The sequence below is a fragment of the Coturnix japonica genome, chromosome 17 (genome assembly GCF_054131305.1).
Source record: "Coturnix japonica strain WE chromosome 17, WE-NBRP24, whole genome shotgun sequence".
Taxonomy (NCBI): Eukaryota; Metazoa; Chordata; class Aves; order Galliformes; family Phasianidae; genus Coturnix; species Coturnix japonica.
The window spans coordinates 3264238-3408416 of record NC_140679.1 but is presented as its reverse complement, the minus strand read 5'-3'; the positions used below and the strand labels follow the sequence as shown (position 1 = coordinate 3408416).

Below are 144179 nucleotides of genomic sequence, written 5' to 3'. Positions count from 1 at the left end.
CATCTTAATGCCCCTTTGTGATGTCTTAATGCTCTTTTGTGATGTCACAATACCCCTTTGTGATGTTATAACACCCCTTTGTGACGTCATAATGCCCCTTTCAGACGTCATAATGCCCCTTTCAGACGTCATAATGACCCTTTTTGACGTCATAATTCCCCTTTGTGATGTCATAATGCTTCTTTGTGATGTCATAATGTTACTTTGTGACGTCATAACGTCCTTTGCGACGTCATAATGCTCTTTGAGACGTCATAATGCTCCTTTGTGATGTCATAATGCTCCTTTGTGATTCATAATGCCCTTTGTGATGTCATAATGCCCTTTCTGACGTCATAATGCCCCTTTGTGGTGTCATAATGCTTCTTTGTGAGGTATCTGTGGTGCCATTGATAATGAAGTGTGATGAACTGGAAGGCTTTCAGTAGAATTGCAGACCTAACATAAACAATGACTTGAACCCTGGAATTCTGTGTAAAATCATTAGCTAGCTTGTGGTCCGGGTCTTCAAATCAAAGGCTGTGAGGTGCTGCTCTTGTTGACACAGGCTGTGAAAGATGACTTGAGCTCTAAGAGTAATTTCCCTTCTGCTCTTGATATGAACGTCAAATCCACAATTAGAATATTAAGAAGATAATATAAAAGTTTGTGCTGCTGGACTGAGGACTTCCATTAGCTGTTAGCCATAGTTTGGAACTTGCAAAGCAATCATATTGGAGCCTTGCTGGGCAACCTGCTCCAGTGTCTCACCACACCCACAGTAAAGCATTTCTTCCTAATATCCAATCATAATGTACCTTCTTCCCATGTAAAGCCATTTCCCCTCATTCTGTTGCTACCTGCCCTTATGAAAAGTCCCTCCCCAGCCTTCCCTGTAGGCCCTCTTCAGATACTGGAAGGCCACTCTAAGGTCTCCTTGGAGTCTTCTCCAGACTGAAGAGGCCCATCTCTCTCAGCCTGTGCACATAGTAGAGGTGCTTTCAGCCCTCTCTGATCACCTTCATGGCCCTCCTCTGGACCTGCCTGAACATCTCCAAGTCCTTCTTGTGTTGAGGGCTCCAGAACTGCGTGCAGTGCTCCAGATGGGGTTTCAATGAGAGGAGTGTGGAGGGGCAGCACCACCTCCCTCGACCTGCTGGTCATGCTTCTGTGCTTTAAGCTTATGCTTTAAGGTCCTATATGCTTTAAGGTTTAGATAGTGCAGTCGCCTCACCTCTTCAGGTTTATCTGTGAAGGTCCCTTCCAAGTGAACCGTGCTGATCCAGACAGTTCGGACTGCTCATTAAAATGTTTTAGTAAGTTGGGCTGGTCCTACGAAGCAGTATGACTGCAGTAAGCAGTGTACATGGTGCGCTGTGAGTACTGCACACATTCCTCTTGGCAGCTTGTGGAACAGACATTGTGCATTGTTTGGATTGTGTAAGTATTCCTGTTGGTCTCTTGTGATGCTTACCTTCTTAGAGCACCTTTCCTCGTTTGGCTCTACATATTTTGCTACCTTACTTGTTCTGTTTGGCTTAGCAGGGAAGGTCTTCTTCTGAAGCATCCTCAGTCTTGGTCTGGGCAGCATACTTAGAAATGACATGGACGTTACATGAGTGGGTGGTCAAAGCGGGGAAGAAATCACCTTTCTGATCTGTTTCCTTTTAGAACACAGTCCTGGAGAGGATTTGCTTTCCTTGTTTCCTGGAGACTTGGATTCTTAGATGGTTTTGACTGCAGCTAATTCTGATGTTAATTCCTTTCTCTGTACTTTAGTAGCCAAGTACACGTGGAGTGCTTTGGAATTGTCTGAAGTTGCCAGGTTGCTTGTGATCACATATGTAACGTGGAGTTATGTGTGGTGCCAGTGATAATTAAGTGTGATGAACTTGAAGGCTTTCAGTACAATTTCAGCCCTAATGTAAACAGTGACTTGAACTCTGGAATTCTGTGTAAAATCATTAGCTAGCTTGTGGTCCGGGTCTTGAAACCAAAGGCTATGAGGTGCTGCTCTTGTTGACACAGGCTGTGAAAGATGACTTGAGCTCTAAGAGTAATTTCCCTTCTGCTCTTTATATGAACGTCATATCAACAATTAGAATATTAAGAACATAATATAAAAGTTTGTGCTGCTGGCCTGTGGACTTCCATTAGCTGTTAGCCATAGTTTGGAACTTGCAAACCAATCTTATTTAGACTTTAGTGATGAAATCTTCTGATGAAATCCTCCTTCTAATTCTGCAAAAGAATCTCGATGGAACATTTCTGTCTGAAAAGGCTCTGGCATATGAAGATGTGCCAGACTGTAGCCATGTGCCAGATGCGTTTGGATCCATGGAATTTTCTGATGTAGCTTCAGTGTTTGAAGAATCTCCACTCGATCTAAATACTCAGAAAACAAAGCAGGTGTGTGAAGATGTACAGCTAGTTTCTTACAGAAAAAATACAGCTCTTAATCTAGAAATCTGCTTCTCATTGTATCTAGTGCTTACTCCATATTTAAGTATCTAGTGGACCTTGACCAAAGGAAGATAAAGATAGAGCAAAGAAGTATGTTAAGCATAAATTTTGTTGCCTTCTACCTGTAGGCCATGGTTGGTTTGATGTGATCCCTAACTCCAGTGTTTGGTTTGCACAGAAACAGCAAGCAAGGGAACAAGTAAAGGAGTCAGTGAGGATTTTAAAACACAATGGGAAGCGATAAGGCACAGTTAATAAGATTCTGGAGTTAGGCTGGAGGTAGGCAGAGGTTGAAAGGTACCGAAAGAAATTCAATCTTACTGTGTTGGACAACAAAATCCACTGTGATATTATTCAAATTTTTAACTAAACCAAGTGATAATTCATATTTATGTTTAGATAAGCTGGTGAGGGTTAATCCTCAATGGAGAATTGAGATGAACAAATAAAAAAATGGTGTTTGACAGTCTATAAGAAACGAACTTATTCTAGGAGAGAATCAGAGTTTTCAACTGTTTTGTTCAATAGCCAAATAATGTATGATATTTTTATAAGCATTGTGTCTGACCTTCTCAGCTGTTAGAATTTCTTTGACAGTAGCTTCTCCGGCTGTGATCAGAAAACCTTTTGTTCCGTCTCTGGCACCATTCGAGGCATGATACTCAACTGGGTGATATGGAATTCACACTGTCAACTCCAGTGACAAGAAAAGTGGCATCTAAGAAGCGTGCAAACACAGAGAATGTTGATGCAGAGTCAGTGTTAAGAAATGAGCTGCCCTTTGCATTTCCTGCTCCAAAGGCCTTCTTTTCGAAGAGCCAGACAGAGAAGCAAGTAGAAGGCATATCTTTTTAGGCGCCTACTTCCAAAGGTATGTTGTATCTAACAAATGGAAACCTAGAACATGTGTAGCTTAGGAATTTTTTACTTTTAATATGAATGCAGTACTTGTAGGTCCTAAAATTCTGAAAGGTTTCAGTGTGGGGTTTATTTGGTCACAGCACATACAGCTGCCATCCTGTACATCTGACAGTGCACTGCAAGCGGTTTAACCATATATCAGGGCATGGTACACGTCTGTTAATGATAGAAGTTCTCACAGTTTCACAAGGAGCATGCCTTGAGATGCATTCAGATAATGAGATAAGTGCTGTGTTCCTAAAACTAGCATGTGTCTCCACTCTCCATTGAGATTTAGTAGATAATTTCTTTAACAATTATGATGAGAGTTTTGTTTTGTTTTTATTTTTTTCTGGGCTATTATTTTGAGTGAAAGAAAAGGGTATGCTTTTATTTAAGCGAGCTTTTGATTGCATCATGCTTCTAAATTAAATGTAACCTACTGGATTCCTCATGATAGCATACGAGTACTTGCGTGTATCTGTTCTCCCTAATAGAGGGAGAAGAGACTCAGTGAACCTGGACAGTGTTACCCAGGGTTGTGAGAACAGCTGAATGATTGTTGAGAACTGGTCAACTCGTGAGCCTGAGACCTGGCATCCTCCATCCTAGGATGGAACTTTACTGGAGCACGTGGGTGCCACAGCAACAAAAGGACTGTGTACAATAGACTGAGAGTTTGCTGAGTTTCTTGGTTGACAGAAAGCACAACTAACTCAGCAGCAAGTGATGTATTTGGGATAGGAGATGACAGCTGGACTTTGAACCTTAAGGACTGCCAAGAAAGAAGCCATCTGCTCAACCCCTGAGCTGCAAACTGCCAAGGAACTGCATACGTTGCCAGGAATGACAGGAGGGTGCCGACCATGGATACACAGCTACGGACTGATGGTAAACTTGAAACAGCTTGAAGTGAGTAAGGGATATCCAGGGTGCACTGGTGCTCAATATTCAAGAAGCCCATCAATCTACACTGGGCCAAAGGATACCAGTTTTAATATCTCATGCAGTGTTTACTGTATTGGAGGCAAAAGGGGGACATTGGCTTTCACCCCAAAGATTCCCAAAATACCAGGCCATCCTGGTAGAGCAGGGTGATATAGAAATAATTGTAACTACTATTGCCAACCCAGTATCTTTCCTTAGCGGAACTCCCCTGGTGGAGAACCAGGATGACATCACTGCTTTGAAACAACTGATGCTGCACATTACATCCAGTCGGTCGGAGCTGAAGGACGAACCCTTAGAAGATGCAGAAGACGCCTGGTTTACCAGCAGCTGCAGTTTTGTGAGACAAGGAGGCTTTAAGGCAGGACATGCAGTAACTGCTACTGAGCAGGGAATGGAAGCACAACCATCAGCCGTGGGGACTACCCCTCAGAAGGCTGAAATAACTGCCTTGACGAGAGCCTTAATGATATGGACAGATGCTAACTATGTGTTTGGGGTGTCACACGCTCATAGTACCATCTGAAAAGAGCAAGGATTGCTCACACACAAGGAAAAGAGCATGATGTAAATGTACCTATGTTGTAGGGCACAGTTCTCTATCCAGGCCCAAGTCTGTGTGGGTGTCTCCTCTATCCACAAAGCTGCTCACACTGCAGGAGGCACAGGCTGAGAGGAGAGGCCAGAGCAGCTCTCCCACTGTGACACGGAGCAGCAGGATACAAGTAAAGGAAGGCCCCGCAGCTGTACTGGGAAGATTCCACACAGTCATCAATTTTTCATCTGAAAGGTAAAGAGGAATTCTCTTTTCTGCCCCTATCATCATTGGTCGGGTGAGTAGCAATGATGCCCGGTGTGCTTCCATCAATGGAGCAGAATAGGCGGAAGGCTGGGGTGCAGGCTGACCTCTGCTGAGGTGAGTGGGGGCTCAGGGTGTTGCTCAGTGGTAGATTTGTTCACACTGAGTTCTAACAGGAAACTTGCTCAACATCGAAGGCCTTGCAAAAGTCTGGCTGAGTGATGTCAGTTGCTTTTCCTTTCCCTACTGATGCTGTCACTCCACTGTAGAAGGCCACCAAAGCGACCAGGCTGCATGTCTCCGTTTCCGCTGTTTCTCCATTTCCTTCTTGTTGCTCCCTGTAACCAGCAGGTTCAGCCATGCTGCTTTCCTGCCTCCTCTGCTGTGTTTCGTGTGGTCGGGATGGAGCTCAGAGCTCCAGCTCTGAGTAAGGTTTTCTGAGAAAGTTACCATCTCTTTTCCATTCCTTTACCCCTAAAAACAGTTTTCCAGTGTCTCTCATGCAAGAATTCTTTGAACAGCCTGCAGCTGACTCTCCTGAAGCTCAGGGTCCTGACTTTGCTTTTTGCCAGGCACACATTCCTTGAGATGAGGAACTCTAGGAGGGCATGGTCACTACAGCCCTGACCACCTCCAGTCTTAACCCCTGCTGTTCAGCATGTCCAGTAATGCTTCCCTTCTGCTTGGTGTGCTTAATGCTTGGCCCACAAAGTTATTGTCAGTGCACTCCAGCAGGCTCTCAGACAGTTTGCAGCAACTGGGATTGGTGCTGGGTGGTTGCTGGGAGGTGTCTCAGCAGAAAAGCTGGGCTGGGGTGGGCGTGCTATGTCAGTCCTCATTGCAGCTGGCAGAGAGAGTTAGAGGAGGGTGATGGGTGCTGCCTGCTCTCAATGCTGCTGCACTGAATTTGGGGCACAGCAGCACACTGGTGAGTGAGCTGGGAGGGAGACGGACTGCTGCTGTGCATGGCTAGGCCAGAGCTGGAGGATTGTCAAACACGTGAGTCATGCTGGTGCAGCCATTGCAGCTGCAGCAGGAGTAGAAGACAAAGAGGTTTTGTAGAGGACAGAGGGTGGTGACTCATGGTTTGATGTCCAGGTGGAGGCCGATAACAAGTGGTGTCATCCAGGAGTCTGTCTTGGGACCAGTGCTTTTTTACATGGTTATCAGAGACACCAATGATGCAATGGAGTGCACCCTCTGCTGTTTGCTGAGTGGTGCGGCTGATGCAGTGGAAGAAAGGGATGCCATTCAGAGGGAGCTCAACCGAGAGGTTGGCCTAGGTGAATCTAATGAGGTTGAACACAGCAAAGTGCAAGGTTTTGCACTTGGGCTGGAGGAATCCCAGGCATTTCTACAGACTGGGAGGAGCAGTCCTTAAGAGAAGCCCCGCAGAGAAGGACCTGGGGGTCCTGGTGGATGAAAAACAGAACGTGAGCCATCAGCGTGCTCTTGCAGCTCAGAGAGCAAATGGTCCCCTGGGCTCCATCAGAAGAGGGGATGGCCAGCAGGGACAGGGAGGTGATTGATCTTCATGATCCTTGAGGTCCCTTCCAACCCCGGGCCATTCTATGATTCTGTGATTACACTCGCTGTCAGAAAGAACGGCAGCTGTACAGATGTTGGATATATTTTGGGACAGTTCTTGTAACCAGCTGATTTTAAGACCTTGCCCGAGTCAAGAGTCTTAATTGAGTGTCAGAAGAAAGCTGGTAAAGTGGCTATTGCTCATTCTTTTTCATTTGCTGATTCTTTCATTCGGGTTCCTTTTCCAAAGGAGATTCTGGTGATGGAAGCAATTGAAGAAAGAACCAAAGCAGCTCTTGCCAAGAGTGCTTGAAGTCCCTGTGGAGAGAAGCATAGAACTTGGGCTTCCTCTGGGATGCTCCCCACCATGTCTCAGGAAGGAGACAACTGCTGTTCCACTTTCTGCTCTGTGTGTGGAAAGGTACGTCTGGGTTTTCTTCTACTTGTTTTTCTTTCTTTTTCTGGCTTTGAAGGAGAAGGGGTGGAGCAAGGGGAGACCCACTGGTCATTTGTTACCTCAAGAGCAGGATGGATTCTGCATTGATTGTGAAAAACCTGGGCTAGTAGCATGGGCATGTTTCAGGCTGGACTCTTCTTTTGCTGCTTGGTTTCCTTTTGGCTACAGGGAGACAGCTGTCTAAAGGTGTGTTTTCAAACCCACTCTCCAAAACCATGTTTCATTGTTGCAGGTGGTTCAGTGTGCTCTTGCAGGGTAGATGCTGTAGTTTGCTGTAGAATCTGAATTGTTTCTGTTCCTAGGGGAGGACTGGGAGGAGGTAGTGAGAAGAGAATTCAATGCCTGAGGTGTATCTTAGTGAGAAATGTTGGCATGAGGTGCTGAAAGTCTTGAGTTGTCAAAGGCCAGTGATGCTCAGACTCCTTAACCTGCTGGAGCAGGGTGGAAGCAAGGAGTGGGCACTGCCGTCACACAAGCTGCACTTGGTTCTGGTCTGCCAGGTCTGTGCTGGCCTGGATTTCTTCTGAGAAGTTTGTTGGAGCTGCTTGGAGTAGTGAAGGGTGGGGAAGAAGTGCTGCTCCAGAGCTATGAGACGTGCAGCTCCTTCTGAAGTGCTCCTGAGAAGGACGGAGCGCATTTGCTGCAGCTTTCTCTGCAGATGTGCTCCTCACCTTGAAATCCTCTTGGTTTGTCCTCAGCTCCTGACCACGGCCTGTTCTGTGTTTTGCAGGCTGATAACATGCAGAAGCCACAGCTGGTGCGTGCTATGTCATCTTTAAACGTACCAGCGTTTGCGGCAGCCCATGTTATTAAGAGCCACGTCGCCCAGGGGCCAGATGAGCTCTCTCTGGAGGTAAGCAGTCCCAGGCGTTCCTTGTTGTCATGCATAGAGGAGGGCAGTCCTTTCTGCTTTGTTTTCCTACCAGATTTGCTGAATCTGGGATTGATGTTTCAATCTCTTGCAGGTCGGAGATCTGGTGAGCATTGTTGATATGAGGACATATCAACAGGCTGAGCCCCTGGTGGAGAGGCAAGCGTGGCTTTGAGGTAGGCACACGTTTTTGACTAGAGAGCACAACTTCAGTAGAGTTGGGAATCTCAGGTTGGAGCTGCTCTGCCTGCACAGGATGGCATCTGGATGCAAACAGTTGCCCTGTGTCACTGTCAGTGGACCTTCCCTTTGGCTCTGGGCTCGGGCTAATGCTCACCTGTCTTTTTGTTCTAATTACAGGTTGGGCTTTTCCCTGGTGAGTGCATGGAACTCATCAGCGGAAAAGTTCCCTATTCCCTCCTCAATTCATTGCCAAAGCCAGGTGCGTAATTTACATTTGACAATGCGAGTTAGTCAAATAGGGTCAGAACGTTACTTTCAGGGGGTTTGTTTATGCCCAAGTTCAGCAAGCTTAGAAAGAGAACTACAGTAATCTCCTTGGGCACCTCCAGGGATGGGGAAAATCCATTCTTGCGTGTCCTTGTTAGGAATGTTCTTCCCATTATTACATGCTCTGTCGAATGCGTTGCGCTCAGCTTCGTCCAACTGAGCCAGGCCTGAAATGAACTGGTTTCTTTGTTTTGTTGTGCAGAGCCAAAGAAATGGGGCAAGCTCATCAACCGCCTTCGTTCCCTGGTGAAGGCCAGCCCCGGGAGAGCAAAGCAGCCTGAGCCTCCGACATTCTCCGGATCCATGTCCTTGCTTGACATCGTTGAGAGGTATTTAGCCTTCAGGACTTGAGGGCTGAGCTGTAGGAATGGAAGCATCCTCTGCTGTTTGAAACAGAGGGCGTTTCTAAGCTGTGTTTCAGCAGAAAGCAGGCAGTGCCCGGAACAGGCAACTTTTGGCCAGGGCTCGGTGCAGCTCTTCCCTCACCCTGCACCACGTCTGACAGCATGCTCTGTTTTCTCTGCAGACTCAGTTCTCCCAGTAAGAGGGCAGAGTCAGCAGCTGGCAGTTGGTGTTCCTGCTTCTGCCTGGGCAAACCATCCCCTGTGGCCAAACGCCAACTGCAGAGCAGTGCTAGGGAGCCCTCTGAAGCTGAAGTCTTGGTCCTGGCAGGTAAGGGTGCAAGTCCAGCTTACAAAACACTGCTTGTCAGCAACACAGGTAGAATTCATGCTTTCAGTGGGCTTGTACCTCCTTCTGGCGTTCAAGTCCGTGCCTGACATCTTCAGTTGACCCCTGTCTTTCCCAAATGAGTCTCTTGTCAACACAAGAGCTGGACCTGCACGTGGATCACTTTCAAGACAGTGACACTATTGCTAGAAGCCTATTTGCTTCTGCCCACCACCACTACATAGCCAAATGTCAAGAATCTCCATGGTTCATCTTGTGAACGTTCGACACTAACCGCTGTACATCTACTCCTTCCTAGGTGACCCGAGCCCTTGTATATCCCCAAGACACAGGGCATGTTACGATGACACATCTTCCATCAATTAAGAGTTGTTACTAAGCACAGGATGCTGCAGTTCAGATGAAAGCTTTCCATATAACATCAGCTATCAAGAGAAGAAGGTCATCATCGTTGAAGCCTTCATTCATCCCATCCCTACTGAAGCTGCTGACCTGAGCCTGCCAGACACCTCAGGCACCAGCCTGGACTCAATGTCTCTGCAGTGCAGCCCAGCCCAAGCACAGCCCGAGTGCCCCGACAGCAGCACCACCATGCAGGCTCAGGTCAGCATCACCGAGGAGAAGCTGAGCATCTCGCAGGGGGGCACAGAATCAGGACACGAGTCCCAGGCTCCGGGCAACAGCACGGTCTCTGAGCAGCTCTCATGATTACAAGAGAGGATGAGTCCCATCTTTCCTCCAGACCTCACACCCCCTCCTTTCTCCTATTGAATAAAGGCACGCTCGTGCTCAATCAACGCCTTGACTGAATTCCGAGTTATCATTCGCAGAGATTGGGATGAGTGCAAGAAACATCAAGGCAGCTCAGCTTACAACACTCTGGCTGTGGGGTTTGTGCGGCCGAGCTCTGGGTGTGTTCCCATTTTGCCTGACTTTGGGATGCCTGCAGCAAGAGCTCTGCTGCCGTTGTGTATGGCAGCAAATAGTCTCTAGCATCCTGGATGCTGCTCATGAAAACCTCAAGCTTCCTGGCTGTGGCTCTGTGATGCTTTTCAGGGCCTTTTGATGCTCTTTGATGCCGTGGCTGCTCCCTAACACCTCTGTCCTCCCGCCGTGTCCATTCCTGGCTCCCACCTGTGAGCTGTCCCTGCAGATCATCTCCAGCCCTGCCATCATCGCGCTGCAGCAGGAGGAGCTCGCCCTGACCAACATCAGGCAGTGTTGCCTGCCTCTCTCACTCTCTAGACCAAGTGTAACTACGCTGTCGTGGAGACAAATGCTTTCTGTCACATCCTCCATCCCTGCAGACATTTACCTGTAGGCAGCTCTTGTAGAAGAAGATTCAAGCAGCAGAACCTTTTGCTTAGCTACAGCACATGAATGCTACAAAAGCAGGAACAACCCACAAGATCTGGGTCTGTTTGTCCTGCACAGGCATGCACTAACTGCGTTTGATAGTACGCCCCATCCTTGATTTCCTTCCCTGCTTCTTGTCTGATGGTGCTGCTGAGCCAGGAACAAGCTGCCCAGTGTGGCAGAGCATGGTGCAGAGCTGTGCTGGGACCTCCTCCCCTTCCTCTGCTGCAGATCAGTGCCACACACGTGCCATCGAGATGCTCTGGCACGGGATGTGCCTCCAACCCAAAGCTCCTTCCCACCTCCCAGGGAAAAACAAAGCAACTCAAGCATCTCCAGCAAAGCTGCCCAGCAGACAGCAGGGAATGCAAACAGCTTCTGGCTACTCCCCTGCACTCCTGTCCTAAGTAAGAGACCCTACGAGGACTGGCTGGGAAATCAGTGCATGACACACGTGAGTGTGCACAGGATTGTGCAAAGCAGTGGGGTTCCACGAGTTTGTGTGTGTGTGTATATCTGCTGTTATGAAAGCATGGGAAGACTTACTGAGTCCCAGATAATTACTTATCCTCAAATGTTTTTTCCTGGCCAAATTTAGACCCTCTCACAGGTAATCGAGACCAACAGGCTGTTGTTGCACAATCAACAGACACAATCTCGATGATCAGCTGAGGAAAATAAAGCATCATGCCAAGGGTACTAGATAAGGGAGCAGCTTGAGATCTGCACATTTATGTGATACTCATGGTGTTAGACAATATTTGCCTAGAGAGGTCACATTGAATGAAAGCAAAATATAAGATGAATGAAAATATGCACAGGAGAAGAAGCCTCTGAGGCTTCTGAAGTGTTATGATCAGAAGACATAAACTCTGTTAAAGCAAACATTTCTCTCTATTTTTTGTGTTATTCCAGGCAGGCCTTGATTACCGCCTGAACACATGTTGAGGAAGCCCAGCTTATGCAGCACCAGAGCTAATCCAGGGCAAAGCGTCTATTGGCTCAGAGGGATGTAGAGCGGTGTTTGTTTTCCCCTCTTTCCCTTCCCTCTCCACAGAGCATTTAAAGGCAGTGGAGCTCAGGTAGGCTCTCTTGGTTTCCCTTCTGAATTCTGCTAGGTTGCATTGCTTGGTAGCTCTCAGAAGCTGTCAGTGGCCACAGACTAGAAAAGTGCAATTGGTCTCAGCTCACACAGCTGGCTGGTTTGTGTCAGGCTAATCCTGAACTGCCTCAAGTGACTGCTTTGGGGCTCTACAAAACAGCAACTTCAGAGATCTCTTTCTATTACTAAGTTTTTGAAAGAGCAATTTGCTCTGTTAATTATCCATCATTTCTGTGCAGTCTGTTTTGTCAGACTTGTCTTTAGCTTCCAAGTTGTATGTGAAGACTTGTTTGCACTGTAATGCACAATGTACTAAAAATTGAGAGATGTAAATGCAAAGAGTTTTTCCAGCTTTGATTTCATGTCTGGAATTTTGGAACCCACTACTTGCAGTTGTTAATCTGTCCAAACTGGTCTGGTTTGGAATGCCCTCATCCTTCTTGAATCGCTGTTAAAGGCGGAGCAATTCCTACAAGTGCCATGGCCCCACTGTTGTTCTAATTCTTGTTTCTTTGTTTTCCACACGCTGCTTTTCAAGCCTCCTTTTTCTTTACAGTCAAAGTGAGAATTACACCGTGAGGTGTCTGAACCTTGTTGTGCCTCTACATAAAGAGAACAGCAGCAAAGCCAGACAGGTGACTGTGCTGACAGCTCTCATAGCCAGTAACACGTAACTGTGCTAAACCCCTTGTGACGGCTTTGATTTCATTTTTGCCAGTGAAATCCTTGTAAAAGGAACTGCAGCAGTGTGATGAGCTAAGGTGAAGATGCTGGTTTTAGTAGTGCTCTAAGCTGAGTGGAAGGGCAATTGAATGAGGGTTATATGCTTTCTCTGGGACGATAAGGCTTTTTTTCCTGAGGGAAAGAGCCAGCTTTTCATGGGCTATATGTGGGCTTTGGCAAGGGCAGACAATCCAGTCTGTCAGGAAGCCATTTGAGGTGCTTCAGGTTTGTAAGCTTGTCTTTTTGTTTTTCAGGTGGATATTTGGAGCATGGGTGTACTGCTGTATGCTCTGCTGTGTGGGTTTTTCCTTTGGATGATGACAATATGATGGCACTCTACAGGAGGATACCAGTGGGTATCGGTGGTGCTAGAATACACTGAGAAGGGAAATAGCTGAGCTTGACAAGAGGCCTTGCTTTTCGGATGGCAGAACATGCTGAGCTGTGGGTAGAAAGGCCACAGCACAGTCTGCTAAATATTGTCCCTGTTTTTGCTGCTTTGTCTACCAGTATTTTGTGGATTTGGTTCTACGCTTGGTTGGCCTATGTGGCACTGTAGCCTGATTCTATACCATGATAGCATACAGAATTTAAGGAGAAGTATTTTCTTGCCAATGGGCTGGATTTTTTGTATCTGGTTCTTCAACTGGCTACTCCCTATACTATCTGTAGTAAAAATATAGACACATCATTTGATTTCCCTGAAATGAATGTTCCTAAATGCCAGCTCTTCTCATGTCTACAAAGATCAAAGTTCTGCATTTGCTATTAGAATTTCCTCTTCCAGAATCAGGAGGAAATGTAGGACCCCACAGATTGCCTTCAGAATCCAACAGTTAGTTCTGTTTCCTTTCGGAGTGCATAACAACCTGAGCACATGAACTGAATGACGTGGCTTGTTAGTCTGGTACAAACTCTGCTGTACACTGAAACCTGGTCCATTTGTAAGCAGGACTTTGTCCATCTCTGCAGGACAGCAGAAAACCCTTTGTGCTAATCATGATGCCAAGAAGCAGAATGCGGCAAATGGCAGATGATCCAACTGCTTCAGGTGTTCATTTCCTTAAAACTGCGAATAGTTTGGACTGAGAGTTTGTAAGCAGAACGGAGCTCTTAAAGCTGTCAGAGATTATTTCTGCACTGTTCAATTCTACCTGCATAACATAGATAGGATCTCAGAACTGCGTTGCTTGAATTGGTGGAACTTGCTGAAGTGAACTGGGATGAGCAAGTTTTAGAACTTAGTCAGAGTGCTGTAAAAAATGGATAATCTCATGAGTATTAAGGTACAGGATTGCTATTTCTGCACTGAATTTGTTTTTATTTTACGTGGCTGTGATCTGAAAGTTGCTTGAAACGCAGGCACCTAGGCGCTGTTGTGTAACTGAATTTCACACATGATAGGTCCTGAAATATCCTGGAATCAAAAACTCTGACTTGCTTTAAGTTTGCTGCTTGAGTATAATCAGGGTCATAGTGTCTGTGTGCAGTGTTTCTTTCCCTGTAATGCTCCACATCATTTCATTTTGGGAATATTGAAGGAAATGGACTATGTGCCATAACTGTTGTTAGAACAAACTATGCCTGGTGTGATCTTATGCATAGGTTCTGTAACTGCTCTTCACAGCTCAGGTGTTTGACCTTCCTTTTGGTGAAGTGATGAAATACTGCTGGTTTCTATTTGTGCTTCTAGGCACCTTGAAGCTCTTAGTAATAGAACAATTGTCTCCAGTTCTTTTCAATGATATCAGTAACAGCTCGAGTGTTGCTGCCCACTAGGTAGACCCAAAGAAGCAGATTACAGTGAAACAACACACGAGCTGGACCTGCACGAGGATCACTTTCAAGACAGTGGCTCTGTTGCTTGAAGCCTATTTGCTTCTTCCTGCCGCCACTCTATTACCAAGTATCAACAACCTCTGTCATGATTCAACTTGGGAACGTTTGACACTAACCCTTGTGTTTCTATGCCTTCCTAGGTGACTCGAGCCCTTGTCACCCCAAAGATCCAAACCAAGTAGTGATGTGCAGTGTGTTTCCATCAATGGAGAGTTCTTATTAAGCACGAATCGCTGCAATTCAGATGACAGCCTTCCACATGGTAACAGTGATGGACACGAGCGGCTCATCCACGTTCATGCTCTCATATCTCCTGGCTCTGCTGAAGCTCCTGACCTGAGCCTGCCAGACACCACAGTCACCTGCCTGGATTGTGACCCAGCGCCTTTGCAGTGCTGCCCATCCCAAGCACAGCCCGAGTGCCCCAACAGCAGCACCACCATGCAGGAGCAGGTCAGCATCAGTGAGGTGAAGCTGAGCATCTTAGATGGGGACTTAGAGTCAGGCTGCCAGTCCCAGGCACCAGGCAGCAGCACCAGCTCTGAGCCACTCTCATCTTGACAAGAGGAGTCCCATCTTCACCCTTGACCTCTCAAGCCCTCCTGTCTTTTATTGAATAAAGTCACTCTCATGCTCAGTCATCACCTTGACTGCATTCTGAGCCTTCATTCACAGGGATTGGGATGAATGCAACAAACAGCAAGGCAGCTCAGCTTGCAATGCTATGGCTGTGGGATTCGTGCAGGCAGAGCTCTGGGTTCCCATTTTGCCTGGCTTTGGGATGTCTGCAGCAAGATCTTTACCATTTTGTATGGGAGCAAATAATCTCTAGCATCCAGGTTGCTGCTCATGATAATCCCAGTCTTTCTGGCTGTTGCTTTGTGATAATTTTCAAAGCCTTCTGATACTCTTTGATGCCTTGGCTGCTCCCTAACACCTCTGTCCTCCTGCCATGTTGACTCACGTCTCCCACTTTTAAGCTGGCTTTGCAGATCATCTCCAGCCCTGTCATCATCACGCTGCAGCAGGAGGTGCTCACCTGGCCCAATGTCTGGCAGTGCTGCTTGTTCTGCAGATGAGCAGCTGCCTCCTCATCTCTTCAGCTACAGTAGTTTTTCTCAGGGCAGTTAGATGCAGTCATGCTCCTCTGGATTTGGTGTGTTAAATCCATGCTGCATGGCAGCAGTCAGTGCAATACAAAGGTGTTCTGTGTGCCATAGCATTTCTCCAGGGGCTGCCAAAGGTAGAAGCACAACACAGCACCATTCTTCTGACAGTAATGTCTGTGAGTTTTAGACACGTGAGCACTGCATCATCCCCAGCGTGTCAGTGCTTTTCCACACCAACCTGACTCTCACACTCTGCACTGAATGTAACTCTGCTCTTGTGGAGACAAATGCTTTCTGTCACATCCTCCATCCCTGCAACCATTTGCCGGTAGGCAGCTCTTGCAGAAGAATCAAGCAGCAGAACCTTGTGCTCACCCTACAGCATGCAAATGCTATGAAAGCAGAAATAACCTGGCATGCTCTGGGTCTGCAAGGCTGCACAGATGGGAGAGGTAGATTGTGTTTTTGCAGTGGAAGTTTCCAGTATTTTCAGTACATAGTGTAGGCCCTAACTGAATGTATAACCCTCTTGTAAAACAGCTGTATAAGTAGTTTTTCCACCAAGAAAGTTGCTGAACAGAGTTAAGTTCAGACTGGGGGCATTCTGACATGGGGAGAATTGAGACAAGCACAAGATAAATACACAGGGTGGGTAGAGCCCAGCACAGCACAGAATGAATGTACTGACTTTTGGAAACATTGCCCTTCTCTGTCCACAGAAAAGTACAAGGCAGACCTAAAAACAAGAGGTTGGTAATTGACCTTATATGGAAATTAATCCTAGCAACAGTCTGGAGGAGTGTGTGAGCCTGAGATGCTCAACCAATGAGAGCCATGAGAGCATCACCTGCAGTGGGTTTAGGGCACAGAACAGAATTGATTTCACTGACTGGTGTGCAGTTTCTCCCTTGCCAATAGGGGATGTGCGCGCAGTATTGCAATAATGAATAAGCACTGCTGCTATCGCTGCCAGCTTTGCCTAACTAGAAATCTTTGACTTTGAGAGTTTCTCACACAAGGGGAGAGGGTAAGAAAGTAAAGAGGCACAGAAAACTAAGGGAAACTGCTCTTCTTTATCTTATCTATAAAAATTGATACAATTGATGCTGTTGTGCATTTATTTTTTAAATTTTATTTTTAATTTTTTGCCAGTGTCAGTTAGATTGTTTTAAAATATCTGCACACCAAAATCTGACTACCAAGCAAATGTAATGGAAATGAAATGAAGGTGAGTTAGCGGGAAGCACAAGGCCATATTATATTAGGCTCTAGCAAATTTACAGGCAGTCACTGCACGAAGAGGTAGATCTGAGTTGCACATTATATGATTCCCACAAAGATTAATGAAATCTGAAGCTTTCAATTTTTTTTTTTATTATTCTTTTTTCATTTCATTTTTAAACAACTGAACCAGACCCCAACCCTCACAGGAGCTGTAAAGATAACAGCATTAACCCGCAATGTAACTCTAATCCTAACCCTTACCCTGATTCTAAAATCGTCTCTAACTCCAAATGTAACAACAAAAGTGATGCTAGAAGTTTGTAGCAAAAGGAACCTTAACCCTGATCATAATCCAAAAAAAAAAAATCATTATGGTAACAATAATCTTTACCTTAAGAGTAATATTAATCAGAGCCCAGATGATGCCTGCATCCAATCAGAAGCATGCTTTGTATTATTTAAGGGTTGTATTTTTTCCAATGAACTCTCTCTATTAGCACGTTTATAAAGTAACAGAGTCTGTTCTTTTTCTCCTGACACTGTGCCTTACTCCTGACATCCCCTGAAGATGACCCAGATAGGGCACCATCAAAGTAATGCTAATAGTAATGTCAATCCTAAGGGTATCTCTAGCCTCAGTGTTAATGGGACGCTAACAACAATCCCAACAGCCTTAAACATTCTGGTGGTGTGAAAGAGGTGCTGCCTTGCACATGCTGGGCAGTCCCATTGCCTGTTAAATGCAGGCGGCAGCGTAGAAACATGATGCCCGTGGTCAGAATGCCCTGTGGTAGATCCTGGCACCGGAGAACTGACCGGAGAACCATGAGAGAACTGACAACAAATCACTCGACATCAGAACCGACCCAGTGGTTATTTACAAGCCTTGGGTGACCCAGACAGGATCTCAGAGTGGTGAATGTAGGTACAGAAGTTGTTACTACTCTGTTTTCTTCTAAAAGCTGCTCAGCTGCTTTGCGTTTCAGACCATCCCTGGCTTCACTGTGTGCATCTGTCCAATTGATACCAGGTGTTTTTTCATCTCGGAAGTTGGGGGGGGCGGGGGAGAGGGGAAACAGACATCAATTCAATTAATTACTCATTTATTTATTGACAGACATTCACGTTTGCTACGTTTGGAGAAGATTTATTTGTTTGCTTTGGTTTGATTTTTTCTTTTTTTCTTTTCCCACTCCTCCTCCCCCCCTCTCCCCCCCCTTTTTTTTTTTAATCCATCTTTATGTTCTTCCCCTATAATCAAAAGAGAACGGATCCCCAGGGTCTGTCCCGCAGACGTTCTTTCCGTGGTCTCTGCTGCCACCTGCTGGCCAATACACGGAACTGCCACTGTTGGGCGTTTGGTGCCGCAGGAAGCACAACGCAGATTTGAGTTCTGACCGGTATACGCAGCAAATCCGCCAATCTTTATTGTGATAAGCCCTCCACATGGCATCGCGCATGCACTCGAACACGCATCAGGCATAGATTTCTCCTAACTCCTTGAGGAGCAGGCAAGCAGAACAACTGAGCGCACCACTGCTTGTGATTGGGCCACCCCCATCATAGAGATGTGTGTTAGATCTTTTACCCACCCCTGGACTGGCCTTGTTGTTTAACGATAACCTCTGAAATCTGAGCTACTGGTTCTACCACCTGTAGTGTAGAATAGGTAGCCAATAAATGCTTTTCAACTGTGATGTATCTTTATTCTGCTCCATGCCAAACCTGTGACCAAAACCTCATAGGGGTTCACAAAGAACTCTGGCTCTGCCAGAGCCCCCATCCAGACCCGTCTTGAGTTACATTCACATCTAGTTTGGCTGAAAAGGTTGGACTATAAATACTCAGTGCTTGGGCCTGTTTAACAGATATTTTTTCCTGATTATGCTGTCCATCGATCTTTTTAAACTGAACTCCTGCTCTAATCTGGTCTTTAAACATTTGTTGTCTCAAGAACCTAATGGGTCCAGACTGGATTACCTTAGGGGTTGGACGCCTAAGTCATGGCAGCAGATGGTTCTCTGACCTTTCCACCACCATTCAGAGCCTGCATCTGGCCATAGGCACTCTTGTCTCCCCATCAATTGGGCAGCCTGTTGTATTACAGCACCTGAGGGCCACTGGGGGGTTCAGTATGGATAACATAGACCCATACTGATGTAAAGGTGATGGCTGTAGGATGAGATCCCTCGTTCCTGATGAAAAATTTATTGACTGGGCTCTCAAAATCATCTTCATAGATTGCCTCTTTCATGCCTAATTCTCTAATATAATTTTGTTAGTCCTCCATAGAGGACCACAGGCTGATATTTAATGGTATGTCATTCTTATTTGGCCATGTTATATGACACACAGCCATAAATCATTCACTGATCAAATGGCTATCCTCATTATGTTGGACAGAGCATACAGTCTTTGCCTGAGGGCAGGGTGAGTAGTAATGGATGTCAGTTTTGAAATTTCCAGTCCATTCACCATAGCACTTTCTGCCTCCATGTCCCATAACCAGAGCAGCTATGCTGGCATGCTCTCTTGGTTTCTGTCTAAACCACTGTACTATATCCAACAGTTCAGCTGCTGTATTATGGGCAGCAGGGTTTGGGGGGTTGGACACTGGTCAGGGCACTCCCACCAGCCTATCCTGCATTTTTTTTTTCATTTTTTGGTTACAATCAGTCAGATCTCAAATAGATCTAGTCCAAAGGGAACCTCAAAATCTGACCTTTTAGTGCCTTCATTTACAGAGTCCATTTTATACAGATTCCCTTGTACAGGGTCCCCATGGTCTTCCAGAGAGATGTCCCTGATCTTCCATAGGAGAATGATTGAATTAGGTTTTTTCCCCATCAAAACTGCCACCTGTCTTTCCAGTTTTTCAACACTGTCATTCAATAGCTGATTTGCATCAGCCTGAGCCTCTTCAGTTATGTTCAGACAGTTCAAGGCCATCAGCAGTGGCCATGCCACCATGAACACAGCTAACTGTCATTCTCAAGTTGTAAGTATGTCTTTGCTAAGACCATGGAAATACTCAGTCAGGTGGGCCAGGGACTCATGGTCCCTCCCTCCGTCCCACACAGGGCCCCATTTTTCAGTGACAGAAGCAATGCTGCATTTTGAGGATCCTAGGAATCCCAGGACATGCCCTGACAAAAGGTCATTCAAAGGGGTAGTCTTTCCCCATCCAAACAACTCCATGATATTCACAGAATCACAGAATTGTAGGGGTTGGAAGGGACCTCCAGAGACCACTGAGTCCAGTCCCCCTGCCAAAGCAGGTTCCCTACACCACGTTGCACAGCTCGGCATCCAGGCAGGTCTTGAATATCTCCAGAGAAGGAGATTCCACAACCACCCTGGGCAGCCTGTTCCAGTGCTCTGTCACTCTCACCATAAAGAAGTTATTGCACACATTACTGCAGAACTTCCTATGGTCCAGTTTCTGTCTGTTTCCCCTTGTCCCGTCTCCACACACTGCTGAAAAGAGTCTGGCCTCAACACTTTGCCCCCCACACCTCAAATATTTATAGACCTGGATCAAGTCCCCTCTCAGCCTTCTTTTCTCAAGGCTAAACAGACCCAGTTCCCTAAGTCTCTCCTCATAGGGGAGATGCTCCAGGCCCTTCACCATCTTTGTGGCCCTCCGCTGGACTCTTTCCAAGAGATCCCTGTCTTTTTTGTACTGGGGAGCCCAGAACTGGACACAATATTCCATATGAGGCCTCACCAGGGCAGAGTAGACGGGGAGGATCACCTCCTTTGACCTGCTGGACACTCTCTTTTTAATGCACCCTAGGATGCCATTGGCTTTTTTGGCTACAAGGGCACACTGCTGGCTCATGGCCAATGCGTCGTCCACCAGGACGCCCAGGTCCCTCTCGACCCACTTCACTATCCGCTCATCTATCCCATACTTCCTCAACTTTGGTATAAGTATGTCATGGGAGACTGTATCAGTTATAGAGGTTATAGAGTTCAATTCCCGTAGTCAATTTGGCGGCCCAGGTGGGACCAGCTCTGTTCGCTGCAGGACCAGCTGAGAGGGAGACACTTTTGGCGCACCCTGAGATTTCTCTGAAGGACTCCCTTCCTCACCTGATCACTGCAGGGACAGACAAGGACCACCCATAGGTGGACCAGGTATGTGTATGGTAAGTGGAGCCCATATGTCTTGAGGAGACATCCTACACAGTTTACAGCCATACGTGCTGCTCCCAGGGAGGTGAGCTCATGGCTTTGGTTGCCAGCTGGGGTAGGAAGACTCCTTGGGTGAGTTCCTATGAAAGGGAACTGTATGTCATATGAATGGAAACAAGAACAAATACTCTCTCCCAGGTGGTTGGCAATAGGAGGGACCTAGGTTGGTCTCTCCTACGGGTATGGGATATAGTGGATAGCCTGTCAAATGGTAGCCGGGGTTCTCCAAGGTGTAATCATGGGGCTTATAGGTTGTATGTCCAAGATTATCATCTGCTTTAAGTGTTTGGTACCGTGTGTCAAGCCGACACTGGGAAAAACATTAACGTTTGCAACTGGTCGACCAGAGTATGAGTGTTATTAAGATTCCAGCTAGAAAACGTTGTCAGCATTGTGTAGTATGAATAAACCATGGTTTTTGATCTAAATGTCAGAGTGAGTGTGGTGTGAGTGAGACACAGAACAGCTGCAGGGTGAGTGCCGAGTCCCGATCCATGTTTCCTTCCTCCTGTGAGGGAAATGGCCGGACACGGACAAAGTGAAAGACTGTGTTGTCTGTCCACTCATATGTACTTTCTGCTTGTATGTAAGAAGACAGGAGTTTGTACTCTGTAGATTAGTAAGATTGTCCTGAGGAGAGGTGTACATTCCACCCGACCAATGAATGTCAACCCATTTATGTAATACTATGTACTGCTTGTGAGGAAGTGTGTGAGGGAGGTGGTTCAGTCAGTGCTGGTTCTGTGGCACAGTGTTTATAACTGAAGAATACAGACTGTATTAAGGGAGTTTATGTGAACTGAAGAACTGTATTGTTTGATGGACTGTTTTGATGGTATAAGAAAGTGTAATTGTTAATGATTTATGGAAGTATATTGAGGGAATGTGGAAGTGTATGTGAGCATAGAAATAGAGGGAGCATTTACAGAGGAAAAAGGGTTAAAGTGAGTTTACCTGCACTGACATGAGAGCAACGCCCTGAACCTCTGCCCTGTGAGCTGAGCAGAGAAGAGTGGAGACACAGTCCCTGTGTATCAGGTAGTGTTATTCTGCTTACCAAATGAATGAGTTCACTACAGAAGAGGCAAATCTTCCCCTCTGCTGCATTTGTGGCATACTCTGGAGTTCAAGGCATTGCAAAGCTATGGCACATCTACTTTCTTTCAATGATGACACCTTAGTGTGCTCTGGGCTCTCATTTCAATTGCATCTAAAGAAGTCTAGGGTCATGCCAGCTGACAGGAAGCTGGCAAATGTTGTCTCATTGTAAGGAAGAGCAAGAAAGATTACATGGGCAATTATGGACCTGTCAGTCCAGGGCCTGGTAAAATTATGGAGAAAATGATGGTGGGAGTTATGGAAAAACAGCTGAAGGACAATTCTGTCATTGGTCGCAGCCAACACAAGTTTGTGAGGCAAAGGTCCTGTTTAATTTAAGCTCATTCTGTGACACAGTTATCCGTTTAGTTGACCAAGGGAAGCCAGTTGATGTAATCCTTGAGGATTTCAGTGGAGATTTTGACACTGTTTCTCACAACAACCTTCTGGACAGAATGTTCTGCATATGGCTAGACAGAAACACAATGTGGTGGGTGAGCAGTTGGCCAGTAGGTCAGTCCCAAAGGATTATAGTCAGTGGGTTCCATCAGGCTTGTAGATGGTCACTGTCGGGGTCCCCAGGGTTCCATTTTGGGGCCACTTTCCTTTCATGTTTATGCAGATGACTTGAATGCAGGACTAGAAGATGTTCTGAGCAAGTTTGCTGATAAGACCAGATGAGGAGGTGCTGTTGCCTCCACTGAGGGTGGAGAGGACTCGCAGAGAGATGTGGACAAGTCAGAGAAGTGGGTACCAGTTGGTACTAAGCACCAAGTGCATAAAGTATAACAAGAACAAGTGCCTGATTGTGCACCTGGGTAGGGGCAACGCTGGACATACACACTGACTGGATATGGGACACTGAAGAGTGGTCTCACTGAAAAGGATTGGGGGTCCTGGTCTGCATCAAATTGAATGTGAGTCAGCAGTGTGCCAAGGCAGCCAGGAAAGACAACAGTCCCCTGGAGTGCATGAAGCAACTTATTGCCAGCTGGGTGAGGGAAAGGATCATCCCTCTCTGCTCTGCATTGCTACTGCCTCACTATGTTCTGGGCACCACAGAACATAAAGGACATCAAACTCTGGGAGAATGTGCAAAGGAGGGCATTAGAACTGAGAGATTTGAAGTTCAGAGTTTCACAGGGATTGACTGCTTGTTCACACTGGGCCCTTCTCACATCCCACATCCTGCAATGAAACATAGGTCTCATATGGGACATGAACCTCACAGCGTCCTTGCACCACATGTAGAGCCTGGGATCTTCTGTCCCCATGTCTTTCATTTAACATCATACAGACCTCCAACCCATTGCCCCAGGAAATGCCAGGAGCCAACATGAGAGACAGGATCTCTCTACCACTGGTCTTGCAATCAGGGCTTGACCTGTCTGCTTCGTAAGGCAAAGGAGAGGTTTCTTAGCATGCCAGTGCCTTTGCCTGCCTTTAGTCATGGCTTCCAATTATCTTCTCTAACAAGTCCCTTGGGAAGCTTGCTTGGTAATGGCCCTCACTGGGCCCATTAATACTCCAAGAAACTTCACTGTTACTTCTGACTTTGTCTTGTTGAGCACTTTGTGCAAACTTCTCTCTGCACTGGAGGCTGATGAACTCAGCATCAAATGCGCCCTGGGACAATTATAACCTAAAGAATCTCCTGTGCCTTATGCCATCTTGTTATCTTTTTCAGGTTATCAGAACTTGTTCAGCAAAAAGGAGGGATATCTGGAGAGAGCTTAAAGAGAAAGAATCCATTATAAATTTATTGTCTCTTTATTTATAGCTGGGTTTAAAGCAGCACTGTGCAACTGATACCAATCCACGATGTCCCAATGAGTTCTGTACTGTTACTGTGTTGACAAAGGTCCTTCTCAACCTCCCCACCCAATTTCTGCTGACATTGGACCTATGGGACTTGCATCACTTTTCTTCACATCACTCTTCTCCTCTGCATTCATCCGCTCAGTGTTAAAACTGCTTTGCACCAACTCCCACTGGCTTTCCTCAGAGAACCAGCTGCACATGGAAAAGGAAAGATTTCTCTTTTTTATCTGGCCAGCAAATGGAAGGAAAGGTGATGCAATTGAATGAACAGTAAAACACAGTGATCAACTGCATGCCATGTTCAAGCTGCATCTATTGAAGTTTGTCTTTCATATGGAATACTTTTAAAAGAAATGATTTATACTGAGGTAGGATAGGATAGATTGAATCACAGTGAAGTAGTTGACAACAGAGGCCATCAGACTCTGAGAGATGGAGCAAATTCCAGTAATCTCCCTGGGATAGATCAGCCAGGTAGTTGAGAGGTATCAACTTAAAACTGATCAGGACTTCTGAGTATTTCACACATTGAGACGGGTTAACACATTCTCACTGATTCTCAGACTTTGGGGAGATGGAACAAATTCCAGTAATCCCCCTGAAAGTCAGAAATCAGACAGATAATTGGGAGGTATCTGACTGAACAAAGAGCAAGGGATGGAGAAATCTGGAGGGCAGTGGGAGTAGTGTGTGCCCAAATGGCCTGCTGAAAACATGCCCTTAACCATGGCCATTTCTTTAGGAGAGCTGAAAACACTTGGAGGATGAGACACATCAAATAGGCAGCAGGGAAGAGTAGTGCTGGGCACCGGGCTATAGTCACAGGGCATTGGCACTGGCACCGCTGTCTGTGTCTCTGAATCTGAAGACATTTGTGTCCAGCGAACACAGTTCTGGAAAACATTGTAGTTTCAGTAAAAGAAAAAAAAGAAAGAAAGAAAGAAAAAAAAAGACATCAAATCATCTCAAAGATTCATACATACAACTTAAAATGGAACAAGACTCATGAGAATTTTTCATGTTGAGAAGGGTTAACACATTTTCATTGATTTCCATCTTTGTCTTCAATTATTTGTTTCAGTTTTATTGACATTTATGATCAACTATTAAGCTTACAGCCTCAAAATAAATAAATAAATAAAGAGAGATACATTTGCATCTTGCACATGGCCTGTTGTCCCTTTGACCTTCACAGTTCCCACAAGTCCTTCCATGCCGGAGAGTATGAGATCCAGCAGAGCACCTCTCCTCTTTGGTTCCTCCATGGCTTGGTCAAGAAGCTTCCATCTGTGCTCTCCATGGATCTGCTGGATGCCACATGCCCTGCTGTGCTGTCCCTGTAGCACATACTGGAGTGAAAAAGGCTCCCAAAGGGCACAAGGGACAGACAACATCAGATTCCCATCTGTCTGCAGAGGGCACCTTCCATTGACTCTCCCTGATCAGGAAGACAGGAAAAGACACTGTTGGTCTCCTCTGTTGGCCATTTCCATTAGCTCTGACCTGTCTGTTCTTCCATCCCCAGGCAGAGCTCAGTGCACTCTCACAGAGGGCATTCACCCTTCTTTATCTCCTCGCCCATCCATCCTAAAGACTCTGTATCCCCCTTGTGCTACAGTGCAGTTGTGGAAGCCATTAAACTGTGTCCCCATGGTCCAAACAGGAGCTCAGGCCTGCAGCTCTACCAAGATTTCTAGCTTCTTGTGCGTTGGTGTTTGCATTAGTGCAAAAATACAGGAGTAAACATCCTCACTGGAAAGCATCACTGGACATAGCCGGACTGGATAGCTCATCTATTGTACTAGTGCGCAGAAGGTGGCACACAGGCATTAGACCTATCGTAGGTCTTGGAGGTGACGTAGCAGCATGGACACACCATGGGCATGGCTTTGCTGAAGGCCCTGTGCTGCACTTGCAGCTGTGAGTGAATTCACCAGACAGCCGGTGCTATCCCCTCTCTGGCCCTCGGCTGATGCCCAGGAAGGAGCTGTCTGTCTCAGGGATTTCCCACACGGTTTACAAGCACTGGCACACATCAGGAGCAGCCCAGGCACCTTGGGCATCACCCAGTGTCTGTGTGTGAGCAGCTGCGTCTCTGCTGAAGGGCCGAGGACTCAGAGCAGGAGCTCACATGCAGGCAACTCCTTGTGCACTTCTGAACGGAACCAGAGGAATCCCAGCTCCTGTGGGTGTGTAGGGAGCTGAATCCCATTTCAGCTCCAGGATTTCTGTCAACGGATGAGGCTCCTGCACTGCCTCAACTGGATCACTGCCCTGCACAGGGAAAGTCCAAACCTCGCCTTCCTTGTCTGGGTGCCCTTTGTGCATTGTCAAACGAACTCTGGGAGCACTCCCCATATGTCTCCAATCAGTCACTGACCACTGGACATGTGGTGGTTAATTGAGCAAATTTCAACGCACAGTCATGATGCTGTTGTCTTTCAGGAGCTGTTGGCCATGAGGACCCAGGGATGTGTCCCATGAGTGGGAAGGATAAAAATGACATCATCTGCTGCTTGCTTGTCCAGGCTCCTGGGACACAGGGAGCTCATACAAGTGGGCAGAGCTGCAGTGAGACAGCTATGCCCAGGAGCAGCTCTTGTGCACAGCACAGCCTGCAGGTGACAGAAGGAGAGGAGAGAAACTGGAGAGAGCTTGCAGGATGTGTGTGGTGTGAGCGGGCTGTGAGCTCACTGCAGGAGCATTGCTCACAGACCATGACAGGGTAAGTCTCACTGCAGACCGTGAGCTGCTTTTCCTGGAGGGATCACCAAATCTGGGATATCCCATAGCAGATCTGGATGCAGGCACTGCATGTTTCTTTACTGTGGAAAAAGCCTTCTGCTCCAGCTGAGGGCTTCCATACTGCAGTGTCAGAGCACAGCCCTGAGGGCTGTGTGCCCCTGTATGGCTGCAGGCTGTGCAGTCGGGGCTGCAGGTGGGTGCCCAGGGCTGTCCTGCAGAGCAGGGTCCCTGCTGTGCCCCAGGGGCTGTGTGCCGGGTATGGGACTCTGCCGCCTGCCAGGCTCAGCACTCAGCCTGCCCGGGGAGCTGCCCAGGGCGCTGCGGGGAGACAGGTGGGGGGAAGGAGCCCCCCGGCAGGGCTTGTGCTGCCACAGCTGCTGCCTGGGACAGGGGATCACAGCTCCACTGCACAACAGTATGTTTCCTAGGGTCCTTTGCAAAAGGAGAGCCAAGGCAGGGGGTTTCCATTTCCTGTTCTGAGGCAAAGAGGTTTGGAGTCAGAAATCTAAAAGGGGCAATAAGAGTTCTGAGAATTTTTCGTCAATCAATTGCTTGTTTTGTGAACAGTCACACATGATGTGCTTTCACTCTCCCCTTTCTCGAAGGATGGAATTATCATCATTTTCTGTAGGCATGAATAATTCACTTATCCTACAAACAGGCAGCATTTTCTAACTGAAACTGAATGCCACAGAAGCTCGGGTAGGGGGCTCTAAGAGCACTTGGGGTAAAGATATGAGACATGAAACAGATGAAAATATCCAGGGAGAAGGCATAAGAAAATAAAAGGAAGGTTAGAGCTCCATATGCTGCTTCTGCTTAAGGAATGCTGAAATACATGAAATCAAATGCAAGTAATGGTGTTAAATGTACACTGTTGTAAGAGAATATAAACATTTCATAGTATAGCAAGAGGATTGTCTCTGAGAATGGTCTGGACTTGTCATTACCTTCTGCACTCTGAACAGGACTCCAATCCCAACAACAGCAGATGCCCAACAGCAGCTCCATCAGCGAGTTCCTCCTGCTGCCGTTGGCAGACACGCGGCAGTTGCAGCTCCTGCACTTCTGGCTCTTCCTGGGCATCTACCTGGCTGCCCTCCTGGGCAACGGCCTCATCAGCACAGCCGTAGCCTGCGACCGCCGCCTGCACACCCCCATGTACTTCTTCCTCCTCAACCTGGCCCTCCTTGACCTGGGCTGCATCTCCACCACTCTCCCCAAAGCCATGACCAACGCCCTCTGGGACACCAGGGCCATCTCCTACACAGGATGTGCTGCACAGCTCTTTTTCTTTACCTTCTTCATGTCAGCAGAGTTGTCCCTTCTCACCATCATGTCCTATGACCGCTACGTTGCCATCTGCAAGCCCCTGCACTACGGGACCTTGATGGACAGCAGAGCTTGTGCCACCATGGCAGCAGCTGCCTGGGGCACTGGGGTTCTCTATTCCCTGCTGCGCACTGCCAGTACGTTTTCACTGCCTCTCTGCCAAGGCAATGTTGTGAACCAGTTTTTCTGTGAAATCCCCCAGATCCTCAAGCTCTCCTGCTCAGAATCAAATCTCATGGAAGTTGTGTTTCTCATTTTTAGTGCCAGTTTAGCCTTTGGGTGCTTTGTTTTCATAGTGGTGTCCTATGTGCAGATCTTCCTTGCTGTGCTGAGGATGCCCTCTGAGCAGGGACGGCACAAAGCCTTCTCCACGTGCCTCCCTCACCTGGCTGTGGTCTCCTTATTTGTCAGCACTGGCATTTTTTCCTACCTGAAGCCCCCCTCCATCTCCTCCCCATCCATGGACCTGGTGGTGGCACTTTTGTACTCAGTAGTGCCTTCAACACTGAACCCTATTATCTACAGCATGAGGAACAGAGAGATCAAGCAGGCTCTCTGGAAGGTGTTGCAATAAGCACTATTCCAGCTTCAATAATGTGCACATCTTCCTCACATAGTTCCCAGTGATGGTTCTTTATGTTTTATTGATACATCATTGTTTGATTGTGAATGGTACAGCAATCTGTAGGAAAAAATTTTGCAAATTATTTCACTTCTTTCCTACCCACTTTCTTTTTTCTCACTCCAAGAGCTCATGTAAACAGATCTCCTGAATAGGTTAAAAGATACCTAAAAAGCTTTCAAAATTTGCTATTCCTTAGCCCTTCTCTCTTGCTACCTTGTTTGGGTCTTAGGGAGGTACAGCCGCAGACAGCAGAACATAGTGCTCTTTTAAATCCTGCTCTATTTACACTACCACAATGCTCTGAAGTCCTCTCATTTGTGCAGGCCTGAAGGTCCTATGTATCTCAAAACAGTCCAGTTGTCTCTACAGCAGCACTCCAGCACAGCAGTCAGTAGCCAGCAATACGAACGGCTGTGTCAGAGCTGGTCTCCTTCCTGGTACTGCCATAACAACAGGGCCCCTTCAGAGAAGGACCAGAGAACTGGAGGCCTCTTCCAATGCTGGTGTAAGGAATATATTTCAGGAGCTGCTCCCTGAGAATGCTTAGAGATGTTTTGGTGCTCTTTACTGCGTGACTAGGTCAGATTGAAGAGTCCCAAGGAGATCTGTAAGGGACTCAGGGCAGTGCTGTGGTTTAAAGTTTATGGGTTGTGATAAAGAGAAAAAGAAAATGATAATAATTATGACAAATGTATTTATATATACATAATATATTTAGAATATTTTCTCATATATACAACATATGAATTACCAAACATATATGCACAGATAATAATACGTATGCAAAGCTGTTTGCAAGTCCAGGACTTGTTGCAGGGGTTTTAACAGCCACAGGGTTCACTGTAGGAGCTGAAGCGGCTGTCGGGGTATTGCAGGAACTGGAACAACTGCAGAGCTCATTGCCAAAGCTGCAATCACCACAGGACCTGTGACTGAATTGGAGCAGCCATTGGGCTCTTTGGAGGGGTTGGAGTGACCACAGGGCTGAACCTCCTGGCACAGTTCACCTCCCTTTGGAGGAATTTGTTTCATTTCCTTATCACAATACCTGGAACAGGTACAGGACCTGTAGCAGGAGTGACTGCAGAGCTCATTATGAGGGGTGGAGTGACAGCGGGAGCTGTCCAGAGCATGGAGCAACTGCAGAACATGTAGCAAAAACATGCATCTACTGCCTATGAATATGTAGATGAGTTCCTGTAGATTTGTTGAATATGTATGAGCTTGGTTTTGAAATATGTAATGATTCTGCATGCTTGTGTGCAAGACAGGAGGAGTGATTCCCCTTTGTACCCTGCTCTGAATAAACACATCCCTGCTTTATAACCTAACTCTGGGTTTCAGAGTTTGATTCCACAAGTCAGTTTGGTGACCCAGATGGGACCTGCTCTGTTCGGCTGCTGGACCAGCTGAGAGGGGGAACACTTTCGGCTCACCCCAAGATTTCTCTGCCCAACTGGAACGAAAGCAGTGTGCAAACTGCAGTGGGACACTGGTGGAGAAATCCTACCAAGCTAAGTGAGAGGGAACCTTCTCTGATTTCAAAGTTTACCCTAGCAGATTCACTGGTGAAATTGTAGCTAGGGAAGCAGGATAAGGTGGTTTATTTCCTGGTGGATATGGGTGCTTCTTACTATGTATAAATGGCTTTTTAACAGCAGCAGAAACTATTGCCCCAAAGTGAAAAGTCTTGCTTTCTTAAGACTTTACAATTTATTCTAGGTAAACAGGTAGGAATACACAAAGGTTGTAGATGCCACATTCACCAAAGCCTTTGCTAGGGCAAGAATTACTAGAAAAAATGGAAGTTGAAATAAAGTCTAAAGGAAAACTGGAGTCTGAAGTAAAAGAAGAACAGTTAATAGAACTGCTTAGTTTTGCACTGATCACTACCCCTGCAGGGACTGGGATTTCAGATGAAGTAAGTGATCATGTTCACCCTGGGGTGTTTGTTGTGCAAACTCAAGGAAGGGCTAAGGCTGCAGCACCAATGGCATTCAGAATAAAGCAGGGAGCTCAGCCAGTTTGGATTAAACAGTTCTTCCTCATATTCAAAGACAGGAAAGAAATCCAGCCAATAATTGATCATTTTCAGAAACTCTGGATGTTGGTGGAGTGAGTCAAAAATACAACTCACCCATCCTCATGATTAGAAAAATGTACAGGAACTACCAGATACTACAAGATTCAAGGGTTATCAACAGAATTGTGGAGGATTTATATCCATTGGTAGCATATCCCTATACACCGCTTACAAAATGATCAGGGGGATTGGCATGGTCCCTCTTGTACCATCCCATGGCACCCAGACTGTGTTGCTGCAAGGGTTGGACTGAGGCACCGGCTCTGTCAGCCTCATCTCAAGTTTGTTGTATGACAGCAGCGTCTCCCGGTGGTGGGTGATGAGGTCGTAGAGGCTGTCAAATTCTCAGCTGTCAGTCAGAAAGAAACTGTGGATGCTGGTGTCCTGCTGCCTGTGGATGTGACAATGCTGCACTTTCCTATTACGCCAGATGGACAGAATGCATTCCCCAATGAGTTTTTAGTTCTTCCTGACAAGAAAGGAGACATCAGGTGCCCCCATCTCAGTGCAGTACTCTGTCAGCAGCCACTCAGCAATGTGCCGCCCACCACACCCTGCTCCCAGCCTGCCATGGAACCATTCCCATGGGAGATGCAGCTCTGTGTTCAAGCTCACCTCCTTTTGCACAGCTCATCTCCCCCAGACATCTCCCCCTGTTGTCCTGACCAGTACAATATAGAGTGGGTTCCGTGCACAAGTGATGGGGTCTTACACCATTTGGCAATCCACCTTCTGCTCATCTGCCACCATTTGGCACTCTGCCGTCTGCTCCTCTGGATTTGCCATCTGCTCCTTTGTCAGACATGAACCCATGGATCCTTACTGCTCACTTCAAGCTACCTCAGCTTTGGTGGCGCTTGCCTATGGTCTTTACAGCATCTGCTAACACCCATGCTAGGTGTCTGGTTATTATTTTGAGAGGGTCTGTCTGGCATGGATAGTTACAGTCTTTCAGTTTTCTCCCTCCATATCTGTTGAAATTAATTTATGGGGGTGGGGTGGGGAAGAGATAGGTGGTTCGGAGAGCATACAGAAATGGAGGACATGGAAATGCAGGCTTTGTTTCCAGACAGTAAAAATTTAAAATGAGATTAAAAAACAAGATACCAAAAATTGATAGAGGTCTTAGGAGGGCAGGTAGGAGAAGGAGGGTGGGTAAGGGTTCAAAACAAAATAATAGTCTCTATTATGCGCAATATTCATGGCTGGGCACAGGAAAACATACAGGGGAACAGAGGCTCTTTATAAATAGCTGAGCCATCAGATTATGGCTTGGAAGTTATACACCACCACTGAATAGGTAGCACAGCAATGTGAGGTTTGTTTGCAGAATAATCCTAGAACCAGCCCCAAGGTTTCTGTAGTACAAATAGGAAAGGGAATTTACGCTGGGCAACAATAGCAAATGGATTTCTCTGAACTCCCAAGGAAAAGGATGGTTTCATTATATGCTAGCTCTGACCAATACATTTCAGCATAGCCGTATGGGATTCATTCCCTGACCATACTCAGAATGTCCAGGATAGGGAAAAGAGAGTGGATAATCTTCCTAAAAACCCTGCAGTTGTAATAGTTGCAGAAATAAAGGATCTCAGTCAAATGTTTGAAGCTGAGACAGAGTATGGGGATATGAATGCCTGGGTAGAACTGATTAAATATACCATCCAGAATACCAACCATAGCGATTGCTATGCTTCATCATTCATCAGGATGACCTGTAGCTCAGGTAGTACCCCTTCCACTAGGGTGGACTCAGGAACCCCAAGGGATGTGGTGCATGATTGCCCTGTATCAGGAGAAAGCCGCTTAGGGCAACAGAGCCTGTAAATCGCTATCTTTACTGCTCTCTCCAATGCCTGAGGTGGATGCCAAAACCCCTCCTGCATTCCCCATGGCCACGGGTAACCATACAGTTTGCCTCTCAAGACAGGGTGTAAGAGCTACCAGGACTACAGGGAATATCTCCCTATGCAGTGAGACCTTGAATGTCATGGAAGATTCAGCAGGAAACTATTTGAGATTGGGAATCTGTAGAGCAGATCTCTGGTGCTGTTGCGGCCTGTGGGAAGATCTTACAGTCCACTCTCCCATCTTACTGGGGAGGTACCTGTGTACTTGCTCAACGAGCTCTACCATTCACCCTGGCATTCACAAAGGGGATGTCACACACCCCCAGAAGGAACAAAAGGAGCTTAGGGTTCTCATTTGATGATGCTGTATATAGATATAGATTCGATGGGAATGCTCAGAGGTTTCTCTGATAAATTTAAGGCAAGAAATCCAATTGCTGCAGGGTTTGAATCACTGTTCTGGTGGGTGACAATTAACAACAATGTGGACTGGATTAACTACATCTCTTAAAACAACAAAAGAGAGAATCTGGTCTACAGGCAATATGGGAACATACTAAACTACTTCATCAAGTATCGATAGATGATACTTTATTTGGATTTACCAAATTGTGGGAAAAACCTACTGCTTGGCTACCACAGTTTGCATGGCTGAAGCAGCTCTTTGTTGCTTTGTATTACTGCAGACATCTTGCTTGTTTTAATGTACGTTGAAATGAGGTGTGCATTACGGCAGTGTAAAACCAGTGGGAATAGCTGTGAAGAATAGAAAAAGCACAAGCTAAGACAGAAAGTGGAGAGCGGAAGTTATTTGAAATCTTCCCTTTCCCGGAATGTAGTAATCAAGCAAAAGTATTTGCAAAGTCTAAGAAAAGGGGGATTGAGTTTGAACGAGGGGACAATCTAAGGCTCAACTATTGCAGAGGGACTTGGGTAAGCAGGATGTCAGATCAGATAAGAAAAGAATATTTTGAAACTCCATTGTCAGCGTTATGGGGAACACTGGGCAAGGGACCAGCTGGAAACTGTTGCAGGCTGAAGTCAACACACAATTTGATGAATAGCTGTGCGCTTCCTGCTGGATTGTGGGTTTCTGAGAACATCCGACCCCAACAGCTCCAGAAATGTCTCACAAGAAGGAGGACAGACAGAGTAACTGCACGTCCTTTATTCTTTTAAGGTTCACAGAGAGCCTGGTTCATTATGCACAGTGTATCTGGGCTACAATACAAAGGTAAATGCTGAATAAGAATTGGTTTTAATAATGAAGTTTTAGTGAAAAACATTACAGTATTTAAAAACATAATAATAAGCAGAATAAATTACACATACTAAGTGGCATGAAACAAACAAACAATGAGAGAGAGAGTGATTCTGTAAAAAGCTGCATTACAAGTCATAAATTCCAAAAGACAGGCAATTCACTGCATTTGAAAAACATCTGGTAATCACTTTCCTCACAGCATCCTTGACCTCCCTGTTCCTCATGCTGTAGATGAGGGGGTTTACTGCTGGTGGCACAGCTGAGTACAGAACTGCCACCATCAGGTCCATGGATGGAGAGGAGACAGAGGGTAGCTTCAGGTAGGCATAAAACCCAGTGATGGTAAGTAGGGAGACCACAGCCAGGTGAGGGAGGCACGTGGAGAAGGCTTTGTGCCTTCCCTGCTCAGAGGGCATCCGCAGCACAGTAATGAAGATTTGCACATAGGACACAAATATGAAAACAAAGCACCCAAAAACTAAACCGATACTAAAATTGAGGAACACAACTTCCATGAGATTTGATCTTGGCAGAGAGGCAGTGGAAACGTATTGACAGTGTGCAGCAGGGAATAGAGAACCCCAGTGCCCCAGGCAGCTGCTGCCATGGTGGCACAAGCTCTGCTGTCCATCAAGGTCCCGTAGTGCAGGGGCTTGCAGATGGCAACGTAGCGGTCATAGGACATGATGGTGAGAAGGGAATACTCTGCTGAGAGGAAGAAGGAGAAGAAAAAGAGCTGTGCAGCACATCCTGTGTAGGAGATGGCCCTGTTGTCCCAGAGGGCGTTGGCCATGGCTTTGGGGAGAGTGGTGGAGATGCAGCCCAGGTCGAGGAGGGCCAGGTTGAGGAGGAAGAAGTACATGGGGGTGTGCAGGCGGCGGTCGCAGGCTACGGCTGTGCTGATGAGGCCGTTGCCCAGGAGGGCAGCCAGGTAGATGCCCAGGAAGAGCCAGAAGTGCAGGAGCTGCAGCTGCCGCGTGTCTGCCAACGGCAGCAGGAGGAACTCGCTGATGGAGCTGCTGTTGGGCATCTGCTGTTGTTGGGCTTGGAGTCCTGTTCAGAGTGCAGAAGATAATGACAAGTCCAGACCATTCTCAGAGACACTCCTCCTGCTGTACTGTGAAATGTTTTCATTTACCTTTGGGTAATTTTCATTTAACTCCATAACTTGAATTTATATTCATGAGCTTCACCATCCCTAAAGAATTAGAAGATTAAGGAGCTCTTACTTTTTCTCATTTCATAATCATATCCCAGACTCCTGAATATTTTCCTCTTGGTAACTGTTTACATGTCTCATATCTTCACTCCAACTGTTCTTAGTGCCCCCAACCCCAGCCTCTTTGCACTTCAATATGTTTTAGTCAAATATGCCTGTTTGCAGGATAAGTGCACTATTGAAGTCTGCAGAAAACAAGAAAAACATGAACTGATTCTTTCCTTTTAGAAACGAGAGGCTGAAAGCACAACCTGTGTGGTTGTTCACAAAACAAGCAATTGATTGAAGAAATATTTGGGAGTAACATAGCTGTGTTTTAAATTTTACAGCCTCTATTAGATTTCCACCTCTAGTCCTTTCTGCCTTCCCTCAGATTAAGATATGGAAAATCCCTTCCTTGGCTCTCCTCTTGCAAAGGGCCTTCACAAACATTCAGTAGTGCAGTGGAGCTGTGATCCCCTGCCCCAGGCAGCAGCTGTGGCAGCACAAGCCCTGCCGGGGGGCTCCTTCCCCCCACACATCTCCCCGCAGCACCCTGGGCAGCTCCCCGGGCAGGCTGAGTGCAGACACTCAGGGCTGAGCTCTGACACTGCAGCATGGAAGCCCTCGGGTGGAGCAGAAGGCTTTTTCCACAGTAAAGAAACATGCAGTGCCTGCAGCCAGATCTTCTACGGGATGTCCCTGGTTTGTTTAACCCTCTATGAAAAGAAGCTGCATGGTCTGCAGTGAGACTTACCTTTTCATGGTCTGCGTGGAATGCTCTTGCTGTGTGCCCACAGTCTGCTCACATCGTGCACATCCTGCAAGCTCTCTCCCCTTTCTCTCCTCTCCTTCTGTCACCTGTAGGCTGTGCTGTGCACAAGAGCTGCTCCTGGGCACAGCTGTCTCTCTGCAGCACTGCCCACTTGTATGAGCTCCATGTGTCCCAGGAGCCCGGCCCAGCTCAGCAGCAGAGGATGTCATACTTTATCCTTCCCACCCGTCTCCCCTGAGATGTCCCTGTGTCCTCTTTGCCATCAGATCCTGGAAAACAGCCACATCATGATTGTACTTTGAAATCTGATGAATTAAATACCAAATGTACAGTGGTCAGTGACTGATTCCAGACCTGATACCTGAGATCCTGTGATGAAACAAAATGGGCATACAGGCAAGGACAGAGAGAGGTGAACTTCCCCTGTGCAGGGCAGTGATTTCACTGAGGCAGTGCAGGCGTCACATCCCTAAGTGGAAACCCTGGGGAATGAATGAAATGAATCCCAATGAAATGGGATTCAACTCCTCATGGACACACAGTATCATTGGGATTCCTCTGGTTCAGCTCCGATGTACACAAGGACAAATGGATCTAATTTTATTTATTTATTTGTTTGTTTGTTTGTTTTGAGGCTGTAAGCTTAAAAGATGAACATACATGTCAATAAAACTGAAACAAAGAATTGAAGACAAAGAATTCAATGAAAATGTTTTAACTCTTCTCATCATGAGAAATTCTCATGAGTCTTGATCCATTTTTAGTTGTAAATATGAGAATTTGTAGGGATTTTGTGTCTTTTTTTTTTCTTTTTTTTTTTTTTTTCCTATATTTCAAATGCCTTTGGGTACAGAGACACCATCAGTGGTGCCATTGCTATTGCCCTGCAACTAAAGCCCAGCGTCCACCGCTGCTCTTCCCTGCTGCCTATTTGATGTCCCTCATTTTTCAGGTGTCTGGAGCTGTCCTGAATAAATGGCCGTGGTTAAGGGCATGTTTTCAGCAGGCCATTTGGACTCACGCTCCTCCCACTGCCTGCCATATTTCCCCATCCTTGTTCAGTCAGATACCTCCCAATTATCTGTCAGGTTTCTGACTTTCAAGGAGATTACTTGAATTTGCTCTGTCTCTCCAAAGTCTGATTGACTGTGTTGTCAAATCCTTCACCATAATTCTATCTATCCCTTCCTATCTTTTCATTTTCTCTTTCTTTCTCTCTTTCTCTTTCTATTTTTCCCTTTCTTTTTCTTTTTCCTTTTCTTTTTCTCTTCCTCTTTCTTTTTCCTTTTCCTCTTCCTTTCTCTTTTTCTTTTTTTTTCTGTTTCTTTTACTTTTTTTTTTAATTTTTCTTTATCTTCTTTTTTCTTTTCCTTCTTTTACTTCTTTTTCTTATTGTCTTTCTTTTTAATTTTTTTAAAGCACAATGTCTAAAAGAAGCTCATTAATGTCAGTAAAAGTTAAAAATATGAGTTGAAGACAAAGATATAAATAAATGAGAATGTGTTAAACATTCTCAATGTGTGAAATACTCACAAGTCCTGTTCAGTTTTAAGTTGATACCTCTCAACTACCTGGCTGATCTATCCCAGGGAGATTACTGGAATTTGCTCTATCTACCAGAGTCCGATGGCCTCTGTTGTCAACTACTTCACTGTGATTCAATCTATCCTATCCTACCTCAGTATAAATCATTTCTTTTAAAAGTATTCCATATGAAAGACAAACTTCAATAGATGCAGCTTGAACATGGCATGCAGCTGATCACTGTGTTTTACTGTTCATTCAATTGCATCACCTTTCTTTCCATTTGCTGGCCAGATAAAAAAGAGAAATCTTTCCTTTTCCATGTGCAGATGGTTCTCTGAGGAAAGCCAGTGGGAGTTGGTGCAAAGCAGTTTTAACACTGAGCGGATGAATGCAGAGGAGAAGAGAGATGTGAAGAAAAGTGATGCAAGTCCCATAGGTCCATTGTGAGCAGAAATTGGGTGGGGAGGTTGAGAAGGACATTTGTGAACACAGTAACAGTACAGAACTCATTGGGACATCGTGGATTGGTATCAGTTGCACAGTGCTGCTTTAAACCCAGCTATAAATAAAGAGACAATAAATTTATAATGGATTCTTTCTCTTTAAGCTCTCTCCAGATATCCCTCCTTTTTGCTGAACAAGTTCTGATAACCTGAAGAAGATAACAAGATGGCATAAGGCACAGGAGATTCTTTAGGTTATAATGGTCCCAGGGTGCATTTGATGCTGAGTTCGTCAGCCTCCAGTGCAGAGACAAGTTTGCACAAAGTGCTCAACAAGACAAAGTCACAAGTAACAGTGAAGTTTCTTGGAGTATTAATGGGCCCAGTGAGGGCCATTACCAAGCAAGCTTCCCAAGGGACTTGTTAGAGAAGATAACTGGAAGCCATGACTACAGGCAGGCAAAGGCACTGGCATGCTAAGAAACCTCTCCTTTGCCTTACGAAGCAGACAGGTCAAGCCCTGATTACAAGACCAGTGGTAGAGAGATCCTGTATCTCATGTTGGCTCCTGGCATTTCCTGGGGCAATGGGTTGGAGGTCTGTATGATGTTAAATGAAAGACATGGGGACAGAAGATCCCAGGCTCTACATGTGGTGCAAGGACGCTGTGAGGTTCATGTCCCATATGAGACCTATGTTTCATTGCAGGATCTGAGAAGGGATGTGCGAAGGGCCCAGTCTGAACAAGCAGTCAATCCCTGTGAAACTCTGAACTTCAAATCTCTGAGTTCCAGTGCCCTCCTTTGCACATTCTCCCAGAGTTTAATGTCCTTTATGTTCTGCGGTGCCCAGAAGTGCACCTAGTGCTGCTAGTGAGGCAGTAGCAATGCAGAGCAGAGAGGGATGATCCTTTCCCTCACCCAGCTGGCAATAAGTTGCTTCATGCACTCCAGGGGACTGTTGTCTTTCCTGGCTGCCTTGGCACACTGCTGACTCACATTCAATTTGATGCAGACCAGGACCCCCAATCCTTTTCAGTGAGACCACTCTCCAGTGTCCCATATCCAGTCAGTGTGTATGTCCAGCGTTGCCCCTACCCAGGTGCACAATCAGGCACTTGTTCTTGTTATACTTTATGCACTTGGTGCTTAGTACCAACTGGTACCCACTTCTCTGACTTGTCCACATCTCTCTGCGAGTCCTCTCCACCCTCAGTGGAGGCAACAGCACCTCCTCATCTGGTCTCATCAGCAAACTTGCTCAGAACGTCTTCTAGTCCTGCATTCAAGTCATCTGCATAACCATGAAAGGAAAGTGGCCCCAAAATGGAACCCTGGGGACCCCGACAGTGACCATCTACAAGCCTGATGGAACCCACTGACTATAATCCTTTGGGACTGACCTACTGGCCAACTGCTCACCCACCACATTGTGTTTCTGTCTAGCCATATGCAGAACATTCTGTCCAGAAGGTTGTTGTGAGAAACAGTGTCAAAATCTCCACTGAAATCCTCAAGGATTACATCAACTGGCTTCCCTTGGTCAACTAAACGGATAACTGTGTCACAAAATGAGCTTAAATTAAACAGGACCTTTGCCTCACAAACTTGTGTTGGCTGCGACCAATGACAGAATTGTCCTTCAGCTGTTTTTCCATAACTCCCACCATCATTTTCTCCATAATTTTACCAGGCTCTGGACTGACAGGTCCATAATTGCCCATGTCATCTTTCTTGCTCTTCCTTACAATGAGACAACATTTGCCAGCTTCCTGTCAGCTGGCATGACCCTAGACTTCTTTAGATGCAATTGAAATGAGAACCCAGAGCACACAAAGGCGTCATCATTGAAAGAAAGTAGATGTGCCATAGCTTTGCAATGCCTTGAACTCCAGAGAATGCCACAGATGGAGCAGAGGGGAAGATTTGCCTCTTCTATAGTGAACTCATTCATTTGGTAAGCAGAATAACACTACCTGATACATGGGGACTGTGTCTCTGCTCTGCTCTGCTCAGCTCACAGGGCAGCGGTGCAGGGTGTTGCTCTCATGTCAGTGCAAGTAAACTCACTTTAATCCTTTTTCCTCTGTAAATGCTTCCTCTATTTCTATGCTCACATACACTTCCACATTCCCTCAAGTACACTTCCATATATCATTAACAATTACACTTTCTTGTACCATCAAAACAGTTTGTCAAACAATACTGTTCTTCAGTTCACATAAACTCCCTTAATACAGTCTGTATTCTTCAGCTATAAACACTGTGCCACAGAACCAGCACTGATTGAACCACCTCCCTCACACACTTCCTCACAAGCAGTACATAGTATTACATAAATGGGTTGACACTCATTGGTGGTGGAATGTACACCTCTCCTCAGGACAATCTTACTAATCTACAGAGCACAAACTCCCATCTTCTTACATACAAGCAGAAAGTACATATGAGTGGACAGACAACACAGTCTTTCACTTTGTCCGTGTCTGGCCATTTCCCTCACAGGAGGAAGGAAACATGGATCGGGACTCGGCACTCACACTGCAGCTCTTCTGTGTCTCACTCACACCACACTCACTCTGACATTTAGATCAAAAACCATGGTTTATTCATACTACACAATGCTGACAACGTTTTCTAGCTGGAATCTTAATAACACTCATACTCTGGTCGACCAGTTGCAAACGTTAATGTTTTTCCCAGAGTCAGCTTGACACACGGTACCAAACACTTAAAGCAGATGATAATATTGAACATACAACCTATAACTCCCGTGATTACAACTTGGAGAACCCAGGCTACCATTTGACAGGCTATCCACTATATCCCATACCCGTAGGAGAGACCAACCTAGGTCCCTCCTATTGTCAACTACTTGGGAGAGAGTATTTGTTCTTGTTTCCATTCATATGACATACAGTTCCCTTTCATAGGAACTCACCCAAGGAGTCTTCCTACCCAGCTGGCAACCAAAGCCATGAGCTCACCTCCCTGGGAGCAGCACGTATGGCTGTAAACTGTGTAGGATGTCTCCTCAGGACATATGGGCTCCACTTACCATACACATACCTGGTCCACCTATGGGTGGTCCTTGTCTGTCCCTGCAGTGATCAGGTGAGGAAGGGAGTCCTTCAGTGAAATCTCAGGGTGCGCCAAAAGTGTCTCCCTCTCAGCTGGTCCTGCAGCGAACAGAGCTGGTCCCACCTGGGCCGCCAAATTGACTACAGGAATTGAACTCTATAACCTCTATAACTGATACAGTCTCCCATGACATACTTATACCAAAGCTGAGGAAGTATGGGATAGGTGAGTGGACAGTGAAGTGGGTCGAAAATTGGCTGACTGGCAGAGTGCAGAGTGTTGTCGTTGGCGGTGCAGTGTCTGGCTGCAGGGCTGTAACTAGCGGCGTCCCCCAGGGGTCTGTGCTGGGTCCAGTCTTGTTCAACATCTTCATCAATGACCACTCTCAGCAAGTTTGCTGATGACACGAAGTTGGGAGGATTGGCTGACACACCTGAAGGCTGTGCTGCCATTCAGCGAGACCTGGACAGGCTGGAGAGCTGGGCAGTAAGAAACAAGATGAGGTTTAACAAAAGCAAGTGTAGAGTCTTGCACCTGGGTAGAAATAATTGCATGCACCAGTACAGGCTGGGGGAAGAGCTGCTGGACAGGAGCTCTGCTGAGAGGGACCTGGGCGTCCTGGTGGACGACAGATTGACCATGAGCCAGCAGTGTGCCCTTGTAGCCAAAAAAGCCAATGGCATCCTAGGGTGCATTAAAAAGAGCGTGTCCAGCAGGTCGAAGGAGGTGATCCTCCCCCTCTACTCTGCCCTGGTGAGGCCTCATCTGGAATATTGTGTTCAGTTCTGGGCTCTCCAGTACAAAAAAGGACAGGGATCTCTTAGAAAGAGTCCAGTGGAGGGCCACAAAGATGGTGAAGGGCCTGGAGCATCTCCCCTATGAGGAGAGACTAAGCAAACTGGGTCTGTTTAGCCTTGAGAAAAGAAGGCTGAGAGGGGACCTGATCCAGGTCTATAAATATTTGAGGTGTGGGGGGCAAAGTGTTGAGGCCAGACTCTTTTCAGCAGTGTGTGGAGACGGGACAAGGGGAAACAGACAGAAACTGGACCATAGGAAGTTCTGCAGTAATGTGTGCAATAACTTCTTTATGGTGAGAGTGACAGAGCACTGGAACAGGCTGCCCAGGGTGGTTGTGGAATCTCCTTCTCTGGAGATATTCAAGACCTGCCTGGATGCCGAGCTGTGCAACGTGGTGTAGGGAACCTGCTTTGGCAGGGGGGCTGGACTCAATGGTCTCTGGAGGTCCCTTCCAACCCCTACAATTCTGTGATTCTGTGAATATCAATGGGGTGGTTTGGATGGGGAAAGACTACCCCTTTGAATGACCTTTTGTCAGGGCATGTCCTGGGATTCCTAGGATCCTCAAAATGCAGCATTGCTTCTGTCACTGAAAAATGGGGCCCTGTGTGGGACGGAGGGAGGGTCCATGAGTCCCTGGCCCACCTGACTGAGTATTTCCATGGTCTTAGCAAAGACATACTTACAATTTGAGAATGACAGTTAGCTGTGTTCATGGTGGCATGGCCACTTTTAATGGCCTTGAACTGTCTGAACATAACTGAAGAGGCTCAGGCTGATGCAAATCAGCTATTGAATGACAGTGTTGAAAAACTGGAAAGACAGGTGGCAGTTTTGATGGGGAAAAAACCTAATTCAATCATTCTCCTATGGAAGATCAGGGACATCTCTCTGGAAGACCATGGGGACCCTGTACAAGGGAACCTGTATAAAATGGACTCTGTAAATTAAGGCACTAAAAGGTCAGATTTTGAGGTTCCCTTTGGACTAGATCTATTTGAGATCTGACTATAACCAAAAAATGAAAAAAAAAATGCAGGATAGGCTGGTGGGAGTGCCCTGACCAGTGTCCCCAAACCCTGCTGCCCATAATACAGCAGCTGAACTGTTGGATATAGTACAGTGGTTTAGACAGAAACCAAGAGAGCATGCCAGCATAGCTGCTCTGGTTATGGGACATGGAGGCAGAAAGCGCTGTGGTGAATGGACTGGAAATTTCAAAACTGACATCCATTACTACTCACCCTGCCCTCAGGCAAAGACTGTATGCTCTGTCCAACATAATGAGGATAGCCATTTGATCAGTGAATGATTTATGGCTGTGTGTCATATAACATGGCCAAATAAGAATGACATACCATTAAATATCAGCCTGTGGTCCTCTATGGAGGACTAACAAAATTATATTAGAGAATTAGGCATGAAAGAGGCAATCTATGAAGATGATTTTGAGAGCCCAGTCAATAAATTTTTCATCAGGAACGAGGGATCTCATCCTACAGCCATCACCTTTACATCAGGATGGGTCTATGTTATCCATACTGAACCCCCCAGTGGCCCTCAGGTGCTGTAATACAACAGGCTGCCCAATTGATGGGGAGACAAGAGTGCCTACGGCCAGATGCAGTCTCTGAATGGTGGTGGAAAGGTCAGAGAACCATCTGCTGCCATGACTTAGGCGTCCAGCCCCTAAGGTAATCCAGTCTGGACCCATTAGGGTCTTGAGACAACCAATGTTTAAAGACCAGATTAGAGCAGGAGTTCAGTTTAAAAAGATCGATGAACAGCATAATCAGGAAAAAATATCTGTTAAACAGTCCCAAGCACTGAGTATTTATAGTCCAACCTTTTCAGCCAAACTAGATATGAATGTAACTCAAGAAGGGTCTGGATGGGGGCTCTGGCAGAGCCAGAGTTCTTTGTGAACCCCTATGAGGTTTTGGTCACAGGTTTGGCATGGAGCAGAATAAAGATACATCACAGTTGAAAAGCATTTATTGGCTACCTATTCTACACTACAGGTGGTAGAACCAGTAACTCAGATTTCAGAGGTTATCATTAAACAACAAGGCCAGTCCAGGGGTGGGTAAAAGATCTAACACACATCTCTATGATGGGGGTGGCCCAATCACAAGCAGTGGTGCGCTCAGTTGTTCTGCTTGCCTGCTCCTCACGGAGTTTGGAGAAATCTATGCCTGTTGCGTGTTCGAGTGCATGCGCAATGCCATGTGGAGGGCTTATCACAATAAAGATTGGCGGATTTGCTGCGTAGACCGGTCAGAACTCAGATCTGCGTTGTGCTTCCTGTGGCACCAAACGCCCAACAGTGGCAGTTCCGTGTATTGGCCAGCAGGTGGCAGCAGAGACCACGGAAAGAACGTCTGCGGGACAGACCCTGGGGATCCGTTCTCTTTTGATTATAGGGGAAGAACACAAAGATGGAAGAGGAGGGAAGGGGGAAAAAAAAAAAGAAAAAAAGAAAAAAACAAACCACAGCAAACAAATAAAAACTTCTCCAAACGTAGCAAACGTGAATGTCTGTCAATAAATAAATGAGTAATTGAATTGATTTCTGTTTCCACTCTCCCCCGCCCCCCTCAACTTCCGAGATGAAGAAACACCTGGTATCAATTGGACAGATGCACACAGTGAAGCCAGGGATGGTCTGAAACGCAAAGCAGCTGAGCAGCTTTTAGAAGAAAACAGAGTAGTAACAACTTCTGTACCTACATTCACCACTCTGAGATCCTGTCTGGGTCTCCCAAGGCTTGTAAATAACCACTGGGTCGGTTCTGATGTCGAGTGATTTGTTGTCAGTTCTCTCATGGTTCTCCGGTCAGTTCTCCGGTGCCAGGATCTGCCACAGGGCATTCTGACCACGGGCATCATGTTTCTATGCTGCCGCCTGCATTTAACAGGCAATGGGACTGCCCAGCATGTGCAAGGCAGCACCTCTGTCACACCACCAGAATGTTTAAGGCTGTTGGGATTGTTGTTAGCGTCCCATTAACACTGAGGCTAGAGATACCCTTAGGATTGACATTACTATTAGCATTACTTTGATGGTGCCCTATCTGGGTCATTTCCAGGGGATGTCAGGAGTAAGGCACAGTGTCAGGAGAAAAAGAACAGACTCTGTTACTTTATAAACGTGCTAATAGAGAGAGTTCATTGGAAAAAATACAACTCTTAAATAATACAAAGCATGCTTCTGATTGGATGCAGGCATCATCTGGGCTCTGATTAATATTACTTTTAAGGTAAAGATTATTGTTACCTTAATGATTGTTTTTTGGATTATGATCAGGTTAAAGGTTCCTTTTGCTACAAACTTCTAGCATCATTTTTGTTGTTGCATTTGGAGTTAGGGACGATTTTAGAATCAGGGTAAGGGTTAGGATTAGAGTTACATTGCTGGTTAATGCTGTTATCTTTACAGCTCCTGTGAGGGTTGGGGTCTGGGTCAGGTGTTTAAAAAATGAAATGAGAAAAGAATAAAAAAAATATATTGAAAGCTTCAGATTTCCTTAATCTTTGTGGGAATCATATAATGTGCAACTCAGATCTACCTCTTTGTGCAGTGACTGCCTGTAAATTTGCTAGAGCCTAATATAATATGGCCTTGTGCTTTCCGCTAACTCACCTTCATTTCATTTTCATTACATTTGCTTGGTAGTCAGATTTTGGTGTGTGGATATTTTAAAACAATCTAACTGACATTGGCAAAAAATTAAAAATAAATTAAAAAATGCACGACAGCATCGTATCAATTTTTATAGATAAGATAAAGAAGAGCAGTTTCCCTTAGTTTTCTGTGCCTCTTTACTTTCTTACCCCCTCCCCTTGTGTGAGAAACTCTCAAAGTCAAAGATTTCTAGTTAGGCAAAGCTGGCAGCGATAGCAGCAGTGCTTATTCATTATTGCAATACTGCGCGCACATCCCCTGTTGGCAAGGGAGAAACTGCACACCAGTCAGTGAAATCAATTCTGTTCTATGCCCTAAACCCAATGCAGGTGATGCTCTCATGGCTCTCATTGGTTGAGCATCTCAGGCTCACAGACTCCTCCAGACTGTTGCTAGGTTTCATTTCCATAGAAGGTCAATTACCAACCTCTTGTTTTTAGGTCTGCCTTGTACTTTTCTGCAGAGAGAGAAGGGCAATGTTTCCAAAAGTCAGTACATTCATTCTGTCCTGTGCTGGGCTCTACCCACCCTGTGTATTTATCTTGTGCTTGTCTCAATTCTCCCCATGTCAGAATGCCCCCAGTCTGAACTTAACTCTGTTCAGCAACTTTCTTGGTGGAAAAACTACTTATACAGCTGTTTTACAAGAGGGTTATACATTCAGTTAGGGCCTACACTATGTACTGAAAATACTGGAAACTTCCACTGCAAAAACACAATCTACCTCTCCCATCTGTGCAGCCTTGCAGACCCAGAGCATGCCAGGTTATTTCTGCTTTCATAGCATTTGCATGCTGTAGGGTGAGCAAAAGGTTCTGCTGCTTGATTCTTCTGCAAGAGCTGCCTACCGGCAAATGGTTGCAGGGATGGAGGATGTGACAGAAAGCATTTGTCTCCACAAGAGCAGAGTTACATTCAGTGCAGAGTGTGAGAGTCAGGTTGGTGTGGAAAAGCACTGACACGCTGGGGATGATGCAGTGCTCACATGTCTAACACTCACAGACATTACTGTCAGAAGGATGGTGCTGTGTTGTGCTTCTACCTTTGGCAGCCCCTGGAGAAATGCTATGGCACACAGAACACCTTTGTATTGCACTGACTGCTGCCATGCAGCATGGATTTAACACACCAAATCCAGAGGAGCATGACTGCATCTAACTGCCCTGAGAAAAACTACTGTAGCTGAAGAGATGAGGAGGCAGCTGCTCATCTGCAGAACAAGCAGTACTGCCAGACATTGGGCCAGGTGAGCACCTCCTGCTGCAGCGTGATGATGACAGGGCTGGAGATGATCTGCAAAGCCAGCTTAAAAGTGGGAGACATGAGTCAACATGGCAGGAGGACAGAGGTGTTAGGGAGCAGCCAAGGCATCAAAGAGTATCAAAAGGCTTTGAAAGGTATCACAAAGTGACAGCCAGGAAGACTGGGATTATCATAAGCAGCAACCTGGATGCTAGAGATTATTTGCTCCCATACAAAATGGTAGAGATCTTGCTGCAGACATCCCAAAGCCAGGCAAAATGGGAACCCAGAGCTCTGCCTGCACGAACCCCACAGCCAGAGTGTTGCAAGCTGAGCTGCCTTGCTGTTTGTTGCATTCATCGCAATCACTGTGAATGAATACTCAGAATGCAGTCAAGGCGATAATTGAGCATGAGTGACTTTATTCAATAAAAGACAGGAGGGCTTGAGAGGTCAGGGGTGAAGATGGGACCCCTCTTGTCAAGATGAGAGTGGCTCAGAGCTGGTGCTGCTGCCTGGTGCCTGGGACTGGCAGCCTGACTCTAAGTCCCCATCTAAGATGCTCAGCTTCACCTCACTGATGCTGACCTGCTCCTGCATGGTGGTGCTGCTGCTGGGGCACTCGGGCTGTGCTTGGGATGGGCAGCACTGCAAAGGCACTGGGTCACAATCCAGGCAGGTGACTGCTGTGTCTGGCAGGCTCAGGTCAGCATCTTCAGCAGAGCCAGGAGATATGAGAGCATGAACGTGGATGAGCCCCTTGTGTCCATCACTGTTACCATGTGGAAGGCTGTCATCCGAATTGCAGCAATTCGTGCTTAATAAGAACTCTCCATTGATGGAAACACACTGCACATCACTACTTGGTTTGGATCTTTGGGGTTGACAAGGGCTCGAATCACCTAGGAAGGCATAGAAACACAAGGGTTAGTTTCAAACATTTGCAAGTTGAATCATGAAAGGTTGTTGATACTTGGTAATAGAGTGGCGGCAGGAAGAAGCAAGTAGGCTTGAAGCAGCATAGCCACTGTCTTGAAAGTGATCCTCATGCAGGTCCAGCTCGTGTGTTGTTTCACTGTAATCTGCTTCTTTGGGTCTACCTAGTGGGCAGCAACACTCGAGCTGTTACTGATATCACTGAAAAGAACTGGAGACAATTGTTCTATTCCTAAGAGCTTCAAGGTGCCTAGAAGCACAAATAGAAACCAGCAGTATTTCATCACTTCACCAAAAGGAAGGTCAAACACCTGAGCTGTGAAGAGCAGTTACAGAACCTATGCATAAGATCACACCAGACATAGTTTGTTCTAACAACAGTTATGGCACATAGTCCATTTCCTTCAATATTCCCAAAATGAAATGATGTGGAGCATTACAGGGAAAGAAACACTGCACACAGACACTATGACCCTGATTATACTCAAGCAGCAGACTTAAAACAAGTCAGAGTTTTAGATTCCAGGATATTTCAGGACCTATCATGTGTGAAATTCAGTTACACAACAGTGCCTAGGTGCCTGCGTTTCAAGCAACTTTCAGATCACAGCCATGTAAAATAAAAACAAATTCAGTGCAGAAATAGCAATCCTGTACTATAATACTCATGAGATTATCCATTTTTTATAGCACTCTGACTAAGTTCTAAAACTTGCTCATCCCAGTTCACTTCAACAATTTCCACCAATTCAAGCAATGCAGTTCTGAGATCCTGTGTATGTTGTGCAGATAGAATTGAACAGTGCAGGAATAATCTCTGACAGCTTTAAGAGCTCCGTTCTGCTTACAAACTCTCAGTCCAAAACTATTCACAGTTTTAAGGAAATGAACACCTGAAGCAGTTGGATCATCTGCCATTTGCCGCATTCTGCTTCTTGGCATCATGATTAGCACAAAGGGTTTTCTGCTGTCCTGCAGAGATGGACAAAGTCCTGCTTACAAATGGACCAAGTTTCAGTGTACAGCAGAGTTTGTACCAGACTAAAAAGCCACGTCATTCAATTCATGTGCTCAGGTTGTTATGCACTCCGAAAGGAAACAGAACTGACTGTTGAATTCTGAAGTCAATCTGTGGGGTCCTACATTACCTCCTGATTCTGGAAGAGGAAATTCTAATAGCAAATGCAGAACTTTGACCTTTGTAGACATGAGAAGAGCTGGCATTTAGGAACATTCATTTCAGGGAAATCAAATGATGTGTCTATATTTTTACTACAGATAGTATAGGGAGCAGCCAGTTGAAGAACCAGATACAAAAAAATCCAGCCCATTGGCAGGAAAATACTTCTCCTTAAATTCTGTATGCTATCATGGTATAGAATCAGGCTACAGTGCCACATAGGCCAACCAAGCGTAGAACCAAATCCACAAAATACTGGTAGACAAAGCAGCAAAAACAGGGACAATATTCAGCAGACTGTGCTGTGACCTTTCTACCCACAGCTCAGCATGTTCTGCCATCCGAAAAGCAAGGCCTCTTGTCAAGCTCAGCTATTTCCCTTCTCAGTGTATTCTAGCACCACTGATACCCACTGGTATCCTCCTGTAGAGTGCCATCATATTGTCATCATCCAAAGGGAAAACCCACACAGCAGAGCATACAGCAGTACACCCATGCTCCAAATATCCACCTGAAAAACAAAAAGACAAGCTTACAAACCTGAAGCACCTCAAATGGCTTCCTGACAGACTGGATTGTCTGCCCTTGCCAAAGCCCACATATAGCCCATGAAAAGCTGGCTCTTTCCCTCAGGAAAAAAAAACCTTATCGTCCCAGAGAAAGCATATAACCCTCATTCAATTGCCCTTCCACTCAGCTTAGAGCACTACTAAAACCAGCACCTTCACCTTAGCTCATCACACTGCTGCAGTTCCTTTTACAAGGATTTCACTGGCAAAAATGAAATCAAAGCAGTCACAAGGGATTTAGCACAGTTACGTGTTACTGGCTACGAGAGCTGTCAGCACAGTCACCTGTCTGGCTTTGCTGCTGTTCTCTTTATGTAGAGGCACAACAAGGTTCAGACACCTCACAGTGCAATTCTCACTTTGACTGTAAAGAAAAAGGAGGCTTGAAAAGCAGTGTGTGGAAAACAAAGAAACAAGAATTAGAACAACAGTGGGGCCATGGCACTTGTAGGAATTGCTCCGCCTTTAACAGCAGAGCGATTCAAGAAGGATGAGGGCATTCCAAACCAGACCAGTTTGGACAGATTAACAACTGCAAGTAGTGGGTTCCAAAATTCCAGACATGAAATCAAAGCTGGAAAAACTCTTCACATTTTCATCTCTCAATTTTTAGTACATTGTGCATTACAACGGAAACAATTCTTCACATACAACTTGGAAGCTAAAGACAAGTCTGACAAAACAGACTGCACAGAAATGATGGATAATTAACAGAGCAAATTGCTCTTTCAAACACTTAGTAATAGAAAGAGATCTCTGAAGTTGCTGTTCTGTAGAGCCCCAAAGCAGTCGCTTGAGGCAGTTCAGGATTAGCCTGAGACAAACCAGCCAGCTGTGTGAACTGAGACCAATTGCACTTCTTCTATTTTACTTTCATTCTATGTTACCTCACTAAGCAAATATTGTCTAAGACCATGAGTATCACATAAATGTGCAGATCTCAAGCTGCTCACTTATCTAGTACTCTTGGCATGATGCTTTATTTTCCTCAGCTATTCATCTAGATTGTGCCTGTTGATTGTGCAACAACAGCCTGTTGGTCTCGATTACCTGTAAGAGGCTTTAAATTTGGCCAGGAAAAATCATTTGAGGATAAGTAATTATCTGGGACTCAGTAAGGCAGTCTTCCCATGCTTTCATAACAGCCGAGATACACACACACACAAACTCATGGAACCCCACTGCTTTGCACAATCCTGTGCACACTCACATGTGTCATGCACTGATTTCCCAGCCAGTCCTCATGGGGTCTATTACTTAGGACAGGAGTGCAGGGGAGCAGCCAGAAGCTGTTTGCATTCCCTGCTGTCTGCTGGGCAGCTTTGCTGGAGATGCTTGGGTTGCTTTGTTTTTCCTTGGGAGGTGGGAAGGAGCTTTGGGTTGGAGGCACATCCCGTGCCAGAGCATCTCGATGGCACGTGTGGGGCACTGATCTGCAGCAGATGAAGGGGAGGAGGTCCCAGCACAGCTCTGCACCATGCTCTGCCACACTGGGCAGCTTGTTCCTGGCTCAGCAGCGCCATCAGACAAGGAGCAGGGAAGGAAATCAAGGATGGGGGGTACCATCAAACGCAGTTAGTGCATGCCTGTGCAAGACAAACAGACCCAGAGCTTGCGGGTTGTTCCTGCTTTTGTAGCATTTGTGTGCTGTAGCTGAGCAAAAGGTTCTGCTGCTTGAATCTTCTTCTGCAAGAGCCGCCTACCGGTAAATGTCTGCGGGGATGGAGGATGTGACAGAAAGCATTTGTCTCCATGACAGCGTAGTTACACTTGGTCTAGAGAGTGAGAGAGGCAGGCAGCACTGCCTGATGTTGGTCAGGGCGAGCTCCTCCTGCCGCATCACGATGATGGCAGGGCTGGAGATGATCTGCAGGGACAGCTCACAGGTGAGAGCCAGGAATGGACACGGCGGGAGGACAGAGGTGTTAGGGAGCAGCCACGGCAACAAAGAGCATCAAAAGGCCCTGAAAAGCATCACAGAGCCACAGCCAGGAAGCTTGGGGTTTTCATGAGCAGCATCCAGGATGCTAGAGACTATTTGCTGCCATACACAACGGCAGCAGAGCTCTCGCTGCAGGCATCCCAAAGTCAGGCAAAATGGGAACACACCCAGAGCTCGGCCGCACAAACCCCACAGCCAGAGTGTTGCAAGCTGAGCTGCCTTGATGTTTCTTGCACTCATCCCAATCTCTGCGAATGAAAACTCGGAATTCAGTCAAGGCGTTGATTGAGCACGAGCGTGCCTTTATTCAATAGGAGAAAGGAGGGGGTGTGAGGTCTGGAGGAAAGATGGGACTCATCCTCTCTTGTAATCATGAGAGCTGCTCAGAGACCGTGCTGTTGCCCGGAGCCTGGGACTCGTGTCCTGATTCTGTGCCCCCCTGCGAGATGCTCAGCTTCTCCTCGGTGATGCTGACCTGAGCCTGCATGGTGGTGCTGCTGTCGGGGCACTCGGGCTGTGCTTGGGCTGGGCTGCACTGCAGAGACATTGAGTCCAGGCTGGTGCCTGAGGTGTCTGGTGGGCTCAGGTCAGCAGCTTCAGTAGGGATGGGATGAATGAAGGCTTCAACCTGGAATTTATCTCCAATCTACTTTTAATACCTTCATTCGATCAAAATCTACTGTCAATACCTTCAAAGGAAAATGATGCTTTGGGAAACAGAACTTGCAGGCTGAGAGATAAAGCCAAGGTCTTTAGATAAAAATGAGAAAAGATTTTGCTTGTCATTTCGTAACTGTGATGAAATTCGTAATTTTTGTTTGAGCTACATTTTGATAGAATAATGTGGTCGTAATGTGCTTGACTACAAGCATGATTTCCACATAAAGCTGACTCTTAGCAGGAACTCTGTTTCCTTTAGAAGCAGTGAACCCTGGTAGCGAACAGCTTTTCTTACTTCTAAAGACCCTGTCAACCCAGCACAGGACATGCAGTTTGCTAGCATTAAAGAACAAGTTTGTATTTTCCTTGTAAGCAATGTCGGAAGAGAAAGACAACACACATTTCAGAACCATTTTGGCCCCAGTAAAAGTGATGCCACGGAAGAGCTCCATCAAAACTTATGCAAAAACATAAGTTCAAGTGGGCAAGGCCTTATGAAAATCTTCCACACAACTCAATGGAGATTGGGGTGGGTGGGTTTATGAATAAGAATCCTTAAGAATTTTCTTCTAAGAGACTTAAGAACTGTCAATATATATATATAAAGAATATAAACACTAATTCTGTTACTACAAATAAATATATCCAAAGGGTTAGGAGACCAACCCGATCATATCACAAGCTCTTTGATGACTGTAAACGCAGTCATCAATACGCAGAAAAAGATTTAAATAGATTAATATGAATGAGTACAAATGTACAGAAAGAACAACTAGGAATAAAGGTGGAGAAATGAAGGCACAAAGTGAGACGAGTCTGGCAAAAATATCACACAGAAAAGGATGCAATTCTTTCAATTTATTAGTAGCAAAAAGCTGCATAATAAGTCCTAGTTTGCTCCTCATCAGAGAAGCAAATCCTATTGATAAGGTTGTGAGGAGAGATTTAGATCAGTTTTCATAAAAAGGTCAACTGTGATGAACTAAGGTTGTTAAGAACTAACAAAGAAGTAAAAAAAAAAAAAAAAGGCCTAGAATACAAAAGTAATAGGGTAGAGAAGATACATAGCTTAGATCTCTCCGAATGAGCTGAATCTGCTATATTCCTACTGCATTTCTAAGGGACTGACTCAATCAATCTCAAAGCTGTTAACGATTATGTTTTTAGAACTTAGGAAAGCCTGGTGATGAACCAGATAACTGATACAATGTACAGACTTCTTTTGAAGAGAGGAAAAAAAAAAGGGGGGGAGATGATGAAAAATGATAGACCTGTCAGCTTAACTCCAGGTCCTCAGAAGAAAGAAACAGTTTAGAACAACTTAGAAGAGATAGGTATCATTCAACACACCTTTGTCAGGAACAAATTACTATTAATGATTCTAATTTACCCCTGTGAGAAGGTGTCAGAGCAACACAGAGTGGACGAGATGCCAAGAGAGTTTCCAAAACTTTACTAAATTCTCAGGCCAGATAAGCAGCATGGTTTAGATGAGCTATAGAAGGATGAACATCTGTAGGTTGCTCCAAAAATAATGCCTCCTATTTATTTCCACGGACATCACAGTAGATACAAAGAGCACAATAACACTGCTTGATAGAGTAAATTCTCAGCTACTAAACACTATTTCTCAACTCAGATGCTAGCATTAGCTATGCATTTTCACCAGCAGTGAACAAGAGCCTGCAGGTCGCACTTAAAAAATCTGCATGGCCATCTGGAACACAGCTTGTCTTTCACATCACTGTCACCAGTGCTGAAATGTACCATTCACTGCCTCACTGTACTCACATCCACTGATTGGTCACTGTACATGTCCAGCAAACGTCAATGGATGCCATTTTTTCTGCACAGAGAAATTCAGTTCCATTCCTTTGCTTCATGTGCACTTCCATGACAGACGCTATTTTGCCTCTGCTGCCACTTATCACACAGCAACAAAACAGAAGGGGATCCTGGTGGGAAGGTTCAAACTCTACTGCCATACCACCAACATCTGCCTCTGACATCCTCAACCAACATAATAAAATAGGAGGCTTTACTTTCAGAGCAGCTCTTATAAAAATTGCTTAGAAAAAGTACTCTGAAAGTAGCTCTCAGTCTCGCTGTCAAAATGCATAGCTGTTCTAAATGATCTTCTGCAGGACCTGGTCACAGAATTGGTACAATCCAATATTTTAATTAAAGATTTAGATGAAATAGAAAGTATGTTAATTTGATTTGTGGATGAAACCAATGTAAGACAAGTTTGCATTGGAATTCAAAATCATTTTGACAAACTGGAAAAGCAGCCTGAAGTAAACAACTGCAATTCAATAGGGTCAACTACAAGCTACTACAGTCAGGCAGGAATAATCAATGCTACAGACACATGAACGAGGAGCAATGACAAGGTAGCATTTCTACTGGAAAACGACAACATTCTGCACTGCTGAAGACTGCAAGCTGCATGTGAGCCAGCCACTCATGTACCAAAGTGCAGATACAATTCTGGCTGGGTATTAAAAAAAACCTGTACGCTGGCAGGACACACAAATTAATCTGTTCTCTCTGCACTGTTAATCTCTCTGTTAGAATTCTGTTTCCAGACTCAGGAAGCAATTCACAGGGAGACTTGGCACAACTGAAAAAGGTCCAGAGGACATCACTGAAAAGCAAATAAGCTTCTTCCTATGGCTAGTCTAGGTAAGACAAAGAATATATATGGCAAGGACTTCCTATGGCAAGATAGGACTTAAGACAGACAGACAGTTCTAAACATGAGAGTTGTATGAGCTGGAACAGATTACTTACAGAGTCTGGTAATCCCAATATTAGAGATCTCTACAGAAAACTTAGACTAACCTATCAGAAATGATGCAGCTAAGTTGAAGAAAAAAGATGGCTGGTGGAGGTCACCGCCAGCCATTAGCTTCATTAATTTTATGCAACCACAACTAATATGTAGGAACAATAATTCCAACATTAACTGGCAGAGAAAAGGCAAAGGAGTAACAGGACATTTAGAGGACACTTCTGCTAGAACAGCACAGGACAACTTTGATTGGGAATGAGATGTGTTGGTAAGATACCCAAGACTGGAAAATCAATCGCTATTGGACACAGCAGTATTTAAAACCAAATCACTGTAAGGTCAGAAAACAAAAAGATGAGAAAGTATAATCCTGTATCAATATGCACCAATGGAATCAGGCAGTATAAAATGAAAGCTTGAATAAAACTTGCCTATGGTACTGTTAAACCTAGGAGGATTACAGGTCACTCCTTGCAACCTCACTCCTCCTCACAGAAACTCCAGAGAAGATCAAAATGAACAGAATTAGAATGAGCTTTCATTGATGAGCCGTTAGGAACAAATAGATTACTGAAAGCTGTGTACATTTTATCAGCAGCAACCAGGTTTGGCAGGGCTGTTATCGCTGGGTCTTAGTTTATAGAGGTATAGATGAAGGGGAGAGGCCATCTGGGCAGAGCTGCCAAGTGAATCATAACAGATCAGGAGCACAGGGCTTCCCTTCAGAAGGCTGAGCTGGGAACATCGTATTGGGAATTCTTTCTCTTACCAATTTCATCTGATCTCTTCTCTCTAAATCCCTTTTCTATTCCAGGCTTTGTTTCTCTGGGGCCACTTACAACACTCCTTTGTTGTGACTGAAGGAAGGAAACAAAAGAAGCAGGAAAGCATTTTGCTGTATTAAAAGCACAAAGATGGAATGTTTTGTTGACTGAATGTGCACTCTGCATTCTTAACTGTTCTGATCCAAAGCACAGTAAAGTCTTCAGTTGCCTTGGGTCACATTCACAGTACAAGTCAATATTTCATCAGTCTGGTATGGATTACAGAGGACTGAATTATCTCAGCATAAATTCTGGATTGCATTTTATATAGTCCATGGACCTGATATCTCCTTTCACTTTCCTACCTGCATTTTAGCAAAGGCTGCAGGTAGGTGTCATTCAGTAGGGTTTCAATAGACACGTTTCCAGGTCTCATACTGATAGGAAGGTTAGACTCTACAATACAAAGAACAGATTACAGCCATAAACTATGCCTTCTCTTCCACCCTCATCTCCACTCCCCAGTATGATACCTTATTTAACTTATAATTGCAGTACGATTTTTCTTTTGGGGTTGGGATTCTTATCAACTCCACCATTAAGCAAGTGGAATAAACTATATCAGGGCAAACTACAGGCAGGTAAAAATAACGTCTGCAATCTCTTTTCTAGAAATGAATTAGCTCTGGTGCTATAAAATCTCTAACAAGTTGGATTAAAAGACAGACTCCTCTTACATCTTTATTCCCAACAGAAATAGCACTGCTACTGCTGGGAGATTTATTCATGTCACAACCAAAGCACTTCACATTCCCAAGAAGACCAAGTCCTTTGGCTTATACCTCTTGTGACATCCTCAATACATTACCCTTTCCATCCACAGACCAGGGTATATTAGAGATTAATACAGCTCAGCAACTCAAAACACACAGATTGTCAGTCTCAGTAATCAGCCTGAAGAATTTAGAGGACAGTTGTTATTTACTGAAAGTGATAAGAGACCCAGCAGAACACTTAACTCTAAATAAACAATGTGGAAACTTCACTACCCAGAAAGTCCTAAGTGGCAAATACACAGCTCAGATGTTCCTGAATATGGTTTGATTGCATCCATGCTGTGAGGCAGCAAAAGCAAAGGGAGGGAAAGCTTAAGTCAGAAGGCAGGGGGCCCTTCTCACATGGATCTGCTCTCGGTGTTTAGCACTGGTTTGTTAGTTCATTAAGAGTGTGTTAGAAATCAGTCTCTCCATGCTTCTCACCAGCTCCATCGTGCAACAGCGTGGCATTTATTACAATGCACTACTCAGTAATGGGGCCTTCTGGCATGTGAGCAGCAAGGGGTCATACTGAGCCTGAAGGGAGCTGGCAGGGGCTTTGTGCAGCACAGAAGTAACTGCAGAGACAGTTCTTTGCTTCTCTCATAAGTTTCCCTGTAGAGAAGTGTCCCATTAGAACAGTAAGAAGACGGCAACCAAACCCCATCTCCTTAGAAACATGCAATGATTTACCTATTCTACCCTACCACAATGAAGTGCTTTAGCACTTTACCTATCTTAAGCTTGTATTGGTTTCTGCTCACCCTAACGCTGGAAATAAACCCATTCTCCAACAAGCTGTTGCTGCTCACACAAGGACTTGTGATGGAGCTCTAAAAATAGCCAAGTGGCACAACAGAGAGAGCTCCTGCATTCACGCCAACACCAGGATCCAGAGCCCAGGGAGCTGAAAGGGCTGATAATAGCCTCCATCGCTGGGCACTAAGTGGTTAGGCTTTGCCAGCTGCTGAATTCCTGCCAGCCATATGTCTGATATCCTATAATAACCAGCCAGATGTTGGGCTAAGGTAAAGCCTGACAGAGTTCAGAAGGAAAACGGTGTGCCTGCCTCTCATGATCAGCCCTTGCTGATCTTTGAACTCGGCTGTTATCTTGAAGGAAAGCCTCTTCTGAACTTTGGCATGAATCTAATTAATGAGTTAATTCCCTGCTAATCTATTCTCCTCTTTGTGTCCGTTTCATGATTAATTTAGTTCCAGTGAATTTCCTTTACTGACTGCAGAGTAGAAACACACTTCCTACCCTATTAATCTCCACTTCTGACCCATCAGTAGGGGACTAAACAAGGGTAAATGGCTCCATGCTTTTATTTTCTGAACCAAGTGATTTCTAGCAACGTAAGGTGGAAGGAAGTAGGGAAATTCTGCAGGCACATCATGCCACTACTGTAAGAAAAGGTGGAATAAAGGCTGTCGATTAATTGAAAATTCTGCCCAGTTACATCAACCACACATCTAACAGAGAGGAAAGAACAGCAAGGCTACACACTGCATAGGAATGTCATTCGGATGTAAAGGATCAGATAAATAGCCAAGCCCAAACACCAAGAAGATAAAATCTGTTGAGGGAAACATAGCAGGGATCTGGGTTTTGTTATTCCTGAAGTTCCAAGGCTCCCTCATATATTTCCAAAGATATTTTACTGGTGTGGAAGAGAAGATCTTAACTGGAGAATGCACAGACTTCTCTGTCTACCTCTGCCTCCAGCACTCTTGGGAAATAGAAGGAAATTTGGCCTGTTTACCTGTCTGCTGAGGTAACAGTTACTCTTTCAGCATCTAAGTCTTAGAATGAAGTCCTCTTTGCTGAAAAACGAACATAATCTGCTGTTTAAACTAATAAAAGAACAACAAACCAAAATCAACCTGCATTACTGTTAGCAGCGTACAGACATGACAGAAAGCAGCAGTAAGGCTGACATTTTCTTAGTTAAGCTAAACGACTAATAACTACCTGGAATAACACGGGGAGTGAGCACAAGGCTGCAGCTTTATACCTCTGGATCCCATTCAGGGCCAGGCTGTTTATTTCCTTTAATGCTTTACATCTGTTAGCATTAAACCACACTATCAGCTCTGATGGATTTACATGTATCTTGCTGTTGCATGCATCTCTTGAGAGGCTGAGGGATGGGAAAGGTTACCTTCCCGCAATTGCGTTCCTACCCCCATAGCTCTCATGCAGCCTTCAGGGAAGCATTAAAAAAAGAAAAAGAAAAGTAAAGAGAAGCAAAACCCAAAGAGCTTCCTTCTCCCATGAATTAAACAAAATGTTCTGAGGCTGTATAACATCCATAGGAGAAGAAACGCTGCCGGTGATCAGCATCGCAAACCTTCCTTCTGATGGCACAACGTGTCAAGGACATTTTTAATGAGGGATCAAGGACACTGCTTCTTGAGAGTCATCTTGTTTAAGCTGTGCTAACTGTGGCTTTCTTAGCATGCAAACCCAGCACCTCACAAGAGAGGCAGGAAAGCACCACAAGGCAAAGAAGTATCCTGCTTGCAAGGCTGTTCCTGTCATACCTGCAGGGGAAATAATCTCAGATGTTGCAGAGAGCATCTTTCTATTGATCCTTCCCCAACAGCCGTTAACTTAGAGCCACTCAGTAAGGAGATGGAAATGCCAGAAATGAGGAAAAATACACCAAAATAAGCAGAGACCTGTAGTGAGCCTATCCATTATCCACTTTCTGATAAACCCCAGTCCATATGACAGAAACTACACTTCTGAGAAGCCTAAGGAATCAGTGGATGCTGCATTACAGAAGAGTCTTTCAGATATCTGACACTGCTGGGAATAAACTCCTGATGGACCACGACCAAAAGAAGGACATGAGCTAGCAAAGAGAACAAAGATCAGAAGTTATGCAGGGATGCTGAGTACACTGCTCCCAGTTTCTCTCTATCTCCAGGTGCTGGGTCATGCATGACTAGATTTCCCAAGCAGTACCTGGTGTATGGCCAGCAGCAGCAGTATTAGAGGCTTAGCTTTCAGGCCTTGCTCTCCAGGGACTTCCTCCACTTGGAGCAGAGGCTTTGATCCTGAGTAGTACATTTGCACAAAAAGAACCTGGGTATGATTTTAAAGAGAGAGAGAGAGAAAAGTGAACACAAGCTTTGCTTCTGCATCTTATGTCTCCAATCTGCTCCTTGAAAATGGCAAAGACATCTCAGACATATTGTCAAAGGACCCAACTAATTTTTCAGCCTAATCCATTCTTTGTATCTCCATGAAAAAATAATATATATATATATGTATATACAGAAAATTCTTGAAATTAAGGCAGTTTTTCACTTCCATGAAAGCAGGGAGGGATCTTAGGTCCCAGCTTCTTATGGGGACCCTCTATCTTATTCACTGCTCCTGTGCTGCCCACAAGCTGCCAGCATGACATCCTCATCCACTCAACTCTCTCTTTTCCATTTCATCCTTTCTGGACTAATTAGGTGAGAACCGTCTTCAAGTCAGACATAATGCTGAAATCTAAAAGATCTAAATATAAAAAGTGACATCATTTCTTACGGGCATGCATTCCCACCTGAGAGACTCTGGTTTCCTTCACAACCCCTCTTTGTGGCCAGCAATCTTCCAAGATTATTACTTAAAGATAAAATGGTTTCTCCAACACATTCATCAAATCAGGTGATGATAAGGCTGATTAATCCAGGAACCTCCATCCTTCCTGAAAACAATAAACTGCAAGGCCTACAGACAACAGGATGGAAAATATTACAAAACTTATTTTAAGAAATGCTCTGCTTTCTCTATCGAAGCCATCCTGAATTCCTGTCTTCCTACATGTTAAAGGATAACACATAGAATCACAGAACAACCCAATTTGGAAGGGACCCATAGAGATTACTGAGTCCATACTGGACCACCCAAAAATCAGATTGTATGTCTGAGTAGATAAATAAGGACGGTTCCAGAGAAGGTGATTAAAGTCATTAGAGCAATAGGAAGGCTAAAAAATATGAGTGTCTTTCGTGACCAGATGCACAAGAGAGACAATCATTGTTTACAAAATAACTGGCAATTTGGGCACTCCCAATTATTCTCTCTTACAGCAGAGGACAAAAATGCATTTGCAAAGGTGAAAGCGCAGCTGAAGAGAGGAAACATTTTCTGAGCAACACACAGCTGATCTATGAAACTCAACTGATAGACTCAAAAAGCATTAACCACTCGTACAGAAAATAAGAACATTGGAACATTTCATTAGAAAGGATTATTGTTATTATAATTACTTGGAAAGGCTATAATTTCTCACATTTCCAAGTATAAATAAATAACTGTCTGAAGATAGAAAGGCATTCCCCCATATGGTGGGAATAGTTTGTAATTGTCCACGATGGCAATTTCTTGCATCTCTCTGAAATCTCTAATGCTGGGCACTGTCAGGAAGGACTCCTGACTGGCTGAACATCGTACAATGGATCCTGTCTCATGATTCACATCTTCACAGATGAAAATACAGGTTGTGTGTTACAATGAAAAATAAGTATTAATGCGATGGAAAGCCTGACAAGACAAATCCAGGTAGCAATACCCAAATTCTTGGCTGCCCCCTGCAGTTCAAAGGAGATCAAACACTGTTTTGTTGTTTGATACTGGGAGTTTGCTTGCTATTTGAATACCTTGGACTTTTATCTTTTAATGAGATGCTGATGCTTTATGGAAGATACTGTAGAATGGCATCTTCAGAAACAATTCTGAAGTACACAGTGTAATGTAAAAACTTGTTGAGCAGCCCAGACAGAACAAACAGATTACACAGGAATAGACAGAATAGACAGGAATAGATGCTTTCTATTCCTCCCTTTATTCCTTATTTCTAATGATACTGCCCTGATAGCTCTTCTTGAATTTAGTTTCTTCCATTGCTTACTCTCCCTCCAAGCTCCAATTCCTCTAACTCTTTTTTGAAAGAGGGATTTAAGGTAGTAACTAATTGTTAATGCTTAATAGGAAGCCATTATAGTTTAACAGGTAATAAGATACCATAAATAACACTGCTGGTAATGCACTTTTAAATGGTGAAGGATGTACTTGAAAGCGTAACCACACAAAGCCTGCTTCTGTTACTTTAAAAATGAAACTCATCCTTCCAGAAATTAGCTTCACATCCATCCGAAAAACACAAGTTTTACCAAGAAGAAATGGATGCAGGATTGAGAGACATATTCAGCAAGGGACTCCGACTGCATCTGGGGAGAAACATGGAAAGAACACGCTCTAATAGCTGGAAACAGCTGTTTTTTCTTCTATCCTCTTACAGTGTACAGACCCTGCTTCTCCTTCCTGCTCTGGTGGTGGCCAGTGCTTGGCATGTTGTCTTTGCTCAGCCTGAACTACTGTTATCTACAGACTGGCCGTGGCCAAAATGGCACAGGTCTTCATCTTGTGAGTGAACTCCCCCAGTATTCATGGGAATTGGATTTGAGATTTTAGGCTTTATTTTTGTGTGTGTGTGTTCTTCAGATGTTAAGTATTCACAGAACCATACTCAGGTTGAAAGGGACCTCAAGGATCATCAAGTTCCAACCCTCTGTGAAGATCCGTATGAAGTATTAACATCACATGATCTTATCATCACATCTTTGCAGGCCCAGCTCCAGCCAAATTCTCACAAATTCTTCCTGCTAATATCTCATTTAGCTTATACATCTTAATAAACCCCCACTGTTTCTGAGACGATATAATGAATCGCCACAGGCTACAGCAGCTGGCTTACATGTTTATGCCTCTATGCATATATGTCCATGTACATGTGTGTGCTGGGTCTAAAAACACCAACCTGCACGTATTTACCTCAGTCTCACACAATACTCCTGCCATGTCTGTCTCTCTAATATCTCATATGGCAGCAAGCAGCAGGGGCTGCGCATGAGTCACAGCCACAATACACTGCACAGCCAGAGCCTCTGACAGAATATACAATAGAGCTGAGATGTCAGTGGAGGTGGCTTTGGAGTACTTTAAAAATGCTGTTCAAGTGCCAACTTTCACCTCCAAATACGACACTTTGTTCGCCCACCCACTTTCGTTCCAAGTTAAATGTTCCTTTTACTGCAACTCGACAGCTTTAATTATGAATTTATCTGTCTTTTTCTATCCCTATAACTGTTCAGTCTCTCATTTGTCTTGCTAAGATTTTTGATATGCTCCTAGATAGCAGCTGTATACTGTCACCACAGTACAAGTGGCCTGGTCAGACTCTCATTTGCAGGCTGGGCATCAGACCAAAACCTGCAATAAGCTGTTTGCCTCGAAAGCACAAATCTCATGTGTTCCCTCTGCAGAGAAAGAACAGAGAGATGGGGACACAGTGTGCTGATGAGCATCACTGTATCAGAACCACAATGCTTTCCTTTGCTCTTATTGCCTGAGAAACTTAAATACATATAAAATTCTGACCTGAGGAAAACGTGGATCCCACTGATGGTTTCACTGAGGATGCAGCTCCTTCTATCATATTTTGCCCACGACAGAAGACATCCATTTTAAACACTAATGTAACTAACGTAACCCTGCCGCCATCAATGCTGTGCAGGACTGATGTGTGGTAAAGCCTTCACCACCTAGCTCTGCAATAATGTTATATGGAGTGTCCTAACACTGCCTCTTAAACACCTGATCCATGGTCAACCCAAAATTGTCGCATCTGGCTGCATTCAAAATGACTGTAAGTCTAAACATATCAATCCTCTCATTATCCTTTGTGACTTCTAGGAAAGACTCTATCCCGTTCCAGTGTCAGCACTATCCTGGTCTATAAAGATCACCTCAGACGGAAGTGCATATCCCTCATAATCCAGTCTTTTGGGAGATATTTCATAACTTCATAAATTAATGTTGATTGCTTTAGAAGTAAATTTTTATCCCAGCATGTGAAGGGACCCAATGACTTCCACATTTCAAGTACGATTTTAAGGGAAAAGGACTGTACCACAGAAATACAGATGCTCCTAATCAATACGAAAATGTCTAATACCAGGCAGTAGCAATGTGCCTCACAGAAAGGGCAATGCAGAGCCCATTTGTTCTGCTGGATATATACAAGTTCATTATCGGTACTCCAGTCAGATCTGTACGTGTACAGTAATTTGAATAACCTTCGATATGATAGCATGCAGTCCTTCTGTGATTCCTTTTTCTGCCATTTGCTCTTTTCATCTCATCCCTTCCTACTGCTGTTTAAATTGCTATTATTAGCTATTAAATGATAAATGAATTACCTCTGAAGTAAGCATGAATAATTGTTCCCAGCCTGAGATAGGCTTGGACTGGTATTTGGTAACAGTCAACAAGATCTGTGTGGCTCCCAAGGTTATTTCATAATAATAATAAAAATCAATAGGAAGAAAACAGGGACAGCTCCAGAAAGTGTTAATGAAAAGTTGCTGAATTACAGTGGCTCACCTGTGCACAGCTACATAAAAGCCTTCTGAATACCAAATACATTAATTATAGACTGCATTGCTCGGCTGAACCTCCACAGAATTCATTGGGCTTGTATTCTCACACTAACAAAGGAGAGACGCTGAAGAGTGCTGGATGAGAAGGATGAAGGGAGGGAGGGATGGAAGAAAGTTCATGTTCTTATTTACAAAACACAATTATCAATATATATGTACTGAGAGTAAAATCTGAATCCAGTAATAGATCTAAATCCAAAGTTGGAGGTGTTTCCTCTCATGAGCAGGCACATCAAGGTTTTATGTCAGACCCTGGACAGAAAGAAGATACTCCCCTTTTGCAGCATCTGTATGAAAGAGCACTGTAGAGTATATATGTATTTAAGCAATACCTCCTGGTAGTCATAAACTGATTCTGACTCCTTACAGTAATGTGAGTCTACCCCAGAACTCTGCAGCTGCTCTCATAGCTGACACACTCCTTTACTGTTAAAAGTTAGGCGGTGCCCTTGAAGAGTTATATGAAATACATTAGCAGCTCCTTTTGCTCCATGTTCTACACCACTAACATGACACAGTATGGCAAACACGAAACTTGGATTTACCTATAAGCTATCACCATCACCATGCCCTTTTTGCTCAGGCATCCAAACACAGGAATATCACATTCATAGATGTTCACAAAGCAGTAGAAACTTCAAATTCCTCTAACAGCTACATAACCTGTGACCAAGCTAAAAAATGGAATCAATAAATAACCTCTCCTTCTGAAAGCTGCCCCAAGATATTTAATGTCTACAGATGATCAAGGTTAAAAATGTTCCAAATCTTTACTTAAAGAAAAATGAACGTTCAATCAAACAGAAATCTGAATCAAAACTACCAGATGATTCCTGCTGATGTTTTCCAGGGAATTAGATTCACAAAATGATGAAAGAGCCCTTTCATCTCCATGCGTGTGTCAGAGGACTCCCCAGAGTCCAACCGTACAGACTGCCCCAGTGGATCAGGTACTCAGCCTGTTGGAACCATGAGGAGATGGGGCATTTGGGAGGGTGAAGCACTGTCTTGCACTCAAACACTTCAGCCAAAATTAGTTCCAGTTCATATAATTTAAACGAACAAACAAAAAACTGTAACAACAAATGAAACCCACATTCACCTGTAAGCAGAGGAAGACACAAACCAGGAAGCAAGGGAGCCATTTGCCATCACTGCACAGAACTATCATGTCGTAATTCTGCTGTTTAAATATGTGTTAAAGATGCATGAATTGAAACCAACACGCCTCGTTCCTTCTTTGTTCTTTTGCTCTTTGAACTTCCCACCTTTGGGTCTGCTTCACTCTATTTTGATCTGAATGGCATTTTGGCCACATAGCTTAAAAGATGAGCAGAATTGCTTGCACAGCCATAATCAGGCGAGGATGCATTACAGAGAAGAGATGGGAAATCCAACAGTTCAATACTATCTAGGATTGTGATGGTGCATCAATGAAGTATAGGAGAAGAGCAAGCACAGTTCCAAATGATCTACAAATCCTTCTTGTATATTATTGGATTTGCCATCCACTCACTGACCATTTTAACTGCTCACTGTATGGAAGATGAATAGATTGCACCTGGACAAAGGGCCATGGTAGTGATTAAACATTCTGCTTCTGATTAATATCACAGTAAGGTATATTTACCATCTGGGGAGGAGAGAAATTTATCTCTGTTCAAGAAACATAAGAAAATGATAAAGAAACACAAGAGATGAATAATATCTGAGTCAGCAGAAAACACTTAATGACTTTGCAAGGGTCTGCCTCAGTATGTAAGAAACACCTCCCAAACAAAGGGCTACAACTGCTGCAGTGTTTGCAAAACACTCAAAGGCACAAATGCAAAAAGAGAATGAACAGAAGTGCCATCCGTTCAAAACATGAGGAAAAAGGGGAAAACACCCTTAACAAGGTAATGCTTTCTGAAACCTGCTCTTAGTGAGCAGTCACTTCTCATCCTCTTTGTGGTCATGAAAAATGTGAAGTTACCTGGGCAGCACTGACTTAAAACCCAATTGTTTCATAGCAAATGAGGCATGAAACTTATTATCAAAAAACATGATGTCTGAAGTACATGCTGTCATTTTGTTTTCCCAGAAGACAGCTTCCGAATGCCTGAACTGACTGCAAGACATGGCTGGAAATACAAGAATTAGTGGCTCTTCTTGAGCAAAAGCAGAGTTGTGAAGCCAACATCTACAGCACTGTATCTTTGTGAGATAAGAGAGAAAAATGCCTCTACAATCAACTGATACATTACCTTGTTTTTCAGAAGATGGCTGCAAAATGCAGTTAACCCTCCACATATTTGACATTTGACTTGGCAGAATGGTCCTTAAAACTGGCCTGCTGGTAGAGGAATAGCCTTTTGATGCAGAAAAACACCTATAAAAAGTTTCTGAAAAGAAAAACCCACAAACTACTAAGTTCTTTAGTAGGTCTTGTGCAATATGAGGGTGACGGCACCTAAACAAGTGTGAGAGTTAAGGAGAAATGCCCCAGGGGCACAGGATGCTAACTAAAAGCTGGCTGATACCTTGAACAATTTAACCACTAGACAGGCAGTTATGAGAATTGTATTAGGATGATCAAGAGTTTGTTCCATCCCCAGATGCATCTATGCTTCTGAAGTTTGCAGGATGTTCTCTGGATGATATTCTTTTTGGAAACATTTAAAGAATCACTTGTTTTTGTCTTCAACTAATAATCATGGGAAGCAATATATTAGGTACCAACAACCTTTGGAGTACTGGTTCCAGGACTCTGCTAGCACATCATTTACATACCATTTAAACAGAGCTAAAACAAAAGTCCCCTTACTAGACTTTCCCCAGTTTTAGAAAGGTACAGCATTGAGTAGAGCATTGAGTAGGAAGTAAATAGGAGGTTTTTGTGGAGAGAGAATATCTGAGTAAGGAACTTGCAGTGTACTGTAGAGATTTCAGAGTTAAACTATTTCCACACAGTCAAGCACTTTCAGGTAATCCAGAATCCTATGATCTCACTGCATCTCATGGCAATAATCTCAGTAGTTACTTGTTGGTCTTTAAGACAGCTGCCCTTAGAGAACCAGAGATGAAGAGTTGTTATGTGAATTTCATGTTCTCCAAGGATTTCCAGGTTCTGGGGGAAATACTCTACTGTTCTATTAGTAATGTAGCCCCAGAGACAAAAATTCAACTCCCTTTTTGCTTATTTTCAGATATAGCTACTTTGTTACCCTGCCTCTGCTGGGAACTTACTACACAGTTAATGCTCCTGAATGACTTCATATACTGTATGTGCTAGACTGAGGTCAAGAAGGAATTCTTGCCTGTGTTCCAAAATACATTTTGTTAGGACCACTAAAGGTTTAGCACACCTTTCTTCGGCTCACTGGAGACTGTACACTGAACACTATGAAATCAGGTGGGAGAAATCCCCCATTCACACAAGATGCCTCCATTAGACCAGTCATTTCCCCAGTAGCTATTACCTTGCTTTGATCTACCGCTCACTGACTCTGACAGAGCAAATAGTTTATTCTAGAGAAGTAGCCAGTGTCCAGCCTGCTCCTTCATCCTCCTCACAGCAGTAGCGGAAAAGTAAGGCTGCAAAATGCCCTGAGCAGAGAGAGCTCTAAGAGGAAAATTAAAAGACACATCCAGTTATAAACGTTGACAGGTGAAAATGTTCGCTGTTGGAGGGAGATGCTGAGATGCCAAGTCAATGCCACGCACACCAGACACCATGACAAAAAAAAAGACACAAACGCAGAACATGAACCGTAGGAGTTTCGTAACATAAAAGACCTCTGGCTTGTGATCTATGTACCTTTGCCATGAGACATATCACCTGGAAGTCAGATCTGTCCAGTACTGGATTAACTTCTCTTTCCATGGCTTGACCTGTCACCCGGAGTACTATAGAGACGGGCACTCAGAAATGCACATTTAGAAAATTAGATAGATGTATTGAACATAAGCACTGTGCAATTAATCTCACTGATCACAGCTGGAGTGGTCAGAGCAATTTCAGCATGTTTTCTGCAAAATAGAACCTTATCAACTAAATAAAGATCGTATTTTCATCAAGGTCGAGTGACAGTCATCGTTTTCTTCTGACACTGTTAATCCTGCTCTGATAGGAAACATCCATATGTGTATCTTTCTCTAGGTGAGAAAGTCAGTCAAGACAGTCTTCTGCAACACGCTCTACCAAAAACAAACTTAAGCTGCAGTCAGACCCATTGGCTCCCACTTAAACACCCACTATTCATTACACAGTACAGAGGTCTGGAAAAGGGATTGCCTGCAAGGTGTTTAAACCACCTCTGCTCACAGTGTAAAGCACACAAGAAAGACATCCCACAGTGTAACCATTTAGGTCGCTCCTGTGTAGCACCTGCAGGCCCCGAGTTCAACTCTGCTTTGGCAAAGGTACAAAAATAATTTGGGTTATTTCCATCCTCACAAGAGGAAAGCATAGAAAGTGTTCAAGTGTTTTTTGTGGTAACTACAGAAGACAACAGCACTGGTTCTAAGCTATAAACACTTCCTGCTCCTTAAACCATGAAAGACAGCTCTAGTCTTGGCAAAAGTAGACTATAATTACCATTGATGTAGTGACACACCACCAGTAAGCAGAAAGACTCTGCTGAGCTCCCTGTGCTACCTAAATGGAGAAAGACTGGATTTCATCTTTACAGAGTAAGATTAGACCGAGTGGAACCCCACACTGCAACCTCCAGTTCTGATGGATAATCAGTTTTTTATTTCATAGTCTATGCATTATTTTATTTCAAAGTCTGAGCTGGGGGAGAGGCCTGGATACAGCTGCTCTCCTGCCCATAGCAGTGTGCTCTCTTTATTCTGCATTCTTCCTTTGGTTGCTTTAGGCCTCTTATTCCCTCTAAAATCAAATTATGCAGTTCTCTTGGCGAGACTCAAAGAAACCCAGAAGCAAAATATTAATTTTCTGAATCAGAATCAATAAGCTGCACAATCCTTTTCAATGAATTATTTATCATAAAATAGAATACACTTACAAGCCAAGCCCCTTGGTCCCCACATCTCCCTTTTCCTGATCTTTTGCAAAAAGCTCCTGTAATATGGCAAATCTTTAGACAGGAGCAAACAATGTAATGTTTACTTGTACTACAAATGCCAACTAATTGCACCTAACCCATCAGAACTCCATAAATCTGCAATTCCACCCACTGGAGTGAAAATGAACAAGTAACCATCACACTGCCTTCAGCAGTGACATCCCATCCCCAGATGACACAGAACCTTGAAGGGACAGAGCGCTTTGCTTTTGACCACCACAAACAGATATGGAATGGCATGGGAGCTGTACAAGGTAAGGGATTTTTCTTTAATTCTTAACTTCTTTAAAAGTATTTGTCATTAGAGAGCTGCTATATTGGTAAAGGTTCATCGCCCACACAACATCAGGAAAAATGAAATGAATGCTCACTAACATGAAACCAACCAAAGAAAAAGGTAATGGAAAACCACACAAATGAGAGAAAGTGCTCATGGAGTTGGTATGACCAACTTATTTTCAGTGTCTGGGACAAGTCAGAGTTCAATATTTTCCTTCCCTGAAGTTACTTTCATGCAAAAACTCCTCCAGCTCTAATTCAGAATTGGAAAATCTGATTTATATCTCAAATTCATCCACCTGGCCAGGCTTCAGTAGCTCTCTCTAATGAGACACCAACGATTTCTCGGATGGCTGTCCCCAGTACTGAAACCATTTAGGATACATGTTAATTGCTTCATTTATGTGTTCATATGTACAAGTGAGCACAGCTATACAAAAGGAATGTCTCTATATTTTAGTTCTCTTTTTTTCATTGTTCCCCATAAACATTAAAAACCACGAACAAGCTTGTAAGAATGGTTTCAGGCATGAGGAACAGGTGGTGCGAATGTCAGTTAAGTATTCCTGCAGGGGGAAGACTGGAAGTTTGCTGTAAATTATGGGGGCATTTCTGCAACAGAAAAAATTGGCTTTTCATTGATGAAGCTGGAAGCACTCTTTGATAACAAACCCACTGGGAACTTCAAATCATATCACATCACTCAGTTATTTTTTCCTCCATTTGTCTTGGAAAAACAATATTGCAAGAGTAAGTGCTTGCATGTAGAACTAGGAATAGCATGGTTTAGAAAGAGCACATACATTTCTGCTTCATCACAGCTGAAGCATCCCATATTCTGACCTTTACCCAGGCCAAATTCCCCACATATGAGGCAACCTCACTTGCATACATCCCATTGAACACAGGAAGCTAAGAAATGAATTTTGCAATTAGGAAAAAACACCTCCCATATGGTTGTTTGGATAATGACTTCATCACACGCACCAAAAATCACAAACCTATGCTTCATATGTCTGTAGGATACAATGCTGTGAGGAAAAGAGGAATGACTGTGCGAATCCTTGCAGAATCAGGCATACTGTTTCTAAATCATACCATCAAAGTCCTTCACCTAGAGAACATCTTCCCTGTAGGAGATTGACTCCACAGAGGAGATCTGAGGTGGACAGAGTATCACCTGAAACTTCAGTTTCCTGTTGATGAATTCACTGAGACAGTGCCATCCATATGCTCAAGTAATATTTTGAGAGGAAAATGAAATTTGTAAGGAAACTGTCACTGACCTTTGTGCCCGGTCTGTTATTGTTATCTCTTCCTCCAGATCTAGGAGTAGCGCTGCCTGAGCCATCACCTTCTTGCTGCAGGGCAAGGATTTGAGGTGCAGAATGAGCAGAGCAAGGCAAAACTTGCTTCCCATCTCCTCCAGCTCTTGAGTTCCCAGCTGCAGGCCCTGGTGGAAAAAAGGAGGAAGTTTCATTGCTGAGTGTACAAAGCGCAGGTGTTGGGAGACTGTTTTTCAGAAGGACAGCTCTTAGTATTACAGTATCACCTCATTCAGGTTCCCATACAGTCAATCATGAATTCAATGATAGCATTTGTTCTACAGGATCTATTCTAAAATAGCTTCTATTTTACAGAGGCAACAGAGGCAAGTAGTGTAACTGCTCTGGTTACTTACACTGAAGTTGTCACTGTACAAATTAGACTCATACCCCAAGAGGATCTGACTAAATACACTCTTACAAATCATTAGGTCTCATCTTTTTTCTCTCTCTAGAAGCGTCATCTCCCTAAGCAATGGGAAACAAATAGGTTTTATGACTGTAAATACTGGACAGTGGCAGAGATTAGAGAAAAAACAGTGAAGAGGGGAAGGAGGGAACATCTTTAACAAGTTATGAATTGCTTTTTAAGAAAATCAATTACAAAGTAATTGCAAAATAACAAATAACTCTGAGGAATTTCTCAGTGTATTAAAAGCCTATGTCTCTAGTAGGGACGTGCAGGCAAAGAAATGCAAAAACAGGACTGGGATTATCAACATCACCTTTCCAAGAGGACTCCTTCAAGCTGTGGATCCTCACATGGAAGAGCCCAGACTTTGAATTGTCTGTGCATGCTTTTTCACTACTTAAAAAAATAAAGACCCAACAAAAAAGTAACACATCAAGGGCCTACATAGGAGTAATCCGGTGTAATTACTGGTAGTTTCTCACAAGCAGTGAGATGGCAAGAGACCAAAAAAAACCTCCAAAACCACAAAAGAGTCACCGAAAATAACCCAAAGAAACTGCAAAATCCCTCATCTTTGGCATTTAGTGATCACATCATGTGTTACTCCTTAATGCTATCACACCAGGGGTTGAATCAATTGCTGAACAATTGCAGCCTTTGTCAGTATCAGCCCCGTGTGCTTTTGAAGCACAAACCATTTCTGCAGCCAACCTTCTGACAAGAACTCCAATCCCATTTCCAAGACTGTTTCCTTAGCAACTGCCATAAGTCCGTGCTCACAGCCCTGGCACCAGCCACAAGCACAGTGTGTGCTCCACACCAGCATGGCCTGCTCTTGACCCTTCACTCAGTGTTTGTTACTGCACATCTTACAGGTAACAGAGCCCATATATTATATATATTATATATTATATATATATAATATACCAGTAACTGATAACAGGGGGCTGAGCTCCAGTCTCCTGTTTCTTAGTAGTTAGTTTTGTTTTGCCTTCTTTAATTTGTTTATGTTTCCTATGTAAGGTTGCACTTATAATTTCTCTAGGATCTTCTGCACAGCTGAGAGAAATTGGGAGCCAACAGCATGGAGGTGGATGGAAAAAAGAGGCTTCCCAAGTGACCATCTACAGCTCCCTTGTAATGCTTTTTTTTGGTTCATGTTTGTTAGAGGCCACAAAATGTCTTACAAGGCGAATGCCTTCACTTCAACTCCAGCAAGTCCAGCATGTACAAATAAAATCTAACATTAAAGCAGCCCTATCTGATAACAAACACATTTTCCTATAGTAACCACATTGAAATTCTGCTTGTTTTCTCAAACTATATGAATAAATATGAATAGGTAATTATAATAATGAATAATGAACAAATAATGCATTATTTTGAGCTTGTACATATACTGAGTGGTTGGACAGCTAGATAAGCAGAGGACGTGCCTAGAAGAGCACACAAACAATATGAGAAAACAGAGCCTCCCTGCCAGGCGTAGACAAAGGACTCTGGAGATCTGACTTCTGCTCTCAGAAAGTCTCTTAAATATCTTTAAAGCAGTCAGCAAATCTCTAACACCATTTCTTCTCCCATCCTAATCACTGCAAGCTTTGCTAAGTAAGAGCCAGGTGCAATGAACTATAGTAATTATTAATAATGGGAAGAAAATAGATGAAGAGGCTTAGAGGAACCAATGGTCATTAATACAAAACAACGAGGGCCTAGCAGCTCTACATAGATTCCTCACTTCCATTATTTTACTTCAGAAGACATTTTAGTGTGGCAGTTACAATTGGCAGGTGGAAATGGTGACATTTCTGAGCAAAAATAAGTCACTTCCACAGCAAAGGAATTATTCTCTCAGGGGTAAAAAATACAAGGAACATCTTGGGGCTTTCCCTGGGGTGTATCTTAGGGTCCTGTTTCCAGGATCCAGGCAGCACACTAAATACCTATCAATCCAGGAGATGCGAATAGTGACAGTGCTAAAACTCAGCCTGTGGGCTTACAATTCCCCAGGGTTTTATTCAGGATATGAAGAGGCCTTAGGAAACTATGAACAGAGAAATAATAATAATAAAAGTATAATACACCTGAGAAGCCTCAGACAGTAAGTGCTCATGCTCTGAAGTTAGCTGCTTTATGATGGACCCATATTGCTTCGAGAACAGACAGCTCGGGAATAACAGCTGGAAACCTCAGCTAGAACATTACAAGTTAACACATTTAATTCACTTCAAACACAGGCAGTCTTTTATTTTCCAACTCAGACAATGCTCTCCCTCTTCTTCCTCAGCTCTCAGCAGAGGCAGGAGCTGGAGCTGCATTGGTGACTACCATTAAAGTGAAGATGCTGACAGAACTGATGCATCAAACTAACAGCATTAATGATATCTGCCAGCAGTGCCAAGAGCTGGTGCTCTGGGTAGAAACCAGCCCCTCCTGCCTTGCTTGAAATTCTTGAAATTCTACAAGAGATAAAGAAAGAGAAGTGGTGAACTTTTGATTTTGGTTAAGAAGCTCCACAGCAGTCAAGCTGGATTGTTTCTACTCACAGTGACAATATATAACCCGTTTGCCACTACCATGCAGGAGGAAGCTGTTCTACCTGCCATCAGGTCCTCTGCAATGTCCTGAACTCTCAGAGACCCTATCTTTCCCCATCACAATCCTACATGGCTCCATCCTCCTCTGGAGGCATCTGTATGAGAAGCGGAGTGCAGTGCAGTCTTCCAAGCCAGCAAAATCTAAGCAAAGTCTGAATCAGAAAACTGTACCAGAAAGCTGCAGACAAGATCATCAGTCTTAATTAGTTTAGCCTCATGGATATGCTAACAAAGGTATTCTTCTTTGATGATCAGCTCATATCTTTGCATAGTTTCTGCTTTTCATAACATGAAAGTGCCAGTCTGGATCAGCATTGGCTCAATACACACATTGCTGCGCAATACAAATATGCCCACTGGTCCCCTGGGCCCCCTCATGCATGTCTTTTGAAGACATAATGTTAAAGGATAACAGGTTTATAGTTTCCTGGCTGTTATAAAGAATAATGGAACTAGACATTATTTGCTAATCTCTTCTCATTTTCTCATACCACAGCAGACAGTATGGTGAGAGACATCACCATGCTCTAATATCTGGATGTATCTGTATATATGATTTGGTGGGAAGAAACATTCCAGAGGAACTCAACATGGCTAATCAGATGAATTAAATGAACACAACCTATTAGCTCTTGGTCTAGTTAAACCAGTACATTTGTTCTCTGCCCAAACTGTTTTTATCATAACAGGGCAGTGAGGTGTTCATCTGCATCTCCTAAATGACACTGTGTCACAGTAATAGGAAACACGGAAGGAGGGGGAAAAATAAGAAAGCTATTCCGTGATTTATCATTTGGCCAAGATAATGGCAATAAAAATTCTCCTAATGAAAGTTGATGAAATTATACCGGAAAAAGAGTTCATTCGCATTCAGCACTGATGCATCAACTATATATTCACAACTAAATGCTTCCAACGTCTCTCAATTTACCTAAAAACACATCACAGGCTAAGAGACAATGTAATGGGAAAACTTCGTTATTCATTACTCATATGCTTTAAACAACCCCACAAGCCAAAGGCAGCGATAGTTTCATAACACAGATATTGTTGAAGGTGGAAGGACTCCAGAAGTTAAATTAGAATTTTCTCTCTCCACCAGGGTAACAAGAGCTGCAGTTAAACTGGAGTTGAAAGATATTAATAAACACAAGTAGACAACAGATTTCAGAGCCATCATTTTTCTCTTGCGTTCAGAAAAAAGGGATCTTTGGCACACAGTACGGTCACTTTTGGGCACTGTTCAATCCTTGAGGCAATATTTTTCCCTGCAAACTTACTTCCAGTCAACACATACACACACACATGCAGAGTATACTCTGCATCTCAACAGCTTTACACATGCACAATGGTTATGCCCTAAGGCTGGGTATAAATAAATTGGCAGTCTGGTTTCCCACTAATTCCATCAGTGAGCTCTCCATTGGAATACTAATAGAAACTACTTCGAGGCTGCCCAGGACAAACCACACAGCTGAATGAAACATTTGGTGCCTGCAGATGAAATTTTAGCCTGGGCCAGCCCCAAAAGATAGTGTCCTTTAAACCCCTGTGAAAGAAAACATGCTGATGCACAATGGGGAACCAGCTATTGAGATGAGGACAGTAGGGAACAAGCCAGTTTTTCTCATGGCCCAGAGATCCCTAAGCAGTAGGTATGACATTCTAAACAGACAAAGTTTAGGGGATAGAAATTTGGGCCAAAAGATTTCAAAGGGATTAAGCAAGCAGAAAAGGCTGAAGATGGAGAAAAAAAATTGGGTAGCTTGAATTTCTAGAAAGATGAGAGGGGTTGAGTTAAAGACAGAAGATAAAAGGACTGGAGAGATAAAAGGATGAGAAAGAGGGAGGGGTGGTTGAGGTCAGTGGATGCTGATGTGGAGGAATGATAACAAGAGGAAAACTAATGGAAACCTCAATCCCCATCTCACTGTTGGAGAGGTGTGCTTCGTTATGAATGCCCATCCTCGCTTTCCTCAGTACTTTGGCTACTAGGTGAGGAAACAAGGCCCAGCTTGCTGTCAACCCTCCCTGAAAATCTGCTGAATTTAGCTGATGCTCTGATTCAGCTGGGACTGAGCAAACTTCTTTGTTTCGTCACAAGATGGGTTATTGATTTGTCATTCAAACGGACTCTTTCCCTGGCTAAAGATGCTACAGGCTAGATTGTTCAAGGGATGGAGGAAAGCAGATCAGAGAGCAGAAAGAGGCCTGAAAGGCCTGTTTGTAAGAGAACTGAGGATTTAGCAAATGGTAAAACTGGTTGTCAAGTTCTACTTATTCAGATAGCATAGATAGCCAACCAAAGTAAGCATAAAGATGGGGATATATTCTCATCACCCTCCCCCAGAGACTGCACACTCACACAGAGCAGTAGTGGTTGGGTATGGAATGCTTCCATACTTGCTGGATGCTGGTGCACCTCTTTCGCATTGCTTCCTGAGATGGAAGGTAGTACATGGTACCAGAAGGTCCAGTTTTGCCAGATCACTTCTTGGGTATCACTGGGACCAATGCATACATTTATGTGGGGCATAACTGTGAAAAGTGGCTGAATCAGGAATAAAAGATGGACAAAAATAGAAAGCAAAACCAACGTAGATGAGCCATAAAGAAGGTCCAGAGGGCAAAGAACAAAAGTAGTGGGAATTGTCAGTATGTTTTTGTTGTTGTCATTGTTTGTTTGTCAGGAAAAACAACAACAACAACAAAACAGAAAATAAATAGAAAAAATAAGTGCTAATTCTTGAAAGAAAACAAATAGTGCTCCAGATAATTAACTCTCCTACTTGGCAGACAAGAAGAAGAAATGGGGAAACTGTTCAAGGTCATACAGTGATTCTGGGGCAGTGTAAGAAAAGAAAACTACTTTACACTGGTGACAACCAAGTGCTTTGTTCAAGAACATTTCTGTCTTTAATGCAGGTTCCAGTACTGGCAACAGGTTAACTGCTGTTACCCCATCTGACTGTGCCTTCAACATTCATCTGTAGTCTACCCACGGCTTTCTCTCACTCGTACACCTTCTGCTGTGTGAACTCTATGGAACCTGGAACAAGTCACAGCCAGGTTATAGCCTGAGGTGCCTGAAGATTAAATGTGAGGTGGAGCTCTAAGTACATCTGAGAGTCTGTGTCAAATGAATTAGCTCATAAAAGCAGTCTGGGAAAGCAAGAAGTTGAATTTTTGCAAGTCCTAAATTGGCAGTTTAATCCCTGGATCACTTTTCCTCCCTCTCTACTTCCACTTCTCTGCTTGTATGAATAACTTCAGCATACAGAAAAGTGAGCAGACTCCAGGCCCACCCAAGCATTTTCAGCTATGAGTTTAACTCATTTGGCCATATTTCACCGTGGGAGTTAAATAACTTCCTAATCCTGGCTGGTGATCACCACATGCTTGGCAACAAAAGGATTTATGATGTTTATTCTGGCTAACGTAAATACAGATGCTATTCAGAAAGCGTCTAACCTGTTTTGAACATTCTTAGTACAGTATTTGTCTCCATAATGTCATTCACTATCAGGTTCTCCTGGTTAATTATGTGTTATATAAAGAACCAATTGTATCTTTTCATGAAATGCCCTCCATATTGTTCTATGTTACACAACACCTTGTTATTTTTCTGTGTGGCTTTAAAGCAGAGCAAGTATTTATAGTTACTGGGAAATTACAAAGTAGATTTTATTTTGAAATTCACTATACTATAATCTGCAATATAGAAAGCTTTGAAGCCTTTCCCTCTTACTCTGATAAAACATATGCCATTCTGCCCATCCCAGAGGTGATGAAAATATGTATTGACCAAAATGACACAGCAACACTAGTACGCTTTTCTTCCCCATACAAAATAAGACCCCATGATGGATCATGGTATCACTTTTGCACCAACATAATGATTTAGGCACTAGAGTGCATTTAGAAAGAAGCCAGCACAGCATGACCCAGACATCACAGCATGCTCCAGCCTGATAGCTGTCTGCCCCACAGGATCTCTGGTGCTCTGTTCCCATGCTAGCACATTACAGACACAAGCAGACCGGCAAAGCTGCATGTTGGCCTGATAGCAACGTTACATGGAGTGGAATTTAATGGGGTGGCGAGTTTGCTTCCTGCTATGCTGCCACCAAATATCCACATCACTGTGAAGCCTCTCCCCAGCACAGTGCTGAGTGTTACTGCTGAGCTCTCTGCACTCTTTCCCTTTCTCTCTCAATAGCTCAAGTATCACTAATACTCTCCCATATCGAATCTGCCTTCCAGGCCACTGTGTGCTTCCTCTAGCCCCCCCTTTCATTATCTCTTTTGCCTTACAAAGAAAATAACTCATAACAGACAAAGCAGTCCAAAGGAGGTACTACCATTCACGTCTATAGGGATATTATAGCATCTTCCAAGCCTACATTTTCTCACATACACAAGCATCTTACTCACTTTCTTCTTTATTGTTGCTGCTGCACATGGCACAGATATCTTTATTGAGCTGTCTTTCTAATCGCTACTTATGTTTTCCTGAACAGTCAGAGCTAATTCAGAACCCAACCATGTGTTTGAATGCTTTAAACTATTCCTTCAAACATGCTTTACCCCGCCACCGTCTGTATTTTATCTTCCATTCCCGTAACCACAGTCTTGCTGTCCTCCTTCCTACTGTATAATTCATATCAGCTGCAAACAGTAAATCTTAGCATTTTACTGTTCTCCTAATTTCTCAGTCATTAAAGAAATACAGACCAAAACAGAGTGGTAGCTGGAGTCACCTTACTATCCATTTCTTCCCACCCCAGTGATGATTAATGCATCCCACCTATTTTTCCAGACTTTTAAGTAGATTTTCACTATACAAATGACCCTTTTGTGCCTCACCCCAAAACTCCAATCCCTTTGGGATTTCTTTTGGGTGAGGGAAACTCTCTTCTCCTTAGTTCTGACTTAACTAGGATGTCCACCAATGCTGCTCACTTAAATATGAGTCTTAACAAATGACAAACTTTGTATACTGCATCTCCCTTCACTCATGCCATCAAGGCAATTAACTCAGTCACTGTGCTTCCCTGCCCTTGTGTTTCTCGTAGGTTTTTTCTTTTTTTGGTGGTTCTCAACCTCTGGAGTAAATTTTAAAACATAAGGAATCAGAATGAGCACATTGTTTAGCATGTTTGAGATGTCTGCTATCTACCCCACTGGCCATTATTAATGATTTTACCAGTTTGAATCTTCAGTTCCTTTGTTCCCTTATAACTCTTACAGCAATAAAACCTGAGGTTTACCTGATTCTGTGTGTTGTAGCCTTGGTTGAATATAAAATAACACCGACAGATAACGTGCAGACATTGTCTTCCTGCATAAAACAGCCAGAGTGGTCCCACAGCATTCTGCTCTGTGCCTGTCCTGGCTGCCTACCAGCTCTGCCAACATGCCTGTGGCCCCAGGACAGCATAAATAGCTCCAGCATGCATCCAAATCTCAGCCTTCACAATTCCTTATTATTCCAGTCCTGAGGGTCCACTGTTTCCTTCCAGAGCCTTTTGATTATGCCTTGGAGCATGCTTCTTTTTTCCAGATCTAAGTCTGTTCTATACTAAATCCCTCATTTCCTCTGACTCCTGCTTCCATTGGCACCAGAGCAAAACTTCTACCCGATGGCAGTCCCCTTGCCTGGGCCACGCCACACGCCAGCTCCTGCAGTTAAATTGCCATGCACATATTCACAGATCAGCCCAAGACCTTCTCTTTGTTGGTCTCCTTAAACATTTACTTTAAACACGTCTTCATAAAGAGACTCATGAGTGAGAGGTAAGGGCACAGAGCCATCTGCAGCTCTGAGCCTTCCTTTCTCGTTTCTCAAATTTCACATATATTGTATGGCTGTCCCCTTACACTGTGCCTTTTCCCCTATATTATGAAGGATTCCTCATGTCAATTTTCTATCTTTTTTCATTTCACAAGTTCTCTTTGGTTATCTTCAGCCAGCTGCCAAAGCTGGTTTCCCCACCTAACACACTTCCAAGTGATCAGTGACAGTAAGCAACTACAATTCCAGAATTCATTGTATTAGCACTTCTAAAGCAACAAAGGAACCATTGATTTCCCAAGCCAAGGATACACAGGAAAGCACAAAAGGCATACGTGCCCAGTTCAGATCAGAGAGGAAAGAGACACACTGTTTGGTGAGGAATCCAGCCTGGTAACTGCTCCCTTTGAAGGTGAAGGATGGGAGTACAAAGAAGGGGCTTGTTGGCTGTGTTCTAATGGGTGTTAGCATAATTATTCTGATACAGGATGCTTCTTGCAGCTTGAATATGTCAGAAAGTTACCTTAACAGACGTATTTTACCAAAAGGCCCAGGGAGAAAGAATGATCTTTTTACAAGAAGGTTGGGTTAGGAGGGACATCCTGTGAAGGGTCTTGGGAATACAGACCACACAACCAGATGCCAGACATCAAGATAAGTTCCTCCAGGTGAAACAGTTGCCACCAGCTGCTAACCAGGATTTATAGGTCTGCGGAGTCCAAAGGCTCACTTTATTGCCAACCCAGATGTCCGCTGGTACAAGTAGTCTGATGGCTGATGGGGTTTTTTAAACCACTCTTTTGGCTGAGAATACGATTAGTATCAAAAGAAAGGAACCAGCAAACAAAAACAACAGAGATCAAAACTGAATATTCTACATTATTACAGCAGATATGAGCCCCTGTTGCTTGCCCACAAGGAACCTACCAGCAGCATGAGCTCAGACGTTTGGACTTGTTTACCAAGGATGAGTGTCAATTAGACACAAACTTCTTCAAACCACCTATAAGCCTTTACTGCTCTTATAATCCCACCAGCAAAGGCTTACTTTAACTTCTCCACTTACTGTGCTTTTGGAAAGAAAGAGAAAAAGAAATCAGGTGTTTGAAGGCTGTAAGGAACAGACTGAAGAAAGGGAAACAAGATCAGAGAGACAGAAGTAGGGTGAGGGGGAGGCAACTATCTCTATCAAGTGGGATAACTGATGTGACTCACACAAAAGCAGCTTATATTTCCTCTTGTTCTGCAATGAATATTTCCACTTTGTCTTTTTCAGAGGAGACCAGCCAGAAGCAAATGCACAGCAGCTGAGTAATGCCTCAACCTCCAGAGCATCATGCAAAAAGAGAAAGACATGTAGGCCTCAGAAGAATAAACTAAGTTTCTCTGAGTCTTTGGAGACCTACTGACCGTTCACAGTGTGACGCAGGCAAACCTGTATTAACAGAGAAGATGCTGACTCCAGATTATAGGCTTTCAAGACTTCTTATCTTGCAGCTGTACTACCTGAGAAAATTTGCATAAGAACAAGCTGCCTCTTTCTTAGAAGTCTTTTTCAACCTGTTTTTATGATTTCCACTTAAAACGATAATCCTCTGTTTGTGACACTGCAATCATTTCTACTACAATCAAGTGTTCCATCCAGAAGGAAGATTACTGTCTCGGTTTGGGGAAGTAATATGGACCTCAGAAAGAACAAAGCAGCCAGTTTACAAGCAAATGACCTTGATAATAAAGAAAAAAAGAAAACAAGAGCGTGTATGATCAGATCTGCCTCTTCCAAGAGACATCTGATGCACTTCAGGCTCACAAGAACTGGTATTTCCTCAATATGTTCATACAATGGAGCTGGAAAAATTGGCAATGCCTACCTTCACTGTGCCAACCCAACATACACTCAGATTTTTCCTTAGACAACCTACCAACGTTTTAAATGTGAACACTGGAGACACGTATACAATAAACCTAGCACAGTACACAACGCCATGCATTTAGCACCATGTCTTTTGAGGAGGAGCATCGCCTCACATGGTGCCGAGTGTCAAACAACTGTTCTAAATCATTGCCACTGGCAGCTGCTCTGAAATCCAAAGAACAAACGGTTAAAATAAATGAAAGCAAAAGCCTTTTTCTTTCTCCCCCCAAGAAGATAATTTAGCATGACTTTCCACAGAACAATTTGCATGGGATTACCCACAATACACTGCATTATGGTAATACTCGACAATCTCTGATGCATATTAGACTGGCAGTGTTAAAAATCTGTCAAAGGAAAAATAAACGATACGGGAAAATGATGATGTAAGACAGGACAGTAAACACTCTGCACTTGTGTAATCTGCCAAAATTCACTCCAAAATTGGCCTGGGAAAGAGAATGAGAGAGTATTGCGCACTCGGAACAGCTTTAGGGAACATTCCCAACTCAAGCAGAAAACAATACCTGACTGAGACACGGACGTAATCACAGAGGAGTGGAAAATACAACAGATCCGAATGAGGAGCTGAATAGGAAACACGGAGTGATTTTCTTCATTTCTTTGATTTCCCACTGGGCAGTAACCTGGAGGGAATCTTCCCTCTTGTTCATCCAAAGCAGGTTCGGTTCACTACCCTTCACTACACACGTTCACTCAGTCTGCCTTCTGCTCCTCTCCAAGCCCCTCTGTATCTTCTTCTGATGCTGCTGGTGATCCTTAATGGACTCTGCACAGTCTCTGTGTTCAAAAGTGTTTGTCCCAAAACAATGAGCCCCAGAGCTGTATTAGTCGCAGAATCCAAACTACCAGCACCTCCTGCCCTCAGCCATGGTTGGCTGCTCAGCCCTTCAATACACTTCACCCAGAGAACAGGGACGCTAAGGATTTCTTGCACCGACCTCGTACTTTCCTACATAAAAAAAGCTGCAGGAAAATAGTATCAAATGAACTGATTTTGCCAGTTCCATGCATCATGTTCCTAGTAATTCAAGTAATTGTCTATCACTCCTCAAATCCCTAAGAATCGTGGAATTATAGATTCTTAGCTTAGGTTGGAAGGGTCCTTAAAGATCACAGAGTTCCAACTGTCTGCCATGGGCTGGTTGCCCCCACCAGCTAAGGCTGCCCAGGACACTAAGACACATTCCCCCAGGACACTAAGGGGGAATGAGGCATAGGTTTGGCCAAGAGGTGGGAAAGAGAGAAGTAGCATTTTCCATGTGGGTTTATTCAGTAATTCTCTCACCACTAAGTTGCAGAAAATGGAAGGAAAAAAAACCACAACAACCAACAAACAAGCAAGGGATGAGGCCAAATTATATTGCTGAAGAGGAGTTATAGAGATTAGTGTAGTAATTAATCAAGACAACCATGTCAGCAAGGGTCTGACCTTTATTCCTGCCCTAGTAACAGCTTTGTCCCCGATGACTTTTGGCTTGCATGCTAAAGCGATTTAGATACATCCCTCAATTAATCGCAGGATATCCTCTGGGAGATAGGAGAGCAGTACTGCAAGCTGCCAACAGGGATGTTGAATCAGAGGAGGAGTGACCTAGTGAAGGGCACCTAGTGAAGGACATCAGCAGAGATGGGGAGGTAACCCACAGTTCTCTTTACCTCCTACACTTCACCCCTCACTGCTGGAAGCAAAATTGTTTGAAGCATCTAATTCGAGATCCTGCCATATTTTAAAAGATTAAGATTTCCAAAAAATAAGAAAAATAATAAGAGTGTCTTAAAATAACTTGCGTCTTTTTCTGTAAAGAAGCAACAGCACCACATCAAACTCACTCAGGCAGGATGACAGGCAGCTGCAGAGATCACGGCAGCAGTTGCTTCCCTCTTCTCTCTTTTCTTGTGAGATAAAGACCTTCTATCAGGCAGATGTGCTGCCAATCCCACACTCGTAGAGAGTGTGGAGTCCCTTGCTCAGTGTTTTGGGTCACCTGCAGCTTCTAGAGTAACTAGCAAGCACTACTCTCTGACAAAGAACCTCAAAGCTCTGCAGATGCAGTTGTGCCCCTGAACATATGGGAGGGGAGTACCTTCTATCCTGCCCACTAGGGACAGACAAGTGGAATCTGAGCTCTCTCAGAAAGGCAGTGTACAACTACAGACCTTCAGTAAATAGAAGGACTAAAAAGCTACACATTCAGGAGAGTGGTGAAGCTCAAGATTGGCAAGAGATAGAAACAACACTAGGAGACGTCTGCTTCTATTAGAATAGCTATTATCACAGCAACTGAATACCTGAATCAGTTTTTGTCTCCTAAGAAAAATAACAAACGCATTTGCCCATCAAGTTTGTCCATTATGGCAGTTAGAAGCAGAGACTGTCAGAGCTTTATGCCTGTGAATTAAAGTCCCTGTCAGGATCTTAGCTAGTCAGAGTGAACAGAAGCCTTAAATTAATAGCTTAAGTTACAAAACTCAGAACAGCTAACACACATGTTGAGTACACCCAGCTGGTTGTGAGGTTTTCAGATACTTGTCTGAATGAACCCCAGATCTCCTGCTCAACACAGACAGGGTCTCGTATAAAGTCTGGAATAGATTTTCTAAGGTTTATTTTTAGCAGCTGTTCCACAGTTCTGATACAGAACAGAGACAACCCAGACATGATACTCTGATGGTGAAATGAATCATTCTTTCAGAGCTCTGAAAGCACTAACAGGCCATAAAGGTCCTCAGCCAGACCCGCCTGGGGCCTTTACCCATACCCTCTACCTATTCTAAGAGCCCCACTTCAGCTTAGGGCTCTGCTGTAAAACTGCAGGTCTGTAGCTCCTGTAGCAACGCTTACATGCTTTTACCTGAGCACACCCTATGGTGTGTATATGGTGTACCCTATGGTGAGACTCTGACTCACAGAACTGACTTCCCAGCATCACCTTGTCACTGTGGACCTGCCAAGTGGTTTCTGAGCTGTTTGATCCCACAAACATCACCCTGAATTACTAACGTGTGTTTTCACTTTGGATCTGCTACACTACCATGGACTTGCCTAATAATGTGGACTCGTGGCTGAATCCAAGTACTCTTCAGAAGCCTGGTCTGCTTACCTTGCTTGGAGACAGTGAGACTTGGCCTTGGCTGCCAAACAGAGACTATCTGGTATTATCTCAATTTCTCCTACTGCTAGCACTGACCCTAATTCTTTTCTCAGAAGAGGCACACATACTATTTTTCTCCCATATACCTCAATACAGAGATTACAACATCCTAAACCACAATTAGATTAGGCCACCAGAACTATCTCACACTACAATCCAGATACAAAAATAGATTCCCTTTCCTTAGCTATTGTTGGCAAACACGGGTTCTAGTGAGAGAAGTTATTTCTGGACTTTTACTGGCAAGCCTTCTTTTCAGAGACTAAAAGGAAGAGCTGGTGCTGGTGGAAAAATTGTTAGACATGACTTTGAAGAAATGGCAGTTTCTGCCAAGCTCTTATGTGTGTTTCTCTGTGGGGGGAAAAAGGCTTTATTAGCTTTTCTTTCCAGAGGTCACATCTGTGAGGGTAAGTGAAAGAAAAAGGCACGTATGGAAAGTCCTCCGTCTCAGATTGACAATCAGCTGCACAGTCAGTGCCACAAAAGCCCTTTTGCACTTGTGCCTCTTCTTTCATGAAGGAAAATCCCCATTTTCTTAGAACAAAATGATGGCTGAATGTGAATGCACTGGAGTTTCCCGCTGATTTTGGTACACTGTGTTATCTCCTACTTGGAAACCCTGAGCACTTCTCATCAGGCATTTATATAGATCTGTGCATACACACACATTTACATGATCACAGATGTACAGGGACACATTTCTAAGACTCTAGCATTACAACAAACAACAACCATCCATAAAGACACAATTAAAGTTACACGTTCATCAGACACACTGGTGCACACTTGAACATGCATTGGACTGTCTTCCACACCCACGTGTATCCACATTCATGTTTATATTGTAGTCTTCCACAGTCTGTAGTTTGCACCCACGAATACTAACTGCACAAACCCAGCCCAGCGGAACAAACACTCATTTAATGTGTAATTCAAAAACCATAGGCATGTACTCTCCATGCACTCTGCTGCTGGCTTTCCCCTCTAAACAGGATGCAAATCCTACACAGTCCTATAGGCTGAGTTCTCTCTATACAACAAGTAGCTGAGCTGTGGCACACAAAAGTGCCAACGTGCCATTGCAAGAATTAAAGGTTTTATGAGTCTTTTCTCCACTTCCACAGTCTCCCCCTTCCAGTTAATGTCAAGCGTGTATATATAAATGAGATGTATTTGGGGCTTGTGCCAAGTCTCTGTAACACGGACACAGAAATAATATGGGTAAAACATGATTTGTATTGGGACTGCTCTGGTTGTCTTAAAAAGAAGGTCTTCAGTGACTGATTTGGCCTTTCTGGAAGCTTCTTACTGTTTAAATTGTAGAGTTATGAGACCTCACATTCAGTTCAGCTTATCACAGCTGTACATCCTCATGTGAAATCAGGGGAACTGACTGAGAAGAGTAGGGTACTTGATGAAGCACCTTGGGGATTGAAATGTGTGTTATTAAATGTACATGAAATAAACAAAATTTCACTCCCATTTATTCCAACCAGTCAGAATCTCAAGCAAAGGCAACCTGGCCTTAAGTGGACTGCATTTATATATCTGGAGTGAGCCCAGAAGTGTCAGGTGCTACTCATTCTTATGATGCATGTCAGCATGTAACACACCAGATCTTATCAGTATGAAACCAACACCTCTTTGGGCTGTCCCTCATCTCTGAATGTTTTCACACAGACTCAGAAATCTAAGGTTTTCTCTTCCAGAGAGCATCACTAAAGATTATTCCAAAAAGACACAGAAAATTCTGCTAATATTCCTCCTCCTCTCTACCAATGAATTCACAGAAGACATCATTCATGCTACACCAACTAAGGGCAGACACTAAAACGTTACCTGAATATCCTGAGATCAAATGTCTGTCCAGAAGCAGTGAGTATCAAAAACATGACAAACAATTCACCATTTACACACTGTATCTCTGAATCAAGAGGTTGAAGGTATTTAAATGGAAGCTGACTTGACTTCTGTCTGTTATCTTTTCTGCTTTCTGTCAGCAGCTTCTCTAACACCCACTGCTGTGGCAAACCTTGCTTATCCTGTCTTCCTATGCCACAAAACGTAACCAGATTGGTTTAATTTCTGCAACACCTACGCTGAGAAAGATATTACTAAAAAGCTGTAGAAGAGTCAAGGAACATGTGCTGCGTTCCTTCCAACACCTTGATGAACACTGGATGAACAGAAGTGAAAATACTTTACAAGGAATAAGGCACTTCCCCTCACTTTACAATGCAGTAGGTCACACCAGCTTAGACAGCCTGTACTGACAGCAATTGCCTGCTTTGTTTTGCTTTCCACCACCTTAGCACCCTTTGTGTCAATACATATAAGAACTGAGCTGCGCAGTGTGAGGAGCCCACCTTACCCTTCTGCTCCAATCTCAGCTAGAAGAGGAGATGCGAAACAGCCTTAGAAGATATCCATCTCCTCTGCACGTGGAAGCCCACAGGACAGCAAGGCACACATCCATAGACCCCAGCACTGCGAGTGTGCTGCCTGACATCAGGCTTCATTGCAATCCTATACACCACACTCCACACCTTTAATTAGTTACAAATGCAAAGGAACTGAAGGACAGATTTCCCACCTAGCTTTGCATTTATTAAAAGGTCACCAAGGAAACATGATTTTTTTCCTGTGAACAGACATCAAAAGCTAATGAAACCTGAACTTCATCATTGCTGTGTACCTTTTCTTTTCAGTTTTCATTTAGAAATGAACTTCCTTTCCCCTTCACGAGATAATCCAGGCTCCCACAAGTGCTTTGCAAGAATGGTTTGGCCAAAAGGGTGAGTTATGCATCCCTTCCTTTTTCTCTTTCCACTGACAGCCATGAAACAGTGTCATACGACAGAGGAATGACACACAGCACAACATAATTCTAGCTGTACGTAGAAAATATAGACCTTAAGGTAGCCACATGTGCTATGCATAGATGCACAAAATACAGACATGTATTTAAAGCAATAAATATGCATGTCAGTTGCACACCTTTTGTGTTCTGCCTAAAACCAGAAATAAATGCATGCATACAAACATCTTTGGGCACAACTTCTTCCAAGTGCAGCACACAAACACATCCTCTAGTGTGCATACAGATGTTCCCCTAGCTACTGCATTGAAAAGAACAATTATGCACATCCCATAACTCAGTGGCAGTAACATGCCATTGCCACTTGTGTGCTCGTGTCTGTATTCTAACACATACCCTACCTCTATGCATGCGAGAAGGCTGGGAATCAATAACCACTTACAGCCCTTCAATCCAACACTGTCAACTTTGTTCCCCTCTGTTTATAGTGACAGACAAGAAGAGTGAAGACAGGGGACACATCAGTATGCAGCGTAGGAGAAGTGGACACTATCAGCATAAGCAACAGACAGGAGCTACTGAATTCAGTAGTGGCTGCTCTTGCCTCCTGCAACAAGCAGAGCTGCCACTGTCCCAGAAATCTGGTTTATTCCCAGGAAATTGATGCAACCAGATAGAAGAAACCAGAGCAATAACCGAGGGCCATTTTCCTAAAACAACATAATTGTACAAAAAAAAAGATTCGGAAAAAAAATTCAATTCTTATTTGTTTCCTAGGTCTGAGCAATGATCTTGTCTACATAACGATGCACAACATGCTCGGTATAACACCAGAACAACTCGATATCATATCCTGCAGAGAAGACAGCATGAAACTAAATATACTTCAGACACAGCAGGCTACCTTTAAAAATTGTCAAGTTGCTTCGTTGACCTTTTAAAGGGAATGAACATACAAATGCATTACATTTAAGAGCAAGTCAATACCTCAATGAATTTCAACCAATCCTGCAGCATGTGGAATAACCAAAAAGCTGTTGGTCTGACACGAGCTCTAATCATGTACCTCCATCAAAGCTCACAGCCTCACCCACCCAAAATGCTGTCCAAGCATCTCAGAGCTTCTCGGTCTCAGCCTACAACATGGCCTTGGTTTTACAGTCCTGAGTTTCTCACTGTATCTATATTCAGAGATCTTCTGCATTATGAACACGTCCCATTACGCCAGGCCTGAATCTCTCCTGGGCAGAGATTGGCATTAATATAAATATAATTATGGTCATTTAATAAATGTATGATGCATGTCACTCTATCTCATTAAATTAACAACAGGAGTGAATTTCGTATTAGTCGTGACAAGGCCCATTTTCAAAGCTGACATTTAATATCACTCCCCAGCATAATCATACATCAGGCTTCACAAATTAAAGGATTTGATGTGAGCGAGGGATGATCAAATACATGAAACCACAGAACCAGTGCTGTAGCTTGCTGCAGATATTCAGCCTATGTAATACATTTACCTACAACTGATGAACCAGCAGAAATTCCAGCCATTTCAGTGCACACGGGGGCTCATGAAAGCATTCCTGATTTAGAAAAACTTCAGCACTTTGACCTCTGGAAGCCCTTCCAATCACCAAAGACAATGGCTTGATCAGAAAAGCGACCTTTCGGTCACTATTTCAGAGCCAGTCTGAGCTGTTTTCAGACTCCATTTACTTCATTCTCCCTCACTAGAAAAGACAAGAGGGCTGCTCGCAAAAGGTCACTGGGAAAATGGTGTCCAGCTGCCTGCTGCAAACTTCCTATGCGCCATCAGACTGCAGGGAACATAAAGCCCATCACATAGCTCATCCAGTGCTTTCATCTTTGGTGGAAAGCAGTAGTATTGGCCACGGTGTTGACTTTAGGTGCCTGTTCACCCAGGTGCAGGACATCTGAAGGTTGTGAGCAAGGTATTGTGTTGCTCAAGCGTGTTTATGCTGCGTTACAGAGCTGTCTCCCTTTTTCCCATCACTGCCAATTGGCGATGCATGCATGCATGCCCTGGGCCATCACAACATGGCTGTACAGCCCATTCTCCCCAACCCAGATGACAAGTCAGATCCAACTCTATTACTTCTCAATGCTGGGAAAAAGAACACAAGACAGACAATAATACAATGGAATTGAAGGCATAATATAACAGAAAAAGAAAGCGGCAGAGGAAATATCTTAACAAGTGCTGGTCCTCCATTGTTTTCACACAGAATTAGCATTTCAAATCAAATAAACTACTTAATTCAATTCTCAGCTCCCTCACAAGCTAACAGCATTTTATATTTATCTCCAAGTCAGAACAAGTCTTTCCACTTGTAGCCTGCTGGCCATCAGCTTTTAAAGGAATACTTCCCACTGAGATGCTAACTGTCCTTCTGATCATGTGGCAAAAACATACACATACTTAAAACCCTACTTAGTAAAAGAAGTCATCTCTACCAGGAATAAGCTACTGCAAAATGGACAGTGTTTCAGGGCTTTTTATTCCCATTGTATGTAGCTGTACTCCTCTCACAGACTCATTTGCAATATCGTTTTCAAACTCATTGAAAATCGCCTTTCTCATTTTGTTTCTGAGTGAATCTCTGATTCAATATTCTTGTGTAAGTTCACCTGCTACTTCCAGCACCACCAAAGGAAACTTTTCGCAATAGCCAAGAAGAGGTGGCACGCAGTAAGAGATTTGGTTAGGAATACTTTGGGAAAAACTTATTTAATCCAAGGCAGAACTTAATTGTGAAGTACACCAGGCTTCAGGCGGCTCTTCTCAGAAAGAACTCCTTGGGTTTTAGGTTACATTTCTGATCAGACGTCATAAGAAGAATAGCTTTTTCTTTTCCAGTCATTGCATTGAATTCTTTTTTACTGTCTTTAGTAGCAATTGCCATGAATTTTCAGTTACTTTCTTAGCTTCCCACATCTAATTCCTACATTACTTTGGCTGATACCCTTTTTCCCCTTTTTCTTTTGTTCACAGAGAATTAACCTATGCATTTTTCACCTCAGAATATCTTGATCATGATTAGGTAAATGGCCTCTACCACTGTTTACTCGTATCTGTCAGAATCTCTAGTAAACAATTAGTACTGGCAAAAAGGAAACAGACTAAAAGAAGTGAAATCCACCTCTTGACAATCCATCTATTACATAGATTCTTCATCAGTGTTATGATTCACTGTCCTCTATGCTCTAATTATCACCTTCTCTTTACTATTATACCAAGATGGGTTTTAACTAAATGTGTTCTCAATTCTTGATTAAGCTTTTTTTGGGATATGTAACAGAATCTATTTTAAAAACATTGGTTTTAAAATTTATAATACCTCCGTAATCTTTTTTTTCTTCCTCTTGTGGTCTGCTTTATTTATAATACATCCTCAGTCCTGGACTATTATCCCATATTAAGGGAAAAACATACATGAACACATGTTAATAGAAATGATGCGCTCTGCCCTTATTAAACGTAATTGGGTCATGATCACTGGTGTCTAGGTAACCACCAACTCTCACACCGAAGATTATTTCACCCTTTCCTATCATAGTGTGGTCCAGAATAGAGCTATATTGGATACAACATCTTTTGTACTAGAAAATAATCATCTGTAATGTTCGGAATCTGTAATAGAATTTACTGCTGCCTACACAAAATCTCAGGTACATAACACCTAGACAGAAGTCTCTATGACCACTCTCCTCTATGACCACTGGAAAGCAGTTCGGTTTATCCATCATTTACACAACCATTACCTTTCCATCTTTTCTTCCTTCTCTCAATTTCAGCTCTAAAAAGTTGTTAGATAATAACAATAATACATCTTTCCTTTTCACCAAGAACCGTACGTATCCCATGACACACAACTGCACTCATTTCCACATGCATCATCTAAGCTCCTCTTGGTATCATATTTGTTTGCTTTAAGAAGAAAGTGTGACGCCAAATCACACTTACACTTGTTTATTCCTTTGTCCATTTTTCTAAGTGGAACTCGCTTATGATAATTACTTGGTTGAAAATATTTTAACGATTCCTTGTCTCACTTCAGCAGCTATTCATCAAAGATTAATATTCTATACTCCAGAAGCTGCCTGTCTTGAGTGTCTGAGAGTAAAAGAAATACTGCAAAACATCAGCACTTGGATGTCTCCAAATTCTCCTTCTCTCACAACTATGAGTAGCCAACAACTTCTTTGATCTCTACTGTCTTCAGCTCGTTCACCTCTCATCTGTCCCCACTTATAGTATGTATGTGAATCACTTTTTAATTGTCCCTAATGTCTGCATTTCCATAGGCTGTGTGCTGTAATTTCTCTTTTCTGACCATGCATCTTCACTTGCAGATAGCCACCATCTGGCATCACATGCATCAAAAATTTCTTCCTTGGACAAAAATTAGAATATAGCAGGTTTCTCTTTGTCATCCATATGTGGTATACAACAGAGCCTCTTACCTAAAGATAAGCCATGAAGCTCCAGAAATATCATGTCTAAACATATTGCCTTCTCTGCCTCATAGATTACCCAGCACAAGCAACCTCTTTCATCTGTAAGTTTATCACATTTAGAAACACATATTTCTCCTCCGTTATTCAGAATTAAAGTGTTTGCAATTCAGTTTGGTTTAATTTACTTTGGAAATGAGTTAAGCCAAATTTAATTAAGGCCACCTTAATTCTGCTTCAGAGTGTTGACATGTGGCTTAATGTGGTTTAGCACAGGACTTTCCACTTGCTCCTTTAGCTAATTCAGAGGTACTTACCTGCACATTCTCATACAAACTATTATAGAATTCAGCCTGTTTTAATTAATTATCAAAACAGAAAGGTAACTTGGTTGCATTGTAAGTATTTTTAAGAGAAGAACCTGCAAGTTACTAAATCTCTCTTTAAACCAACAGAGAAAAAACTAGAGTACATCTGAAAATAGCAGGCAGACGAATTCAAATTTGTACAAGGAAATAATATTTAGCACTTTCTGATCCCTGGAACAAAATATCAGGGGACCAGATGGATTTCCAATCATGTGATGCTCTCAAATCCAGTCTGAATTCTTTCTTCTATGAAAAATCTTACACAAACACGAGGGTTTGGTACAAAGCTGCCTATGTAGTATAGGAGGTCAAAACCAGAAGAGCTGATGGTTCTTTCTGGGACCATAAGCTGAAATAAGTGTTGTGGAAGAAGGGAAAGAGGAAAGACAATGCTATCAGTACAGGAGCTTAGCACATATGAAAAAAAAATATAAATCTCAATTGGGAACATAAAAAAGGAAAGACCAAAGAGACAAGAACTGGATGAGAAAAAAAAAGAAGAAGAAAGGATGCACCTACAGATTTCAAAGTTGGCAAGAATGAATAGAGTTAGTTTGATTTCTTTTTGACAAGACCAAGGGACCTACGATTGGATCATCCATGAATAAAGACAACAGTGGATGTGGCAGAGAACAGCAGATTAAAGAACCTGGGAGCTACAGCAGCTGTGAGAAGTACAGTGCAGAAATCAGTGGAGGGACAGAATGGAGGAGGAAGTGAGATTAAATTTCTATATATAGTTTACATTCAATATTGGACAGCATATCCAATACCACTAATATCACTAGTATGAACTAGTGGAGTTCACTGCTGCAGGAAATCCCGTGTGGGAAAATATTACGAAAGGGGACAGAAAAGTGCCATAATTATCAACAGAGAAAGTTGCTCATTATCATTACCACACCCTCGAAATAATCAGGCCTCATGCTGCAGCATATGAAGCAGAAAGGAGGCAGGTCAGGTGGGCCGGTAGGATTATTTCTTCTTTTCCATGTCTTAGTGTAATTGAATCAGTTGCACTACAGCCTGGTTTTGTTCTCTTAGGAGCCACGAGGAACCAAACACTGTATGAGACAGGATACCTGATCATATGGACCAATGGTCTGATCCAGCATGGCAAATGTTATGATGCTAAGAGGGGTAAAAATCAATCTTCGCAGAAAATCCTGTGTATAAAAGACTTTGAAATTTAGATGCTTCTAAAATCCATGCAGAGTAAAAGACAAACGTGGCTCCTCTAGCCTGTGCTTTTGCAACCTCCCATTCTTATTTGCCATGCCTGAGGAGTTCATGATTAGACTATGAGCTTCATCAAAGGGCAATTTTCAGCTGCCAAATAGATTTGTACAATAAATCCACATGGGACCAGATTAACAAGCAAGAGAGACATCAGAAATCAAAAACCTAGCCGCTGTAATTCCACTGAAAACTTGAAAGGATGATGTGCAATGATATTTAGACTTTTAAAGAGACACTGCCAGAATACTACAGCTAGTTTTCATTAGGAATTTTGCTTTTCTGTCTCACATCCTTCCCAAGAGTTCTTTTCATTAGCAGACTTAAATCCCACTTATATTCAAGGCTGCACCGTTCAGAACTGTTCAGTGGGCTTCAGAAAGAGTAACATTTCATCCAAAGTGCAGCATCTTTTCCATGCAACCATAAATTAATTAATTGCAAATGAATTTTTTGATTCTAACATCTAAGTTGTCTGGGTTTGCAATGTCAGCACCTGGGAATCTTCGATCTAATCCCATCCACAACTCCCAGAAAATGGGTATGACTGAATACTTGCATTTCTGATTCCATGTAGTCTGGCTTTTTATTTCCTAGGGAAATAAAAAAAAAAGCTTCTAGGGAAGCAGCTCGATAACTCTTTCCAATCTGTACCTACTACCACCTTTCTTCCCAAGAGTATGGGAAGACTGGGCTGCAACCAAGCATCTAGAAAGGTTTAGAAGTAGTTGAGGGAGAAAACAAACAAACAAAACAGGTATCAGCTGTTTATGGTATATTGGAAGGGGAAAAAAGAGAAATATCAGCATTCAGAAATGTACAGAATCAAGGTAACATCTGTTTTCCTTTCCTGGGTCCCACAGAATCTGCTGTGTTCCTTGGTTTAACAAATAAACCAGCTGCTAACTAGGAGATGCTCACATCATTTGCAAGTAAAAGGAAAGAAACGCAGGGATTTGTTGGAACAAGCCCTTTAAGACTAAGCCCCAAACAGAAGTGGTAAACATCAGAGCTACAGCAACTGATCGATTATATACAGTAGTGGAAAAGAGTTGAGAGAAAGAGGGGAGCACATGATGGCTCTGCTTTGCTGTTCCAAATACATCCATGTCTAGTGTACCTCCACAGAACTAGATGCTTCCAACTCTGCAAAGTCAGATCTACAATGACCTCATCCCATCATTACTTTCTGTTGTGCTGAAGAAAAAAAAAAAAACAAAACCTAAAAAACACCACTAACAACAAAACACAAAGCAATTACAAACCACAACAAGGGAGGGAACCTGTTCTCCAGTTACACTGACAGACAGCCCTCGATAATCTATCAACAACAGAGACAAAGGAACTGATTTAAGATGCTATTACTTCCAAAGGGCTCAGATTGTGCTACTCTGTTTATTTAGGAGTTGGAGAAGTCGAGATCCTATTTGATCAGCTTTGAAATTGGTTCCAAAAGGCTGAGAAGTCAGCTGATTTTTCATTTCTCTGTAGTTCAAGGCCATATACATTTCTCCTTTTGTTTATATCAACAAAATCCGAGTTAGGATATAACACTCATTTTTTCTGCCAAGTCCGTGGAGAGTTCTCATCCAAGACTTTGCTCATCTGACTCAATCCAGCCTAAGAGGACCAGAAAATACAGGTTTGTGGCTGCAAGCCACAAGCCCTGGTGCTGTGCTTGCAGACTAATCATTATGTTGCTCTGGCCATCCAAGGAAGATGAATGCTCACCGTCTCCTGGTTGGTTTGCTCTTTCCCATGTGCCTTTGCTCATTTCCTAAATGCCATTAACCTTTATATCGTTGCATTAAGTGAAATCGTCAAGACTAAAAGGTACCATTAGAATATCTTGAAAACTGAATCACAATTTACTGAAAAGGATTGGTGGGCACAAAAGGAGCATGAAAATACGGAAAACAGGATGCAAACGTTTGCAATGGGCAACAACTAAAGAAAACACAATGAGCTGAAAACCTTAATTTAATCCTTCACTCCTTAGATTACTACAAGATAACTATTTGTTTTTCTCTTATACTTCTCTTACAATTACAGCTGCTTCCAATTTGAATCACTTTGGACCAGAACTGGAAGCAGAACTATTTAGAAAAAAAAAAACAAAAAAACATTCTTCTATATTTCTTAGCATCTGCTTTTGAATGACGTGCCCAGGCCTCAGAGGGTTCACTAGATACACGTTTTAGAGATGATTTTTTGGATAGAAACTTCTGGATGCTTGTGAAACTTACTCATACTTAGGAAAAGTGTAAAACGTGGGAGACAATGGAAACCAGAAATAGGAAAAGCCTCAGATTTCAAAGATGATGTAAACAATTTACTGGAATGCTCATCAGAAAGCCCAGAATAAACTCCATCTCTTTTCATTTCCCTTCTGCAAGTACTTATCAAATACGCTCTGTGGCAAGAACATTGCTGCAACCATTTCTGTTGGTGCCTGAATACTGGCATGAGTCCAAATTAAAATTATTTGCAAGTTTGTGCACTAGGCATCCAATTACAAGAATGATATACAAGAATATCATTGCTTCTGTATGCCAGTAAGACAACGTTATGCGACTGCAAACTCCCTCAAAACAACCCAATTTCTGACTATCGACTGTAATAAACTGCTTATGAATAAGGCATACATAAAAATTCCACAGAAATATAATATGTGATACGCAATAATAAGGAAGATAAAGAAAATCTTTCATTGCCTATAGATAACTATAAAGAAACAGAACTGCAATTTCAGGGACAAATGATGTATTAGTAACAATTTGGTTATTTTGGACAGAAATGGGTCAAACCAGAGCAGTCCACCTCTGAAAGAGTAGCAAGAGGAAAGGCTTTCATCTTGGCATACTGCTTTATTTCTGCCACACTTTCACGGCAATTCACTGGTTCATTACTTGTATAAAATAATTCAGTAAATGCTAGCCAGGTTACAGGGGATGGATAATGGCAGCTCTTCCCATTTATTAGACTCTCATCTCTGCAGTTACTGTATAAGGGGCCAGGATGCAGAGCTTTTCATCCAGTTCTGCTACCCGTTTATCAGCAGCTCCGTCCTTTTATCCCTCAGCATTTAAGTACTTCCATCTCCGAAATACAAACTATTGGCTCTTATCTAACAAGAAAGTTATCTTGGTTTTATGCCAGTATAGCATAGGAAAAACAAAAAGATGCAATTTATTAACCTTCTAAACAGAACGAGACAGACTTCAGCAAGATGGCACATGATTTGTGGAACACACGTTACATGACTAATGTCACATCCTCGCTCACACGAAGATGGCTCACAGAACCTTCAGGGACATTCACTCTCACAATTTATCTGGGGTGAGTTTTGTAGAGATGGGGGCTTCTAATTGTTAGACAGGCCATGACTTTTGACAGTTACTCTGGCCAGGCTCCACCTGCCAATTGCTGCCGTTACATCAGGCACAATTTTACCTCTAATTTCTCCTACTGTAAATGACTGGAGAGAATGCAAGCAAAATCAAATCAAACCAACCAACCAACCAACAAAACAACATCAGTTTTTCCTCACCTCTAGCTTGCTTTACCAGTTCAGTGAATTGAGTAGTTGGACTCAAAAGAAGAAAAACTTTTCCAACATGAAGATGGGTTCTATGGAAGAGCGTTCCTGAAATTCCCCAAATCCTCCTTTCAAAGGTGTTTTGAACAACTATCAACAATTTCTTATGAACGTATGGCCACTCTGCTCGGTGCTGCTCTCCCTGATTCCATCATCTCTGCAAATGGATGGCTTTTCCCTCTCATCAAGTCGGATAATAAAAGTTGGGGCATTCAATTCCCCTCATTCAGAAGCATTAGACTGGACAGAATTAATTTTTTCTCTTGACTCTCCCAAAGACTTTCTTCAAAAAGGGATCCACGTCACCAGTAAAATCTCCTTCAAAGGGTACTGTCAAAATATCTGGAATAATTTAAAAACTCATTTGTTACTCGTTGTTGCGTGTATCCCTTTGAAGCAAGAAGCTGAAGTCTATTTACATCAGTACTTCATCTCCTCTACCAGGTACAACATGTCAAGGAAAATGCCTTTCCAACACCACATGTACTGAGAGAGCACGGAGCTGAGTTTTGAGATTTGCCATGTTTCTACTATATCTGTTTTGGAACGCAAATGTATACATGGCTCAAAATACATCAAACTCGTAGGATGGTGAATACAGTTAGTAATCTGAACATCCCAGTGCAGTACGTTACTACAGGCGTCTTAACTAGTCAGCCAAGAATCAAGAAGAATAAAGTGTAGTACAATAGGATATGGTAAAACAAAGAGCTATGCCAGTTTAAAAATGAATCACACTGAAGAAACTTAGGAGAATATCCATATGCGTCAGTGCAGATTTGATTCTTTTGGGCCAATATTTGCTCCCGATTGTACTGAATAGAGCTTTCTATGGCACAGCCTTATATTCAGTATTCTGCAAACCAAATAAGACAAGATGGCTCAACAAAATCCTGCAAAAGGAGGACAGTAATACAAACCTGGAGGGCAATAGGTCCAGTGAGGGAGTTAATACAGACTGCATTCACACTGGGAGAGAAATGATAGGCAGTTTCTGATTACTTTTTGATTGTGAGATTGTAAACTGGTAGAAGTAGGAAGGAGAATTCCTTGTTGAAATGGACTGCTTTGTTTTAGGCAGCTTTCAAATGGAGACACTGCTGTTCTAAGACTCAATTGGACAATCCAGACAAAATCAAAGAGAGTCTGGATTTTTTTTCCCCTTCTTTTCTTCTTCTTTATGTTGAATAAAACCTTAGATAAGATCAATAGTTTCTTTAGTTTTATGTTTCTCTTCCTTAAGGGTAGATGGCTTATTGCATTTCCATTGATCACACAGACAGGGAGATTCAACAGAGACAAGTCATCTTTTCTTTTGCTCTCATTTCTGCCCTCCCCCCATACCCATTTGAAATCAAATGACTTTTAATCGAGGCTGGGGTCACAACTGTTTCTCATTTACATATCACTAGTAACAAATTCATGCCTTATTTTTCACTCACTAAACTGCTTTAGAAATGAAAGTCACATTTCTATACATGATATGCCACACACCGTGCAATCGAAAAACTTTAGGAACTTCTTTTCTGGGCCTCTCTATCAGACAGGTTACCTCAGCCCTCCTACAACATTGCTCTGTGGTGAGAGGGGGCTTACCTGACAGCCCTGTGTATTTAATATTTAAGCTTCTTACAGTCTCTACAAAGCCTTCCTCTGTTTTTTCCTAAATCCTTTGCAAACTCCCTATCAGATATGTGCAACTTCAAGCACAAGAAGTTTGTATCTCAGTTTACAGTCAGCAAAGCAGCTACATTCACCATTATTTTCACCATTTTCAAGAAGGAAGAAAGTCAAAGATCAGGATCCAGAACTGCTACCAACACCATTAGAAGCCTGACCACCAGCTTACTGAGTGGTGGTGCACTTGGGAGAACGTTGCATAAAACATTTTAGATCTGCTGGCACAACTTATGCAAACTTGGGTTGAAAATACTGAAGGAAGTAGAGAACAAATCATTAGACACTGATATAACCTGATGTCCAACTGCTTTTAGATGTTACTCAGATTATCTAGGAAATGAGTTAAATTCTCCATGGAGATCACTAGGAGTTTTGCCACTGACATTAGTCAAGGTAGAATTTCTCCCCACTGTCTGAAGGAAATTTAAAACCCCACCACAACCTGTGGTACCTATTGCACCCCATCAGCACTTCTCAGAGTAGGGAGCACTAGGTGTAATGCTCAGGGCAGTTATATTCTCTTTCTTTAAACCATCTTCAGATATTTCTTCTGCCTTTTCTATCTAAGAAATGATGTGAGTATAGTAGAGCACTGTTAAAACAGTAGCTGAGTACTTGCTGGCCACATTCTATGGAATGTAAAAGGATTAACATAGAACTTGCAAAGAATAATTTGAACGTCTTATTAATTGTTATTTGTAACAATGGCTTTTTCCTTAAGGGTCTTTTCGGATCCTTAACCACATATTAATGCTGTATAGATAAGGATTGCTCCCTAGTGGGAGAAATAAGGTGGAGCACAGAATCCCTTCCATGGAAAGCAACAGGTTTGGGAAAGGAACAAAAAGAATTCACCAACTGAGCAAGTGGAGAATTATGTACAGCTAAATACAATTACCAGAGCTCAAACCATGTACTTAAAAAGTGCCAAGAGGCTCCTGTCTCTGATGCACTCAGCACAAGTACAGCCCTTCCCACAGTATCTGGAACATCATTTGGTAAGAAATTTAGCTCCATTTAGTTCACAGTTAAAGCTGTGGCTTCAGCTCATAGATGAGCTACCTTTGGCTGTCAGTAACAAACTCCAAGTGCAGAATTCTCAGTGCAGGCTCTTAAGTTTAGCCAAGCAAATGCCCAGATAGACTGCAACAGGAAGTGTACGACTCCTAATATTCATGTTAATTACCTCAGATCTACTGTGAATACCATTATAAAGACACAGTCTGTATCATCTCAAAAACACTCCTTCATTCAGCTCAATATTTTTGGCATTAGACTGGAATTTCTTTTTATTTCACTGTCAAATGAAACCTCGTAGCAAGGAACCTACTTCCCTGGCATGGAAGATTAAAAGTGAAGGATCGTGGAAGGATTTAACTGAGAAGAAACTCAGTAGAATGGCTACACTTATATTATAGAAGGAAGCTGGCAATACCAAACAGCATAAAAACAGCACTCTCTATTCTCCCAAGCTCATTAGACACACATTAGAAGGAGTGTGCCATGTAGTTCTTTGGAAGAGGTACTTACTTTGTAGAGACCATGGCTGCAGCCGCAGTACGTGCTCTCCATGGTGTAGCTCCTCAGCACACCCATTTCTTGCCATACCACCACCCGGGCTGTTGACTCGCGGGACTTTTCTACAAGGAAGCTGCAGCTGTTCATGACAAATGCAGGGGCCACTTTGTCCAGGATTTTAGGAAGAGTCTATAAGAAAGTATCAGCAATGAGAAAATGAATCAAACAGATGTACATGCATTTATATCACAAATACATCTACAAGAGGCCTATGCTGTTTAAAGCGCGTATCACCAAAGCTACCTGTAGAAACTGTCACTGTGATAGTTCCAGTTAGTGCCAAACTGGACTCATCTTCATCCCAAGTGAAATCTTCATATTCTATTGTTTTGTTGTGTTTGTTTGTTTTTTTGTCCCCAGTCACAGACAAAAATGCTGTAAGTACATTTGGTACATCCCATCCAAAATGATGTCTTTGCACATCCTATAGTTTTGGACTGCTGAAGTCACTTATGAAGCTTTATTTTTTAAGCTGCTTCAACATTAACTACATTTTCCTGTTCTGCCTAGAGGGCTGCAGTCATAGCTCAGCACACAATGTTTCCATTCTTTCCTTTCCAGCTCCTCCTCACAATTTGACAAGGGATTCAGCTATAGGAGGAATTTTGTTTGAACACAGCACACAGCAAAGAAGGGGAATGCATAATCCCACTGAAGGTCACAGATAATTATAGGAAAATAGAGCTTAGCACTTAACTATCTTGCATTGTGAAATAAACCAAACTATTCTCATCTGGGATCAAATGGTACATTCAATGCACTCTGTATAGAAAGCGGCTATAAAGAGTAAATATGAAAATTCAGTAAAATTACCTCTTAGCTCTGAGTGATTTTCTTATTCTAGAAATCATTTTTCTCAACAGCAGCCTATAAACACTGCTAATACACAGCGCTATCAAATATTTCTATCAGTGTGGATGCAACACTTCTTCATGCTAACTGTAAAAGTATATACTAGATACCTTAACACTAGGTGTACTCGGTGTAGAAATTGGGCATTTACATACAAAAGCACATATGTGCATATAAACCTTTGTGCTTGCATCCCAGTACATGCCCAAAGACCATCCAGTGAAGAGCTTGTAAAATAAGAACGTTCATTATTTCTTTGATGACAGCTTTCTTAAACTTCTGAATGGAATGGAATCATACAGAAGGAGTTTCTGCTCATTGCTAATGGCATTGACCCTCAAATTTCATTCAGTTTGGGCAGTGAAAGCCAACCAGCTAATTTCACTTTCCAATAACAATCAGTGAAACTGATTGATTCTAAGCAATTCTAGTTCCACTCTGTTGAGCTTTACATCACAGTTCTGTACAGGACTGCTTGGTTTCATCAAAATTGAGAAAATAACATTTAATAGCTGGTCTTCTCTTAAAGGATGACTGACGCAGAAGATAAAATCTTTGGCCTAAACTGTTCTGCAATATCCACTGCAAACATCATAATCATACATACCTCTGTAATAAGAAAGTAAATGTTATTTTCAGCATATCCAATCTATAGCTATGAATGGACCCTACCAGTTCTGTAAGGTACAGACATAAAGATCTATAAGGTCCATTCATCAGCAGAAAAAAACCTTGTGAACAGATAACTGGAACAAAGTGAGAGATTACATTTCAAACCTGAGACCAGCATGAGCCTAACTCTTAAGTCAAGATCTACAGTGTGCTATTAAGAACTACAGCATTCCTTTTCCTGGGAGAATACCGAACAGAGGAATCTTTAAAATTGATTACTTGCTCTGAACTAAACATCCACTGCTTCTGAATTGCCCTCAAAGTACAATTTGCTGCAAAATATTATGATTCCGAGCAACACATCCAGGTTTTCCTGGAGCTGGGTTAAAAATAAAGCACAGTCACCCAAACAATTATAATCCTGAACACAATCATGAGATCCAGCTAAACTGCGTGTGAAGGTTCAGATAGTTTTCATTCTGTCCTTATCTGAAACAGCACACAGATTTTTGTAAATATATGCTATGAAGTACCATAATCAGATCTCTAATCCAGTTTAGTTTTTAAAACAATTGAAATTATATGCATAATCAGTCTTCTATATTTGATTAAATAAAAACGCTGGCAGGTAACAGTAATGTCTCTGTAGTCAGGACTCATTTAGAAGCATTATCAAATCTGAATTTAATATTCCTTTCATTTTACCAGCTTTCACTGGATTTCACACTAATAGTTCTTTCCCCTCTGCTTTTCTCATTAATTACCTTTCAATTGTATTTCTGGGAGGGTGAAAACGCATCTTTTCAAAGGATTCTTTTATGACAACACATTACTTTAACCATGCTCCCTGTCTCTCATGCAGCTGGATTTAGCATGCACAAAAACGGGGGTGCTGCCCATGTCCATAAACCTCCGTTCCCATTTGGTCAGAATGGAATTAGGATTCTTTACTGAGGTCCCTTCAGAGATTACTGTCAAAGGGGCCTGGAATGGTGATTAAAAGGAGAAATCCTGAAGTTGGGTTTTCCAATGTCAATGCTACGCATGTCATCTGAGGCCAAGTATTAGGAAGTAACAATGCCTCTTTCTCCCACGAATCAAGGGCTACAGCAAAGGCTGTTCAAAAATCACAATTTTCTTGAGGTATTTTGCTCATGTTTTTGGGAAGTAAATACATGGAGAGCAGGATCGTCCCCAAGGGGGACTAGGGGAAATGGTTTTAAGTTGAAGGAGGGAAGATTTAGGTTGGATGTTAGGGGAAAGTTCTTTACTAGAAGGGTGGTTAGGTCCTGGAACAGGCTGCCCAGTGAGGTTGTGGATGCCCCGTCCTTGGAGGTGTTCAAGACCAGGTTGGACGGGGCCCTGGGCAACCTGATCTAGTAAATGTGTATGTTTGGTGGCCCTGCCAGGCAGGGGGGTTGGAACTACATGATCCTTGAGGTCCCTTCCAACCCGGGTAATTCTGTGATTCTGTGATTCTGTGATTCTGTGAGAGAAACTTCCCATATTTTGCAATCACAAAGCCTTTCATCTAGGCCACTGCAGATTCTTGGACACCCTTGGAGGCTTGCTCTTGGTTTCTTCATTGCAGATTCAAGACAGGCACCAGATGCTGAAAGCAGCATTTGAATTCTGTTTGTGTAACAGTGAACTATCCTCAGCCTTTTCAAGCCCACTGATTTCAAATACAACAAGCGATGTTCTGACTGTAAGCACCCTTCCTGCTTTTCCTTGTGAAACAAGTGTTTCCACGGGGACTTCTCGTGAGTTGAGGGTGAGAGAAGCACATGTATACTTGGAACTTATAAAACACAAAAATACAACATTTCTATTAGTCAGCGGCAGTGACAACAAAACCGCATCTTAATGAAATGAATTAGAGATCCACCTATTGACAATATTCTCGCAGATATCTGGTGCATGAAGATAGTAGGAATCATTTAAACTTTTCTGGATCTCTACTCCTCTGCTGCAAGACAAGTTTGCACCTACCAACAGAACTTGTGATCTGACCTCATCTTAAAGAGGGATGTAGGTGCACATATATGCCAACAACTGTAGAAAGGAACAAAGCAGACCTACCCTGTAGCCAACATCTTCTGTGATAACTGCTGTGTCGACCACGCAACCTGCTTGCCACAAGGTCTCTTTGATACTGCAACCATAGAGGAACACATTCTTTTTCTGGGAGTGTCCATGGTAGTCACAGAACACCTAGGGAGGAAAGAAAGGCAAAATCTGTAATACTGAAGTAAGCTTTGTGGTTCTTCACAACAGACACTATAAATACTAGAGGATTGTATGTGAGGAATTACACCTTTGTCAGTGCTCTTCAGACAAACTCAGAGCAGAGCTCTGGGCCAAGCCTATAATCAGTGTCAAACTTTGTTAGTCAGCCGTACCTCGTTTTACCTATTGGAACTGACATGATCTCATGAATCCAGTGTCAACACCGGTGCATTTCTGTCCACAGCAGAAATAAACATGACATCTGTGCAAGATTCCATGCCAACCGAGGAACCTGAGAGTTCATGGTAACTTATGATACAACGGAGCAATTTGTTGGGCTCCTCTGACTTCTCAACTCTAGCATTAGCCTCAGGAGATTTTAAAACTGCACCTTTTGCCAGCAATTAATCACCTTGGCTTCTTTAAACACAAAAACTGTGCTACACAATGTTTAGGAAAATGTAATTGTGCAGTTGTGTAAAAATGTATTGTATGTGGTCAGATACTTACATGAATTCCTGGACATAAAGCACGGGACATTATCTTTGTCAGACAAATAATCTGATTCCACACAACGTAATGTATCTATTTAATCCATCTCTCATGTCAGCTATCATATAAACTAGGTAGAAGGTACATTCCAGGTTTTAATGGAAGTTTTGATTGCCTTCATAGGCACATATCAACTTTGATAAAAATGAAAATCACGATTTAATGACCCAAGAGGAAAATATTGACCCAAGTGTTAAATAATAATCAATCTCATTGCCCTCCGGAATATGAAGTCAATATAGACACTGCTGTTACATATATTCTCCATGTCTTTATCAGAAACATTCAGAAATCCAGCAGTGAAAAGACAAGGATTTCTAAAGAGAAGAAATTGGTTTGTTTTAAGGCAATATTCATTGCCGATTAGAAAGGAACATCGTGATATCATTTAAATAGTTTTCTGAGGCATCTATCAGAGACAAAGGGACAGGTGTCATAAGGTAGGGAAGCACTGTGGATCAATTAAAAAGATGAGGAAGAAAGATACATATTCTTATATAAACATAGACAGGAGGAGAGAAACAGATGGAATAGATCAACTTCTTCCACCAACTGTTAAGGCAAGTTTTACCCTAGTATGCTTGTTTAGTAGTTATACAGTAACTCAGTTTAGCTGCAGCCAGTCAGGAAGTTTAATTACCTAAGGAACTGAGCATTTAAATTCCTCCAGCTGCTCTGACAAGCTGCACGTTGATTGGAGATGCTAAGACACTCACACGCAGATTCATCCCACAAGTCCTAGTTAACAGGACTGCTATAGCCACAGAACATCCTGAGTTGGACAGGACCTGTAAAAGGATCACCCAGTCCAACACATGGGGCTTATGCAGTCCTACACTTCAAGCAACTGCCTGAAAAACAGGGAATTATCCCATAAAGCCCCCTTCTAAACAGCTGCATTTATTGGTTCTTTTAATGACAGGCATTTTTCCAGTTAGCGTTCCATCTATGCTTCCAGCAATACAGTCATAGATTAGTTTAACCACAGGTACCAACTAGAATTTACTCCTATGAATATCAAAGAAGGTTTTATAGCTGTGGTTCTATTTTGAGGCAGAGATCCCAGCTCAACCAGGTATCAATTACCTGCCAATTTACAGAATTACTAACATGCAAGATGCATATATTATTACCTAAAAGATTACTTATCAGAAACCACACAGGGATGATCAGCTGCTCAGATAGCTGTGCTGCCTGATAAGCAGGAGGTCCATAATTCTGCATCTCAAGAGTGAATCCTTAAGTGACAAGTCTGGAACAAGCCTTCCATATTAGTAAAGCATTGTAAAAGCCAGGCTCTGTAACACCACTATTTCATGCCATGGGATGAATCCATGACTGCCACCCACCTCCACAGCAGAGAAGTCAACACTACTGGAAATGTTTCCATTCCATTTGTGTATCATATATACCTACATTTTAATTAATTTTACTGAGCACTGCAGTTATTCTCAATGTTTATGACAAATCGTTTTGTTTTTGTTTTTACAATGCATTCTTCTGCTCTATTTTTATTCTACAGAGTAGCTCAAGCCTCACCACTCAGCCAAGACAAAACTGTATTTTATAGTTGCAGCACCCAATGAAGAACTTTCCTTGGGTTAAGCCTGGGCAACCACAAGATAAACTTGAGACCTACCCACCCCTTTTTTCTCTCTATCCTTCTTGTACAGCTGTGACACCAACACACAGTCAAATTCCAAGTCTGGTGTTCACTGGGGTATGACTCAAGACACACATGCAAATTTTTATCTATTTAAAGTAATGTGCCAGCACTGAGCACCACAAAGGTAAGGACTGCTTTCAAACTCAAAAACAATCCCCCTCATGACTCACAGAATCAGGAAGCTTTTAAAACAAAGGAAAAGCAAGACAGAAAATGGATGCAAATACTCTTTTTTTTCCTTAGTAGCTTCGTGAGAGGACCCAATCTCAGACTGCTGAGGTAGACACGTTTAGGATGCTTTGCTCACAAAAAGCTATGTACTTGCAGTCAGATTCTGTTTCCAACCTTGATAGAATATCTCAAAAAGCAAACACCGCTTTGTGTCTCCTGGTCCCTAACAGCATCTTCCTGTTCCCTCCAAAAGTAACTTGCTCTTTGCTGCAGCTTGATCCCTCTGTAAGAGCTACACTTTTCCTGTTGCATCCTGCAAGTGCACTGTCAACTGTAATTCACAAACTGCACATTTCCTCACCACGAATGCTCAAGGGGAAAAAGCAACATCTCTTTCCCCTTCAGTCCTAGCTGCTCCCAAGCTTAGCTCTCTGATACTCCCGCTGCTCTCAGTTGAAAAGAAACCACCCTCAGTGGAGAGTTGCAATACTACAGCGTATCCAGCCCCTTCTTTTACTAGGGTTTCCAAAACCAACAAGAGAAGCAAAAATAAATAAACAAATAAAGCACTTAGATGGCTGTTTTCTATGGCTGAAGTTACCAATTAAAATGGGTTTGGTTTGAAAGGCCGCTAACTTTAAAGTTATTTCCTTTTCACTTTCAAGAAGCTTTCCTTTCCTTTGAAGAAACTGCTTGCGCATCCCCAAGATAAATTAAACTAATTCACTCCACAGAAATCATTTGGCTATCAGTGAAATTGCCTTCATGGCATCTTGGCAGTGAGTGCAGGGCAGAAGAAATCCAGCTTCTTCTGGAGTTGGGAAAAGACATTTGCGAGCATGTATAAACCAAAATCAATGTACTCTTCAAAGGCAAAGAAAAAATCAGTTTACCACGTCTGACATACTGCCTGTGAGTGAGAGACATGATACGATCAATAGTCTTACTTCACTCAGCAAGATGAAAACTTCCACTGGGCGCATGTTCAACTTCATGCATCTGGATGTGACAGGGATGGTTATGATAAATTTAAATTAAAAAGGCCCAATACGATTAGCACAATAAAACAAAACTGATCAGATGTAGCTCAAAACCCAAAGAAAATGTAGGTGGAATAAACTCTCAGATACAAGCTGAACTTCCAGTAGATTCCTTGGAGTGCAGAGCTCGATGTCAGGGCTGTCATTTAGGCCAAAAATAGCATATTTCCACAAATATTCACTTAAAGAAACTCACAGACATTTTCACCTTGTCTGAGGATTTTCTCATCAAGACCAGAGTGAACAGTGCATCTTAGGACATTTCCTGCCTAACTGGGGCTATAAGAAGCCAACTTGCTGTTCCATCCACTTCCATTCTGTTCATCAACATTTGAAACCATCAGTGTTTTTTTTTTATCCTGAGGTCTCAGAACTATTCATTCTGTTGGGCATCAAGACCGAACAGATGGGGACAGATCCCAGACATATGCCAGTAGTATCACCCCTCATGAACTTCCGGTAGTTCCCCCAAAAAGTCATTTTCTTCTCACTGAAGCAGCAGAAAAGTTCAACCATTTTGAAAGCTAACTTGTGTTTCTCTGATTGCACAGATTGCTCCAGTTTGGGCTTTTGCATGATCCATTCAGACTATGTCTTCACAGAATTTCTCCTGTCATTGCCAGAAAGATAACAATAACTTACTAACAATATCTAGTTTAGCTGAAGTACTTTGAGGATACTAAGGAGCTGTAAGGAATTTGTATTCACTCTGCAGGTGCACGAAGACTCTGAAGTTTGGAGTTGGTTAGAAGATTCAGTAGATAACCCAAGACTTTCAAAAACACCCCACAATGATGAAAGTATAGCGGTATAGTATGCTTTCCACATCTCTAACCATAAAACAGGGCTGTTGACACAACTGCAATAATCCATCTGCGTGCAATAACCCATAGAAGATACAGGGAGTTACTCACCACAGGGGCCCGGTTGATGCTGCGCAGATAATACAAAAGACCTTTGGTGTGGTAAATTGTTGGATGGAGCTGAGAACTGGGAGTCAGCCACTGCCTGTTCAGATCATCTCCACTCAAGGAACAACGGTGGCTGAAATCACAAAGCAACACATCACAAACAAAAGTTGATTCCAAAGAGTTCCTGATTCTGGCAAGACCTGGCACAAAGATGGGGAATGCCAATTAAAACACAGATCAAAGACTTTTAACACTGGGTTGGAATGAATCAACAGTCGGTACATTTCAGAGGTGCGTACCACCATGCAGATTTTATCATCCCCTTTCCTTCCAGAATTCAGACAGTTACAGCCCTGAAAATAAATGCAGATTTTCCTTTACTTAAGTACATACACAATCAGGACCACTTACAAACAAAATTACCTTCGGAAACGCTCTAAATTCTGCGCTATCTACAAAACTCACCCAGCTTACGTGCACAGCAAAGACTTCTCAAAACCTCCACAGCAAATAAGTACATCCAACTCCTACTCATTCTAATTGAAGACAGGTGCTTGAATCTCTTCGACCAGCCTGAAATATGTATGCACTTAAATGAGATGAGCTGGATATCTCATTTAAGCTCCTCCGCTCATGAGAAATGTAGCTATCTGAAGCACATCAAGAAGATCTTGATGCATGCTACATCATTATGTGGAACAATTACCTAGATTCACTGCAAAGACTGGATAAAAAGCTAAATAAGGATCCTAGATTTGCACTGAGAAAGTGTTTTCATTAGTTGGATTGAAAATATTCTGCTCCTGACTCAGTGATCAGTGAAAAAATCTGCAGGATATTTGATTGTAAGGAGCAGCACATCATTGTACAATTTTGCAGAATCTGACTAATTTCCCTCATTAGTGATTGTGTGCACTGCAGAGCCTAATTATTGTAAGTACTGGAGAAATTTCTAGCTACAGAGTTACATCCAGCTTTGCTGTTCCAGCCTCCTAGTCACAGAATAAGTACAGATGTATTCCTGGGGACACAATCTGGCGGTCTGAAGATAGAATCTCGCATTGCAACTGGGGTGCATTGCATCCAGCGTTATCAGTGAGCCTTGCAAATAATGCTTGCAGAAAAAAGGTCTTAAGGCTGGAATACTTCAAAAAATACTAGATACAATGGAGAACTGGTTAAGAAAGGAAAACAAAGAAACAATAAAATCCACTAAAAATGTCATACGTTTCTAATGGAGAAAAACAAGGTCTCTGATGCCATCTTGGGGTTTCTGGCAACATCACAAGACTCATTCTGACTTTACTCTAGTTTCAGTGTTACCTGAATTCCCTTTTTTCCTCATAACCCACAGCTGCTACATTGCTCATTCTGAAAGCTGAAAAATATTGCCAGTAACAAAAGCATGAGAAGTCACTGAATGCTTCTACCAAATATTCTATGTAAAAACATGACCGTTTCTGTTATGTTACTTAATAGCCCTTCAGGCAAAGTTACCTGCAGGCTCACCTTTCCTGACCTGCAAGAGAACAGATGCTCAGCTGAGATTTACAAGTGTATTTCTGCCAAGAACTTGTGTGCATACACAGTTTCCTTCCAGCAGGCGTAACTCCATTCTAAAAGTCACTAAACAAAAAGCCAGTTTGTAAATATATATATAAATTATTTTTCTTTCTGAACACAAGAAGAAATTAGATGTTCTCTTAGAAAAGGAGGCAAGAAAAACTAATCGATCCTGTTGCATTGCAGTGTTTCTCATTGCAGCATTAGATTCTGCTATGGACTGTGGTCTGGAATGTAGGGCTGGTTCACAAGCACATCTTGTACACAGCATGCTGACATGTTCATAGGTCACAGTACCCTCACTCTTCAGTCTTTACTCTGCCCATGTTGCAATTTACCAATTCCATCATTCTGATACAAAAGGAGGTTCTTCCTAGAGGAGACTCTATGACAGTTCAATTGCCCCATGACATTCACAGGCTAATTTATAATGGAAGGAAGGTAAAATCTCACCAAGAAGGCAAGAACTGGGAGGCAGAGTTCAGTTTTGTCCTCCAGTGATTAGTATCTTCGCTCATTCGAATGACCTTTAGATATTAGCCCTCTGCCTGGCAGCCTGTAGCCATAGCTCTGAAGGAGATGCAGAACTTTAATTAAATTATGAGACACTGATTTTTCCAACCTCGCTCACTCCCTCTGACCATACTGTTATAGGCTGTTTATTTTTGGAGATCCCCACCAGCTCTGTTCCCTTGCTCCTTTCCTCCTTCTCTTCCTCTCCTAATAGCGATGACATACGCAGATAATGGTTTTGTCCGTTATGCTCTGCATCCAAGGGTGAAGGTAAAATATTAAGCTGATCTCAAGTGCTGATAGCAAATAAAGAGACTGGAAAGCTGAGACTGGCTTTCTACATTTGGCAAGATTTAATGAAATTCACTTCTCAAACCAAAGGCATTTCTCACAACGTAGTTCCAAGCTACTGTATTTGCTTTAAGTGCTTTATGTCTTCTCTCCTTTGCAGCATTAGTGAGACTACGTGACAGCCTGGATGGGACTCCCAGCAGCTCAAACCAAGTGATGAAAATGTTTGCCACAAGGAATTCCAATAGAGTAAAGGAAACCCCACCTCTACCTCTAAACAGATTACCCGTAATTAAATTGTATTTCTCTTGCTCACAAGTCTGATGCTTTGGATTGAACTTCTGTTATAGCTCTACCTCCTTTTCTACCTTTAAACAGTTCTTTGACGGGGGTCAGCATGTGGGACAGCTGTTAGCTGCCTCCTGGGGTACTGCTTGACTACCAGAGCACAGAAAAAAGGAAACTATTTGCTCCTTTGTTCTACATAAGAACTGAAGTGGCTCCATTAAACGTTCGGCCACAACCTTTGAGATACACGATCCATTAGTGCTACTGTAGAAAGGATCAGTTCCACAATTTGAAGTAGTTTGTGCAAATATCACACATCTCTCCCACCAATCAAGACCAAACACTTTTGACCTTCTCCTCCAAGCAGACTCTGGGGCTGTAACGTTTCTGTAAGTAGTTCTAGAATAACTCAGGAAAAGCCACAGAGCTGGTAGAAGATGGGACCCTCAAAGCATAACTAAGGTGTTCTAAAAACGTACGTAGCCAGAAAACACTGCCACAGTGATCCACAGCAAAGCACCCAGCACTCACAACTGTCTGAGGAAAGAAACGCTTGGGTTGTCTGCCTTTCAGATATACTAGTGCCATGCAGCCCTGGAAAATGAACAGAAAGTAGTCAAGCCCAAACCCTGAAGCAAAGATTTGATGGAACACGCTCAGCTCTCCTGTGACTGGCTGTGAGCAAAGAAAACTCAACCACAGGTGAATTTGTTGATGACTGTTGGTTTCAAATATCAGTACACATCATCAGTAATACTCCTGCACCTCTGCAAGCCGCACCTCTAAAGATGTATAAAGGCAGGTAATCATTCTGAACTGCAAATGGGAGAACTACTCTAAAAAAGCCAGATCCTTAACATCTCAAATTGATACACCACAGTCATAAAGATGAGGTTGAGTTTTCTCTTCTGAATACACAGGCAGTAAATGCACTTCTAAGAGAAGCATTAGACCTTGCTCTGAAGGCAGGGACACCTCACAGAGAGTTAATGAGAAAGAGGTTAAGTTGCTAAAGCACGGACCTATTCAGTTAAAAACAGAATGATATTTTAAGTCTGTTTGCAATTTTAAGACCTTGCTTTTAATCTTGTACCTCGAAGTCTGACATCAAGTTTTAATGAAGATTCATCCTCTTTTTTTCTCTCACCCTTAGGTCTGCTTGGTTTAAGAGCAAAGCAAAAGATCCCTGAGCGCCTCAGCTTCCAACTGTACTGAATTCTGAAATGTCTTTGGACTGGGAGACATGAACTAGTCCTAACCCAAGGCTGATATTGTCAACAGAACCCTTCAGTTGGCTGCTGTAAGACTGGTTCGATGCCCTGCATGGAAAGAAAAATGAGAGGGGAAAAAGAGAGAAGGGAACACATGGGGAGGAGAGGGGAAAAAAGAAAACAAACACCAAAAAACAAAACAAACCAAAACAAAAAAAAACCACTAAAACAAAAGGGAAAAGGAAATATGAAATAAAGACATGGGGGGGATAAATGTAATGCACAAGATATTAGACCAGGAAGAAAGCGAGAAGTGGAAAGAGAGGAAAGTCACTTTTTAAAGAAAAGATGTTGCTGTGCTTGGAAGATAAAATGATTCAAAATCTCCTGTCCATTACAGATAAATGGAAAGACAGGGCCCATCATATCAAATGAATGATGTCAGGACTGATAATAACAGCACCTGGGGCACAGTGAACTATGAAATCTAAAGGGATGCATTGTGTTTGATATGTAGAGAGCAACATCACCATTCACTGTGCATCTTAAAAGCAGACAGCAGTACCAGCACAGGATAAGAATATCTATAAAGGAAAGTAGGCACAAGTAAACATCAGGATGCCGTTGAACAGCGTGTGGCAGCCTCAGACAGACACAGCATGCTGGACTTATAAATAACTACTGCTTACCCAGGATGGAAGCAAGAGGAATATTTGCATTAAGGTGTTTTGGTCTTGCAATTAAGAAAGCTCAGATCAACCTGAGATGTGAGTACATGTGGAGAGGGCAGGTGGAATCGTGAATTTTCTTGATTGTTAACCTTTTCAGAGAACAAGGCAGTGATGTTGGAAAGCAGCAGAACCAGTAAAGCCCTCCCTCATAATTAAAAGGAAGATGTGACAGAAATAGAATTATTTTTTTACAGCCTGAAGTCCATGCGCTGGAACTGACTACATTCACCATACATTTATTCCATGGAGATGCTCATCCAATGCCATCTAGTCGTTGCATTACAGCATTGCCCTGCGATGTCTATGGTCATTCTAGAAACAGGAAGCCCCCACAACAACAGCAATATTGGAGGCTTTAAACTGTGTGCAATCCAATGAAACACCAGCTTATGGCAACTAACAGTCTTCCATTTTCTGAAATATCTGCCTTAATTGCATTAGAGAAATGTTGAAGTACTGAGTACTGCTTCGTAGAGCTCTTCATATAATCCATTTCATTTTATAGCAGATAAATATACAGATAAGCACTACAGGACTCTACAGCTGGAATCAAAGATGGGGAAAAAGAGGGCAAGGTGTTTTCCTACTGTGCTCTGGGCTGCATCATTAATTTCATAGTGAAACTTCTTTCCCATCATTTAAGTGAGCTGCTTAAAGTTCCCTCTGGGATACCTCACTTGGGCATCTTGGCAAGCCACGGGGTTTCACTGAAGAAATGTGATCCCTTCCCCATTTACTTCAAGAAACAAAGGGGGCAATGTTCTTTCTTTGTTCAGGGATTGAAGTTACCAGATTTTCATTTGTTCACAGTGAAATATAGGTGAATATCTGCAAGGCATATATACAGGCACCAATGACCAAAGCAGTTTCCATCCACATTACTGCAGCTAACAATTCACTACTGATCATAGCTTATCTCTTAGATGACACTCGTACTATCTGGCTGCCAACCAACTGAACAAGGCCACTGGAAAGATCCTGACCACTTTAGACCACTGCTGCTCAAAGACTTTTCCATTTCAGCACAGATTAATGAATCCATGATGTGTTGTACTTCCTCTTGAGCAAATGGTGTTCTAAAGCACCACTCCATCAGCTTCTTCTTGCCTACCCACATCAGAGCATTGATGCTAATTAGCATAACGAGCCTTCAGAGTTTCACCTTCTACATCTGACTGATTTTTTTTACAGTGGACAATTCTTCCTTCCCAAGATAAATGATTTAGTCTGTGCTTTCTCCTTTTGGTCCGTGTAACTGTGTCTCTGTCCTTGTTCTGATAGGAGAGTTCCTTTTCTCTCAGCGGACACATTTCATTAAGCCGCACTTTGTCACAAACCAGTTAGACACAGAATGAGATCTGCATCATTCCCAGCTAACACTGTCAATGTCATAATCAAATGAGACAAGAAGTTCACATGACCTACTGAAAAGGTGAGTTAACAGCCTTATCACAGCTAAACTACCTCCTCAGTTCCACATGAAAGGACGCTCATCAGATTTCTACTATTTTAGCTGCAACAACAGTAACTATCAAATATGAGAACAAATTCACCTGCAGTTGGTGACACTTTGCACTGTCATTTATGAGGAAAATGCAAGTTATGATGATCTGTACTGTTTTGTGGAGGAGTAAATAAGGATTCAGGAAGCACCTAAAAACTGAAAGTTTCTTGACACCTACCATGAGATTGAGTCATCTTTAGACCCTTTTTGCAACAACTTCAAATACTTTCTCACTGGTAAGAAAGCCCAAAACAGAATTTTTAGTCACTAGTTCTGACTGGAAAAAGTAATTTTCAACTCAAGATTTTTCTTTTAACAAGTACCTGCTTCCTGCTGGAAATCATAGCTTTTCCTCAGCTCATTCTCTTCAAAACTTGGAGTTTTCCATCAAAACTTCAAATTGGCCAGTTCAGAATGTTAAACTGTTTAAGAGATGCCCTCAGCATATGGCAGAATATGTGCACTTAAGGATTCTAAGGTACTCATTCTTCTCTGCCAAAGCGCCTCTTTGTCTGGGCCACGTGTCCTACAACACAACTTAAAGCGCTGACAACACTAATTCAGTAAGATGCACAAATTAAGATGCAGCAGGGGAGGCAGGTGAAGCCAGGACAACGGGACAGCCAAGCAACTCCCAAATGGCACTGCAATGACATTTCCAAATGGAAATGATGTTTTTAAATGGGAAGATTTGGCTCCAATTTTGACTATTACTCATTGAAAAGCTTAAGTTTACCATGGGGAGAAAACAGTTCTTTAAGACAGCCTCATCCTCCTACAAACTCTTTCAGCAGATCCTAATTTTGCAGGCACAAATATTGAAAAGTGAAGACACTCATGCAACAAGGTAGCAAATCAGTGAAAAATTAAGACCAGAACCAGAGGTTTCAAGACAAAGGACTGAATAACTAACATTTTACTTTTGAAGTAATGTCCTTCAGCCTGCTTCTAAGTCTTGCATTGTTCACTTTCTTAATTTAAATATGGTTTACATTCATATACCTGAAGAAAGGTTCTTAACTGACTTAAGCTAATTGCTCACATATGGATTGCATTAATTGAGTTGATTTAAATATCGGGTAGTTATATCAGTGCAATCTCCATATACAAATGAACACTAAGAAATACATTTTCCAGATGACTGTTCTAAAATTTAAACCCAACTAAGTGACACATAAGAGCAAAGTGTGGCATCATAGATCAATAATAAGAACTACAAGCAGAGCCTTGCGTAGAGGCCAAGAATAAAAAATAAATAGAATGTGCAGAGATACCTTCAGATCTGTTCAATTTTCCTAGGATCCTTATGCAGCCCCATAGTCCAGTAGGTAGCACTCATTCCTACAGGCAAGAGCGAACTGAAGATGTTAATTAGAATGGGAGGAAAAGACCTCAGAACAGATGCTACGAATCAGAAATATTCTGCTAATAAGTTATAGAATAATTGGAGTAATCCAAAAACATTGTCAGTGAGTGCTGAAGAACCGTTGCACTTTTGTTTTAGTAATGAGAGTAATGAAACAAACACTGCACAAGGACTGTGGTCCAAGATATTATGATACAGTTCCCTTCTGGACCATCACTAACATCATCCTGGTCTAATCATGTTCAGCATCATCTAAAAGGTTTTGTCCAGCTTGTAACATCCCGCTTCCTGCTAGTCATTGATCAGGACATTGTGCGCCTACCTCAGAAGACAAACCAATTTTGGAAACCTAGAGTCCCTTTTCAGTTTGGGGCCTGCAAAGATCTGTGTATCAGACTTGTTTCAGCAAACTGACAGCAGCACGAGCAGAGATCTCAGTACATGAGACTGTGATGTGATTTATGCTGGAACTGACTGCAGGTTGACATATATGAAGACATACTATACTTCCTCCGTCAGTAAATTAGAGTACTGACAAAGCACCATTACCAGAAATATGCTGAGCGGTAGCTTATGAAATAACACAAACCCAAGAACACAGTTTGTCAACCACCCTCTCCATGGCAGGCACAGTTAAAGAAAGTAACACTAGACTTTGCTAATCACTCACATTGGAGGAGCTTTCCCTTCTTTCTTCCTACTTTTCTCCCTTTCTTTTTACAGTCACGCCTTAAAACCAATATGATTGTGATCATATTGCTACTGATGCCTACAGCTCCACTGGAAATGCCCGCTATAACAGGATATATACACTGTTGTGTGACGATGCCTACTAACTTCACAGGCTACTTGCATGACAAATACAATCTCCCCGCAATGAAGTAATAATTCCTCACAGGTTACTCAGCAATCATATACATGAATGCAAGCTTTTCCCCTTTCTGAACACAGAATTTCCAGCTCTGCCTGCCTAGTCCACTGAACAGTCACGAATTCCTATGAAACAATTTGATTTCTTTGCAATAAGTGTTCCTTTCTGTAGAGATAAGCAATAGTTACAGATCAGGTCTGTTTGCAATACAGTTTCCATGTCAAAATAGGAAAAAAAGCCAGAGCAAAACACTGAAAAAACAACAAAAGACTTATTTTCAAGTTATGCATTCCACCTGACTCTGAAGGGAAATGCATGTCTTCTATTGAACTAGACACGCATTCCATGCATCCTCAGAGATCAGGCAACCGCTGCTCTACCATCACTAGAAAAGCATCTGAGGGACTGATCTGTCACTGAGCAGAGTGAGCAGGCACAGATAAGTAAATCAGTTTGGGGTTATATCTGCAGATGCACTAAGTTGTTTTATTTACTTTCCCCCTATGCTTATGCACTACATGACTTCAAAGCTCAACTGAATGCTAATTCTGATACGAAAAGATGCACTAAAACAAATTGCACTTACGTAACTGCTCATCCAAGCACAGTGTCTCTGGGCACTGCACAATAGTAAAGTTAAACGAAGCATTCAATACCCACTTATTAAAATAAAGTATTCACTGGAGAAACCTGATGGGCTTGTAAATGTCTGCAAAACATTCAAAAAATAAAAAATTAAAATATCCATATAAAATGCAGTAACTGATAAAATCGCTATAAAACAAAACAAAACAGACCCAATTCTCCAGGGAAACTCACATAATGGTGAGATTGGGCCAAGTGTTTAAGAGATGCCACGCAAGTGGTAAGTAAAGCTGGCACAGAAAAGTGAGGGCGCATAGAGAAAAATGAAGACTCCTAAGAAAAAGGATTTGAATTTGAGGGGAGATCTGCCTTAGAAACCAGGGCAAACACATTAAGTGCAGCAGTTTTGCTGGAAGATTCTAGTGGAAAAAAACAAAAGTCAAAGAAAAACTAGGACAGTAGATAGGAACAAATGTAAGCGGTTCTTATATACTTATGTGAGCAGAAATCTAAGCTGTTTTTTTTTTTTCCATAGCAATTGGCAAATTTTAATTGGGGGCTCGTATGATCAAAAAAAAATCCCTCTTGAAACAGATTTGTAAAGTGAAGTTACTTGAATTCTGAAATAAATGACCTGATTTTTCAAAATATGGAGCTACTCATCACTGCCTATTGAAGTTCAATAGAATTGCAAGCACTCAGCATCTTCCAAAGTCAGGAAATTCTTAACTAGCTTCCTAAAACATATTGGATCAGGGCAACTAATTTATGGTCCTTACTATTCGTTTTTATCTCTGTTCTTCAATTGAATCAGGAAGCTTTACGTATCAGAATATATCAGCAATATTCTAGAATGGAGGACACAGAACTTTTCCAAGTATTTTGGTGAGTTTCTGCATAGCTCTTCCTTCCCTTCCCTTGTTTTTAATGTATTGAAGTAGAGGAAAAATCTCTTGAAGGGCAATGAATTAAGGATATTTGGGCATCAATGGGTTTGAAGACACTTATGAAGAAAATCAATGATCGGCATCCAATTCTGGTAATAAAGCACTTAAAAAACTTTCAGATTAGAAGCACTGTCCTGCGTCAGTGAGTCAAAACCTCAGGTTCTGATCAAAAGCTGAAATAACTCACGACATAGCAAAGGGCAGCACAGTAAGCTCTCTCATTTAGACATGGAGAAAAGGGTACAAGATAAGAACACTAATAGGACCACTGGATCATTATAGCTCTTCTACTTCAAAGGTCCATGTTTAAAAGCTGATACAGTGCCACTAAACAACATGTGTCTGCTGGCTGCTCTACATGCTCAGTCACTAAACAAGGAGTAGGACCATACTGTCTACCTTTACTTAAGTTAACGACCGAGCACTACAGTTTTCTTCTCTCTAATACGAGAAACAGTTTTCATCACCTCATGGGTAAAGCAGGGTTTGCCCATGATTCTATGTTTTAATTCTTGATGGACCTTCCAGACCTAACAGGTGAATAACAGTACTGATTTATTGCTAAGTGCATCATACAGGGCAATACTACTTATGCCACGAAGGAGAAATTGTGCTAAGCACCAACTTTAAACCAAAAGAGCTTCAAAACTGCCTTCTAAAGACCAATATTTCATCACTGCAAAGAAACAACCTTAGACGCAACTTCCAACCATATTTTTCAGTGGAGGGCATCCATAGCATTTCTATCCACAGAATGACATGGAAGGGAAGTACAGGGGAATAAAATTCTCTGTTTGAAGATGGATTTGAAACAGAAACACGCCATGTGCTTAGAATCATAAATAGAGGCAGGAAGGCTAACGAGGCTCTGGAATATTTCTGATGTTATCTGATAGTGTTTTTCTTTTCTGAATTTCTCCAGGACTCCTTGTACTTTGAGCTATCCCGCCCCTCTCAGACCCAGGAGAGATTAAAGACTCAGCTGCATAACATTTAATCAATACCGATAAGCTCATAGAAATATCCTCTACAAAAATCAATGTGCAAATTCAAGTAGGCCATTCTGATCAACTGGAATAAATGTTGCAAATTATTTTGACCGTGGCTGTAAAAACACTGAGGAATAAACACCAACAAAGGAAAGACCTTAAGATCTAAGTTATCTTTCTCCTATATATATAAACAACGTAGTTCAGCTGTTACTGTTTGAATTTAGGTAAATTAGTGCTTTCTCAGCTTCTTATCTTTATAGTGTATTTGTAAGCAAAGTCATTGATTGCCTGAAGCAGAAGACCTAGAAAAAAACTTCAGCCTTCCACCTTTCTTGAACAACTTAATTCCAAATATATATAATTAATAGTGCTATATAGTGCTGTGAAATGCTAAATATCTTTAATTCTTCTTAAGGTGTAACACTTTTTTAACCTCCTCACAGTCTGAGCAGCAGTTCCTTAGTGGTGGATAGCGTGATAGACGCTTATCTCTAGCCCTGAGTGCTGCAAAATACCAGGAACAGAAAGCTAACAGAGATAGCAACAAGGTAAAAAGAAAGAGGAAGAACTAGGCCTTATAGAGCTCGTTTCTCACACAGCAAATCTGTTGGCCCCAAAATTATGCTCATTGAATGGCAGCACTGAATGTATTTCTCATGGTATGACTCCACAGCTGCAAAATCCCAGCTGCAATTAAGGAACTGCGGGGCTGGATGTTCCATCATTTTTATATGTGCAGGCACTCCAGCGGTGGCTGTGGCAGGCTGCAGCTGCCTGCTCTCAGCCCCCAGCTGCTGCCTCGCAAAAAAGGCAGTAACTGCAATTGTGTGCAAACGTTAGGAAAACACAAATTTTGTGGGTGTTGGAATGGTTCAAAATTGCTGAGCATTATTTCATTCTAGCGCTTCCTAGCTCAGTCAGGAGAATAGGACTTGCTTGGAAGATATCACAAGAACGTGGTTTTACGCCACTGGAAGAGGTGATGAGGTGACCTCCTAAGCATAATGGTTTCAAACAGAAAGATAATAGCTGAATTTCAGAGTAGACACATCTCAGAGGAGATCCTCATGACTCCAACTTTGAGCAAGTTTCCAATGATTACAGAACAAGCAGGTGCCTTTTTCTCTTGTTTATCTGTTAGGGTTTTCCTGTCTATGTGGCATTGAGTACTGATTGCTGTCTAAAAGAGTAGCTGTGTTGGATGGTTCACAGATACTAGGGACAAATTAACAGCCTGACAGTTACATGCAAAAGTACAGACTTATGTCTTCTTCCTCAATATTATGTCATACTTGATGAGAAATACTTCTGAATATACCCTTTAGGGTGCATGCACCTCCTTCATCTAGCTTACGTCTAAGATAATTCCATCTGAAGATGCTGGCAAAGGTGGAAGAAGCTAAGATACTTTTGCATGATCACATATTCAATAGCTTTGCTTCACTGTGGCATCTGGCTGAGCCCTTCCCAACTCTCCCATACTTTCCCTTCACTAAGTCCATCGGTGGTTCAGATGCATTGCCATTTTGAGTTCAGGGAAATGATTTAGCAGAGGGTTGTTAGAAGAACTGAAGCACTGCCATTGCTTCAAATAACATTCCTGCTGAGGTCATAGATGTGACTGAAAGTTGGCAAAGGGAAGAGCAAGGAGAAGAACCCTTGAGGCACTCGAAGCAATGATACCACTGACAAGCTCTCTGAAGAGAGAGCTTTGCTGCAGCAGTAATATGGGAGATGCCATTTGAACAAAGGAATAATAGAAATCAGTACAGTCAAATCATGTGTCTTTTAAGTTGTAGTTTAGTCAACTACGTTTTCAAAGTATTATTTACACGCACATCCCAGGATTTCATCAAATGCAAAGTATATCCACTGATTGAATGGCCACAATCCCTTAATGGCAATCAAAGAAGAGAGATGTTTGAATTTTAGTTTCTTACTGATTTATTATTATTATCTAGCTCTCTGCTTGCAACTGCAAATATCCCTTTGCTGCTCCATTAACCTGATCACTTATCTATGTTTCAAACTACACTCAGAATGTCCACACAGAAAATATCCACACTACATTTGGAGAAGATGTGCCTTGCATTTATGCATGAGATCATGGGCTACATTTTAATGGATACTTAACCTGGGCTAAAAATCAGCTAGCACTGTAAGGAAGGACTCTGGTCACATCCCACCAAGTACTGAATACCAGTAGATGACTCATGCACAACCAAAACCATAGTGCCATAGAGTGGAAGGGTCAGTTCATCTGCCATTTACCCTGAGTCAAAAAAGCATCAGCACAAACAAAAAATGGAGCAGGGAAACTCACCCCAGGCTTGGGCTAAGCCAGATTATCAGAGAAGGTTTCCTGAACAGCAAATATATATCCTCTAATATCCTCTAACAGAGCACACTTGTGTACACATCAGGTCCTAGCAAAAGTTGGAATGGCAAGAAAGCATCGGTACATCCCTCATTTCTGTTGTTCCCAAAGGAAATGGTCCCTTATCATCACTATCCTCACATACACAACATTTGCTACTTGTTTTTAGCAGTGATGAAGTTTTTGTTTTATCTGCTAGCAGTTGTTTCAGCCAGATGTTTCACTGAGAGATTCTGACTGGTTGACAAATAAAGTTTACAGTTTCTTAAGGAAGATAAAAAAGGAAATGGGGGAATTTACACACCACAATTGGGTTACACTACCAGTAACGCTACCAGCCTGCAAACTAATTTCACTTACTACAGCAGAGCAATGGTAGATCTACAGCAGAATGCAGGGGAAGCAGAATGCAACCATAAGCCACTGCCCCTTTATTGACCAATTTCCCCATCATGCTGATGGCACTAGAGATGCTTCACAGAATGCGACTCAAAAGGCCATCAGTTGGTTTTCCTTAATCATTTCCTGTAACAACGCAAACAAGAAAGTTCACCAACTCAGTATCTTCCTATTTTGTCTGATTTTCCAGCAGAACACGCATTTCCAGTACATTTGTAGGCTCAGAATCTGCCAAAGATATCACTGTTGTCATTCAATGCATTATGGTGCATGTTAAAAGAAGTGATTTCTATTAATAAGAGGAGCAAATGAAAATAAATTACTTAGAGCCAAGTCGTAGAGATTCTTATTCCTTCAGTTTCTGGATATAAGATGATCTCAGTAAACAGATCAAAAATGTCATTCTCCCTTACCACTCATAGCCATTATAACGACTGCCCAGAGCTCCATATTGACACTCAGTGTCGCCTATTGAATATGACTGTAGCAAATGTCAACTTTTGTCCTGTTAGAGTACAACTGTCATGTGATAGATAGAGCTGCCTGTCAATTCCTCACTGTGCTTTTCTACCTTCCTTTCAACTTCCATTACATTGTACGTTTTTAAAGAAAAGATGCCTTCTTTCCAACAACAATAACCATCTTCAGTACACTTCAAAGCCACAGTGAAGAAACGCTTATGGACTGTGAAAAGTATTGCTCAAAGAGAAGCCTCACATTTAGGGGGTTGATCCATCAATGACCTTCAAACACCTGGATGTACCACAGATAGGACACACATCATTCTACATAAACACAATCATCTCTTTCTTAAATGTGCCCCATTAAGAAATATAACCGAAAAATATATGGAAACAATTCATCTTCCCTACCAGACGTTTATCTTTTTAACCACCAGATAGGACTGTATATGAAAAGCAACTTCCTTCTCAAATCCCTACTGGAAGCAATAGGAACACTGCGTTACAATCAGCTCCACACAGGCAAATGTTTTATTCATATCGCACGACTGGAAGAAAAAATAGAAAGAAAGAGGGGAAAAAAAAAAGGCATATACTGGTTAATTTTATCTAAATAAACCCCACAGTGTGGCTTTTAAATGATATCAAGATCTTTTCCTACCCCACTGAGGTACGTTTTACCTATTTGGGATGAGTGGCATCAAATGCAGTTGCCAAGAGTGAAACCCCACAGCTCTTTACAGTAAGTCATGGAATCCAGAGGCCTTTCCACACATCCCGCAGATAAATGGATTATTTAACGTGATTTTTCAAACAAGCGATCAAACCCAATCCCACTTCACTTAACCAAATGAGTTTCAAGGAGGAGAAACAAAGAAATCTACTGCCGTTTTCAAGACTGACAGTTTCTCTTCTCTTCTAGTTCTTCCTCCCACCACCACCTGTTTTGCACAACATGTTACTAATATCGTAATCACTGAATTATTAGACAGAGAATTTACAAGCACCACTTGTTTTTTCCTTGCTGATGAAGGGAAACTGCCACAGCAATGAAAACTACAGATTATATCTTCTAAACTCGGGTCTGAGGAGAGCATAAGCTACACTAACGATTTCTGAACACTAATAACAAAACCACTTAACGCTCTCTATTATTTAATATAAAACAGTCCTACATAAGTAATAGGGAAAATATTGTAACAGAATAGGCCAATGGGGAACAAAGCTACTCAAGAAATACGATACAGTCCATTGCATTGAATAGGAATGAAGATGAATTATTTTCCAAATATTAAAGAACTACTAGGACAGAGATTCTATAGTTGACAGCATGGATGGATTCCATAGAGATAAAACTGTGACCATAGGCCAATATCGAGCTATATTTGGCAAAGAACAAAGTAAAGGGTTGGAAAGAGTTCTGGACAGTACCTACCAGTAACGACATGTGATGCTTCAATAATCTCAGTGGATTAGCAAAACAAAAAATGAGTAAAAAAGGAAGAGCAGGAAAGCAGCACACAAAGGGCAGAAGCTGAAGTGCAAACAGAAAGAAAGACTTCTGCTAAGAAATAAAAGACAAAAATAAAAGAGACTCTGAACTGCAAAGAAATTGGGATTTCACTCCCTTTGGGGGCACCTCAAGGAAAGAAAATGTATGCTGAGATAGTGAAGAAAACAATCAAAGATAGGGTAAATATTTACGTTTCTATTCACATAACTGAGAAGGTATAAATCATAAGAAAAACCAACAGCTTGGACCTTGGGGGATTTCTCAGTGCTGTTTTGTTTACACATAGAGAGCCAGCACTTTGCTTAGAGCTTCTTCCATCAGCTTCACTGCAGGGTTACAAACAAGGAATCGGGTCTTTCAGTGGAAAAGATATTCACACTGCACTCCTATGGCTGTGAAGTTTCTGCAGCATGGTGGTTCTGGCTTAAAGTTCATGCTGTAAATCCAAGTAGTGCCACATGCTTATCCGAGTACAATCCAAGAGAAAATGCCAGACAAACTCTCGTTCACCTCAAAGCCCCAGAAAGATAAGAAAAACAGCACACACTTGTCCTTTGACAATACTTCTTTCTCTGTCTTCTGCAAAGTGACACAAATATTGAAAAGAATCTCATTTTCAGTATGCTCCTTGCTACCAAGTATTCTAACACAATTTATGGACTATAATTATAACTCAGGCAGTGAAACATCCAACTACTGAAGACAACAGCTGGTCTCAAATTCATGGCTAACAATACAACCTTATCAGCCCAAAAAAAGCAATTACAGACTACAGGACCTTTAAACCAGAAAAAAAAAAAAAAATGAAAATCAAAGACCATGGCAGATAAAGGCAGTGTCAGTTTCCAGCCTGGGCTGCCAGCCAATCATTTCTGATTGTAAACCATTGACAACCTGCTCTGCCAGGTTATAAGATACTGGGATCACTCGCCTATTACTGAAGTGCAGTTAAAACATTCAAACGTGACAACAGTAACAGCTCTACATCATGGTGAAAAGGAACTGAGTTTCAAATGATTGAACCAATGCTAATACTGCAAGGAAGGGAACAGCAGCAATGCCTGATACATTATCAAGCATCACTGCCCTTTCTAACAAGGTTTACCTGGTTACAGGTAATAACCGTAAACAGTGATTGCCAGTAGTAGCACGGACCGTAAGTTCTGAAACAGAAGATGCTAAGTGACAGTCCTGCCATCTCCTCTTCTGTGAACCCAATGCATTGGGGCTCAGAACTCTGTGCATCTGAGATGTCAAAGAATTCAATGCCTGGGTCAGAAGAGCACAGTATGTGTTTCACCTGGACTAAACCCTCTCAGATCCGCTCTGGATTTCATTTTTTTAACCTGCTTTATCTTAAATATATAAACTGAAAATCTAATACAACGCTTGCGTGCTGCTGACACCTCAGTGAGTATGAAAGCTAAAGGAACATGGATGGACAGGTGCATGGAGGGTGATGCTCTGCCTCACTCCACGAACTGATTGCCATGGCTGTACATTCTATATGAAACTGAATTTAACATTTCTCCCTGCTTTGCTTGTTCATCTTTTCTCCCAGCTTGATTTTTCTTACTCTTAGGATTTCTTACCCCTTGCTCTACCGTTCCAAGCACTTCTTTTCTCTGTACTCAGCCAGGTCTTCCTCACTGTGACTTCAGCTGTATGCATTAGCAAAATCGGCTGCTTTGATTAGAAACACAGGAGTGGAAGGTAGATAATAGCCCGGTTCTCTACACCTGATCTCCCAGTGAGGGGTCACTGATAGGGGTCAACAGCTGAAATAAGCGTCTCATCACATGAAGAGTTGGTGAAGAAAAAGCTGTACTGTCAAATAAAACAGAGCACAGCAGTGCTAGGAGTTGGAGGGGGTGAAGTTATCTATATATTTAGGCTGGTTTGTGTTTTGCAGATTTTGTTCTGAAGAAGCAGAGCTTTCAGCTCAACAGCAACAGAGCCTGAAGTCCTGTATTTAACTACAGGGCAGAGTCAACTGAGGAAGTTGCAACTCCATCCTCTCAGGAAACAGGCTTGTTAGAGGAGCTATGGAAGGAGCCACTCTGCTACCAAGCCTGCTCCCAAGCAAGCACCGCTCTCATCTTCTAAACAATACGGCTGTGACAATAATCCTGAAGGATTGTTTTTTAAGGCCAGTTCACTGATGGGCTCTGATTAAATTATCTCCAGAGTGATCCATCTGTTGATTGACACTTTTAAAATACCGACCGTCCCAGATCATTTGACACTGGCTACTGATGAATCATCAAGTTAAAGCCTTTACTTTAAATACTACTGTTACGAATGAAATGTCAAATAGTGACATTTGATATTCTGCACCAATTACTACCGCTCATGTGGGCACATAAACACCACTTAAGCGGAGTCAAAATCAGGCTATTAGGGTGCAGGGATCAAAAGAGACAGGCTACTTGTCTTGTCTGGGTTTATAGACTACATAGCTATTGAGGGTCCATTAATCAAGCAGGGAAAAAAACAGCTATTATGGGTACTGCAAAAAGAGATGGTCTAAAGGAGGTTGAAAAGGATGAGTGCCTGTGCCGTGCCATACATTCCTCGCTTCTCTTGAACAGCCCCCAGTTCGTGCGTCATTCTGACATAGATTATACAAACAAGGAGGCACTGTTGGGTTAAGGGTGATGAGAGAGAGGAAAATGTTGACAGACTCGCCACCAGTGTGAGGCACAGAGCTGTGAAAGCCTGCTCTGATTCTTAACTTGTATGGTCAAGAAGGGTGGAAGGCGCCTTACAGAGGATATTTCTGTATCAGGTCACGAGAGACAAAGTCTTGTTCCGTCAGCAGTACTTTTTATCCCTTGTATTTATAAGGGCAACAGTACTTACATGTCTCCTGCATATAGGAAAGCGCAGATCACAACTTTTACTCCACTGCATTTCAGAGTCAAAGCAGTCAACAGAGGTTAAAAAAACGCAATAAGAGAACTCTGGGGATTTATTAGCAGCCAGAATCATGCCATCAGTCCAGAACTTGATAATAAATAGCTTTCTTTTTTTTTCCTAAGAAAGCTTAGCTTCTCAACACTGAAAACTTGGTGGGTTTTTGAAGCCTTCTGAATACGTGAGCGAGCTTTGAGAAAGCTTCTTTTGAAGGTAGGGCTCATCCTTGACACAAATGTACAGTGGGGATACCTCAGATATTTGAATTAAATTTGACTTGAAAATTCTGAACTCAAAGCTCCAGAGTCATCAATTCCCACGCAAACATGTACTTGCCAGCTTTCTTATTTTCTCTGGAGCATACCACTGACCCTATTACAGCATCCCCCAGTTGTACGTGCAGCTACTTCTCTTTTCAATGAGACCGTGTTCAGAGGAAGCCAGCATGATGGATAATAGAAGTCCTTTGACATACTGTGTCATTTATCACATACCAGCCTCAATCCTCCTAACAGGGCCTTCTCCATATGTCACTGTCAGCTCTTGTGCCACCCCAATGCATCAAAAAGAAAAGTTTGAATATGAAGCATTGTAATTCCTAAGTCACAGCTCATTGCAGCTTTCCAGACATGAAGAACCATTCTATCTATCTGCCAGCTTGTTTGTTTAATTTTCACTCTGTCTCACACATGTGAGAAATTAAGCCTTCAGTGTAGAAGAAAACCAGAAAAATGTCAGGTCTGGCAGAAAAGAGGAAGATAAAAATCTCCAGTTCCATCAGGAATCCAATGTGACATTTTAAAGTGTAAAAAGAGCAGCCTATGAGCATCAGGTATTAGAAAAATACTGGCAGATCTAAAGAATTCCTTCTCCTTTCCAACCCAGGAAAGAGGTTCTCTAATGGGCTGATGCGAAACTAGAAAGCTTAAAGCAATGCAGATAAGCTCCTGAACTCGGCTGCTTAATGGAGGCATATCTCAGCTCTTCAAGGGCAAGGAATGGAGTTAAAACACCCAGGAAAGCCTCTAGAGATTACCCAGTAGGCCCTGTTTTGGGCTACCTACAGTAATCAGAAATCACTCTATAATGAAAAATTTCACTGAGTCAGTTCCCAGGTGATTTGTGAAAACATAAGAGGAGACTGGAGCCACTGCTGGGGCCTCAGCTCTGCTCTCTGTAACACTCACATACATTCATCACTCTTTGCGCTCCCTCTCAAGTGTTAAGAGATGACAATCAGACCATGATCCATCCAGGCTCTTTTGCCATTAGTCTGTAGGAATGCAGCCCCATCTCGGTACTGGCTGCATTCACTGACAGTATCATGTTTGTGCTACCCAAGCACAGACTCTCCATAGCATTCATTCAAGAAGATGAGGGCTTCCTTTCAGATCTTCTCTATTTCATTTTCTTTCAGCAACACACAGAACTGGTCCAAGCTTGCATGAACCATTTCACAGACTCATTTTGTACTCGTTAGCATTTCCTGGGTTAGAAAAAGCTCCATCTTACTTTCAATGATTCAGAACCTCTCAGTGTGAATGGTCTTCAATTCCAAGAATTAAGATGCCATTTGGAATCACAAGTGATTTTAAAATATGATTTGCCACTTCATTAGGTTATTGTTGTGCAGTCTATGTAAATTTCCATTTCATTAAAAAATTTTCAAAAGAATCACAGGCAAATTACAGCTCGAAAATTAGTCAGTAAAACTTCATTAAGCCAACCCTTAATAGGATTATTAATGTGAAAGAACCAAAGATTAATTTCTTCCTCAATGAACATTAACTGACAAAATTCTTACCCTTTGTGGCACTCACAATGCTGCTCTCATGTCTTGATGCCTACTCTAACAGTAGAATCATGGAAGGTATATTAAACAACAGTGTATATTATTATGCTACAATGGATCATAAGTCAGCTGACTCAAAGGTTCCAAATTTCATTGCAAATTTCAGTATCCTCAAGGTTTTGGGGCAGCAACTTAGCATCAGCTCGAACTGTTCTTTTCATCAACTGATCTGATCTTTTCATCCCCCTTATTAAGTATTCACAGTAGATAACTTTATGTGGAGACATTAAAGTTGTGATACAGCAGAGTCTAGCAAGCCCCCAGGAAGCCCATAGGCCAAGTCACTAATAAGCCCTTCAAAGGCCTTCATCCCCCTGTAAGCAGTTTTTTCTCTGAAGCTTCCAGGATGGAGCTCTGAACCAACAATATCAATTCTGTATTCCCATGTATTTCACAGTTCGGTACACAGACAGACTTTTTTTGTGTGGGTATGAAGGGAAAGAAGATAAAAGAAGGATAAATCAGCTAGGGGCAAGTCTTGGTCACTACTCAACCACAAGGCAAAGCAGGGATGAATTCCAACTCACCATGAGAGTATCCTAAATAAGAGTTAGATGGAAATACGAGCTTATGCTACAGGAACAATTAAAGGAGTCAGTCACTAGGAAAAGGAAAACACTGCTGTACTGCTGCTTTGTAGCCACCAGCTCACATTCTTCAGATTACAGCAGAAATATCAAGAGAGGGAAAAAAAAACCTGATAAATCAATACGAGTTTATTACCAAATACAGCAAAATGCTGACAGTACAGCACACAAAACGTATGCTTATTTTCATGCCTAATTTGCACAAGCTCATTCCCAAAGGATGAGCATAATATTCAAAAGTGAGAGCACAAATGGCCATTTAAATGCCTAAACCCCAACTTAACTAATTGCATATAAAAACGTATACGTAACCTCCAAGCAAAACTGCAGCCTTTCAATCCTGATAGCCTGTGTCAAAATGGTCTCCATTACTCTATGGCTGCATACACATTTACACACAAAGAACGCTTCTTGGCAAACCTCAAAGCAAACTCCTTATTTAAGCTCACATCAGGCTTAAGCAAGAAACCATGCCCTGCAGGTAGTTTGTGGAGACATAGTGCTTGGTAGACACATGCTGTTTAGGGACCAGCCATTCCACTTGAGATCATGCAAGTACAATTGTGGTTTCAGAGCTGCCAGGTGTTTCTCAAAGATGGATAAAATGCTGGGGGAAAACAAAAACAGAATACGGACACTGTCTGATTGCATCTAAGGGATTTCTTTCAGTCACTCTGTAGCTCACAATAACTGCTGCACACCCAGTTGCTGTGACTTTTGCCCGATGGCTTAAATCCAGCAACGTCCTGTATTCATAGGCAACAGGTTCAGAGGTTATAAAGAACTACTCTGTAGCAGCCCAAAGGTAGCACACTAAGCAATGCCTGACATTAAAGTACATACAGTTTTGTTATGGCTCTTTGACACCCTTTGGGACAAAAGATATAAGAAATAAATTGCTGTCATAGCAGTACACACAGTCAGAATTGACACATGGCAACAAAAAAAAGGGAAAGGCACGAACACTGGCCAAACCAGTTCATTATAAGTAACAGCCCCGAACTGGGCTTTTGTTTCTGTAAGAAACCACATAATGGAAAGATAGACTTGATTCTGATTATTTCTGCTTACAGCAACAGAGACTTTTTCTTAACATTCTCCTTTTTATTTAGATTCCCAGTTGTATTAGTATTATGAGTTGGGAGGCTCAAAGCCACTGCCTCTGAACAGACTACATGCTTGATGAGATCCTGTGCTGCTCGAATCAGTCTAAAGATAGACAGAGAACTAGAACAGTTCAAGGGTGCCCTCACCTGCACATCACAGAAAGAGACAAATTACAGCTAATTCAGTTAGTGCAGTTCTTTGGTGCTCTTCACTTGAAAACTAGCACACACACAAAAACATGCAATGCATCACCCAGGCATGGAGGTCTTCCAAAGCAAGCTTTCTTCCCTGACATGTTTTGGAGGGGGTGGGGAACAGTCACCCCTCTGCTGCCTTCAGCAGTGAGCTTTCTACACTGAATGTTAATATATGTTTATAGTGAGACACTAAACAGGTCAACTAGAAAGAGGTTTGGGTATTCCTTGCAAATGGTTTAACCCACAGAGTATGGCCTGTCTTTCCAGCCTTGACTCCCCAGATATCTCAGCCTAAATCCAAGGAGCTTACCTTGAATCACCTAAAAAAGTTCAAATAAAATGTAACAGCCATAATCTCCTATAACTCTTGACTTCACTTTCAGGCTCTGCTTTACAGCTCTGCTACCACAAATATAATCCAGAACTGCTTTGCTTAACATTACATCCACTGGAGCATAGAATTCACCGTGAGCTCAAATGTGGTACTAGAGATTTCTGTGACAGAATAACATCTATAAGGGACCACCACGTTTTTTTCCACGTCACTGGAGCAAGGATTTAAAACCCCAGTCATGCTCTGTAGAAGTGACAGACGAGTGCAATAAACTTCATTAATACCCAAACCTCTTTTCCTGCTTCTTCTCATTTTTAAGTGGTATTAAAATAGTTTATGATTGTTCAGCTGCTCTGCACTTTACATCCTCTTATGTGTCATAACCATTTGGGGGATGACAGAAAAATAGACACTTTTTTTTAAATCTTTTTTTTTTTTTTTTAATATAATTTAAAATTTTAATGTATATTTTAAATTACATTAAAAAAAAATACAAAAGCCTTTAAACTACCAGACAATGAATATGCAAAATGTTCCTCAAAGTTTACATTACTGTTATCATTGTTATCTACTGGTAGAAACGTCACAGACCAGAGATAGACCTGGGAAGCAAGTTTTGCTTTAGATGGTGCTCAGTGGGACCAGGTGCCCCTTAAATGGAGGATAGATTTTTTTTAATCAAAAGCTGAGCTTCTGAACATGTAGGGGAGAAAAATTAGAGATATGGGAGATAAAGAAACATTACCATCTGAGATGCCATGTGATATACATAGAAAGAACCCCTGTACTCACCCAGAACGTTGTCACTGCATAATAACTTTACAGGAGTAGGAGTAATAGGACTTCTTCAACTATAATAACTATACCTTAAGTACTTATCATTTTTGGAGACAAATCAAAGCGACCCAAAAGGTGGTTTAGGATCTAGACTGTATTGTCCACTACCACTTCCTCACTGTGCTCTACTTCCTCAAGCAAACAACGCAGAAGAGGCTCTATCGAATGTAATGGAATATTTAAGCACCTCGTACAGGGACACATCCACCTGTGGAATTTACAAGCCAGTTCTAACAGTACAAGGAAGAGTGGCTGAGCTCTGAACACAGCAAGATCTCTACAGCAACTTAATGCCAAAATAATCACTATTCCCATGCAATGAAGTATCACCGTGCTAATCTGAAGGTTCCTAACAGGATCACAACATCACCGAGCTGGGGTGTGTTCAAATACCAACTTCGTAGTTCTACAGTGCATACAGACACAAGGTCATCATTACTGAAGCCCCCTTTGCTGCCCATCTCACCCTCTTCTTTTTGTTTCATATTGTTTCCTCCAGCTCAAATTCTGGGCCAGATGACTTCAAAAAGCTCTTCATTTTTCTATCCCTTTAAGACTCCAACGCTTTACAGCATTAGAAGTGTGGCTGACTTTTTTTTCCCTGACTCCCAGCAGTGCTGTCTTTCAGGTCACAGGAGAGGTTTTGATTTCCCACTCTTTGTCATTCCAGCATCAACTTAATTTTCTGTTTTTCATTCTCTTGCTGCTTCCCTGGGACATGCAGCTGGTTTCAGAAATTAAGGTGACAATTTGCTCAAACTACTGGGGTAAAATTTGCCCGTGTAATTACCCTAATTGCATGTGCAATCATATGAACCATGTACACAGGTGAACTATTCAACCTCAGCTGGTCCTCTGTGGGTGCATTTTTGAACAAGCAATTTTGAAAATACAGGCTTCCAGATGAAGCTTATTTTTGTTGTTATGCCTCTTTGTCCCATTTTTTAAAACACCATTTTCCAATTGCCAGCCCATTTCTCCAACCCAAGGCAGTCACATATCTGCTCTCCTACCACTGTACTTTGCCAGCTGTTATTCAATTGAATCTGTTATTCAAATGAAACAGAGGGCAGGGAAGAGCGGAAAAGAAACACAGAAACAGAGATGTTAAAGAACAGTAGTAGCTAAAATACCGAGCTAACTAAACAGAGACATTTAAAAGCCAACACGCAGTAAGGCAGCTCTACCTTTGCATAACTAAGCTCCAAGTTTTTTTATTCATATGCTTTTAGAAAGAACTTCTGTGCATATATCACAAAAAATGATGTGTTTTAATACTTAAAAGGGACTGAATGGTCGTATAAAATTTGAAATGTCACTTGGAACTCCAGGGATGTCCAGTTTGCAGGGTGAAAGAAATACTGCTCGATTTATTACACAGTAATATATGAAGGTATATTATGAGAGACAATAACCTTCATTCCCAGGCAATTTCAGCTTTCCAGGTAGTGTGGATATTGCAGTAAAGTATTGGACATTCTTCATTGCATCTATAAAAGTGAAGTTTTTACAATTTCATTTTGTGGACTTTTTTCCCATCCCATGAATAACAACTCCAAGTCTGAATCTGTAGCTTCCAAAAGGCATTAACTTGGGTAAGATGAGTTGGTCTTGAGATAAGTGATCAAAACTAGCCCTTGCACTCATGACATGAGCTTCTACCCAGTACATTCAGCATTTATGTCGGTACTCCATGCCTACCACAACCAGGAATCAGATGCAAAATCCAAGTTCGTTAGTATCTGTGTGACATCTCATTGTAGTGTTTAACTATGGGGTGAACTGGGTTCAGGGTTTGCAGGTGCATCCTGACAATTTCAAGAAAGCATAAAGAAATCCCTCATCTTACAGCGTTCTCCAGTCCCTTCACTGATGATACTGAACCTCACAAATCTTCCCTGGGTGGCTGAAGAAGTCACGGCAGTGAGATTCTCCCCCCCATCCTAAGAAGAAACAGTGAAGGAAAGCAGTAACTACAAAAGCTTCCACCTCCATAAAGTACATCATGAGAAAATGGATTAGCCTTCACAACAGATCCATTAGCCAGCACCCCAGTATCCTCTTTGTTCTTGCCAATTCTAAAGCACGCTGTGCCAGTATTGGATCAGCTCCTAACAAGAGACAAGCTGGTCCTTGCCTGTCTGCACAGAGCCTAGCACAGGCACAATTGCTATGGGAATAATATATTACTAAATGGACTTAAATGAGCATAATAACAAACAAAAGATAATCATACACACTCAAACTAATGCAAATAAGAATATAATTCAATCAACTCATTAACTTTACTAAAAGCTAGCTTTGTACATCAGCCTCCTGGCTCTTAGAACTGTCAAAGGAGCGCAGACATCTGATTATGAACTCCCGTTGTCAGTCAGGAGACTAGACATGAATGCTGAACAAAAATAATTCCTTTCTGAGCCCACGGAACATCGTGTTCATATCTAATATTCATGCTACCTTGAAAATACAAGGTAGTAGCCATATAAAATGGAATAATTTCTGAGGCTTAAAGCTGAATTGTTTAGTAGTCCAAGACATTAATATCACTGAGCTCATATCAAGTAATCTTCAAGTGCAGTGAAATTCCCAAGTGACCTTGACTAATCTGAACAGATTGGGTATGAAAGCATCGAGGGAGCTGCAGGCACCTCATGGGGGGAACCTTTACTGTTTCAGAGCAAACACTGTGCGTGCTTTTGGGACTGGAAGACCAAAGAAACAAGAGACAATGCATTTGGTCCCCCCTGTTCTTAAAATGACCATTAACTAATTCGTTTTTGTGGATGTTTAGACATGATACTGTTTTCTCCAAAGGCAAACAATAGTACAGCACTTCCATAGGATATTGACAAGCAAGAGAACAAGATCATAGACATTACATATTAAGAAACCCTTGGCCCTATCTATGCCAGACCTCCTCTGTGAGGTCTTTTTTGGTCTCTACCAAGGCATACAAACAGTGGCACAGCCCTCTGGGCAATTTACCAGAATCTAGCATTGTGTTGGCCTGTTATAATAACAGGCCTCTGGACTCTGGGACAAGCTCTTATAATTCAAGAGACTGAGCGTATTCTCCTGCCCGACCTCCTGAAAGCGCATGGAAAGTGCTGGAAAATAAAAGGAAAGGCAGCAAAGCACCCAAAGTCTCAGCTACTCAGCTTTCAGAAAACAGAAGCACCAAGCAATAAAACCAACTGCTGACATGAGACTGGTGCCGAGTCCCACAGACAACGATAGCAGACAGACTCCTATTTTAGAGACTTGACGAAACAATAAATTAGGTGAGGGTGTGTTAGAACAACAGCTGGTTGCTAATTAGTCGCAGCCCCCTCAGCAGGGTATCAATAAAGCAGCAAAGAACATCTCGAGTAAATTAAATTTTAAAAACCCCTACTGCAATCACTCCCCTGACAGACCCTTCCTTCATCTCCCTTCTCAGCTTTTTATTTATTGTAATTACTTTAGTAATAAGATTTGTTTCCTTGTTATTATATGTATTACTATGCAGGGCGGCAACAACAACAATAACAACAATAGCTAGGAAGAGTTATGTTGCTTATTTATCTCTGTGGCTGTTATTGGGCCACTGGGTGGATAGAGCAATGAGGAGGTGGGTGCCTGGGAAAAGCAGTAAATAGAAAAGAAAGCATATTCCTCAGGAGCAGAGACATATGGGGACATATTTACAAAGGAGGAAACACTGACAATGAGCGAATAGATCTAATAACTCAGGGGAGCCCAACAGCTCCAGCTGATAAAGGAAGGAATAAACAATACTGCATTAGAAGTGCTGTCAGGAGTCCTGGGGTGTAGCTGCGTGCCAACAGAGGTTTACCATAGGAGAGCCAAGGATGGACTGCCATGTTAGCACAGGGCAAAGGCTTTGTCTGAAATAGGGTCATCTCCCACAGCATACTGATGTACTGAGAAGAGTTTAGTGGAGGATCAGACTCTGGTTCTGGGTCCACCAAGGGAGAAGCTGCAAAGACTTAAAGAATCACATACCCATATTTTATCTTATGTTGTTCATGTACTAGCCAGATTTCATAGCATCATAGACTCATTAAGGTTGGAAAGACCATTTAGCCAAGCTATCAGCCCATCCCCACCATGCCCAGTGACATCCCTCAGCGCCACATCTCCACGGTTCCTGCACACCTCAAGGGACAGTGACTCCACCACCTCCCTGGGCAGCTGTTCCAACACACCACCATTCCTTCTAAAAAGAAATTTTGCCTAATATCCAACCTGAACCTACCCTGGTGCAAATTGAGGCCATTACCTCACATCCTATAGATCTAACCTTCCAAATCATGGGCTTCTGCTATAGGGAATCTGCTGAGACTATCAGGAACAATAAGGCTGCTTGCCTTGAAGAAGTATAAGTGGTCTTAGACCCTCTTCACTAGAACTAAAGAACAAGCACCCAAAATTCTCAGGACGGCCTGCTGAGAAGACCGTGATGGCCAACAAGAAGCACATTTTCACCAGTTATGCCTCACCACCAGTGCAAGATCACTGTCCTCTTTATGGGGACAGCTGAGGCAACACCAGAGGCAAGAGAGCAGCACTTAGATAAGAACCATCTACTGCACTCAAAGAAAGTTCACCCACAGTTCATAGCACTTCCCTGAGCCACATTCCAGATGCAGTACAAGCATTCCTCAGACATGGCATTTTCATCTGCTCTGAGGTCCCGAGTCAGCGCTTGCAAATAGACCACCTTATAACACAGAGCTCAGAGCACAGCCATTCTAAATGAGTAAGGACTGAATCTTATGCAAAAATGTTCTTCCACACGCATCTACCCAACTACCGTTGGCACTATCCTTAAAGAAATGCACGCATCACACATCAGCTAGTCTGGAGAGACCCCTTAAATTGTGCTTGCAAAGTGCATGGCATCCATTTAGATATGCAAGACTAGATTCTGAGAATTCAGCTCCTCTTTAACCCTCTGATCAGAGAGAAGCAAACAAGAGAAGGGAAGGGAGAGTAGGACACATGGCTTTGTGTGCCTCTACTTCAAGATTTAATCCTCAAGGATGCAGTTCTGGGTCATCAAGTGAGTCCTCAAGTGCGGCCCTTAGCTTGTTTGCTGTCTATGTCCAGCTCTGCCTCTGACTACGTGGAGAACAAAATGTCTCAGTGCAGGAGAGTGCACAATAATATAGGAGGAAATAGAAGTTATATACACAGATAATGCTTTTGGGTAGAAGAACTAGCTTGCTTCTGTTCTTCCTACAAGTATCCTTCAAAAAAAAAAGAAAAGAAAAAAAAAAAGGCCCTTGTTTCAAAAAGTAAGTGGGAAACATTAATAGTTAATAGTTTCCCTTCTGAGAGCATGCAATAGAAATGTGTTCTGAAAGGGCTTTCAGAGGACGTTTCTATCTCTCCATTTCTGTAATTGTCAGAGTTAAAGCTTTTCTCTGCTGGATTCCAGGGCGCAATAAACAAAGCCCTGTAAGTAAAACAGGATGGAACAAACAGCCTGACTAAAGTGAGAGTGAATATCAATAAAGAGAAACAAACAAAAAGCCCAGCTCACCTGCCTTACCTATAAGCAGCAGCAAAGCTTACTCAGCCTGTGTTGTGGGAAGGCAGGTGCAGAAGGGAACAGGGTGTTTTTAAACCAGATAAAGAATAGTCCATGGCTATAATCCAAAATGCAAATCAGGATTTCCTCTTCCTAACAGCTACTATGGTTACCCCATGCCTTCGAAGAAGTCACACTGCTTCCAAAAAAATTAATCTTCCTTTACCAAAATAGACTCACCGGCTCCCATCTCCACTGATTGGTTCAATTCATTTACAAAAACACATCAAGTTCCTCTCATTGAAAAGCTTCTTTGATTCAACAGTAGGGAAAGGAAAGCGAGAAAAGGGCAGACAGAAGGGAAGAAAGAGGAAACATGAAAGGGAGTAAAGAAAAAGGAAGAAGGTGGCAATGGAGGAGAGAGACATGAACTTGGAAGAGAGAGATTGGGCAGTTCAAGACCTGTGGATGCTCATAATAGACAGTGCATGGGCAGTCTGAAGATGAAATATTCTTTAAAACAAAAGCACTTATCTAGGAGTTCCACCTCTTGTTTGATCAATCATATCGCAAGGCCGAATCATTTTTAATTTAATACTTCTGGGAAGTGGGGGGGAAGCACTCATTAAACACGGGCACGGTTGGCAAGCACTGCGCGTTAGCATTTGGCATTATTTATTATTGCTGTTTATGGTGATATAAATTAGGTTATACTGATATAATTAATAACCCTAAATTCAGGGGTAATAAATAGCAATATTTATATGAAACTGCAGACTCTGAAAAAGTCCAGCCAAAAAAATCCCCACAAAATGCTGACTACCACGTTGTGACTGCTAACATACACATGGGAGCACCAGGTACGTGGGTGCAGAAGATATGCAGGTGTGAGCAGACACTGAGGAATGGCTGCATACACAAGCTGTTGACAGAAGGGTATGTAGCATGTGCACAGAGAAGACAGCCTAAAAGCAGGTCACAAGATGGTACACAACTGCATGGAGAAGTGTTGGTGCACAGGCAACTTGTTGCTCCACTGTGTGGTAATGAGCTTATGTGGAACAGTGTGAACAGCCAACAGTGCTGGGTATTTCTTTGTAACAGAACTGTTTGTGCTGTCATAAGCTTTTACAAGTTCCTTTCCTGACCCTGGTTTTAGTGGATGAATCAGAAGAACTAGATTGAAGAGAAAATGCTCCTGGTACACATATTTCACTCATTTCAAGCTGTGTGAAGGTTGTGGTGTGTCATTATTTCATCCTCCCAGGAAGAAAACTCAGGGGAAAGAAAAAAAAAGGAGGGGGAAATGCTCAAGGTCACATACTTCATCAACAGCAGAGCCAGGAACAAAGCACGGGTCTCTCACTCACCCAGTATAACTCAGCAGTTTCCTAATCAAAGTGCTGTGCTCCTTCATGGATTCTCCACCGCTGTGTAGAATGGAATTCCTTCTCTAGCTTTCCTGTTAATCCGTGATTTAATTTAAAAAGACGATAAAGGGATGAGAGAAAACAGTCAGCTGAACACCAACCAATACCTTGGGTTTTCACAGAACAGCCTTCGCAAGATAATCAGCCTACAAGGACACTTTCCCTTTAGTAATTTAATGCCTGTCACTTTGGACCATCTTATAGCACCGTTCTTGGAGATTAAGACTACTTTTACTTGTAAAGAAGAAAAAAAACACACAAATAACTATATCAGGTCAGACCATACATCTATCAGAGGCAGCATCCCATTTCCAGCAGTGGTCAAACACTACTGTGTGACAACACACAGGATGCACTTAATAAAAAGTAGTGTCTAACATTAAAATATATAGCCACTACCAGATCAGCTGAAATTTATTTGACAAACCCTACATCTGACTGCTATTCAGGACAGAGCAAAGGCTGCCCAGGGAGGTGGAGTCACCATCCATTGGAGACCTTAAAGAAACATGGAGATGTGGTACTTCAGGACACGGTTTACTGGGCAATACTGGTTGTAGGCGGACGGTTGGACCAGATGACAGACTTCTTTTCCAACCTTAATGATTCCATGAGAACAGTCGCACAGAACACAACTGCTCATCAGTACTCTCTGGATTGAACAAACTCAAATTATATGTGATATTGGGTAGTGATTTTTATTTTTATGTGATGACAGCCTTACTCATACAGACATGCTTGCATCACCACTACCTTCATTTAGCATCAGCAACAGGACTCAACTCTCTCCATCACTGACAGACAGGAATAAATCCTCATAGTACTGACTGATGTGAAAGGGAGTGAAAGGGAAGGCTGTTTCCTAGCTCAGCCACACACAGTCAGAGCATAATCACATTACTGCCATCATATCTGTGACAGAGGAACATTCTCTGCATGCAACTTTCAGATCACATTAACCAAAGCAAATACCAAGGCCCTGATCGTCTTGTTGCTGCACAAGGCTCTCGAAGTGTGATTGCACGGTATCCTGCTGGGATGAGCACTCTTCCACTGAGCTGTGCCTGCAGCAGGGAGTCAGCTGGGGAAGGGGCACAGCTGGGCTGCTGGAAGAAATCCTTTGTAACCGTGCGATGGCATTCATCTTTGTGACGGGCAGGGAAGCATTATGCACACCCCAGCACACAGGACTGGGGAGGAGGGAGAGAGTGAGGAGCTTCAAAAGAACTGCCAACAGAAAAGAATTCAACCCTTTTTTAAATATAAAGATACCGAGGTAACGAGACTAGAGCAGGATTAATACCAGATAACAGAAGGATGGATGGGTAGTACAGAAGATGCACTTTCAAAGCATGAAGATTCGAAATGAGTGATGATCCAAAATAAACAGTGGATTTGACACATTCAGTCGTGATTGTAAATCTCAAGGCAAATAAGTGGCTTCCTGAAATGTGCTACAGAGACCTAAAAGTAAGTAGTATGGACCTGTTTACAGCTACTCAGTCAATAATGGCCTACAGACCCTTTTCCTGGAAAAAGAGCTTCCCTTTGTGGCAGTGATTTGAATGACAACAGAGTTTAATACAGCACTTAAACCTAGATGAAGTAGAACATTAATGGACAAAGAAACCTGCATGTGCTTCCACATGCAGCAAGGGACTAAAAGTCATCTCCAAAAAGCTGCCAATAAACTCTAGGCCAAGAAAAGAAGCTTTTCTTTCTGTGCAGGAACACCTCAGTCCACTGAAAAAGCACATGGGAAGAAGCAAGAGCAACAGAGCCATGGGAGGCCCCACAGCACAGCATTTAAATTGGAGCATGATGGAATGGTTCTCTCCCTTCCCCAGGCTTCATGCTTAGCTACAGAGCCATAGCCAAGTCCTTGGACCTCTGCTCCTATCCCACACCAAACTTTCCTACTCATCACCAGGTTGAACTACAGTGGAAGCTCCACACGTTCCTGTGTGATATGAGCTCAGACAGTACCCTTCATTCCAGGTGTCACCAAAAGCCACACTGTCCCTCCTGAGGACCCTTCCTCTGCTATGCTCACTCCTGACAGCTGGAGAAAAAAGGTCAGACATTCCCTCCAGCCCTCCATCTGCTGGAAACTTTAATTAAGCAGAGTGAAAGGAAAAACAGAAAGCCACAATCTTTCATTTTTGCTTCTGCTGTCTGGAAGAATCAAGGAAACATTTGGTGCCAGCAGAAGCTTCCAATACTCGGGGGCAGCATCCAGCTCCCCTGAACAGCCTAAACTACAACACACTCATGTCCTGGGGAGAACAGGAACACAAAAAACTATGCTCATAGTCGCAGACCAGAGGCTAAGAACACTCCAAGCTGCCCTCTGCTGAAGCCCAGACCACAACAGAAAGGAATTAGATTAGGACCAAATAAGCTCAAGATTTGCTTAAGGTCTTTACCCTGTTTCTTCAGCACCGGATCAGCACAACCTGACCTGAAACCAGATGAATGGTTGTAGTGATGATGTGGGTAGGAGCAATGTAAAGGCAGCTCTGAAGAATGCAAAAAGAAACTGGTATATTCATAAGCTCAGAAAGACTTGGAATCTCTTCAGAAGCATGTGGGAGGAAACAGAGTAAAGGAGATAGGAGAAGGAGGGAGTTTCATTATACGGAAACATTTCCATAAAGATACGAGCATTTAATAGATCCTTACATCTTTCCCCCATTCAGGTTATATAAAGCATTAATTAAAGCCAGTTATTCCCAGATATATCAGCTTGCAGATAAAGTTTGCCCTGCTGATTTGGCAGAATAGATAACTTTCCATTCAGCAAGTAAGATTCAGTTTGTCTGCTATCGCTAATACTTCACCCAGTCAGTTGGGACACCTTACGGCCCCACACAGTACAGAACCATGAATATCTGATGCACACGAGACAGCACACTGGGCTGTATCCAGGACTTACATTCTCCTTACAGGACTGATCACAGGATGAATAAAACACAAGGCAAAAGGCAACAGGAATTCTGGCCCAAAACACTGAAGACTAGGCCTGCTAAGTATACAGCAGTAAAGCCTGCAGGTAAACCCAGTGAAAATTCACAATAAGTATGTTACTACAACGCACTTGCCATTGATGACTCCATCAGGGTTGAGCATGGGGACAATCTTGAAAATGAAACATTTCCTCAGGAGATCAGCAATGGGATCACTGCTCACAAGGAACTCCAGGGTCCCCTTCATCACCCAGCTGGCGTTGCTTTCACCAGGATGAACACGGGCCATCAGAAAGACATAAGGACGACTGTCTGTAAAACAAAGCAAAGGCATGGAGATGTTATGCACAGAAGCTGCAGAGATACGATGCCAACTTTTTTTTTTAAGAGAGAATCTTACTAAACAGTTCATGGACAGAGCCTAATGAACCCCTGTTGCAAAGCAGACTAGCAATTTGGCAGAGAAAATTGTCTTGCTATCAGATACGTTATTTGCCATTCCCATGAAAAAGCACCCTCATTTGGCCTAGTTACACGTCTCCAAAAGCTCTCTGTATACACATGCTCAGAAGAGACCAAATTTGACAGCAGATTGTTTGAAAATCCCATCTGTGTTGAGCAAAATCCACAGATGGGCCAAGGGAAGAAGACAGAGGTAGACACCTGCCAAGCAGAGAGAATAAAAGAAAAGGACAAAGCAATGATGTGTCTTAAAATTATCCTTCTGTGAATGTTCACAATCTCAGGCTGCTGTCACAAATCAACCTGACACATTTGCTTTAGTGGAAGCCACTATCTGACAGGGAATCACAACGATGCCATGATGTTTTTTGCAGCTCTGTCAGAGCACAGGCTCTCTAGTAAAGGGACAGAAAACAATCAAAGGTATCATCTGAGCATCCTTGTAAGCAAACGCTGATTTAGCAAGTTATGCTTCTATGTCCTCAGCTCCCAAAGCTGTACTAAAGTCCTTCAGTTTTCTAACAGCTTTACAAATCATTACTCAATTAATGTGAAACACAGAGGTGGGATCACAGAACCTTTTGAGTTGGAAAGGATCCTTAAAGGTCACTTGGTCCAACTCCTCTGCAAGGATGTAGACAGGTCTGGAAACAATCCCACATTCACCCCTTCCCATTCATAGGCATTTGATGGGCATGACCAGAGTCTCCACTCGAATTCATACAGAGCAATCATACTGTGGTCCAGTAAAGCAACCAGAACTCTGCTATTCAATAGCCGTGTACTAATCTTTATTTTTCCTTTATCATTCTTGCACCTTACCCTGAGATTAGTATATTTTCACTGCTGTGTATACATTAGTGCCCAAGGCGCTAATGGACTGTAAAAGATCCCTTCAGCCAATAGAGACATACTAGGAGTTCTGCTTACTTTTTATTACAAAAACATATATATATTAGAAAACAACCTCTATTCAGCTCCAGCTAGATGCTGTGCATTACAGTCTACCTTAGTAATGCTTTAAAACAGCAACAAGCAAAAACTACTTTTCACAAAGGCATCAGTTGCATTTTGCTATTTCCAAACATTTTCTTCTTTCTCCCATCATCATGATTTAGTGCTGTTTTGCAGGCTCATTGCTGAGCTAAACTTATGGGACTGTGTTGTTGTAGTTGAGAATGAGGCTCTTGAGGACTCCTAATGGACAACAGCTGTAAATAGCACAAAGCAAAATAAAACATGCTCCCTTGCAACTGATGAAAACGGCTTTAACTCCTGTCTCTTCTATACATTGGGAAAGCATGCAGCATGTTAATTGAGCGATTCTTTCTTCAGTTACTCTATGAGAAAACGAAACCACAAGAAAGGGTCTTCACATCTCAGAAATGGAAGGTTTGCCACAATTCAGCTAATTGAGGATACTGTGAGACTGGCAGAGATGTGAATTCTGCTCTCCTCAAGACTGATAAACCTCTGTCTAACATTCAACGTGACAAAAGCTTCTAGAGAGTCCTGATTTTAAACCCCAGGAAATAGTGGATCCATAGGATCCAGGTGGGGAAACATCTCTATTCCACTTAAAACTCCCTTTCTAAGCTTCACTCCCCTCCTGACAGGTATATTTGCAATGCCAAAATCACATCTCCGGGCACCAACTGGCCGGCAATAGTCAAGATTTCTGCACTTAGCTGAGCTGCTACACTTCATTCTTGATTCACTATGCCCCATAACAGCAGTGCTGATGAAGCCACCCCAGTGCTGCTGATCTGCTCTGGGACACACCTACTGTTCTGAAGTGTAATTTTGGTCCAGAGCCCCTTGATACCACCTTGTGCTACACTGCACCTCCTCAGGACACCGAGACACATGTTCTTCTATGTTTCCTTCAGGGCCCAGAACTGAGTTTGATGCTTCAAAATCCCCAAGTCAGTCCTTACACTGAATCCTCCCCAAGTTCTGGGGAAGCTGCCAGAAAGCTCAGGTTACCCATTTATCTCTGCAAAGCCCACATGACACGTAACCTTCACTGGGAATGTAAATAATAAAAAGAGTGAGCAGAGGAACCTTTTCGTGCTACATAAAGCCCCATCCAACAGATCTTGTCTCATTACTCTGTGCTACATTCTGACATGGCCAGGATATAACGTGCCACTAACAAAACCAGAGATGAGAGATTAAAGGCACTGATGCCTCTTGCAAAACATGGAGCAAAAACCCTTTGAGTAATAAATCTAACGTATCAACCACCTCCCACCTTCCCTTCTCTTTATTCATTTTAACTGTGGATATATGCATGAAAATAAGAGCTTTGTTCCTACAGTACTGCTAACTTGTTGCTTAATCTCCTGCCTATTGCAGGGATCTTCCTCTTGATTTTATCTGATTTGGAAGTTAGAAATCATGACATCAGTTGGGGAAAGATCAATCTGAAATAAAAGAATGAAACCCCGTTAACAAATCAATGTCTCGCCTCATAAAAAGAGGCACAGAAGGGAAATGAAGTGCACTTCCAGATGCCCTGACATGGGTTAAAATTCTATGCATTGTCAAGCTGC

The 144179-nt window shown here is 42.7% G+C and overlaps 1 protein-coding gene across 1 annotated transcript; it reads right to left on the bottom strand.

The window, feature by feature from the left end:
• Positions 1 to 46665: 46665 nt before the first annotated feature.
• LOC146758051 (cytosolic carboxypeptidase 4-like) lies at positions 46666 to 107817 on the bottom strand. Its single transcript, XM_085518309.1, has 5 exons — positions 107789 to 107817; positions 103299 to 103430; positions 99705 to 99881; positions 70060 to 70226; positions 46666 to 47162 (listed from the first exon to the last, which is right to left on the bottom strand). The coding sequence occupies exons 3-5, from the start codon at positions 99837 to 99839 to the stop codon at positions 47159 to 47161; spliced, it is 306 nt and encodes a 101-aa protein (XP_085374435.1). The 5' UTR covers positions 99840 to 99881; positions 103299 to 103430; positions 107789 to 107817; the 3' UTR covers positions 46666 to 47158.
• Between the last annotated feature and the right edge of the window lie 36362 nt (positions 107818 to 144179).

Coding starts and splice junctions, on each gene's coding strand:
- LOC146758051 (XM_085518309.1), bottom strand. CDS start 99,839: ATGAACAGCTGCAGCTTCCTTGTAGAAAAGTCCCGCGAGTCAACAGCC. Junction 70,227..99,704: donor GCAGCCATGGTCTCTACAAA/GTAAGTACCTCT, acceptor TTTTTCCACCAG/GGCCTGCAGCTGGGAACTCA.